Source organism: Scyliorhinus torazame, chromosome 12, assembly GCF_047496885.1.
Source record: "Scyliorhinus torazame isolate Kashiwa2021f chromosome 12, sScyTor2.1, whole genome shotgun sequence".
Lineage (NCBI taxonomy): Eukaryota > Metazoa > Chordata > Chondrichthyes > Carcharhiniformes > Scyliorhinidae > Scyliorhinus > Scyliorhinus torazame.
Genome location: NC_092718.1, coordinates 5,072,607 through 5,188,596, shown reverse-complemented (window position 1 = coordinate 5,188,596; position 115,990 = coordinate 5,072,607). Strand labels below are relative to the sequence as shown.

General features: G+C 55.3%; 2 protein-coding genes across 3 annotated transcripts; both read left to right on the top strand.

The window, feature by feature from the left end:
- Nucleotides 1-12,636: 12,636 nt before the first annotated feature.
- Nucleotides 12,637-67,130, top strand: LOC140387355 (BTB/POZ domain-containing protein 1). 2 transcript variants are annotated; one of them, XM_072470308.1, is made up of 8 exons: nt 12,637-13,062; nt 29,604-29,760; nt 31,306-31,411; nt 56,481-56,678; nt 57,758-57,950; nt 61,580-61,667; nt 62,763-62,909; nt 63,690-67,130. In XM_072470308.1, the coding sequence occupies exons 1-8, from the start codon at nt 12,665-12,667 to the stop codon at nt 63,849-63,851; spliced, it is 1,449 nt and encodes a 482-aa protein (XP_072326409.1). In that variant the 5' UTR covers nt 12,637-12,664; the 3' UTR covers nt 63,852-67,130. The 2 variants fall into 2 exon arrangements, with proteins under 2 accessions (XP_072326409.1, XP_072326410.1); XM_072470309.1 differs by lacking the exon at nt 12,637-13,062 and adding an exon at nt 25,509-25,620.
- Nucleotides 67,131-76,896: 9,766 nt separating this feature from the next.
- On the top strand, nt 76,897-97,971 carry LOC140387354 (UPF0235 protein C15orf40 homolog). Its single transcript, XM_072470307.1, has 4 exons — nt 76,897-77,125; nt 94,381-94,510; nt 94,934-95,061; nt 96,520-97,971. The coding sequence occupies exons 1-4, from the start codon at nt 76,955-76,957 to the stop codon at nt 96,613-96,615; spliced, it is 525 nt and encodes a 174-aa protein (XP_072326408.1). The 5' UTR covers nt 76,897-76,954; the 3' UTR covers nt 96,616-97,971.
- Nucleotides 97,972-115,990: the final 18,019 nt, after the last annotated feature.

Below are 115,990 nucleotides of genomic sequence, written 5' to 3'. Positions count from 1 at the left end.
TCCCCACCAGCGCCGTCTAGGGGTGCTGAAGCTGCCATGGAGATCGAAGCATCGCTCCCGGAGTCACAGACGCCCGTGCCTCCACTGGAGTCACCACCGAAGCTCTGTCGATCACAGAGGACGACCAGAGCCCCCGATCGACTGATTGCTTCATTTTAAATTGTAGACTGTAAACTATAATCTAATTGTTCCATTTTTAATTGTAAACTGTAAACTGTAAATGTAAACCATCAAATGTACATAGCTATCAGGATTGTAAATAGTTACTAAACACTGTACGGAGGTATTACGGTACCTCCATAACTAATTCTACCACGTTGCCATGTTTTGTGGTTTCAGGCCACCACCCCCGCCGGACTCTTTTTTTAACAGGGGGTGAATGTGGTATTATAGGTATTACGGTACCTGATAGGCTGAAGCATCATTGCTGGAAACTGTATGCTTTCTATTGGTTAGGATGTATGGTAGCTTTGCCCTGCTAGGCAGGGTATAAGAACCCGTGCTGCCCCAGCAGCCCTCATTCTGTACCTGAGCTGCTGGGGAAACATCTAGCTTTTTAAAGCCTTCAGTTGGACTACAACCTTGCTTTAGTGGTCATTGATCGTGCATCAGGGTATAAATCCTGTCCCTGAGAATTCTCTCCAACTCGGTACCTACTACTGGCGTAATCTCCAGATTACTCCAAGCACCACGTGCAGCTGAGTATAAAAATAGGAGGATAAAGCAGGTGAATATGTTACTGGAATGATGGTGCAGGAGGGAGGGCTTTAGATTCCTGGGACATTGGGGCTGGCCAAACAGATTTCATTTGAATAGTGCCAGGATGGAGTTCTTTGCAGGGCGATTTGCTAGTGCTGTTAGGGAGGGTTTAAACTAACTTGGCAGGGGTGTAAGAACAAGGAGGAAATGCCAGAGAAGAAATCCAAGGTGGGACAGATAGATAGTGTTACAGGAGGGACTAGTAAGTTATTAGTTTGGGTCAGAGTTGGGAGAAACTAATAAATCAGGTTTTTAAAAAATTCAGAGTACCCAATTATTTTTTTTTCCAATTAAGGGGCAATTTAGCGTGGCCAATCCACCTCCCTGCACATCATTTTGGCTTGTGGGTGTGAGAGGCCCACGGTGGCTCGAGCTAAGGAACAAAAAAGGTGCAATCAAATTGCTCGGTGTAGCCTACAGACCACCAACTAGTGGAAAGAATATACAGGAACAAATTTGCAAGGAAATTAGTGAGGTGCAAGAATTATAGAGTAGTTATAATGCAGAGCTTTAATTATCTGGATATAAACTGGGATAATAGTAGTGTTAAGGGCAGAGAGGAGCAAGATAGTGTGTTCAGTAAATGTTTCTGCAGCATTATACTTACAGTCCAATGCCAAAGGAGGCACTGCATGGGGCTGGTTCCTGGGCCAAGTGGATCACTAGTGGAAGAACATTTAGGGAACGGTGATCATTGTATTATAAGGTGTAGGTTGGCCATGAAAAAGGAACTTAAGAGTTAGAATAATTAATGGGGGGAAAGCCAACTTTTCCGTGTGGTAAAAATGGATCTGGGGCGAATAGATTGGAATTAAAAGTTGGCAGGAAAGGCAGTGGCTGAGCAATGGGCTACCTTCAGAGATAGTTTGGGCACAGTAAAAGTATATTCCCTCAAAGGAAAGGGATGGCAAACAAACCAGAGCTCTCTGGATGATGGAAGAGATAGACATTAAGATAAACTGTGCTTATAATAATAATCTTTATTGTCAAAGTAGGCTTACATAACACTGCAATGATGTTACTGTGAAATAATAATCTTTATTAGCGTCACAAGTAGGCTTACATTAACACTTCACTGAAGTTAATGTGAAAATCCCCTAGTCGCCACATTCCGGCGCCTGTTCAGGTACACTGAGGGAGAATTCAGAATGTCCAATACAGCTAACAGCACGTCTTTTGGGACTTGTGGGAGGAAACCGGAGCACCCGGAGGAAACCCACGCTAACACAGGGAGAACGTGAAGACTCTGCACAGACAGTGACCCAAGCCGGGAATCGAACCTGGGACCCTAGCGCTGTGAAATAACAGTGTTAACCACTGTGCTACCGTGCTGCCCCTAGTTGCCACATTGTGACTGACGTAAGCTGCATAATACCACTGACACCTAGGCTGTAGAGAAATTTTAGAGGGGAGGTGAAAAGGCAAATAAGAGAAGCAAATAGGAAGTATGAATGAGACTGGCAGATAACAAAACAAGAATCTCAAAGTCTCTTACAGGCATATAAATAGGAATATGATAGTAAAAGTTGGAATAGGGCTGATTAGGATATTTACGCACGGAGGCAGACAGAATGGCTGAGATCTTAAATTAATACCTTGCATCTGTCTTTACCAAAGAAGAAAATACAAACCAGGTCATGGTGGAAGAGAAGGTAATCAATTTACCAGAGGAGCTTAAAATTAATAAAGACTCCTGGAGGTATTAGATAGGCTGACTATACTTAAAGTTGATAAGGCACCAGGTGCGAGATGTATCCAAAGATACTGAGGGAAGCGAGAGTAGAAATTGTGGAGGCACTGGCCATAATTTTCTGATCTTCCTTACACTTGGGAATGGTGCCAGAGGACTGGAGAGTTGCAAAGGTCACACCATTGTTCAAAAAATGATAAGACCAACTACAGGCCTGTCAGCTTAACTTCACTGGCTGGGGAAAATTCTAGAAACAATAATTTGGGACAAAATTAATAGTCACATGGAGATTAATTATGGAAAGCCATGTTATGAGTGAGGCGTTTTCAGAACCCCAAAATGTATCATGGAGTTCAACCAACCTCCCCTTTAATGTATTTGTTGCTTTTCCTAGTACACGGCTTGTTCCCTAGGGGTGGGATTACAATTATGGACACATGGGTTTTTAAACACAAAACACTATTTATTCCATGAACTCAACTTAACATCTTAAATGAACATTGGATCTCTTAACACCCCTTACTTCAAACATAACTCCAAAAATATAAAATAATTCCTCAAAATGTTCCTTCAAACTTCCAAGAGACTTAACACCTTCAAACAGAATCACATCAGGTTAAAGGCTTCACTATTATGAGTTTAAATCACCCAAATGATCCAGAGATAGTCTTTCATGGCAGAGATCCAGCTCACTGCAAACACAGACGCTGCAAGCTCTTTTTCAAATTGAAACTAAAAACTGCAAAATGGTTGATCTAAAGCCCAGCTCCACCCACTCTCTGACATCACTGTTTTCTTAAAGATACATTGCTTAAACATCCATGTCTTAAAGGTACTCTCACATGACAGTCAGCACAGATTGGTTAAAGGAAAGTTGTGTTTTTTAATTTAAAGTACACAATTAGGGGCTGGTTTAGCACAGGGCTAAAGAGCTGGTTCTTAAAGCAGACCAAGGCAGGCCAGCAGCACGGTTCAATTTCCATACCAGCCTCCCCGAACAGGCGCCGGAATGTGGCGACTAGGGGCTTTTCACAGTAACTTCATTTGAAGCCTACTTGTGCCAATAAGCAATTTTCATTTTTCAATTCTTTTTTTTTTCCCAATTAAGGGGCAATTTAGTGGTGGACAATCCGCCTACCCTGAACATCTTTGGGGTGTGGGTGTGAGACCCTCGCTGACACAGAGAGAATGTGCAAACTCCACACGGACAGTGACCTGGGGCAAGATGTGTTTAACTAACTTGCAGGAGTTTTTTGATGAGGTAACAGAGAGGATTGATGAGGACAATGTTGCTGATGTGGTATCATAGAATTTACAGTGGACTTCCGGGTGCGGCGATGACCAGCTAAGTCGCACGTTTCGGCAGCTCCCGGTGGAACGGACTTTTGGGCTCTTAATAAGAGCCCCAACGGCAATTTTAACGGCTAGAAGCACTGTGCGGTAAACCAGAAGGGAATCCCCCCTGGAAACGGATGGAAAAAGGAGAGGGAAGTGGCCAGATTGCAGTGGATCCTTTGGAGCAGCGGCAAGGAAGGCAAGCAAGAACCAAGATGGCGACGGAAGGTGGCAGTTTAACATGGGGCCCTGAACAACAAGAGTTTTTGAAATGTTGCGTGGAAGAACTTAAAAAGGAAATGAAGAAGGAGCTGTTGGCCCCGATATTACAGGCGATTGAAGGGCTAAAAGATGAGCAAAAGACCCAGGAGCGGGAGCTTCGGGTCGTGAAGGCAAAGGCTGCCGAGAACGAGGACGATATACAGGGCCTGGTGGTGAAGACGGAGATGCACGAGGTACACCATAAACGATGTGTGGAAAGACTGGAGGTGCTGGAGAACAACGCGAGGAGGAACAACCTAAGGATTCTTGGCCTTCCTGAAGGTGCGGAGGGAGCGGACGTCGGGGCATATGTGAGCACGATGCTGCACTCGTTAATGGGAGCAGAGGCCCCGGCGGGTCCGCTGGAGGTGGAGGGAGCATACCGAGTGATGGCGCGAGGACCGAGAGCAGGAGAAATTCCCAGAGCCATAGTGGTGAGATTCCTCCGTTTTAAGGACAAAGAGATGGTCCTTAGATGGGCAAAGAAAACTCGGAGCAGTAGGTGGGAGAACGCGGTGATCCGCGTTTATCAAGACTGGAGTGCGGAGGTGGCGAGAAGGAGGGCGAGCTTTAATCGGGCCAAGGCGGTGCTTCACAAAAAGAAGATAAAATTTGGAATGCTGCAACCGGCAAGACTGTGGGTCACATATCAAGGGAGGCACCACTACTTTGAGACGGCGGATGAGGGGTGGACTTTTATTGTGGAAGAAAAACTGGAATAAGCGGGTTATTAAAAAAGAACGTTTGAAACAAAGTGGTGGGGCGAGTATGGGGGGCGAAGAGGGGGGTAAAGGGGGGGGAAAGATGAGTTTTATGTTATTAATCCTGCGATGCGGTAACTTTTCTCTCTTCCACAGGTGGTGGTGGAGGGAGGAAGGGAGGTGGAGGAGATGGGGCGTTGGCCATGGGGGGCGGGGCCAAAAGGGAAGCGCGGGCTTTGTTCCCGCGCTATGATAATCATGGCGGGAATAGGGAAGCAGGAAGGAGGGGGCGTCGCACGGTGCGAGCCGAGGTCACGGGGGAAGCCGAGGTCGGCCAGAGTTTGCTGACTTCTGGGAGCAACATGGGGGGTGTAACTACGCTAGTGGGGGATCTAGCGGGGGTGGGGGGGGGTGGGAGGGGGGAGTTACTGGGTTGCTGCTGCTGGGGAGAGGGGGGAGCCGGAATGGGGTGGGGTGGGCACCGCCTGGGGGGGACATAGCTGCGTGGGAACCGGGTGAGGAGCTGGAAAAAGGGGGTGGCTAATTGACAAGTGGGGGGGTTAAAAAGCCCCCCAACCCGGTTGATCACGTGGAATGTGAGAGGGCTGAACGGGCCGATAAAGAGGGCACGAGTACTCGCACACCTTAAGAAACTTAAGGCAGATGTGGTTATGTTACAAGAGACGCACTTGAAACTTATAGACCAGGTTAGACTACGCAAACGATGGGTGGGGCAGGTGTTTCATTCGGGGCTAGATGCGAAAAACAGGGGGGTGGCAATACTAGTGGGGAAGCGGGTTATGTTTGAGGCAAAGACCATAGTGGCGGATAGCGGGGGCAGATACGTGATGGTGAGTGGCAAATTACAGGGGGAGGCGGTGGTCTTGGTAAACGTATATGCCCCGAACTGGGATGATGCCAATTTTATGAGGCGCATGCTGGGACGCATCCCGGACCTAGAGGTGGGAAAGTTGGTAATGGGGGGAGATTTTAATACGGTGCTGGAGCCAGGGCTGAACAGGTCGAGGTCCAGGAATGGAAGGAGGCCGGCTGCAGCCAAAGTGCTTAAAGATTTTATGGAGCAGATGGGAGGTGTAGACCCGTGGAGATTTAGCAGACCTAGGAGTAAGGAGTTTTCGTTTTTCTCCTATGTCCACAAAGTTTATTCGCGAATAGACTTTTTTGTTTTGGGAAGGGCGTTGATCCCGAAGGTGAGGAGGACGGAGTATACGGCTATAGCCATTTCGGATCACGCTCCACATTGGGTAGACTTGGAGATAGGGGAGGAAACAGAAGGGCGTCCACCCTGGAGAATGGACATGGGACTAATGGCAGATGAAGGGGTGTGTCTAAGGGTGAGGGGGTCATTGAAAAATACTTGGAACTCAATGATAACGGGGAGGTCCAGGTGGGAGTGGTCTGGGAGGCGCTGAAGGCAGTGGTTAGAGGGGAGCTGATATCAATAAGGGCACATAAAGGAAAGCAGGAGAGTAGGGAACGGGAACGGTTGCTGCAAGAACTTCTGAGGGTGGACAGGCAATATGCGGAGGCACCGGAGAAGGGACTGTACAGGGAAAGGCAAAGGTTACACGTAGAATTTGACTTGCTGACAACGGGTACTGCAGAAGCACAGTGGAGGAAGGCACAGGGTGTACAGTATGAGTATGGGGAGAAGGCGAGCAGGTTGCTGGCCCATCAATTGAGGAAAAGGGGAGCAGCGAGGGAAATAGGGGGAGTGAGGGATGAGGAAGGAGAGATAGAGCGGGGAGCGGAGAGAGTGAATGGAGTGTTCAAGGCATTCTATAAAAGATTATACGAAGCTCGGCCCCCGGATGGGAAGGAGAGAATGATGTGCTTCCTGGACCGGCTGGAATTTCCTAAGGTGGAGGAGCAGGAGAGGGTGGGACTGGGAGCACAGATCGAGATAGAGGAAGTAGTGAAAGGAATTAGGAGTATGAAGGCGGGGAAGGCTCCGGGACCGGATGGATTTCCAGTCGAATTTTATAGGAAATATATGGACTTGCTGGCCCCGATACTGATGAGAACCTTTAATGAGGCGAAGGAAAGGGGACAGCTGCCCCGGCTATGTCGGAGGCAACGATATCGCTTCTCCTAAAGAAGGAAAAAGACCCGCTGCAATGCGGGTCCTATAGACCTATTTCCCTCCTAAATGTAGACGCTAAGATTCTGGCCAAGGTAATGGCAATGAGGATAGAGGATTGTGTCCCGGGGGTAGTCCATGAGGACCAAACTGGGTTTGTGAAGGGGAGACAGCTGAATACGAATATACGGAGGCTTCTAGGGGTAATGATGATGCCCCCACCAGAGGGGGAAGCGGAGATAGTGGTGGCGATGGATGCCGAGAAAGCATTTGATAGAGTGGAGTGGGATTATTTGTGGGAGGTGTTGAGGAGATTTGGCTTTGGAGAGGAGTATATTAGATGGGTACAGCTGCTGTATAGGGCCCCGATGGCGAGCGTGGTCACGAATGGACGGGGGTCTGCGTATTTTCGGCTCCATAGAGGGACGAGGCAGGGATGTCCTCTGTCCCCATTATTGTTTGCACTGGCGATTGAGCCCCTGGCAATAGCATTGAGGGGTTCCAGGAAGTGGAGGGGAGTACTCAGGGGAGGAGAGGAACACCGGGTATCTCTTTACGCGGACGATTTATTGGTGTATGTGGTGGACCCGGCGGAGGGGATGCCAGAGATAATGCGGATACTTGGGGAGTTTGGAGAATTTTCAGGATATAAGCTGAACATGGGGAAAAGTGGTGCATCCAGGGGAGCAGAGCAGAGAAATAGAGGACTTACCGCTGAGGAAGGTAACAAGGGACTTTCGCTACTTGGGGATCCAGATAGCCAAGAATTGGGGTACATTGCATAGGTTAAACTTAACGCGGTTGGTGGAACAGATGGAGGAGGACTTCAAGAGATGGGACATGGTATCCCTGTCACTGGCAGGGAGGGTACAAGCGGTTAAAATGGTGGTCCTCCCGAGATTCCTCTTTGTGTTTCAGTGCCTCCCGGTGGTGATCACGAAGGCTTTTTTCAAAAGGATTGAGAAGAGTATCATGAGTTTTGTGTGGGCCGGGAAGACCCCGAGAGTGAGGAAGGGATTTTTGCAGCGTAGTAGAGATAGGGGGGGCTGGCGCTACCGAGCCTGAGCGAGTACTACTGGGCCGCCAACATCTCAATGGTATGTAAGTGGATGGGAGAAGAGGAAGGAGCGGCGTGGAAGAGATTGGAGAAGGCGTCCTGTAGGGGGACTTGCCTACAGGCTATGGTGACAGCCCCATTGCCGTTCTCACTGAAGAAATACACCACAAGCCCGGTGGTGGTGGCTACTCTGAAAATTTGGGGGCAATGGAGACGGCATAGGGGAAAGACAGGAGCCTCGGTGTGGTCCCCGATAAGAAATAATCATAGGTTTGCTCCGGGGAGAATGGATGGGGGATTTGGAACATGGCAAAGAGCAGGAGTAACACAATTGAGACATCTGTTTGTAGATGGGACCTTTGCAAGTCTGGGAGCGCTGACCAAAAAATATGGGTTGCCCCAAGGGAATGCATTCCGGTATATGCAACTGAGGGCTTTTACGAGGCAACAGGTGAGGGAATTCCCGCAGCTCCCGACGCAGGAGGTGCAGGACAGAGTGATCTCAAAGACATGGGTGGGGGACGGTAAGGTGTCAGACATATATAGGGAGATGAGAGACGAGGGGGAGATTATGGTAGACGAGCTGAAAGGGAAATGGGAAGAAGAGCTGGGGGAGGAGATTGAGGAGGGGTTGTGGGCTGATGGCCTAAGTAGGGTAAACTCATCGTCCTCGTGTGCCAGGCTAAGCCTGATACAATTTAAGGTGTTACACAGGGCGCATATGACTGGAGCACGGCTCAGTAAATTTTTTGGGATAGAGGATAGGTGTGCGAGATGCTCGAGAAGCCCAGCGAATCACACCCACATGTTCTGGTCATGTCCGGCACTACAGGGGTTTTGGGTGGGGGTGACAAAGGTGCTTTCGAAGGTAGTGGGGGTCCAGGTCGAACCAAGCTGGGGGTTGGCTATATTTGGGGTTGCAGAAGAGCCGGGAGTGCAGGAGGCGAGAGAGGCTGATGTTTTGGCCTTTGCGTCCCTAGTAGCCCGGCGCAGGATATTGCTAATGTGGAAAGAAGCCAAGCCCCCGGGTGTGGAGACCTGGATAAATGACATGGCAGGGTTTATAAAGCTGGAACGGATTAAGTTCGTCCTAAGGGGATCGGCTCAAGGGTTCACCAGGCGGTGGCAACCGTTCGTCGAATACCTCACAGAAAGATAGAGGGAATGGAAAAGAAGAAGACAGCAGCAGCAGCCCGGGGGGGGGGGGGGGGGGGGGGGGGAACCAGAGGGATTCTCAGGGATGTTAATATATAAGTATAATATGTATAGGTTGTTGTTATAGATAATTGTATATTGGACTGTTAAAACATATTTTTGGAGAATATTTATCTGGGACAAGGCAGTTGCCATTTAGTTTTGTTTTTGTTTATATATTATTTATTTCTTGTTTATAAAACTGGCCATTGTTATTTATATTGTTATATTACTGTGTAAAGGATACACAATGTACTGTGATGGTTGGCCAAAAAGTTTCAATAAAATATTTTAAAAAAAAAATTTACAGTGCAGAAGGAGGCCATTCGGCCCATCGAGTCTGCACCGGCTCTTGGAAAGAGCACCCTACCCAAGGTCAACACCTCCACCCTATCTGCATAACCCATTAACCCCACCCAACACTAAGGGCAATTTTGGACATTAAGGGCAATCTATCATGGCCAATCCACCTAACCTGCACATCTTTGGACTGTGGGAGGAAACCAGAGCGCCCGGAGGAAACCCACGCACACACGGGGAGGATGTGCAGACTCCGCACAGACAGTAACCCAAGCCAGAATCGAACCTGGGACCCTGGAGCTGTGAAGCAATTGTGCTATCCACAATGCTACCGTGCTGCCCCAAATGGACTTCCAAAGTGTTTGATACCGAGCCACACAACAGACAAAGTTAGAAAATGACAGCAAAGTTAGTGTTCATGGAATAAAAGGAACAATAGCAACATGGGCACAAAATAATAATAATCTTTATTAGCGTCACAAGCAGGCTTACATTAACACTGCAATGAAGTTACTGTGAAAATCCCCCAGTCGCCACATTCCGGCGCCTGTTTGGATACACTGAGGGAGAATTCAGAATGTCCAAATTACCTTTTTTGTTTTGGGGGAGGGAGGTGACTATGCGTGGAGGTGTGTGGGTTTGGGGGCGCGATGATGGATTGGTGTTGAGTTTGGGGGGGTGAGTTTGGGGGAGGTGAGTTTGGGGGAGGTGAGTTTGGGGGGTTTGGGTGGGTTTGAGTGAGTTTGGGGGTCATGAGTTTGGGGGAGGTTGGGGTGACTTTGGGGGGTGAGTGAGTTCGGGGGTGAGTTTGGGGGTGAGGTTTGGGGTTGAGATTGGGCAGAGTTTGGGGGGGGGGGGTGAGTTTGGGGGGAGATTGGGGGGGGGGAGGTTGTGGGGGAGATTGGGGAGGGGGTCTGGGAGGGGGTTTGGGGGGAGTAAGTGGGGGATTTGGGGGGGAGGAGGTTTGGGGGAGGGGGGTGAGTGGGAGGGGGTTTGGGTGGGGTGGTGAGTGGGGGGTTTGGGGGGGATGGTGTTTGGGGGATGTGAGTGGGGGGTGAGGGGGTTTGGGTGGGGGAGGGGGTTTGGGGGGTGAGTGGGGTGTTTGGGTGGGGGGAGGTGGTTTGTGGGGGTGTTTGTGGGGGGTGAGTGGGAGGTGGTTTGGGGGGGTGAGTGGGAGGGGGTTTGGGGGGGTGAGAGGGAGGGGGTTTGGGTGGGGTGGTGAGTGGGGGGTTTGGGGGGGATGGGGTTTGGGGGATATGAGTGGGGGGTGAGGGTGTTTGGGTGGGGGAGGGGGTTTGGGGGGTAAGTGGGGGGCTTGGGGGGAGTGGGAGGGGGTTTGGGTGGGGTGGTGTGGGAGGGGGTTTGGGTGGGGTGGTGTGTGGGGGGTTTGGGGGGGATGGGGTTTGGGGGATGTGAGTGGGGGGAGGGAGTTTGTGTGGGGGGAGGGGGTTTGGGGGGGTGAGTGGGGGAGTTTGGGTGGGGGAGGAGGAGGGGGTTTGGGTGGGGGGACGAGTGGGGTGTGTGGGAGGTGGTTTGGGTGGGGTGGTGAGTGGGGGGGATGGGGTTTGGGGGATGTGAGTGGGGGAGGGGGTTTGGGGGGTGAGTGGGGTGTTTGGGTGGGAGGGGAGGGTGTTTGGGGGAGGGGAGGGGAGGGGGTTTGGGGGGAGGGGAGGGGGTTTAGGGGGAGGGGGAGGGAGTTTGGGAGAGGGGGTGTTTGGGGGGAGGGGGTTTGGGGGGGTGAGTGGGTTTGGGGGGAGGGGGTTTGGGGGATGTGAGTGGGGGAGAGGGTTTGGGGGATGTGAGTGGGGGAGGGGGTTTGGGAGTGGGGAGAGGGGGTTTGGGAGTGGGGAGAGGGGGTTTGGGAGTGGGGAGAGGGGGTTTGGGGGGGGAGAGGGGGTTTGGGGGGTAAGTGGGGGTTTGGGGGGTAAGTGGGGGTTTGGGGGGGGTAAGTGGGGGTTTGGGGGGGTAAGTGGGGGTTTGGGGGTGGGGGTTTGGGGGAGGGGGTTTGGGGGATGTGAGTGGGGGGGAGGGGGTTTGGGGGATGTGAGTGGGTTTTTTTGGGGGGATGTGAGTGAGGGGGAGGGGGGTTGGGGGATGTGAGTGGGGAAGGGGGGTTGGGGGATGTGAGTGGGGGGAGGGGGATGGGAGTGGGGGGAGGGGGGATGTGAGTGGGGGGGAGGGGGGATGTGAGTGGGGGGGAGGGGGGATGTGAGTGGGGGGGAGGGGGGATGTGAGTGGGGGGGAGGGGGGATGTGAGTGGGGGGGAGGGGGGATGGGGATGTGAGTGGGGGGAGGGGGTTTGGGTTGGGGGAGTGGGGGGAGGGGGTTTGGGTTGGGGGAGTGGGGGGAGGGGGTTTGGGTTGGGGGAGGGGGAGGTGGTTTGGGTTGGGGGAGGGGGAGTTTGGGTTGGGGGAGGGGGAGTTTGGGTTGGGGGAGGGTGGTTTGGGTGGGGGGGGAGGGTGGGTTTGGGTGGGGGGGGGGAGGGGGGTTTGGGTGGGGGGGGGAGGGGGGGTTTGGGTGGGGGGGGGAGGGGGGGTTTGGGTGGGGGGGGGGAGGGGGGGTTTGGGTGGGGGGGGGAGGGGGGGGTTTGGGTGGGGGGGGGAGGGGGGGTTTGGGTGGGGGGGGGAGGGGGGGTTTGGGTGGGGGGGGGGGGGGGGGGTTTGGGTGGGGGGGGGGAGGGGGGGGTTTGGGTGGGGGGGGGAGGGGGGGTTTGGGTGGGGGGGGGAGGGGGGGGGTTTGGGTGGGGGGGGGGGGGGGGGTTTGGGTGGGGGGGGGGGGGGGGTTTGGGTGGGGGGGGGGGGGGGGAGGGGGGGTTTGGGTGGGGGGGGGTGGGGGGGTTTGGGGAAGGGGGGTTTGGGGGGGGGAAGGGGGGTTTGGGGGGGGGAAGGGGGGTTTGGGGGGGGGGAAGGGGGGTTTGGGGGGGGGGGAAGGGGGGTTTGGGGGGGGGGGAGGGGGGTTTGGGGGGGGGGGAAGGGGGGTTTGGGGGGGGGAAGGGGGGTTTGGGGGGGGGGAAGGGGGGTTTGGGGGGGGGAAGGGGGGTTTGGGGGGGGGGAAGGGGGGTTGGGGAGGGGGGGGGGGGGAGGGGGGGTTTGGGGAGGGGGGGTTTGGGTGGGGGGGGAGGGGGGGGTTTGGGGGGGAGGGGGGGTTTGGGGAGGGGGAGGGGGTTTGGGGAGGGGGGTGGGAGAGGGTTTGGGAGGGAGGGGGTTGGGGGGCCGGGCTCCTCCCCGTCCGCGCCCCGGCTCCACCCCGGGCTGAGCTTCGCTAAAATGGCCGATGCTGCGGAGACGGCGGCCGGAGCGGCGGCTGGAGGCGGCCCGGGGCCGGGAGCGGGGCCGGGCAGGGGCGACCCCCGCACGGTGTCCGAGCCGCCCGCAGCCGCCGGGCCGGGGCCTCGGGCTGCCGCCCCGCCGCCGGTGTATAACTGGCAGGCGGCACAGCGCTCGGTGCGGGAGCGCTTCTCCTTCATGTTCAACAACGAGCTGCTGAGCGACGTCCACTTCGCGGTGGGGAAAGGCCGCGGCGCCCGGCGCCTCCCCGCGCACCGCTTCGTGCTGGCCGTGGGCAGCGCCGTCTTCGACGCCATGTTCAACGGCGGCATGGCCACCAGCTCGGCCGAGATCGAGCTGCCCGACGTGGAGCCCGCGGCCTTCCTGGCGCTGCTCAGGTGAGGGCCCGGCCCGGGGGCCTGGTTATTGATAAACAGATAATCCCTGCTAGTTATTGATAAGCAGATAACCACCAGGCTAGTTATTGATAAGCAGATAATCCCTGCTAGTTATTGATAAGCAGATAACCACCAGGCTAGTTATTGATAAGCAGATAATCCCTGCTAGTTATTGATAAGCAGATAACCACCAGGCTAGTTATTGATAAGCAGATAACCACCAGGCTAGTTATTGATAAGCAGATAATCCCTGCTAGTTATTGATAAGCAGATAACCACCAGGCTAGTTATTGATAAGCAGATAATCCCTGCTAGTTATTGATAAGCAGATAACCACCAGGCTAGTTATTGATAAGCAGATAATCCCTGCTAGTTATTGATAAGCAGATAACCACCAGGCTAGTTATTGATAAGCAGATAACCACCAGGCTAGTTATTGATAAGCAGATAATCCCTGCTAGTTATTGATAAGCAGATAACCACCAGGCTAGTTATTGATAAGCAGATAATCCCTGCTAGTTATTGATAAGCAGATAATCCCTGCTAGTTATTGATAAGCAGATAACCACCAGGCTAGTTATTGATAAGCAGATAATCCCTGCTAGTTATTGATAAGCAGATAACCACCAGGCTAGTTATTGATAAGCAGATAACCACCAGGCTAGTTATTGATAAACCGATAATCCCTGCTAGTTATTGATAAGCAGATAACCACCAGGCTAGTTATTGATAAGCAGATAAACCCCAGGCTAGTTATTGATAAACCGATAACCACCAGGCTAGTTATTGATAAGCAGATAAACCCCAGGCTAGTTATTGATAAACCGATAACCACCAGGCTAGTTATTGATAAGCAGATAAACCCCAGGCTAGTTATTGATAAGCAGATAAACCCCAGGCTAGTTATTGATAAACCGATAACCACCAGGCTAGTTATTGATAAGCAGATAATCCCTGCTAGTTATTGATAAGCAGATAACCACCAGGCTAGTTATTGATAAGCAGATAATCCCTGCTAGTTATTGATAAGCAGATAACCACCAGGCTAGTTATTGATAAGCAGATAAACCCCAGGCTAGTTATTGATAAACCGATAAACCCCAGGCTAGTTATTGATAAACCGATAACCACCAGGCTAGTTATTGATAAGCAGATAATCCCTGCTAGTTATTGATAAACCGATAACCACCAGGCTAGTTATTGATAAGCAGATAAACCCCAGGCTAGTTATTGATAAACCGATAACCACCAGGCTAGTTATTGATAAGCAGATAAACCCCAGGCTAGTTATTGATAAACAGATAACCACCAGGCTAGTTATTCATAAGCAGATGAATCCCTGCTAGTTATTTATAAGCAGAAATACCCCTGACTAGTTATTGATAAGCAGATAGACCCCAGGCTAGTTATTGATAAGCAGTTGGACCCCAGGCTAGTTATTGATAGGCAGATAATCCCTGCTAGTTATTGATAAGCAGATAAACCCCAGGCTAGTTATTGATAAACATAACCACCAGGCTAGTTATTGATAAGCAGATAACCCCTGCTAGTTATTGATAAGCAGATAACCCCCAGGCTAGTTATTGATAAGCAGATAACCCCCAGGCTAGTTAAAAATTGCTCCTGCTAATTATAAATAAATAGCTCCTGCTAATATTAGTATCTTTATTCATGATTATTATTAAATGGTGTGGGAGTGTCACTAATACAAACGGGTTGCGAGGGTGGCACGGTGGAGCAGTATTTAGCACTGCTGCTGCACGGCGCCGAGGTCCCAGGTTCAATCCTGGCCCCGGGTCACTGTCCGTGCGGCGTTTGCACATTCTCCCTGTGTTTGCGTGGGTCTCACCCCCCTCAACCGAAAGATGTACAAAAGCTAGGTGGATTGGCCACGCTAAATTGCCCCTTAATTGGTTTACAAAAAAAATAGTTGCTTCAATGCAAATAAAAGTTTCAATACTGGGGAATTCCTTTCTTTCAAAATCTTTCTATTCGCCACATTTTCATCCAATAAACAACGAAAGTAAAATAAATAGAAAAGAACAACCACAATAACAATCCCCCAGAAACAACACCCCTTCAATATACAATCCATACATCCATTCATGCATTCCAGGTAAAAGTTGACAAGCAAACAGTGAACAATACTACAATAATAAACTAACTCCCCCACCCCAAATGTTCAATGCCAATCAGTTCCTGAAAGTGCATAATAAATAGTCCCCATGAATGTAAAGCCCCTCCTTCATCCGCCTCAGCTCAAATTTGTGAAAATCAGGTATGCTTTTTTTCTCTCTCTGTATTGTCAAGTGGATAAATGGAAGGGATGGCAGAGAGGGCAGTGCAATGTTCCTCCTGCAGGATGTTCAAGGTGAGGGACACTGTCAGTAGCCCTACTGAGTTCACCTGCGGGAAGTGCACCCATCTCCAGCTCCTCAAAGACCGTGTTAGGGAACTGGAGCTGGATGAACTGAGGATCATTCGAGAGGCAGAGTCGTTTATAGATAGAAGCTATAGGGATGTAGTTACTCCTAAGAATGAAGGTAGCTGGGTGATGTTTAAAAGGAGGGGGAAGAAGCAGTCAGTGCAGGGATCCCCTGCTGTTGTTCCCCTCAAAACAGGTATACTGTTTTGGATACTGTTGAGGGGGCGGACCTACCAGAGGTAAGCCACGGTGACCAGGTCTCCGGCACTGTGTCTGTCTCTGTGGCTCAGAAGGGAAGGGGGGGGAGAGCATTAGTTATTGGAGACTCTATAGTTAGAGGTACAGATAGGCGGTTCTGTGGCAACGATCGAGGCTCACGGTTGGTGTGTTGCCTCCCGGGTGCCAAGGCCTGTGCGTCTCTGATCATGTTTTCAGGGTCCTTAAGGGGGAGGTGGAGCTGCCACAAGTCGTGGTACACATCGGTACCAACGACATAGGTAGGAAAAGGGACGGGGATGTAAAACAGGAATTCAGGGAGCTAGGGTGGAAGCTGAGAGCCGGGACAGACCGTGTTGTCATCTCTGGTTTGCTGCCAGTGCCACGTGCTAGCGAGGTGAGGAACAGGGAGAGAGTGCAGATAAACACGTGGCCACAGGGATGGTGTAGTAGGGAGGGTTTCAGTTACTTGGATAATTGGAGCACATTCTGGGGAAGGTGGGACCTGTACAAACAAGACGAGTTACACCTGAACCAGAGGGGCACCAATATCCTGGGAGGGAAATTTGCTACAGCTCTTCGGGGGGTTTAAACTAATTTGGCAGGGGGATGGGAAACTGATTTGTAGTACAGGAGATAGCGTTGTTGGAGTTCAGGAGGTTGAGGGTAATGCAGTACTGAGGCAGGTACCAAGGTCACGAGTGGACCTGCAGGCATGAATGTGGTTTGAAGTGTGTCTACTTCAATGCGAGGAGCATCAGGAATAAGGTTGGCGAGCTTGAAGTATGGATTGGTACCTGGGACTACGATGTGGCCATTACGGAGACGTGGGTAGAACAGGGGCAGGAATGGTTGTTGGAGGTACCGGGGTTTAGATGTTTCAGTAAGATTAGGGAAGGTGGTATAAGAGGTGGAGGAGTAGCATTGTTAATCAAGGATAGTATAATGGCTGCAGAAAGGCAGTTTGAGGAGGATCTGTCCACTGAGGTGGTGTGGACTGAAGTTCGAAATAGGAAAGGAGAGGTCACTTTGTTAGGAGTTTTCTATAGGCCCCCAAACAGTAACAGATGTGGAGGAAAAGATTGCAATGCAGATTTCGGATAGGTGCGGTAGTCACAGGCCAGTTCTCATGGGTGACTTTAACTTTCCAAATATTGATTGGAACCACTATAATTCGAATAGTTTGGATGGGTCTGTTTTTATCAAGTATGTGCAGGAGGGTTTCCTCACACAATATGTGGATAGACCAACAAGAGGCGGGGCCACATTATTTGGTACTGGGTAAGTAACCGGGCCAAGTGTTAGATTTGGTTGTGGGAGAGCACTTTGGAGATAGTGACCACAATTCGGTGACTTTCACTATAGCAATGGAGAGGGATAGGAACATACGGCAGGGCAAGGTTTATAACTGGGGGAAAGGTAATTACCATGTGATTAGGCAAGAATTGGGGAGCATAAGATGGAAACAGGAACTGTCAGGGATAGGCACAATTGAGATGTGGAGCTTGTATGTCCTTGATATGTATGTCCCTGTCAGGCAGGGAAGTAATGGTCGAGTGAGGGAACCATGGTTTACAAGAGAGTTTGAAAGTCTTGTCAAGAGGAAGAATGGGGCTTATGTAAAGATGAGAAAACAAGGTTCAGTTAGGGCACTTGAGTGATACAAAATAGCTAGGAAGGAGCTCAAGAAAGGGCTTAGGAGAGCTCGGAGGGTGCATGAGAAGTCCTTGGTGGGTACGATCAAGGAAAACCCCAAGGCTTTTTACACTTATGTGAGGAAAAGAAGAATGACCAAGGTGAAGTTAGGGCTGGTCAAGGACAGTAGTGGGAACGTCTGCATGGAGTCTGAAGATATAGGAGAGACCCTAAATGAATACTTTTCTTCAGTGTTCACAAAGGCGAGGGGCCATGTTGTTGAGGAGGATAGTGCAATACAGGCTAGTAGGCTGGAGGAGGTAGATATTCGGAAGGAAGATGTGTTAGAAATTTTGAGAAGCCTGAGGATAGATAAGTCCCCTGGGCCTGATGGGATACATCCTAGGATTCTTTGGGAGACGAGCGAGGAGATTGCACAGCCTTTGGCTTTGATCTTTTATGTCCTCACTGTCTATAGGAATAGTCATGATGTGGAGATGCCGGCGTTGGACTGGGGTGAGCACAGTACGAAGTCTTACAACACCAGGTTAAAGTCCAACAGGTTTGTTTCGATGTCACTAGCTTTCGGAGCGCTGCTCCTTCACCTGAGGAAGGAGCAGCGCTCCGAAAGCTAGTGACATCGAAACAAACCTGTTGGACTTTAACCTGGTGTTGTAAGACTTCGTACTATAGGAATAGTGCCAGAAGACTGGAGAGAGGCAAATATTGTCCCCTTGTTTAAGAAAGGGGGACTTCCGGTTGCGGCTATGCCTAGGTAGGTCGCACGTTCGGCAGCTCCCGCCCGGAACCGTCTTTTGGGCTCTCTAGAGGGGCCCCAACGGCAATTGTTCAATGGCTTCCAGTGTGGGAAGGTGACAGCAAGGTCCCCCTGACATTATATGGATTAGACCAGGAGTGGAGCGGTGAAAAAAGTGATCTTGGAGCAGCGAAAAGTGAGAGGGAGGAAAAACACGATGGCGGCGGGTGGAGACCAAGCAGCATGGGCGCAGTGGTCGCAGGAGCAGCAGGGGTTCCTTAGACGCTGCTTTGAGGAGCTGAAAACCGAAATGCTGGCGGCGATTGAGAAGCTAGTGGAGACCCAGAAGGCCCAAGGGGCGACGATCCGGGAGGTGCGGCAAAAAGTCTCTGAGAACGAGGACGAGATCTTGGGCCTGGCGGTGAAGGTGGAGGCGCAAGAGGTGCTGCACAAGAGGTGGGCGGAAAGATTTGAGGACCTGGAGAATAGGTCGAGGAGGAAGACTCTTCAGATTCTGGGTCTCCCCGAAGGAGTGGAGGGGCCCGATGCCGGGGCATATGTGAGCACGATGCTCAATTCGCTGATGGGCGTGGGAGCTTTCCCGAGGCCCCTGGAGCTAGATGGGGCTCACCGGGTCCTAGCAAGGAGACCCAAGGCCAACGAGCCGCCAAGAGATGTAATGGTGAGGTTTCACCGCTTTATGGACAGCGAGTGTGTCCTGAGATGGGCCAAGAAAGAGCGGAGCAGCAGGTGGGAGAACACGGAGATCCGAATCTACCAGGACTGGAATGCAGAGGTGGCTAAGAAGAGAGCGGGCTTTAATCGGGCTAAGGCGGTGCTCCATCGAAAGGGTGAAGTTCGGTATGCTGCAGCCAGCGCAATTGTGGGTCACGTTCCAGGATCGGCACCACTATTTCGAAACGCCTGATGAGGGATGGAGTTTTATACTGACTGAAAAGTTGGACTCGAATTGAGGGTTTGTCGTGGGGGGATGTTTACTGTGTATATAGTGTTTATTACGTTTAGGGAATGTTCCTCTGGTTTGGGTGCTGGATGGGGATGGGTGAAGGGATTGGACGGGGAGACTGTGGGAGAGTGTGGGCGTCGGTGTTGGAGGGGCAGACCCCCATGAAGGAATAGGGGGAGTGGAGGCCTGGGGATGGGGAATTGGGGTAAGGCCGCAAAAGGAGCTGCGCCAGAGGGGGCGGGGCCGGCTCAGGAAAGCGCGGGCTTTGTCCCGCGCTACGGAAGGACGGGGAGTGAGGGCCGGGGGGGCGATGCTGGAGAGGAGCGCACACTGACTGCCAGGGAGGGGGAGGAGGGATTCTCTCACTGGAGGGGGTCGATGGAATGGCGGGAGAGGCCGGGATCAGCAGGAGTCAGCTGACTTACGGGAGTGTTATGGGGGGAGCAAAAGGGCTAGATGTGGATCTAGCTGGGGGAGGGGGGGGTATAGGGTTGCTGTTGCATTGGCCAAAGGGGAGCTGGAAGTAGGAGAGGTGGTCGGGGCGGGGGTCCGCCGTCTGGGGGACTGGGGGGTGTGGGAGGCGCGGGCACGTGGCTGGCCTAGAAAAGGAGATGGCTAGTTGGAGGGGGGAGGGGGGGGCGGGGGTGACGGCGGCGGTGAGCAGCCCCCCAATCCGGCTGATAACTTGGAATGTGAGGGGTCTGAACGGGCCGGTCAAGAGGGCCTGGGTGTTCGCGCACTTAAAGGGACTGAAGGCAGACGTGCGGCCATGGTGCTTAGGGGGTTTATGGACCAGATGGGGGAAGTGGATCCATGGAGGTTTGTCAGGCCCCAGGCCAGGGAATTTTCATTCTTTTCCCACGTCCATAGAGCCTACTCCCGGATGGATTCCTTTATTTTGAGTAGGGAAAGTGGAGGGAACGGAGTATTCGGCCATAGCCATCTCAGACCACGCCCCGCACTGGGTGGAGCTGGAGTTAGGAGAGGAGAGGGACCAGCGCCTGCTGTGGCGTCTAGATGTGGGATTATTGGCGGATGAGGGCGGGTGCGGGGATGCATTGAAAGATACTTGGAGGCCAACGACAGCCGGGAGGTGCAGGTGGGGGTAGTCTGGGAGGCGCTGAAGGCGGTGGTCGGGGAGAGTTAATCTCCATTAAGGCCCACAGGGAGAAGAGAGAGAGACCAGGGAGAGGGAGAGGTTGGTGGGGGAGATCTTAAGGCTAGACAGGAGATATGTAGAGGCCTACTAGATATGGAGATATGTAGAGGAGGGACTACTCGGCGGAACCTCCCAGATGGAGTTCGACCTGTTGACCACAGGGAAAGCAGAGGCACAGTGGAGGAAAGCGCAGGGGGCGACGTATGAGTATGGGGAGAAGGCGAGTCGGATGCTGGCACACCAGCTTTGTAAGAGGGAGGCAGTGAGGGAGATGGGTGGAGTTAAGGATAGCGGGGGGAATACGGTGCGGAGTGCGGTGAGAATAAATGAGGTATTTAGGGACTTCTATGGGGACCTGTACAGATCTGAGCCCCCAGCGGGGGAAGAGGGGATGCAACGATTTTTGGATCAGCTGAGGTTCCCGAGGGTGGAGGAGCAGGCGGTGGCTGGTTTAGGGACGCCAATTGGGCTGGAGGAGCTGGTTAAAGGATTGGGGAGCACGCAGGCGGGGAAGGCCCCGGGGCCAGATGGGTTCCCGGTTGAGTTTTACAGGAAATACGTGGACCTGCTAGGCCCGTTGCTAGTGAGGACTTTCAATAAGGCAAGGGCGGGGGGGGCGCTGATCTCTCTGATCCTGAAGCGGGACAAGGGCCCACTGCAGTGTGGGTCGTATAGACCGATCTCGCTCCTCAATGTGGATGCTAAGGTGCTGGCTACGAGAATTGAGGACTGTGTCCCGGGGGTGATTCATGAGGACCAGACGGGATTTGTAAAGGGCAGGCAGCTAAACACTAAGGTGCGGAGGCTCCTCAATGTGATTATGATGCCCTCGGTGGAGGGAGAAGCGGAGGTAGTGGCGGCTATGGATGCGGAGAAGGCCTTCGACCGGGTGGAGTGGGAGTATCTTTGGGAGGTGTTGCGGAGGTTTGGGTTCGGGGAGGGGTTCATCAGCTGGGTCAGATTGCTATATAGAGCCCCGGTGGTGAGTGTGGCTACGAATTGGCAGAGGTCGGAGTACTTTCGGCTGTACCGAGGGACGAGGTAGGGGTCCCCCCTGTCCCCCCTGCTGTTTGCATTGGCAATTGAGCCTCTGGCCATGGCACTAAGGGAGTCCAGGAAATGGAGGGGACTGGTCCGAGGGGGAGAGGAACATTGGGTGTCGCTGTATGCGGACGACCTGTTGCTGTATGTGGCAGATCCAGTGGAGGGGATGGCGGAGGTCATGTGGATCTTAAGGGAGTTTGGGGACTTCTCGGGGTATAAGCTTAATGTAGGGAAAAGTGAGCTCTTTGTGGTGCATCCAGGGGACCAGGGAAGGGGGATAGACGACCTGCCGTTGAGGAGGGCGGAAAGGAGCTTTCGGTACTTAGGGATCCAGGTGGCTGGGAGTTGGGGGGGCCCTGCACAAACTCAATTTGACGCGGTTGGTGGAGCAGATGGAGGAGGATTTCAAAAGATGGGATGTGCTGCCACTCTCGCTAGCGGGCAGGGTACAGTCGGTTAAAATGATGGTCCTCCCGAGGTTTCTCTTTGTGTTCCAATGCCTTCCCATTATGATTCCCAAGGCCTTTTTCAAATGGGTAGGTAAGAGTATCATGGGTTTCGTGTGGGCAAATAAGACCACGAGGGTAAAGGGGGTGTTTCTGGAGCGTAGTAGGGACAGGGGAGGGCTGGCTCTGCCGAATTTGTGCAACTATTATTGGGCAGCCAATGTGGCGATGATCCGTAAGTGGGTTAAGGAGGGAGAGGAGGCGGCGTGGAAGAGGTTAGAGATGGCATCCTGTGTGGGCACGAGCCTGAGGGCGCTGGCGATGGCACCGCTGCCGCTCTCGCCAACAAGGTACACCACGAGCCCGGTGGTGGCGGCGACGTTGAAGATCTGGGGGCAGTGGAGACGACACGGGGCGAGGTGGGAGCCTCGGTTTGGTCCCCGATTCGGGAGAACCATCGGTTCGTCCCGGGAAGGATGGATGGGGGATTTCGGAGCTGGCATCGGACAGGGATTAGAAGAATGGGGGACCTGTTTATAGATGGGACGTTTGCGAGCCTGGGGGCGCTGGAGGAGAAGTTTGGGTTGTCCCCCAGGTATATGCAAGTGAGGGCGTTTGTGAGGCGGCAGGTGAGGGAATTCCCGCTGCTCCCGGCACAGGGGACTCAGGACAGGGTGATTTTGGGCGTATGGGTTGGAGAAGGCAAGGTTTCGGCGATCTACCAGGAGCTGAAAGGAGAGGAGGAGGCCTCGGTAGTGGAGTTGAAGGGCAAGTGGGAGGACGAGCTTGGGGAGGAGATAGATGAGGGTCTGTGGGCTGACGCCCTGAGTAGTGTTAATTCTTCCTCCTCTTGCGCCAGGCTCAGCCTAATACAATTCAAGGTTATTCACAGAGCGCATATGACCGGGGCGAGGTTGAGTAGGTTCTTTGGGGTGGAGGATAGATGTGGGAGGTGCTCGGGAAGCCCGGTGAATCATGTTCACATGTTCTGGTCGTGCCCGGCATTGGATGGGTCTTGGAGGGGTGTTGCGAGGACTATGTCCAAGGTGGTGAAAGTCCAGGTCCAGCCGAGTTGGGGGTTGGCACTATTTGGGATAACGGACGAGCCGGGAGTGCAGGAGGCGAAAGAGGCCGGCATCCTGGCCTTTGCGTCCCTGGTAACCCGGTGGAGGATCTTGCTATTATGGAAGGACGCGAAGCCCCCCAGTGTGGAAGCCTGGATAAATGACATGGCAGGGTTCATTAAGCTGGAGAGGATAAAGTTTGCCTTACGAGGGTCTGTGCAGGGGTTCTTCAGATGGTGGCAACCGCTCCTAGACTATCTCGCGGAGCTTTAGGAGGAGGTCAGCAGCAGCAGCAACCCAAAGGGGGGGGGGTTCCTTACGGGTATCTTTGAATGTCATATGGGGGGGTTACTGCATATGGGGAAACCCAATGTAAAAGTTTTGTATAAGTTTTGACTTGTGTTTGCGTTTCTCTTTTTTTATTCGGGGGTGGGGGGGGGGGGCGGTTTGTTACAAATTTTGTTGGAAAATTTGAATAAACACATTTAAAAAAAAAAAAAAAGAAGAAAGGGAATGGGTCTAACCCTGGGAATTATAGGCCGGTTAGTCTCACTTCGGTCATAGGTAAATTATTGGAAAGGGTCCTGAGGGGTAGGATTTATGATCATTTGGAAAGATGCAGCTTAATCCAGGATAGTCAGCATGCATTTGTGAGGGGTAAGTCTTGCCTCACAAGTTTGATTGTATTCTTTGAGGAGGTAACTAAGTACATAGATGAAGGTAGAGCAGTTGATGTTGTATACATGGATTTTAGTAAGACGCTTGATAAGGTGCCCCATGGTCGGCTCATGCTGTAAGTAAGGAGGCATGGCATAGAGGGAAATTTGGCCGATTGGATCAGTAACTGGCTATCACATAGAAGACAAGAGGGTGGTGGTAGATGGTAAATTTTCATCCTGGAGCCCAGTCACTATCGGTGTACCACAGGGGTCAGTGCTGGGTCCTCTGCTATTTGTGATTTTTATCAATGACTTGGATGAAATGAAATGAAAATCGCTTATTGTCACAAGTAGGCTTCAAATGAAGTTACTGTGAAAAGCCCCTAGTCGCCATATTCCGGCGCCTGTTCGGGGAATTGAACCGTACTGCTGGCCTGCTTTGGTCTGCTTTCAAAGCCAGCGAATTAGCCCTGTGCTAAACAGCCCCTGGATGATGGAGTTGTAGGTTGGGTTGGTAAATTTGCCGATGACACCAAGATTGGTGGAGTAGTGGATGAGGTGGAGGGCTGTTGTAGGCTGCAAAGAGACATTGATAGGATGCAGAGCTGGGCCGAAAATGGCAGATGGAATTTAACCCTGATAAGTGTGAGGTGATTCATTTTGGTAGGACAAATTTGAATGCGGATTACAGGGTTAACGGCAGGGTTCTGAAGAATGTGGAGGAGCAGAGAGATCTCAGAGTTCATTTCCATAGATCTCTGAAAGTTGCCACCCAAGTGGATAGAGTCGTGAAGAAAGCCTATAGTGTAGGAACTTTCAAGCGGTTATTGGAAAGACATATGGAGGGCACTAGAATGATTGGGAGTAGGTTGATTTGATCTTAGTTTCAAACTAGTTTGGCACAACATCGTGGGCCGAAGGGCCTGTACTGCGCTGTACAGTTCTATATTCTAAATTTCACCTTCTTGAGAGTTAGAAGTTCAAGTAGATCCCCCCCCCCCCCCCGCCAATCCGAGGCACAGGGTGGAGCAGCTGACCTCCGCCCCAGCAGGACCCCTCTCCGGGCAATCAGCAAGGCTAAGGCTAAAACATCTGCCCCCGCACCCGCCTTGTGACCTTGTGAACTGAGGAGAAAAATGAATACTCTCGCTCCCTTGGGTGCAAGAACCTACATGGCTCCACCCCTCCCATTTCCCCGAGCCCCCCCCCCCCCCTGCACCTCGCCCGATGTTTTTGACACTGTCGCTTTCAGTGGGACAGTCGCCTCCACCACCAGTACCTGGTTAGCACAGCTCCTGGGTCCCAGGTTCGATTCCCGGCTTGGGTCACTGTCTCTGCGGAGTCTGCACGTTCTCCCCGTATCGGCGTGGGTTTCCTCCGGGGGTTTTGGTTTCCTCCCACAGTCCAAAGATGTGCAGGTTAGGTGGATTGGCCAGGATAAATTGCCCTTAGTGTTAGGTGGGATTACTGGTTTATGGAGATAGGGTGGAGGCGTGGGCTTGAGTGGGGTGCTCTTTCCAAGAGCTGGTGCAGACTCGATGGGCCGAATGGCCTCCTTCTGCACTGTGATGATACCTTCATTGTCGCCATCATCTCCGTCCTCATCACCTCCATGTGCTTCACAAACTGCTTTTCAAATTCCACAACCATCACCTCCATCTTTTCTGCGGTGAGCAGTGCGCCTCCGCCCAGCGACCCAGCCTCCACCATCTTTCCAGTTGCCGAGCCGACCTTTCGCTCGACGGTGAACCTTCGCTCGACGGTGAACCTTCACTCGCCCCCTTTTTCCCGGCGGCTTTCCTTTGGTTCTTGGACAACCCCTCCTTCCTTATGTCTTCCTGCGCTTACTTGGTGAAAAGTTGCCCCTGAGACCTGGCACCAAATTCCTTAACAATCAAGCCTCGAGCAGGAGTGCGACTTCCTCCTATGTGCCGCCACGCAAGTCAACGATACTGGGAATTCCTTTACTATGGCAGCAACACTGGCGCTCGTGGTCATTAATTGTCAGATATATGATTAAATGGTAGAAATGTCGACCATGCATGGAGACTGAGTCAGCGCCGAGAGTAAAAAAAAACACAGCAGCTGCTTTTTCCAGTCATCCTGTCACTCCGCTTTCCTTCAGCTCCTCTTTCCAGCTAATGTCGGAACACCGATTCTAAGTCGGCCCCTGCCCAGTGCTGCTGGTTAGTGTTGCTTTTATCAACTTTATTATTGAATAAAGGAGGGTGTAGATCAAATTTTAAAAATCGTGGATGCTCCTGCAGCCCTGGTCCTGTTCCCTCTGTTAACCAAAGAAATGTTGATAAGACCGTCTGTGTTGGTACATATCAAATGCAACTGGAATAGCCCCTTCATAGCTGTGATGTTGGTCCAGCATTGGTGATTTATGTAAAGGTTTAAATGGAGTCTATTTATTATTGCAAGTGTAATGTATCTGGGAGTGTTGTTCCCAGGCTGAGTGTTACAGTAAAATGCAGCAGGTTTGCAGTGAGCTGTCATTCGCTGCTTTGCAGTGTTTAGATGCTGAATTATTATCGTGTGGCTTCTGGACAGACATGATTTTAGTTTTCTTTTTAAGTCTTGAGCTACAGAAACCATTTACAATTGAGCTGACCCACTAGTATCAGGAACTGTCATTCTACAATAATTTGTGTTTTTACATTGATAAAATTTCCCATGTAACTGAGTAATAAGGTATAGAAGGGGCACGGCTGAAGGTCAAAGAAACAGATTTAGACTGGGTTGCCAAACCTCCTGGGTTGCCCTATAGTCTAGGACTTGAGGATTAATCTGCGGGACACTGCTCCAACAAATCTAGGAGAAAAATCATTGGGGCTTTAACAAAAATGGGCTTTAACAAAAATGGGTTTTTAGTTTACTTGAAACAGTTCAATTTATTCATTATAGAAACATTGAAGATAGTAAAAAAGCTGAATTGGGTAAGTGTGAACAATAATAATAATCTTTATTGTCACAAAGTAGGTTTACATTTACACTGCAATGAAGTTACTGTGAACCGGCTTGGGTCACTGTCTGTGCGGAGTCTGCACATCCTCCCCGTGTTTGCGTGGGTTTCCTCCGGGTCCTCCGGTTTCCTCCCACAGTCCAAAGATGTGCAGGTCAGGAGGATTGGCCATGATAAATTGCCCTTGGTGTCCAAAATTGGTGTTGGGTGGGGTTACTGGGTTATGGGGATAGGGTGGAGGTGTTGAACTTGGGTAGGGTGCTCTTTCTAAGAGCCGGTGCAGACTCGATGGGCCGAATGGCCTCCTTCTGCACTGTAAATTCTATGAAAATAAGAACTAGGAGCAGGAGTCGGCCATCTGGCCCCTCGAGCCTGCTCCGCCATTCAGTGAGATCATGGCTGATCTTTTGTGGACTCAGCTCCACTTTCTGGCCCGAACACCATAACCCTTCATTCCTTTATTCTTGAAGCTGTTTTTGAATCTGTTTGTGCGTATTCTCAAGCTTTTGTATCTCCTGCCGAAGTTGGAAGAGTGAGTAAGCCTTGTGGGAGGGGTCTTTGATTATGCTGCCCACTTTCCCCGGGCAGCGGGAGGTGTAGATGGAGTCAATGGATGGGAGGTGGGTTTGTGTGATGGACTGGGTGGTGTTCACGACTCTTGCGGTCTTGGGCCAAACAGTTGCCATACCAGGTGTGATGCAGCCAGACATGATGCTTTCTTTTTTCTCCTTTTTTTCTTTTCTTTTAAAAAAAAAATAAATTTAGAGTACCCAATTAATTTTTCCAATTAAGGGGCAATTTAGCATGGCCAATCCACCTAACTTGCACATCTTTGGGTTGTGGGGGCGAAACCCACGCAAACACGGGGGGAATGTGCAAACTCCACACGGACAGTGACCCAGAGCCGGGATCGAACCTGGGACCTCGGCGCGGTGAGGCTGCAGTGCTAACCCACTGCGCCTCCGTGCTGCCCCCAGATAGAATGCTTTCTATGGTGTATCTGTAAAAGTTGGTAAAAGTTAATGTGAACATGCTGAATTTCCTTAGTTTCCTGAGGAAGTATAGGTGCTGTTGTGCTTTCATGGTCGTAGCGTCGACGTGGGTGGACCAGGACAGATTTTTGGTGATGTGGACCACTAGGAATTAGAAGATGCTAACCATCTCCACCTCGGGCCCGTTAATGCTGACAGGGGTGCGTACAGTAGTTGGAAGAGCAAATAAGCCGGGTGGCGGATGCCAGCTGGTGACTAGTGGTGTGCCTCGGGTCGGTGTTGGGACCACAACTTTTCACAATGTGCACTACTGATCTGAAAGAAGGAACTGAGGGCAGTGTTGCTAAGTTTTCAGATGATACAGAGATATGCAGAGGGACAGGTAGTATTGAGGAAGCAAGGAGGCTGCAGAAGGATTTGGACAGGCTAGGAGAGTGGGCAACGAAGTGGCAGGTGAAATACAATGTGTAAAGCCTTTTTTAAAAAAAAAAAAAATCTTTATTGTCACAAGTAGGCTTACATTAACACTGCAGTGAAGTTACTGTGAAAAGCCCCTAGTCACCACATTCCGGCGCCTGTTCGGGTACAGTGTGAGGTTATGCACTTTGGTAGGAAGACTGGAGGCATAGACTATTTTCTAAATGGGAAAAGGCTTAGGAAATCAGAAGCCCAAAGGGACTTGGAAGTCCTAGTTCAAGATTCTCTTAATCTTAACTTGCAGGTTCAGTCAGCAGTTAGGAAGGCAAATGCAATGTTAGCATTCATGACACGAGGGCTAGATTACAAGAGCAGGGATGTACTTCTGAGGCTATATAAGGCACCGGTCAGAGTATTGGAGTATTGGGAGAAGTTTTGGGCCCCATATCCAAGGAAGGATGTGCTGGCCTTGGAAAGGGATCAGAGAAGGTTCACAAGAATGATGCCTGGAATGAAGAGGACTCTTTTTGAATAATCATCTTTATTGTCACAGGTCGGCGTACATTAACTCTGCAATGAAGTTACTGTGAAAAGCCCCTAGTCACAGAATGTGGCGATTAGGGGCTTTTCACAGTAACTTCATTGTAGTGTTAATGTAAGCCTACTTGTGACAATAAAGATTATTATTAGTCGCCACACTCCGGCACCTGTTCGGGTACACAGAGGGAGAATTCCGAATGTCTAATTCATCTACAAGCACATTTTCGGAACTTGTGGGAGGAATCCGGAGCACCCACAGGAAACCCACACAGACACGGGGAGAACATGCACACTATGCACAGACAGTGACCCAAGCGCGGAATCAAACCTAGGACCCTGGTGCTGTGAAGCAACAGTTGTACTCATTGGTCTTTAGAAGGATGAGGGGGGGGAAACTAGAACCTGAGGCAACAGCCTGAGATTGAAAGGACGATCCTTTCAAACTGCCATGAGGAGGAATTTCTTCAGCCAGAGGGTGGTGAATCTGTGGAATTCTTTGCCGCAGAAGGCTGTGGAGGCCAAATCACTGAGTCTTGAAGACCGAGATAGATCGGTTCTTGATTAATAAGGGGATCAAGGGTTATGGGGAGAAAGCAGGAGAATGGGGATGAGAAACAGATCAGCCATGATTGAATGGCGGAGCAGACTCGATGGGCCGAGTGGCCTAATTCTGCTCCTATGTCTTGTGGTCTCGTGGATGAGCCAAATGGCCTCCTTCTGCACTCGATGGACCGAATGGCTCGATTTTGCCCTTATGCCTTATGGTCTCTTATGGATGAGCTGAATGGTCTGCCCTGAAGGAATTTTATGGTTCGACATGTACCTGTGTTTATGGCATGGGTTCTGTCGAATATGTGTTGCTCGGGGTGGCACGTGGCCAAGTGGTTAGCACTGGGACTACGGCGCTGAGGACCCGGGTTCGAATCCCGGCCCTGGGTCACTGTCCGTGTGGAGTTTGCACATTCTCCCCATGTTTCACCCCCACAACCCAAAGATGTGCAGGTTAGGTGGATTGGCCACGCTAAATTGCCCCTTAATTGGAAAAACAATAATTGGGTACTTTAAATTTATTTTTTAAAAAAAAGAATATGTGTTGCTCTATGGATCAAAGTGTTGAGAAATGGATTTTGTGTTTTGGGATAACTGAGAGTTCATCTTGGGATTATTCTCGTTCACTTTATATTTTACGAACATGGTCCAGTTAAATTTCAGGTCCCCTTCTTTCCAAATCTGTATTGTCCTTCTCTTGCAGGTTTCTGTACTCTGATGAGGTGCAAATTGGTCCTGAGACTGTGATGACGACTCTGTACACGGCCAAGAAATACGCGGTGCCAGCCCTGGAGGCCCATTGTGTGGAGTTTCTCACCAAACACCTGCGAGCTGACAATGCCTTCATGTTACTTACACAGGTGATTCTTTACAGCAATGGCTGTGAGCAACCCACACATGGACCTGTACACAAAAGACAGATCAAATCATCCTTTTGGACACCCAAGAACCGAACAAGGTTGAGGGAGAACAGCCAGGGTTCCTGCTCCCTATCCAGTGCTGGAGATCTGAACAAAGTGTGAGATTAATCCAGACGTGGCCATATATTGCCGCAGCAACAGTCTAGACCAGTGTTCCTCAAACTCGGGGGCGCGACCCACGGGTGGATCGCGGGCTGGTATCGGGAGGGTCCGTCCTTCACGGCGCATCCGATCGCGCAAATCCCCGCGCAGCAGCCAGCTTTTAATAACGCCGGCTGCAAGCGGCCTTTAAAATGGCTGCGAACATGTAAAAAAAATTCAGCCGCATTGCACATGCGCAGTGCGGCCGCTATTTTTAGGGGGGTTATTCATTTTATTCATTTATTTTATTTTTTTCATTTATTTTATTCATTTTTTTTTACCAGTTCAGGGTTTTTAAAAATAGATTTTATAGAAAATTTTATAGAAAAAAATTCAGAACTTTGGACAGATAGAGACTCCATACCTTTCGACACCGGAAGGCTTCACCTTCATCCAACAGGTTCCATTGGAGGAACGTGTACGAGGGCCAAAGGGACCCAAAACCATTTCCTCCATTTTTATCAGCAGCAATCGAGGTAAGAGAAAATGGTGGGTCGCTCCGGTCGGCCGGCGTGGGTCGCTCGGGTCGGCCGGCGTGGGCCGCTCCGGTCGGCCGGCGTGGGCCGCTCCGGTCGGCCGGCGTGGGTCGCTCGGGTCGGCCGGCGTGGGTCGCTCGGGTCGGCCGGCGTGGGTCGCTCGGGTCGGCCGGCGTGGGTCGCTCGGGTCGGCCGGCGTGGGTCGCTCGGGTCGGCCGGCGTGGGTCGCTCGGGTCGGCCGGCGTGGGTCGCTCGGGTCGGCCGGCGTGGGTCGCTCGGGTCGGCCGGCGTGGGTCGCTCGGGTCGGCCGGCGTGGGTCGCTCGGGTCGGCCGGCGTGGGTCGCTCGGGTCGGCCGGCGTGGGTCGCTCGGGTCGGCCGGCGTGGGTCGCTCGGGTCGGCCGGCGTGGGTCGCTCGGGTCGGCCGGCGTGGGTCGCTCGGGTCGGCCGGCGTGGGTCGCTCGGGTCGGCCGGCGTGGGTCGCTCGGGTCGGCCGGCGTGGGTCGCTCGGGTCGGCCGGCGTGGGTCGCTAAGATTGTCCAGTTGGCAAAAATGGTCCCTGGAAAAAAAGTTTGAAGAACACTGGTGTAGAGCAGCTCACGCTGTAGGCTGAATTGTTGCCTCCCAGTGAGGTACTGTACAGCCCCCCTCCCATCAGCCCCACTCCCCTGTGTCCACAGTTGCCTATTTTTCACTCTACCCCACTCACCCCAGTTCCCTGTTCACCCCGTTAGTGTTGAGTGAGCCAGAATCTCTCGCGGCCAGAGTTTCCATCCAGTATTTATTTTGTGATGTATGAATGCCGATGCTGTTAGTTTTGATAAATAATTTCCTTTCTTCATGTTTTACACATTATTGAAATGATTTCAGGCCCGGTTGTTCGATGAGCCTCAGCTTGCCAGTCTCTGCTTGGAGACCATCGACAAGAACACCATCGATGCGATTAGTGCTGAGGGCTTCACTGATGTTGATCTTGGTGAGAATCTAAGCTGCTGTTGTGATAGTTTGGGAGAGAGATTGTTTGGATCGCTTGTATATAATCTGTTCAGGTATCAAGTTGCAACCAAATTGATAAATTGGGCAAATAATCTTGTGCGTCCAAACAATTCTGACCGTGTAGAGTATGGGACTGACTGGGTATGAGCTGCAGGTGCAGCTGCGATAACCAACAGCAAGATCCTTCCATCCTTCCTTCATGGGTAAAGATGTGGAGAGAGACCGAGAAGGCTCAAGTGAATAGGACAGACTGTCAGCTGAAAATAGTTAAATCTAATTCAGCTTGACACGTTTACTCTTTTCTCCCTCCCCGTGCCGAGGGAGGCCCGCCCTGTCGGAGGGCGCGTGCCGAGGAAGGCCCGCCCTGTCGGAGGGCGCGTGCCGAGGGAGGCCCGCCCTGTCGGAGGGCGCGTGCCGAGGGACGGTCGCCCGGTCGGACGGCACGTGCCGAGGGAGGCCCGCCCTGTCGGAGGGCCCGTGCCCAGAGAGGGCCGCCCTGTCGGAGGGCCCGTGCCCAGAGAGGGCCGCCCTGTCGGAGGGCCCGTGCCCAGAGAGGGCCGCCCTGTCGGAGGGCCCGTGCCCAGAGAGGGCCGCCCTGTCGGAGGGCCCGTGCCCAGAGAGGGCCGCCCTGTCGGAGGGCCCGTGCCCAGAGAGGGCCGCCCTGTCGGAGGGCCCGTGCCCAGAGAGGGCCGCCCTGTCGGAGGGCCCGTGCCCAGAGAGGGCCGCCCTGTCGGAGGGCCCGTGCCCAGAGAGGGCCGCCCTGTCGGAGGGCCCGTGCCCAGAGAGGGCCGCCCTGTCGGAGGGCCCGTGCCCAGAGAGGGCCGCCCTGTCGGAGGGCCCGTGCCCAGAGAGGGCCGCCCTGTCGGAGGGCCCGTGCCCAGAGAGGGCCGCCCTGTCGGAGGGCGCGAGCCCAGAGTGGGCTTCCCTGTCGGAGGGCTCGTGCCGAGGGGGCGCCGCCCTGACTGAGGGCTCGTGCCGAGGGAGGGCCGCCCTGTCGGAGGGCCCGTGCCCAGAGCGGGCTGCCCTGTCGGAGGGCCCACGCTGAGGGAGGCCGCCCTGTCTGAGGGCGCGCGCCGAGGGAGGGCCGCCCTGTCTGAGGGCGCGTGTCGAGGGAGGGCCGCCCTGTCGAGGGAGGGCCGCCCTGTCGAGGGAGGGCCGCCCTGTCGAGGGAGGGCCGCCCTGTCGAGGGAGGGCCGCCCTGTCGAGGGAGGGCCGCCCTGTCGAGGGAGGGCCGCCCTGTCGAGGGAGGGCCGCCCTGTCGAGGGAGGGCCGCCCTGTCGAGGGAGGGCCGCCCTGTCGAGGGAGGGCCGCCCTGTCGAGGGAGGGCCGCCCTGTCGAGGGAGGGCCGCCCTGTCGAGGGAGGGCCGCCCTGTCGAGGGAGGGCCGCCCTGTCGAGGGAGGGCCGCCCTGTCGAGGGAGGGCCGCCCTGTCGAGGGAGGGCCGCCCTGTCGAGGGAGGGCCGCCCTGTCGAGGGAGGGCCGCCCTGTCGAGGGAGGGCCGCCCTGTCGAGGGAGGGCCGCCCTGTCGAGGGAGGGCCGCCCTGTCGAGGGAGGGCCGCCCTGTCGGCGGGCCCGTGCCCAGAGAGGGCCGCCCTGTCGGAGGGCCGGTGCCCAGAGAGGGCCCGTGCCCAGAGAGGGCCGCCCTGTCGGAGGGCCCGCGCCCAGGGGGGGCCGCCCTGTCGGAGGGCCCGCGCCCAGGGAGGGCCGCCCTGTCGGAGGGCCGGTGCCCAGAGAGGGCCGGTGCCCAGAGAGGGCCGGTGCCCAGAGAGGGCCGCCCTGTCGGAGGGCCCGTGCCGAGGGAGGGCCGTCCTGTCGGAGGGCGCGTGCCGAGGGAGGGCCGTCCTGTCGGAGGGCGCGTGATGACGGAGGGAGGGCCATCCTGTCGGAGGGCGCGTGCCGAGGGAGGGCCGTCCTGTCGGAGGGCGCGTGATGACGGAGGGAGGGCCATCCTGTCGGAGGGCGCGTGCCCAGAGCGGGCTGCCCTGTCGGAGGGCTCGTGCCCAGAGCGGGCTGCCCTGTCGGTGGGCTCGTGCCCAGAGCGGGCCGCCCTGTCGGAGGGCCCGTGCCCAGAACGGGCCGCCCTGTCGGAGGGCTCGTGCCGAGGAGGAGGTATCCTGTCGGAGGACGCGTGCCCAGAGAGGACTGCTCTGTCGGCGGGCCCGTGCCCAGAGAGGGCCGCCCTGTCGGAGGGCCGGTGCCCAGAGAGGGCCGGTGCCCAGAGAGGGCCGCCCTGTCGGAGGGCCCGTGCCCAGAGAGGGCCGCCCTGTCGGAGGGCCCGTGCCCAGAGAAGGCCGCCCTGTCGGAGGGCCCGTGCCCAGAGAGGGCCGCCCTGTCGGCGGGCCCGTGCCCAGAGAGGGCCGCCCTGTCGGAGGGCCCGCGCCGAGGGGGGGCCGCCCTGACGGAGGGCTCGCGCCGAGGAGGAGGTATCCTGTCGGAGGACGCGTGCCGAGAGAGGACCGCTCTGTCGGCGGGCCCGTGCCCAGAGAGGGCCGCTCTGTCGGAGGGCCCGTGCCGAGGGAGGGCCGCCCTGTCGGAGGGCGCGCGCCGAGGGAGGGCCGCCCTGTCGGAGGGCGCGCGCCGAGGGAGGGCCGCCCTGTCGGAGGGCCCGTGCCCAGGGAGGGCCGCCCTGTCGGAGGGCCCGTGCCGAGGGGGGGCCGCCCTGACGGAGGGCTCGTGCCGAGGAGGAGGTATCCTGTCGGAGGACGCGTGCCGAGAGAGGACTGCTCTGTCGGCGGGACCATGCCCAGAGAGGGCCGCTCTGTCGGAGGGCCCGTGCCCAGAGAGGGCCGCCCTGTCGGAGGGCCCGTGCCGAGGGAGGGCCGCCCTGTCTGAGGGCCCGTGCCCAGAGTGGGCCGCCCTGTCGGAGGGCCCGTGCCCAGAGAGGGCCGCCCTGTCGGAGGGCCCGTGCCCAGAGAGGGCCGCCCTGTCGGAGGGCCCGTGCCCAGAGAGGGCCGCCCTGTCGGAGGGCCCGTGCCGAGGGAGGGCCGCCCTATCGGCGGGCCCGTACCCAGAGAGGGCCGCCCTGTCGGAGGGCCGGTGCCCAGAGAGGGCCGGTGCCCAGAGAGGGCCGCCCTGTCGGAGGGCCCGTGCCCAGAGAGGGCCGCCCTGTCGGAGGGCCCGTGCCCAGGGAGGGCCGCCCTGTCGGAGGGCCCGTGCCCAGAGAAGGCCGCCCTGTCGGAGGGCCCGCGCCGAGGGGGGGCCGCCCTGTCGGAGGGCGCGCGCCGAGGGAGGGCCGCCCTGTCGGAGGGCGCGCGCCGAGGGAGGGCCGCCCTGTCGGAGGGCGCGCGCCGAGGGAGGGCCGTCCTGTCGGAGGGAGGGCCGTCCTGTCGGAGGGCCCGGGCCCAGAGCGGGCTGCCCTGTCGGAGGGCCCGGGCCCAGAGCGGGCTGCCCTGTCGGAGGGCCCGGGCCCAGCGCGGGCTGCCCTGTCGGAGGGCCCATGCCCAGAGCGGGCCGCCCTGTCGGAGGGCCCGTGCCGAGGGAGGGCCGCCCTATCGGCGGGCGCGTGCCCAGAGAGGGCCGCCCTGTCGGAGGGCCCGTGCCCAGAGGGGGCCGCCCTGTCGGAGGGCTCGTGCCGAGGGGGGGCCGCCCTGTCGGAGGGCCCACGCCGAGGGAGGGCCGCCCTGTCGGAGGGCGCGTGCCGAGGGAGAGCCGCCCTGTCGGACGGCGCGTGCCGAGGGAGAGCCGCCCTGTCGGAGGGCGCGTGCCGAGGGAGCGCAGCCCTGTCGGAGGGCGCGTGCCGAGGGAGGGCAGCCCTGTCGGAGGGCGCGTGCCGAGGGAGGGCCGCCCTGTCGGAGGGCCCGTGCCGAGGGAGGGCCGCCCTGTCTGAGGGCCCATGCCCAGAGAGGGCCGCCCTGTCGGAGGGCCCGTGCCCAGACCGGGCCGCCCTTTCGGATGGCCCGTGCCCAGGGAGGGCCGCACTGTCGGAGGGCCCGTGCCCAGAGAGGGCCGCCCAGTCGGAGGGCCCGTGCCCAGAGAGGGCCGCCCTGTCGGAGGGCCCGTGCCCAGGGAGGGCCGCCCTGTCGGAGGGCCCGTGCCCAGGGAGGGCCGCCCTGACGGAGGGCCCGTGCCCAGGGAGGGCCGCCCTGTCGGAGGGCCCGTGCCCAGGGAGGGCCGCCATGTCGGAGGGCCCGTGCCCAGGGAGGGCCGCCCTGTCGGAGGGCCCGTGCCCAGGGAGGGCCGCCCTGTCGGAGGGCCCGTGCCCAGGGAGGGCCGCCCTGTCGGAGGGCCCGTGCCCAGGGAGGGCCGCCCTGTCGGAGGGCCCGTGCCCAGGGAGGGCCGCCCTGTCGGAGGGCGCGTGCCGAGGGAGGGCCGCCCTGTCGGAGGGCGCGTGCCGAGGGAGGGGCGCCCGGTCGGACGGCGCGTGCCGAGGGAGGGCCGTCCTATCGGACGGCGCGTGCCGAGGGAGGGCCATCCTGTCGGAGGGCGCGTGCCGAGGGAGGGCCGTCCTGTCGGAGGGCGCGTGATGACGGAGGGAGGGCCGTCCTGTCGGAGGGGGGGAGCCCAGAGAGGGCTGCCCTGTCGGAGGGCTCGTGCCCAGAGCGGGCTGCCCTGTCGGAGGGCTCGTGCCCAGAGCGGGCTGCCCTGTCGGAGGGCTCGTGCCCAGAGCGGGCTGCCCTGTCGGAGGGCCCGTGCCCAGAACGGGCCGCCCTGTCGGAGGGCTCGTGCCGAGGAGGAGGTATCCTGTCGGAGGACGCGTGCCGAGAGAGGACTGCTCTGTCGGCGGGCCCGTGCCCAGAGAGGGCCGCCCTGTCGGAGGGCCGGTGCCCAGAGAGGGCCGGTGCCCAGAGAGGGCCGCCCTGTCGGAGGGCCCGTGCCCAGAGAGGGCCGCCCTGTCGGAGGGCCCGTGCCCAGAGAGGGCCGCCCTGTCGGAGGGCCCGTGCCCAGAGAAGGCCGCCCTGTCGGAGGGCCCGTGCCCAGAGAGGGCCGCCCTGTCGGCGGGCCCGTGCCCAGAGAGGGCCGCCCTGTCGGAGGGCCCGCGCCGAGGGGGGGCCGCCCTGACGGAGGGCTCGTGCCGAGGAGGAGGTATCCTGTCGGAGGACGCGTGCCGAGAGAGGACCGCTCTGTCGGCGGGCCCGTGCCCAGAGAGGGCCGCTCTGTCGGAGGGCCCGTGCCCAGAGAGGGCCGCCCTGTCGGAGGGCCCGTGCCGAGGGAGGGCCGCCCTGTCGGCGGGCCCGTGCCCAGAGAGGGCCGCCCTGTCGGAGGGCCGGTGCCCAGAGAGGGCCGCCCTGTCTGAGGGCCCGTGCCCAGAGTGGGCCGCCCTGTCGGAGGGCCCGTGCCCAGAGAGGGCCGCCCTGTCGGAGGGCCCGTGCCCAGAGAGGGCCGCCCTGTCGGAGGGCCCGTGCCGAGGGAGGGCCGCCCTGTCTGAGGGCCCGTGCCCAGAGTGGGCCGCCCTGTCGGAGGGCCCGTGCCCAGAGAGGGCCGCCCTGTCGGAGGGCCCGTGCCCAGAGAGGGCCGCCCTGTCGGAGGGCCCGTGCCGAGGGAGGGCCGCCCTGTCGGCGGGCCCGTGCCCAGAGAGGGCCGCCCTGTCGGAGGGCCCGCGCCGAGGGGGGGCCGCCCTGTCGGAGGGCGCGCGCCGAGGGAGGGCCGCCCTGTCGGAGGGCCCGTGCCGAGGGAGGGCCGCCCTGTCGGAGGGCCCGTGCCCAGGGAGGGCCGCCCTGTCGGAGGGCCCGTGCCCAGGGAGGGCCGCCCTGTCGGAGGGCCCGTGCCCAGGGAGGGCCGTCCTGTCGGAGGGCCCGTGCCGAGGGGGGGCCGCCCTGACGGAGGGCTCGTGCCGAGGAGGAGGTATCCTGTCGGAGGACGCGTGCCGAGAGAGGACTGCTCTGTCGGCGGGCCCGTGCCCAGAGAGGGCCGCTCTGTCGGAGGGCCCGTGCCCAGAGAGGGCCGCCCTGTCGGAGGGCCCGTGCCGAGGGAGGGCCGCCCTGTCGGCGGGCCCGTGCCCAGAGAGGGCCGCCCTGTCGGAGGGCCGGTGCCCAGAGAGGGCCGCCCTGTCGGAGGGCCGGTGCCCAGAGAGGGCCGCCCTGTCTGAGGGCCCGTGCCCAGAGTGGGCCGCCCTGTCGGAGGGCCCGTGCCCAGAGAGGGCCGCCCTGTCGGAGGGCCCGTGCCCAGAGAGGGCCGCCCTGTCGGAGGGCCCGTGCCGAGGGAGGGCCGCCCTATCGGCGGGCCCGTGCCCAGAGAGGGCCGCCCTGTCGGAGGGCCGGTGCCCAGAGAGGGCCGGTGCCCAGAGAGGGCCGGTGCCCAGAGAGGGCCGCCCTGTCGGAGGGCCCGTGCCCAGGGAGGGCCGCCCTGTCGGAGGGCGCGCGCCAAGGGAGGGCCGCCCTGTCGGAGGGCGCGCGCCGAGGGAGGGCCGCCCTATCGGAGGGCCGTCCTGTCGGAGGGAGGGCCGTCCTGTCGGAGGGAGGGCCGTCCTGTCGGAGGGAGGGCCGTCCTGTCGGAGGGAGGGCCGTCCTGTCGGAGGGAGGGCCGTCCTGTCGGAGGGAGCGCAGCCCTGTCGGAGGGCGCGTGCCGAGGGAGCGCAGCCCTGTCGGAGGGCGCGTGCCGAGGGAGGGCAGCCCTGTCGGAGGGCCCACGCCGAGGGAGGGCCGCCCTGTCGGAGGGCCCGTGCCCAGAGCGGGCCGCCCTTTCGGATGGCCCGTGCCGAGGGAGGGCCGCACTGTCGGAGGGCCCGTGCCCAGAGAGGGCCGCCCTGTCGGAGGGCCCGCGCCGAGGGGGGGCCGCCCTGTCGGAGGGCGCGCGCCGAGGGAGGGCCGCCCTGTCGGAGGGCGCGCGCCGAGGGAGGGCCGCCCTGTCGGAGGGCGCGCGCCGAGGGAGGGCCGTCCTGTCGGAGGGAGGGCCGTCCTGTCGGAGGGAGGGCCGTCCTGTCGGAGGGCCCGGGCCCAGAGCGGGCTGCCCTGTCGGAGGGCCCGGGCCCAGAGCGGGCTGCCCTGTCGGAGGGCCCGGGCCCAGAGCGGGCTGCCCTGTCGGAGGGCCCGGGCCCAGAGCGGGCTGCCCTGTCGGAGGGCCCATGCCCAGAGCGGGCCGCCCTGTCGGAGGGCCCGTGCCGAGGGAGGGCCGCCCTGTCGGCGGGCGCGTGCCCAGAGAGGGCCGCCCTGTCGGAGGGCCCGTGCCCAGAGGGGGCCGCCCTGTCGGAGGGCTCGTGCCGAGGGGGGGCCGCCCTGTCGGAGGGCCCACGCCGAGGGAGGGCCGCCCTGTCGGAGGGCGCGTGCCGAGGGAGAGCCGCCCTGTCGGACGGCGCGTGCCGAGGGAGAGCCGCCCTGTCGGAGGGCGCGTGCCGAGGGAGCGCAGCCCTGTCGGAGGGCGCGTGCCGAGGGAGGGCAGCCCTGTCGGAGGGCCCACGCCGAGGGAGGGCGCGTGCCGAGGGAGAGCCGCCCTGTCGGACGGCGCGTGCCGAGGCAGAGCCGCCCTGTCGGAGGGCGCGTGCCGAGGGAGCGCAGCCCTGTCGGAGGGCGCGTGCCGAGGGAGGGCAGCCCTGTCGGAGGGCGCGTGCCGAGGGAGGGCCGCCCTGTCGGAGGGCCCGTGCCGAGGGAGGGCCGCCCTGTCTGAGGGCCCGTGCCCAGAGAGGGCCGCCCTGTCGGAGGGCCCGTGCCCAGAGCGGGCCGCCCTTTCGGATGGCCCGTGCCGAGGGTGGGCCGCACTGTCGGAGGGCCCGTGCCCAGGGAGGGCCGCCCTGTCGGAGGGCCCGTGCCCAGAGAGGGCCGCCCTGTCGGAGGGCCCGTGCCCAGGGAGGGCCGCCCTGTCGGAGGGCCCGTGCCCAGGGAGGGCCGCCCTGTCGGAGGGCCCGTGCCCAGAGAGGGCCGCCCTGTCGGAGGGCCCGTGCCCCGGGAGGGCCGCCCTGTCGGAGGGCCCGTGCCCAGGGAGGGCCGCCCTGTCGGAGGGCCCGTGCCCAGGGAGGGCCGCCCTGTCGGAGGGCCCGTGCCCAGGGAGGGCCGCCCTGTCGGAGGGCCCGTGCCCAGGGAGGGCCGCCCTGTCGGAGGGCGCGTGCCGAGGGAGGGCCGCCCGGTCGGACGGCGCGTGCCGAGGGAGGGCCGTCCTGTCGGAGGGCGCGTGATGACGGAGGGAGGGCCGTCCTGTCGGAGGGGGGGAGCCCAGAGCGGGCTGCCCTGTCGGAGGGCTCGTGCCCAGAGGGGGCTGCCCTGTCGGAGGGCTCGAGCCCAGAGCGGGCTGCACTGTCGGAGGGCCCGTGCCCAGAACGGGCCGCCCTGTCGGAGGGCCCGTGCCGAGGGGGGGCCGCCCTGACGGAGGGCTCGTGCCGAGGAGGAGGTATCCTGTCGGAGGACGCGTGCCGAGAGAGGACTGCTCTGTCGGCGGGCCCGTGCCCAGAGAGGGCCGCTCTGTCGGAGGGCCCGTGCCCAGAGAGGGCCGCCCTGTCGGAGGGCCCGTGCCGAGGGAGGGCCGCCCTGTCGGAGGGCCGGTGCCCAGAGAGGGCCCGTGCCCAGAGAGGGCCGGTGCACAGAGAGGGCCGCCCTGTCGGAGAGCCCGTGCCCAGAGAGGGCCGCCCTGTCGGAGGGCCCGTGCCCAGGGAGGGCCGCCCTGTCGGAGGGCCCGTGCCCAGAGAAGGCCGCCCTGTCGGAGGGCCCGTGCCCAGAGAGGGCCGCCCTGTCGGAGGGCCCGCGCCGTGGGGGGGCCGCCCTGTCGGAGGGCGCGCGCCGAGGGAGGGCCGCCCTGTCGGAGGGCGCGCGCCGAGGGAGGGCCGCCCTGTCGGAGGGCGCGCGCCGAGGGAGGGCCGTCCTGTCGGAGGGAGGGAGCCCAGAGCGGGCTGCCCTGTCGGAGGGCCCGGGCCCAGAGCGGGCTGCCCTGTCGGAGGGCCCGGGCCCAGAGCGGGCTGCCCTGTCGGAGGGCCCGGGCCCAGAGCAGGCTGCCCTGTCGGAGGGCCCGGGCCCAGAGCGGGCTGCCCTGTCGGAGGGCCCGGGCCCAGAGCGGGCTGCCCTGTCGGAGGGCCCATGCCCAGAGCGGGCCGCCCTGTCGGAGGGCCCGTGCCGAGGGAGGGCCGCCCTGTCGGCGGGCGCGTGCCCAGAGAGGGCCGCCCTGTCGGAGGGCCCGTGCCCAGAGGGGGCCGCCCTGTCGGAGGGCTCGTGCCGAGGGGGGGCCGCCCTGTCGGAGGGCCCACGCCGAGGGAGGGCCGCCCTGTCGGAGGGCGCGTGCCGAGGGAGAGCCGCCCTGTCGGAGGGCGCGTGTCGAGGGAGAGCCGCCCTGTCGGAGGGCGCGTGCCGAGGGAGCGCAGCCCTGTCGGAGGGCGCGTGCCGAGGGAGGGCAGCCCTGTCGGAGGGCCCACGCCGAGGGAGGGCCGCCCTGTCGGAGGGCCCGTGCCCAGAGCGGGCCGCCCTTTCGGATGGCCCGTGCCGAGGGAGGGCCGCACTGTCGGAGGGCCCGTGCCCAGAGAGGGCCGCCCTGTCGGAGGGCCCGCGCCGAGGGGGGGCCGCCCTGTCGGAGGGCGCGCGCCGAGGGAGGGCCGCCCTGTCGGAGGGCGCGCGCCGAGGGAGGGCCGCCCTGTCGGAGGGCGCGCGCCGAGGGAGGGCCGTCCTGTCGGAGGGAGGGCCGTCCTGTCGGAGGGCCCGGGCCCAGAGCGGGCTGCCCTGTCGGAGGGCCCGGGCCCAGAGCGGGCTGCCCTGTCGGAGGGCCCGGGCCCAGAGCGGGCTGCCCTGTCGGAGGGCCCGGGCCCAGAGCGGGCTGCCCTGTCGGAGGGCCCATGCCCAGAGCGGGCCGCCCTGTCGGAGGGCCCGTGCCGAGGGAGGGCCGCCCTATCGGCGGGCGCGTGCCCAGAGAGGGCCGCCCTGTCGGAGGGCCCGTGCCCAGAGGGGGCCGCCCTGTCGGAGGGCTCGTGCCGAGGGGGGGCCGCCCTGTCGGAGGGCCCACGCCGAGGGAGGGCCGCCCTGTCGGAGGGCGCGTGCCGAGGGAGAGCCGCCCTGTCGGACGGCGCGTGCCGAGGGAGAGCCGCCCTGTCGGAGGGCGCGTGCCGAGGGAGCGCAGCCCTGTCGGAGGGCGCGTGCCGAGGGAGGGCAGCCCTGTCGGAGGGCCCACGCCGAGGGAGGGCGCGTGCCGAGGGAGAGCCGCCCTGTCGGACGGCGCGTGCCGAGGCAGAGCCGCCCTGTCGGAGGGCGCGTGCCGAGGGAGCGCAGCCCTGTCGGAGGGCGCGTGCCGAGGGAGGGCAGCCCTGTCGGAGGGCGCGTGCCGAGGGAGGGCCGCCCTGTCGGAGGGCCCGTGCCGAGGGAGGGCCGCCCTGTCTGAGGGCCCGTGCCCAGAGAGGGCCGCCCTGTCGGAGGGCCCGTGCCCAGAGCGGGCCGCCCTTTCGGATGGCCCGTGCCGAGGGAGGGCCGCACTGTCGGAGGGCCCGTGCCCAGGGAGGGCCGCCCTGTCGGAGGGCCCGTGCCCAGAGAGGGCCGCCCTGTCGGAGGGCCCGTGCCCAGGGAGGGCCGCCCTGTCGGAGGGCCCGTGCCCAGGGAGGGCCGCCCTGTCGGAGGGCCCGTGCCCAGAGAGGGCCGCCCTGTCGGAGGGCCCGTGCCCCGGGAGGGCCGCCCTGTCGGAGGGCCCGTGCCCAGGGAGGGCCGCCCTGTCGGAGGGCCCGTGCCCAGGGAGGGCCGCCCTGTCGGAGGGCGCGTGCCGAGGGAGGGCCGCCCGGTCGGACGGCGCGTGCCGAGGGAGGGCCGTCCTGTCGGAGGGCGCATGATGACGGAGGGAGGGCCGTCCTGTCGGAGGGGGGGAGCCCAGAGCGGGCTGCCCTGTCGGAGGGCTCGTGCCCAGAGGGGGCTGCCCTGTCGGAGGGCTCGAGCCCAGAGCGGGCTGCACTGTCGGAGGGCCCGTGCCCAGAACGGGCCGCCCTGTCGGAGGGCCCGTGCCGAGGGGGGGCCGCCCTGACGGAGGGCTCGTGCCGAGGAGGAGGTATCCTGTCGGAGGACGCGTGCCGAGAGAGGACTGCTCTGTCGGCGGGCCCGTGCCCAGAGAGGGCCGCTCTGTCGGAGGGCCCGTGCCCAGAGAGGGCCGCCCTGTCGGAGGGCCCGTGCCGAGGGAGGGCCGCCCTGTCGGAGGGCCGGTGCCCAGAGAGGGCCCGTGCCCAGAGAGGGCCGGTGCCCAGAGAGGGCCGCCCTGTCGGAGGGCCCGTGCCCAGAGAGGGCCGCCCTGTCGGAGGGCCCGTGCCCAGGGAGGGCCGCCCTGTCGGAGGGCCCGTGCCCAGAGAAGGCCGCCCTGTCGGAGGGCCCGTGCCCAGAGAGGGCCGCCCTGTCGGAGGGCCCGCGCCGTGGGGGGGCCGCCCTGTCGGAGGGCGCGCGCCGAGGGAGGGCCGCCCTGTCGGAGGGCGCGCGCCGAGGGAGGGCCGCCCTGTCGGAGGGCGCGCGCCGAGGGAGGGCCGTCCTGTCGGAGGGAGGGAGCCCAGAGCGGGCTGCCCTGTCGGAGGGCCCGGGCCCAGAGCGGGCTGCCCTGTCGGAGGGCCCGGGCCCAGAGCGGGCTGCCCTGTCGGAGGGCCCGGGCCCAGAGCAGGCTGCCCTGTCGGAGGGCCCGGGCCCAGAGCGGGCTGCCCTGTCGGAGGGCCCGGGCCCAGAGCGGGCTGCCCTGTCGGAGGGCCCATGCCCAGAGCGGGCCGCCCTGTCGGAGGGCCCGTGCCGAGGGAGGGCCGCCCTGTCGGCGGGCGCGTGCCCAGAGAGGGCCGCCCTGTCGGAGGGCCCGTGCCCAGAGGGGGCCGCCCTGTCGGAGGGCTCGTGCCGAGGGGGGGCCGCCCTGTCGGAGGGCCCACGCCGAGGGAGGGCCGCCCTGTCGGAGGGCGCGTGCCGAGGGAGAGCCGCCCTGTCGGAGGGCGCGTGTCGAGGGAGAGCCGCCCTGTCGGAGGGCGCGTGCCGAGGGAGCGCAGCCCTGTCGGAGGGCGCGTGCCGAGGGAGGGCCGCCCTGTCGGAGGGCGCGTGCCGAGGGAGGGCCGCCCTGTCGGAGGGCGCGTGCCGAGGGAGGGCCGCCCTGTCGGAGGGCCCGTGCCGAGGGAGGGCCGCCCTGTCGGAGGGCCCGTGCCCAGAGCGGGCCGCCCTGTCGGAGGGCCCGTGCCCAGAGCGGGCCGCCCTGTCGGAGGGCGCGTGCCCAGAGCGGGCCGCCCTGTCGGAGGGCCCGTGCCCAGAGAGGGCCGCCCTGTCGGAGGGCCCGTGCCCAGAGAGGGCCGCCCTGTCGGAGGGCCCGTGCCCAGAGAGGGCCGCCCGGTCGGAGGGCCCGCGACGACGGAGGGCCGCACGGTCGGAGGACGCGCGCCGACGGAGGGCCGCCCTGTCGGAGGGCCCGTGCCCAGGGAGGGCCGCCCTGTCGGAGGGCCCGTGCCCAGAGAAGGCCGCCCTGTCGGAGGGCCCGTGCCCAGAGAGGGCCGCCCTGTCGGCGGGCCCGTGCCCAGAGAGGGCCGCCCTGTCGGAGGGCCCGCGCCGAGGGGGGGCCGCCCTGTCGGAGGGCGCGCGCCGAGGGAGGGCCGCCCTGTCGGAGGGCGCGCGCCGAGGGAGGGCCGCCCTGTCGGAGGGCGCGCGCCGAGGGAGGGCCGTCCTGTCGGAGGGAGGGAGCCCAGAGCGGGCTGCCCTGTCGGAGGGCCCGGGCCCAGAGCGGGCTGCCCTGTCGGAGGGCCCGGGCCCAGAGCGGGCTGCCCTGTCGGAGGGCCCGGGCCCAGAGCGCGCTGCCCTGTCGGAGGGCCCGGGCCCAGAGCGGGCTGCCCTGTCGGAGGGCCCGGGCCCAGAGCGGGCTGCCCTGTCGGAGGGCCCGGGCCCAGAGCGGGCTGCCCTGTCGGAGGGCCCATGCCCAGAGCGGGCCGCCCTGTCGGAGGGCCCGTGCCGAGGGAGGGCCGCCCTATCGGCGGGCGCGTGCCCAGAGAGGGCCGCCCTGTCGGAGGGCCCGTGCCCAGAGGGGGCCGCCCTGTCGGAGGGCTCGTGCCGAGGGGGGGCCGCCCTGTCGGAGGGCCCACGCCGAGGGAGGGCCGCCCTGTCGGAGGGCGCGTGCTGAGGGAGAGCCGCCCTGTCGGACGGCGCGTGCCGAGGGAGAGCCGCCCTGTCGGAGGGCGCGTGCCGAGGGAGCGCAGCCCTGTCGGAGGGCGCGTGCCGAGGGAGGGCAGCCCTGTCGGAGGGCCCACGCCGAGGGAGGGCGCGTGCCGAGGGAGAGCCGCCCTGTCGGACGGCGCGTGCCGATGGAGAGCCGCCCTGTCGGAGGGCGCGTGCCGAGGGAGCGCAGCCCTGTCGGAGGGCGCGTGCCGAGGGAGGGCAGCCCTGTCGGAGGGCGCGTGCCGAGGGAGGGCCGCCCTGTCGGAGGGCCCGTGCCGAGGGAGGGCCGCCCTGTCTGAGGGCCCGTGCCCAGAGAGGGCCGCCCTGTCGGAGGGCCCGTGCCCAGAGCGGGCTGCCCTTTCGGATGGCCCGTGCCGAGGGAGGGCCGCACTGTCGGAGGGCCCGTGCCCAGGGAGGGCCGCCCTGTCGGAGGGCCCGTGCCCAGAGAGGGCCGCCCTGTCGGAGGGCCCGTGCCCAGGGAGGGCCGCCCTGTCGGAGGGCCCGTGCCCAGAGAGGGCCGCCCTGTCGGAGGGCCCGTGCCCCGGGAGGGCCGCCCTGTCGGAGGGCCCGTGCCCAGGGAGGGCCGCCCTGTCGGAGGGCCCGTGCCCAGGGAGGCCCGCCCTGTCGGAGGGCCCGTGCCCAGGGAGGGCCGCCCTGTCGGAGGGCCCGTGCCCAGGGAGGGCCGCCCTGTCGGACGGCGCGTGCCGAGGGAGGGCCGCCCGGTCGGACGGCGCGTGCCGAGGGAGGGGCGCCCGGTCGGACGGCGCGTGCCGAGGGAGGGCCGTCCTGTCGGAGGGCGCGTGCCGAGGGAGGGCCGTCCTGTCGGAGGGCGCGTGCCGAGGGAGGGCCGTCCTGTCGGAGGGCGCGTGATGACGGAGGGAGGGCCGTCCTGTCGGAGGGGGGGAGCCCAGAGCGGGCTGCCCTGTCGGAGGGCTCGTGCCCAGAGGGGGCTGCCCTGTCGGAGGGCTCGAGCCCAGAGCGGGCTGCCCTGTCGGAGGGCCCGTGCCCAGAACAGGCCGCCCTGTCGGAGGGCCCGTGCCGAGGGGGGGCCGCCCTGACGGAGGGCTCGTGCCGAGGAGGAGGTATCCTGTCGGAGGACGCGTGCCGAGAGAGGACTGCTCTGTCGGCGGGCCCGTGCCCAGAGAGGGCCGCTCTGTCGGAGGGCCCGTGCCCAGAGAGGGCCGCCCTGTCGGAGGGCCCGTGCCGAGGGAGGGCCGCCCTGTCGGAGGGCCGGTGCCCAGAGAGGGCCGGTGCCCAGAGAGGGCCGCCCTGTCGGAGGGCCCGTGCCCAGAGAGGGCCGCCCTGTCGGAGGGCCCGTGCCCAGGGAGGGCCGCCCTGTCGGAGGGCCCGTGCCGAGAGAAGGCCGCCCTGTCGGAGGGCCCGTGCCCAGAGAGGGCCGCCCTGTCGGCGGGCCCGTGCCCAGAGAGGGCCGCCCTGTCGGAGGGCCCGCGCCGTGGGGGGGCCGCCCTGTCGGAGGGCGCGCGCCGAGGGAGGGCCGCCCTGTCGGAGGGCGCGCGCCGAGGGAGGGCCGCCCTGTCGGAGGGCGCGCGCCGAGGGAGGGCCGTCCTGTCGGAGGGAGGGAGCCCAGAGCGGGCTGCCCTGTCGGAGGGCCCGGGCCCAGAGCGGGCTGCCCTGTCGGAGGGCCCGGGCCCAGAGCGGGCTGCCCTGTCGGAGGGCCCGGGCCCAGAGCAGGCTGCCCTGTCGGAGGGCCCGGGCCCAGAGCGGGCTGCCCTGTCGGAGGGCCCGGGCCCAGAGCGGGCCGCCCTGTCGGAGGGCCCATGCCCAGAGCGGGCCGCCCTGTCGGAGGGCCCGTGCCGAGGGAGGGCCGCCCTGTCGGCGGGCGCGTGCCCAGAGTGTGCCGCCCTGTCGGAGGGCTCGTGCCGAGGGGGGGCCGCCCTGTCGGAGGGCCCACGCCGAGGGAGGGCCGCCCTGTCGGAGGGCCCGTGCCCAGAGTGTGCCGCCCTGTCGGAGGGCTCGTGCCGAGGGGGGGCCGCCCTGTCGGAGGGCCCACGCCGAGGGAGGGCCGCCCTGTCGGAGGGCGCGTGCCGAGGGAGAGCCGCCCTGTCGGAGGGCGCGTGTCGAGGGAGAGCCGCCCTGTCGGAGGGCGCGTGCCGAGGGAGCGCAGCCCTGTCGGAGAGCGCGTGCCGAGGGAGGGCAGCCCTGTCGGAGGGCGCGTGCCGAGGGAGGGCCGCCCTGTCGGAGGGCGCGTGCCGAGGGAGGGCCGCCCTGTCGGAGGGCCCGTGCCGAGGGAGGGCCGCCCTGTCGGAGGGCCCGTGCCCAGAGCGGGCCGCCCTGTCGGAGGGCCCGTGCCCAGAGCGGGCCGCCCTGTCGGAGGGCGCGTGCCCAGAGCGGGCCGCCCTGTCGGAGGGCCCGTGCCCAGAGAGGGCCGCCCTGTCGGAGGGCCCGTGCCCAGAGTGGGCCGCCCTGTCGGAGGGCCCGTGCCCAGAGAGGGCCGCCCGGTCGGAGGGCCCGCGACGACGGAGGGCCGCACGGTCGGAGGACGCGCGCCGACGGAGGGCCGCCCTGTCGGAGGGCCCGTGCCCAGGGAGGGCCGCCCTGTCGGAGGGCCCGTGCCCAGAGAAGGCCGCCCTGTCGGAGGGCCCGTGCCCAGAGAGGGCCGCCCTGTCGGCGGGCCCGTGCCCAGAGAGGGCCGCCCTGTCGGAGGGCCCGCGCCGAGGGGGGGCCGCCCTGTCGGAGGGCGCGCGCCGAGGGAGGGCCGCCCTGTCGGAGGGCGCGCGCCGAGGGAGGGCCGCCCTGTCGGAGGGCGCGCGCCGAGGGAGGGCCGTCCTGTCGGAGGGAGGGAGCCCAGAGCGGGCTGCCCTGTCGGAGGGCCCGGGCCCAGAGCGGGCTGCCCTGTCGGAGGGCCTGGGCCCAGAGCGGGCTGCCCTGTCGGAGGGCCCGGGCCCAGAGCGGGCTGCCCTGTCGGAGGGCCCGGGCCCAGAGCGGGCTGCCCTGTCGGAGGGCCCGGGCCCAGAGCGGGCTGCCCTGTCGGAGGGCCCATGCCCAGAGCGGGCCGCCCTGTCGGAGGGCCCGTGCCGAGGGAGGGCCGCCCTGTCGGCGGGCGCGTGCCCAGAGAGGGCCGCCCTGTCGGAGGGCCCGTGCCCAGAGGGGGCCGCCCTGTCGGAGGGCTCGTGCCGAGGGGGGGCCGCCCTGTCGGAGGGCCCACGCCGAGGGAGGGCCGCCCTGTCGGAGGGCGCGTGCCGAGGGAGAGCCGCCCTGTCGGAGGGCGCGTGTCGAGGGAGAGCCGCCCTGTCGGAGGGCGCGTGCCGAGGGAGCGCAGCCCTGTCGGAGGGCGCGTGCCGAGGGAGGGCAGCCCTGTCGGAGGGCGCGTGCCGAGGGAGGGCCGCCCTGTCGGAGGGCCCGTGCCCAGAGCGGGCCGCCCTGTCGGAGGGCCCGTGCCCAGAGCGGGCCGCCCTGTCGGAGGGCGCGTGCCCAGAGCGGGCCGCCCTGTCGGAGGGCGCGTGCCCAGAGCGGGCCGCCCTGTCGGAGGGCCCGTGCCCAGAGTGGGCCGCCCTGTCGGAGGGCCCGTGCCCAGAGCGGGCCGCCCTGTCGGAGGGCCCGTGCCCAGAGCGGGCCGCCCTGTCGGAGGGCCCGTGCCCAGAGAGGGCCGCCCTGTCGGAGGGCCCGTGCCCAGAGAGGGCCGCCCTGTCGGAGGGCCCGTGCCCAGAGATGGCCGCCCTGTCGGAGGGCCCGCGACGACGGAGGGCCGCACTGTCGGAGGACGCGCGCCGACGGAGGGCCGCCCGGTCGGAGGGCGCGCGCCGAGGGAGGGCAGCCCGGTCGGAGGGCGCGCGCCGAGGGAGGGCAGCCCTGTCGGAGGGCCCGTGCCGAGGGAGGGCCGCCCTGTCGGAGGGCCCGTGCCGAGGGAGGGCCGCCCTGTCGGAGGGCGCGTGCCGAGGGAGGGCCGCCCTGTCGGAGGGCGCGCGCCGAGGCAGGGCCGTCCTGTCGGAGGGCGCGCGCCGAGGGAGGGCCGCCCTGTCGGAGGGCGCGAGCCCAGAGTGGGCCGTCCTGTCGGAGGGCTCGTGCCGAGGGGGGGCCGCCCTGACTGAGGGCTCGTGCCGAGGGTGGGCCGCCCTGTCGGAGGGCCCATTCCCAGAGCGGGCTGCCCTGTCGGAGGGCCCGTGCCGAGGGAGGGCCGCCCTGTCGGCGGGCGCGTGCCCAGAGAGGGCCGCCCTGTCGGAGGGCCCGTGCCCAGAGGGGGCCGCCCTGTCGGAGGGCCCGTGCCGAGGGGGGGCCGCCCTGTCGGAGGGCCCGCGCCGAGGGAGGGCCGCCCTGTCGGAGGGCGTGTGCCGAGGGAGGGCAGCCCTGTCGGAGGGCGCGTGCCGAGGGTGGGCAGCCCTGTCGTAGGGCGCGTGCCGAGGGAGGGCCGCCCTGTCCGAGGGCCCGTGCCCAGAGCGGGCCGCCCTTTCGGAGGGCGCGTGCCGAGGGAGGGCCACCCTGTCGGAGGGCCACCCTGTCGGAGGGCCCGTGCCGAGGGAGGGCCGCCCTGTCGGAGGGCCTGTGCCCAGAGCGGGCCGCCCTGTCGGAGGGCGCGTGCCCAGAGCGGGCCGCCCTGTCGGAGGGCGCGTGCCCAGAGCGGGCCGCCCTGTCGGAGGGCGCGTGCCCAGAGCGGGCCGCCCTGTCGGAGGGCGCGTGCCCAGAGCGGGATGCCCTGTCGGAGGGCGCGTGCCCAGAGCGGGATGCCCTGTCGGAGGGCGCGTGCCCAGAGCGGGATGCCCTGTCGGAGGGCGCGTGCCCAGAGCGGGATGCCCTGTCGGAGGGCAGATAACCAGAGCGGGATGCCCTGTCGGAGGGCCGATAACCAGAGCGGGCTGCCCTGTCGGAGGGCCCGTGCCCAGAGCGGGCCGCCCTTTCGGAGGGCGCGTGCCGAGGGAGGGCCGCCCTGTCGGAGGGCCCGTGCCCAGAGCGGGCCGCCCTTTCGGAGGGCGCGTGCTGAGGGAGGGCCGCCCTGTCGGAGGGCCTGTGCCCAGAGCGGGCCGCCCTGTCGGAGGGCGCGTGCCCAGAGCGGGCCGCCCTGTCGGAGGGCGCGTTCCCAGAGCGGGCCGCCCTGTCGGAGGGCGCGTGCCCAGAGCGGGATGCCCTGTCGGAGGGAGCGTGCCCAGAGCGGGATGCCCTGTCGGAGGGTGCGTGCCCAGAGCGGGCTGCCCTGTCGGAGGGCCGATAACCAGAGCGGGCTGCCCTGTCGGATGGCTCGTGCCGAGGGAGGGCCGCCCTGTCGGAGGCCGAGTGCCGAGGGAAGGCCGCCCTGTCGGCGGCGCGTGCCGAGAGAGGGCCGCCCTGTCGGCGGGCGCGTGCCGAGAGAGGACCGCCCTGTCGGAGGCCGAGTGCCGAGGGAAGGCCGCCCTGTCTGAGGGCGCGTGCCGAGGGAGGGCCGCCCTGTCGGAGAGTGCGTGCCGAGGGAGGGCCGCCCTGTCGGAGGTCGCGCGCCGAGGGAGGGCCGCCCTATCGGCGGGCCCGTGCCCAGAGAGGGCCGGTGCCCAGAGAGGGCCGCCCTGTCGGAGGGCCCGTGCCCAGGGAGGGCCGCCCTGTCGGAGGGCCCGTGCCCAGAGAAGGCCGCCCTGTCGGCGGGCCCGTGCCCAGAGAGGGCCGCCCTGTCGGCGGGCCCGTGCCCAGAGAGGGCCGCCCTGTCGGAGGGCGCGCGCCGAGGGAGGGCCGCCCTGTCGGAGGGCGCGCGCCGAGGGAGGGCCGCCCTGTCGGAGGGCGCGCGCCGAGCGAGGGCCGTCCTGTCGGAGGGAGGGCCGTCCTGTCGGAGGGAGGGCCGTCCTGTCGGAGGGAGGGAGCCCAGAGCGGGCTGCCCTGTCGGAGGGCCCGGGCCCAGAGCGGGCTGCCCTGTCGGAGGGCCCGGGCCCAGAGCGGGCTGCCCTGTCGGAGGGTCCGGGCCCAGAGCAGGCTGCCCTGTCGGAGGGCCCGGGACCAGAGCAGGCTGCCCTGTCGGAGGGCCCGGGCCCAGAGCGGGCTGCCCTGTCGGAGGGCCCATGCCCAGAGCGGGCCGCCCTGTCGGAGGGCCCGTGCCGAGGGAGGGCCGCCCTGTCGGCGGGCGCGTGCCCAGAGAGGGCCGCCCTGTCGGAGGGCCCGTGCCCAGAGGGGGCCGCCCTGTCGGAGGGCTCGTGCCGAGGGCGGGCCGCCCTGTCGGAGGGCCCACGCCGAGGGAGGGCCGCCCTGTCGGAGGGCGCGTGCCGAGGGAGAGCCGCCCTGTCGGAGGGCGCGTGTCGAGGGAGAGCCGCCCTGTCGGAGGGCGCGTGCCGAGGGAGCGCAGCCCTGTCGGAGGGCGCGTGCCGAGGGAGGGCCGCCCTGTCGGAGGGCGCGTGCCGAGGGAGGGCCGCCCTGTCGGAGGGCCCGTGCCGAGGGAGGGCCGCCCTGTCGGAGGGCCCGTGCCCAGAGCGGGCCGCCCTGTCGGAGGGCCCGTGCCCAGAGCGGGCCGCCCTGTCGGAGGGCGCGTGCCCAGAGCGGGCCGCCCTGTCGGAGGGCCCGTGCCCAGAGAGGGCCGCCCTGTCGGAGGGCCCGTGCCCAGAGGGCCGCCCTGTCGGAGGGCCCGTGCCCAGAGAGGGCCGCCCTGTCGGAGGGCCCGTGCCCAGAGAGGGCCGCCCTGTCGGAGGGCCCGCGACGACGGAGGGCCGCCCGGTCGGAGGACGCGCGCCGACGGAGGGCCGCCCTGTCGGAGGGCGCGAGCCCAGAGTGGGCCGTCCTGTCGGAGGGCCCGTGCCGAGGGAGGGCCGCCCTGTCGGAGGGCGCGTGCCGAGGGAGGGCCGCCCTGTCGGAGGGCGCGAGCCCAGAGTGGGCCGTCCTGTCGGACGGCTCGTGCCGAGGGGGGGCCGCCCTGACTGAGGGCCCGTGCCGAGGGAGGGCCGCCCTGTCGGCGGGCGCGTGCCCAGAGAGGGCCGCCCTGTCGGAGGGCCCGTGCCCAGAGGGGGCCGCCCTGTCGGAGGGCCCGTGCCGAGGGGGGGCCGCCCTGTCGGAGGGCCCGCGCCGAGGGAGGGCCGCCCTGTCGGAGGGCGTGTGCCGAGGGAGGGCAGCCCTGTCGGAGGGCGCGTGCCGAGGGTGGGCAGCCCTGTCGGAGGGCGCGTGCCGAGGGAGGGCCGCCCTGTCCGAGGGCCCGTGCCCAGAGCGGGCCGCCCTGTCGGAGGGCGCGTGCCCAGAGCGGGCCGCCCTGTCGGAGGGCCCGTGCCCAGAGCGGGCCGCCCTGTCGGAGGGCGCGTGCCCAGAGCGGGCCGCCCTGTCGGAGGGCGCGTGCCCAGAGCGGGCCGCCCTGTCGGAGGGCGCATGCCCAGAGCGGGATGCCCTGTCGGAGGGCGCGTGCCCAGAGCGGGATGCCCTGTCGGAGGGCCGATAACCAGAGCGGGATGCCCTGTCGGAGGGCCGATAACCAGAGCGGGCTGCCCTGTCGGAGGGCCCGTGCCGAGGGAGGGCCGCCCTGTCGGAGGGCCCGTGCCCAGAGCGGGCCGCCCTTTCGGAGGGCGCGTGCCGAGGGAGGGCCGCCCTGTCGGAGGGCCCGTGCCCAGAGCGGGCCGCCCTTTCGGAGGGCGCGTGCCGAGGGAGGGCCGCCCTGTCGGAGGGCCCGTGCCCAGAGAGGGCCGCCCTGTCGGAGGGCCCGCGACGACGGAGGGCCGCCCGGTCGGAGGACGCGCGCCGACGGAGGGCCGCCCTGTCGGAGGGCGCGAGCCCAGAGTGGGCCGTCCTGTCGGAGGGCCCGTGCCGAGGGAGGGCCGCCCTGTCGGAGGGCGCGAGCCCAGAGTGGGCCGTCCTGTCGGACGGCTCGTGCCGAGGGGGGGCCGCCCTGACTGAGGGCTCGTGCCGAGGGAGGGCCGCCCTGTCGGAGGGCCCATGCCCAGAGCGGGCTGCCCTGTCGGAGGGCCCGTGCCGAGGGAGGGCCGCCCTGTCGGCGGGCGCGTGCCCAGAGAGGGCCGCCCTGTCGGAGGGCCCGTGCCCAGAGGGGGCCGCCCTGTCGGAGGGCCCGTGCCGAGGGGGGGCCGCCCTGTCGGAGGGCCCGCGCCGAGGGAGGGCCGCCCTGTCGGAGGGCGTGTGCCGAGGGAGGGCAGCCCTGTCGGAGGGCGCGTGCCGAGGGTGGGCAGCCCTGTCGGAGGGCGCGTGCCGAGGGAGGGCCGCCCTGTCCGAGGGCCCGTGCCCAGAGCGGGCCGCCCTTTCGGAGGGCGCGTGCCGAGGGAGGGCCACCCTATCGGAGGGCCCGTGCCGAGGGAGGGCCGCCCTGTCGGAGGGCCTGTGCCCAGAGCGGGCCGCCCTGTCGGAGGGCGCGTGCCCAGAGCGGGCCGCCCTGTCGGAGGGCCCGTGCCCAGAGAGGGCCGCCCTGTCGGAGGGCGCGTGCCCAGAGCGGGCCGCCCTGTCGGAGGGCTCGTGCCCAGAGCGGGCCGCCCTGTCGGAGGGCGCATGCCCAGAGCGGGATGCCCTGTCGGAGGGCGCGTGCCCAGAGCGGGATGCCCTGTCGGAGGGCCGATAACCAGAGCGGGATGCCCTGTCGGAGGGCCGATAACCAGAGCGGGCTGCCCTGTCGGAGGGCCCGTGCCGAGGGAGGGCCGCCCTGTCGGAGGGCCCGTGCCCAGAGCGGGTCGCCCTTTCGGAGGGCGCGTGCCGAGGGAGGGCCGCCCTGTCGGAGGGCCCGTGCCCAGAGCGGGCCGCCCTTTCGGAGGGCGCGTGCCGAGGGAGGGCCGCCCTGTCGGAGGGCCTGTGCCCAGAGCGGGCCGCCCTGTCGGAGGGCGCGTGCCGAGGGGGGGCCGCCCTGTCGGAGGGCCCGCGCTCAGAGAGGGCTGCCCTGTTGGAGGGCGCGTGCCCAGAGAGGGCCGCCCTGTCGGAGGGCCCACGCCGAGGGAGGGCCGCCCTGTCGGAGGGCGCGTGCCGAGGGAGAGCCGCCCTGTCGGAGGGCGCGTGTCGAGGGAGAGCCGCCCTGTCGGAGGGCGCGTGCCGAGGGAGCGCAGCCCTGTCGGAGGGCGCGTGCCGAGGGAGGGCCGCCCTGTCGGAGGGCGCGTGCCGAGGGAGGGCCGCCCTGTCGGAGGGCCCGTGCCGAGGGAGGGCCGCCCTGTCGGAGGGCCCGTGCCCAGAGCGGGCCGCCCTGTCGGAGGGCCCGTGCCCAGAGCGGGCCGCCCTGTCGGAGGGCGCGTGCCCAGAGCGGGCCGCCCTGTCGGAGGGCCCGTGCCCAGAGAGGGCCGCCCTGTCGGAGGGCCCGTGCCCAGAGGGCCGCCCTGTCGGAGGGCCCGTGCCCAGAGAGGGCCGCCCTGTCGGAGGGCCCGTGCCCAGAGAGGGCCGCCCTGTCGGAGGGCCCGCGACGACGGAGGGCCGCCCGGTCGGAGGACGCGCGCCGACGGAGGGCCGCCCTGTCGGAGGGCGCGAGCCCAGAGTGGGCCGTCCTGTCGGAGGGCCCGTGCCGAGGGAGGGCCGCCCTGTCGGAGGGCGCGTGCCGAGGGAGGGCCGCCCTGTCGGAGGGCGCGAGCCCAGAGTGGGCCGTCCTGTCGGACGGCTCGTGCCGAGGGGGGGCCGCCCTGACTGAGGGCCCGTGCCGAGGGAGGGCCGCCCTGTCGGCGGGCGCGTGCCCAGAGAGGGCCGCCCTGTCGGAGGGCCCGTGCCCAGAGGGGGCCGCCCTGTCGGAGGGCCCGTGCCGAGGGGGGGCCGCCCTGTCGGAGGGCCCGCGCCGAGGGAGGGCCGCCCTGTCGGAGGGCGTGTGCCGAGGGAGGGCAGCCCTGTCGGAGGGCGCGTGCCGAGGGTGGGCAGCCCTGTCGAAGGGCGCGTGCCGAGGGAGGGCCGCCCTGTCCGAGGGCCCGTGCCCAGAGCGGGCCGCCCTGTCGGAGGGCGCGTGCCCAGAGCGGGCCGCCCTGTCGGAGGGCCCGTGCCCAGAGCGGGCCGCCCTGTCGGAGGGCGCGTGCCCAGAGCGGGCCGCCCTGTCGGAGGGCGCGTGCCCAGAGCGGGCCGCCCTGTCGGAGGGCGCATGCCCAGAGCGGGATGCCCTGTCGGAGGGCGCGTGCCCAGAGCGGGATGCCCTGTCGGAGGGCCGATAACCAGAGCGGGATGCCCTGTCGGAGGGCCGATAACCAGAGCGGGCTGCCCTGTCGGAGGGCCCGTGCCGAGGGAGGGCCGCCCTGTCGGAGGGCCCGTGCCCAGAGCGGGCCGCCCTTTCGGAGGGCGCGTGCCGAGGGAGGGCCGCCCTGTCGGAGGGCCCGTGCCCAGAGCGGGCCGCCCTTTCGGAGGGCGCGTGCCGAGGGAGGGCCGCCCTGTCGGAGGGCCCGTGCCCAGAGAGGGCCGCCCTGTCGGAGGGCCCGCGACGACGGAGGGCCGCCCGGTCGGAGGACGCGCGCCGACGGAGGGCCGCCCTGTCGGAGGGCGCGAGCCCAGAGTGGGCCGTCCTGTCGGAGGGCCCGTGCCGAGGGAGGGCCGCCCTGTCGGAGGGCGCGAGCCCAGAGTGGGCCGTCCTGTCGGACGGCTCGTGCCGAGGGGGGGCCGCCCTGACTGAGGGCTCGTGCCGAGGGAGGGCCGCCCTGTCGGAGGGCCCATGCCCAGAGCGGGCTGCCCTGTCGGAGGGCCCGTGCCGAGGGAGGGCCGCCCTGTCGGCGGGCGCGTGCCCAGAGAGGGCCGCCCTGTCGGAGGGCCCGTGCCCAGAGAGGGCCGCCCTGTCGGAGGGCCCGTGCCGAGGGGGGGCCGCCCTGTCGGAGGGCCCGCGCCGAGGGAGGGCCGCCCTGTCGGAGGGCGTGTGCCGAGGGAGGGCAGCCCTGTCGGAGGGCGCGTGCCGAGGGTGGGCAGCCCTGTCGGAGGGCGCGTGCCGAGGGAGGGCCGCCCTGTCCGAGGGCCCGTGCCCAGAGCGGGCCGCCCTTTCGGAGGGCGCGTGCCGAGGGAGGGCCACCCTATCGGAGGGCCCGTGCCGAGGGAGGGCCGCCCTGTCGGAGGGCCTGTGCCCAGAGCGGGCCGCCCTGTCGGAGGGCGCGTGCCCAGAGCGGGCCGCCCTGTCGGAGGGCCCGTGCCCAGAGAGGGCCGCCCTGTCGGAGGGCGCGTGCCCAGAGCGGGCCGCCCTGTCGGAGGGCGCGTGCCCAGAGCGGGCCGCCCTGTCGGAGGGCTCGTGCCCAGAGCGGGCCGCCCTGTCGGAGGGCGCATGCCCAGAGCGGGATGCCCTGTCGGAGGGCGCGTGCCCAGAGCGGGATGCCCTGTCGGAGGGCCGATAACCAGAGCGGGATGCCCTGTCGGAGGGCCGATAACCAGAGCGGGCTGCCCTGTCGGAGGGCCCGTGCCGAGGGAGGGCCGCCCTGTCGGAGGGCCCGTGCCCAGAGCGGGTCGCCCTTTCGGAGGGCGCGTGCCGAGGGAGGGCCGCCCTGTCGGAGGGCCCGTGCCCAGAGCGGGCCGCCCTTTCGGAGGGCGCGTGCCGAGGGAGGGCCGCCCTGTCGGAGGGCCTGTGCCCAGAGCGGGCCGCCCTGTCGGAGGGCGCGTGCCGAGGGGGGGCCGCCCTGTCGGAGGGCCCGCGCTCAGAGAGGGCTGCCCTGTTGGAGGGCGCGTGCCCAGAGAGGGCCGCCCTGTCGGAGGGCCCGTGCCGAGGGGGGGCCGCCCTGTTGGAGGGCGCGTGCCCAGAGAGGGCCGCCCTGTCGGAGGGCTCGTGCCGAGGGGGGGCCGCCCTGTCGGAGGGCCCGCGCTCAGAGAGGGCCGCCCTGTCGGAGGGCGCATGCCGAGGGAGGGCCGTCCTGCGGATGGCATCTTTCAAATGAGATGATGGTGACCCTATAATCTCTCTCTGATGAATATAACAAATTCCGTGGCACCATTCAAGGAGCAGAGGAGTTCACCTCCGTGCCCTGGTTATTCTTCCTTGTCAATGTTGCTAACGGTAGACGATTGCCTGACCGGCACCCTGTATTTCAACAGTGACCACATTTCTGAAAATCTTTCTTAATTGCCTTTAAATTGCGTTTCCCCATCCTGTGATCATGAAAAGTGTTGTATAAATGCAAGACTTTCTTTGTTGCATCACTTACCAAATAATGGGAAATGCCTGCAGGCGATTAACTCCGTTTTGCTGTGTGTACAGATACACTGTGTTGTTTCCCTCTGTGTACAGATACACTGTGTTGTTTCCCTCTGTGTACAGATACACTGTGTGCAGTGCTGGAACGGGATACCCTGAGTATCCGGGAGATTCGGCTCTTTACTGGAATGGTGCGCTGGGCGGAGGCGGAATGCCAGAGGCAGCAGCTGCCACTTACTTCCGGGAGCAAACAGAAAGTATTGGGAAAAGCCAAAACCCTGATCCGCTTCCCACTTATGAGCATCGAGGAGTTTGCTGCAGGTCAGTCAGTTCAACCATACTTGTGTCCATTCAGGGAAAGTTTAACCCAACTCGTTTGATAACCGTTAAACAACGAAGAAATGTGGAGAATGGTGGTGTTGGCACCGATGACATGATCTAATCTGGGTTGATATACTGGGCAGCCGAGACTGATGTGGACTGTCGACATTCTCTTAGAAAGATTTGATTATTGGCTAACTACCTAAACTGGAATTTTTTGTTTTTGTTTTATTTTAATAAATTTAGAGTACCCAATTCATTTTTTCCAATTAAGGGGCAATTTAGTGTGGCCAATCCATCCACCCTGCACATCTTTGGGTTGTGGGGGTGAGACCCACGCAAACACGAGGAGAATGTGCAAACTCCACACGGACAGTGACCCGGGGCTGGGATCAAACCCGGGACCTCGGCGCCATGAGACAGCAGTGCTAACCACTGTGTCACAATGCCGCCCTCAGGCAGCAGTGCTAACCACTGTATCACCGTGCTGCCCTGGTCCTCCGCGTCGTGAGGCAGCAGTGCCTACTCTAGACTGGAATATTGAGGTTGAGCTGAACGTCTCCTGTTCATCGAAAAACAAAACCACACCGAGTGGTCGAGATTAACAGCATCAATGTATTTACAGGAAAGCTCGATAAACATGAGGGAGTAAGGAATAGAGAGTATGGTGAGAGGGTGAGATGAAGAGTGAATGGAAGGAGGCTCAGGTGGAGCATAAATACCAGTATTGACCCGTGGGGCCGAATGGCCTGTTTCTGTACTGTAAAACGTTGTTACATTAAAATCAGGAAATGAAAGTACATTTTGTTTAAATGAGCAGCTTGGATGATGTCTAAAAACAGCTGATGTGAATTGTTGTAATATCTGATGGTTGATTAGTGTGGATGAGAAAACCAGAGGACAGAAGCAAGGCAGCCAGCTCAAGAGTTGACAAATGCAGGATGGGCCGAATGGCCCCCTGTGCTGCAGGAATCTCTAAATGTATTTTTCTTCTTTTTCATACCCTAGTGACTTATTGTCCGAAGATAAAATTCTTAAAGCACCAAAATATTTGTTGTGTTTTTGCTTCTCCTGCTCAGGGCCTGCTCAATCTGGGATCCTCTCTGATCGGGAGGTTGTTAATCTGTTTTTACACTTCACTCTGAATCCCAAGCCACGAGTGGACTATGTTGACCGACCACGCTGCTGTTTGAGGGGAAAGGAGTGCAGTATCAGCCGCTTTCAGCAAGTGGAGAGTCGCTGGGGGTACAGTGGGACCAGTGACAGGATCAGGTTCGTACACAACTCTCCACTCACACCTTCTGTACATGCTCACTGTTCTCCAGCTAACCATGGGGAGTGAATTATCACCACCCAAGGTCCTGACCCAGTCCTCCCCATTTTCCCACACTGGTTCCCAGCCATGTTGTTGGGCTTTGATCTGGAGCAGAACATGATTTTATTGAGACTGATCATAGCCTCTTCTTCAACGCCCTGGATCTGACCAGCTCCCCCGAGCAGGATGGGTATTGAACCAGGGACACTCCCGGTGTGAGCAGCTCCGTGTGAAGAATCCCCTCCCTTACCTCGGGTTATTTATCCTGTGTCCTTCATGGCAAGGCCATTGGCTGCTTCGTTGTAGTAACAGAAAGGTTACCATGACTAGGGTAAGAGTAGGGCCAGTCAAGGACAGTAGTGGGAAGTTGTGCTTGGAGTCCGAGGAGATTGGAGAGGTGCTAAATGAATATTTTTTGTCAGTATTCACACAGGAAAAAGACTATGTTGTCGAGGAGAATACTGAGATTCAGGCTACTAGACTAGAAGGGCTTGAGGTTCATAAGGAGGAGGTGTTAGCAATTCTGGAAAGTGTGAAAATAGATAAGTCCCCTGGGCCGGATGGGATTTATCCTAGGATTCTCTGGGAAGCTAGGGAGGAGATTGCTGAGCCTTTGGCTTTGATCTTTAAGTCATCTTTGTCTACAGGAATAGTGCCAGAAGACTGGAGGATAGCAAATGTCCCCTTGTTCAAGAAGGGGAGTAGAGACAACCCAGGTAACTATAGACCAGTGAGCCTTACTTCTGTTGTGGGCAAAATCTTGGAAAGGTTTATAAGAGATAGGATGTATAATCATCTGGAAAGGAATAATTTGATTAGAGATAGTCAACACTGTTTTATGAAGGGTAGGTCGTGCCTCACAAACCTTATTGAATTCTTTGAGAAGGTGACCAAACAGGAGGATGAGGGTAAAGCAGTTGATGTGGTGTATATGGATTTCAGTAAAGCGTTTGATAAGGTTCCCTACGGTAGGCTACTGCAGAAAATACAGAGGCATGGGATTCAGGGTGATTTAGCAGCTTGGATCAGAAATTGGCTAGCTGGAAGAAGACAAAGGGTGGTGGTTGATGGGAAATGTTCAGACTTGAGTCCAGTTACTAGTGGTGTACCACAAGGATCTGTTTTGGGGCCACTGCTGTTTGTCATTTTTATAAATGACCTCGAGGATGGCGTAGAAGGATGGGTGAGTAAATTTGCAGATGACACTAAAGTCGGTGGAGTTGTGGACAGTGCGGAAGGATGTTACAAGTTACAGAGAGACATAGATAAGCTGCAGCGCTGGGCTGAGAGGTGGCAAATGGAGTTTAATGCAGGAAAGTGTGAGGTGATTCATTTTGGAAGGAATAACAGGAAGACGAGTACTGGGCTAATGGTAAGATTCTTGGCAGTGTGGATGAGCAGAGAGACCTCGGTGTCCATGTACATAGATCCCTGAAAGTTGCCACCCAGGTTGAGAGGGTTGTTAAGAAGGCGTATGGTGTGTTAGCTTTTATTGGTAGAGGGATTGCGTTTCGGAGCCATGAGGTCATGTTGCAGCTGTACAAAACTCTGGTGCGGCCGCATTTGGAGTATTGTGTGCAATTCTGGTCGCCGCATTATAGGAAGGATGTGGAAGCATTGGAAAGGGTGCAGAGGAGATTTACCAGAATGTTGCCTGGTATGGAGGGAAGATCTTATGAGGAAAGGCTGAGTGACTTGAGGCTGTTTTCGTTAGAGAAGAAGGTTAAGAGGTGACTTAATTGAGGCATACAAGATGATCAGAGGATTGGATAGGGTGGACAGTGAGAGCCTTTTTCCTCGGATGGTGATGTCTAGCATGAGGGGACATAGCTTTAAATTGAGGGGAGATAGATATAGGACAGATGTCGGAGGTAGGTTCTTTACTCAGAGAGTAGTAAGGGCGTGGAATGCCCTGCCTGCAACAGTAGTGGACTCGACAACACTAAGGGTATTCAAATGGTCATTGGATAGACATATGGACGATAAGGGAATAGTGTAGATGAGCTTTAGAGTGGTTTCACAGATCGGCGCAACATCGAGGGCCGAAGGGCCTGTACTGCGCTGTAATGTTCTATGGTCTATGGTCTATGGTCCTGCATCTTCATGTAAACCTTTGGCAGTGTGACTGTGTTTCATTGTCTCATAGAATTTACAGTGCAGAAGGAGGCCATTCGGCCCATCGAATCTGCACCAGCCCTTACAAAGAGCATCCTACTCAAGCCCACCTATCTACCCTATCCCCGTAACCCAATAACCCCCACATCTCCTGGAGCTCATTCTTTTTTCTTCCCTCTTGACATTTGAGGCCCATCAGCAGGAGGGGTGGGTTGAAATAAACATTACATCCTTGCTGACCTTTTGTGAGTCAGGGTGGTCGTCTTGTTCAGAAAGGCAATCGTTACTTGCTCTTGCTCTCAACTAACTTTACCCGACTCTTAAGACAATGTGCCCTTCCCTGCCCCAATCTGCTCTCAATGTTCCCCTCCATCCACTGTTCGATTGCTCTGCCCTGATACTGAGCTGGAGTCGGTGGGAGACATTTCACCAGATATCCATCAATTCTGCTAAATTGATCCCAACTGTGAGGTGAAGGGATGTAGATACTGTGGTCCATTAGTGCCCAAGGATTTGTGTTTGGGAATCTTGTGCCACTTGATGGGTGCTTCCTGCAGCATTCCTGGTTGCTGATGGACCGTGTGCTAGACTGGGTTTAATATACGAATCATAGAATTTACAGTGCAGAAGGAGGCCAGTTGGCTCATCGAGCTTGCACTGGCCCTTGGAAAGAGCACCCTACTTAAGCTTAAAACCCACGCTTCCACCCTACCCAGTAAGCCCACCTAACCTTTTTGGATACTAAGGGGCAATCTAGCATAGCCAATCCACCTAATCACATCTTTGGACTGGTAGATTTGGCTGGAGGGGCCTGAACACACCATCATCAGTGAACTCGAGGAGCAATTGTGCGTGTGACAGAGAGTAATTAGATTGTCTTAACCTCGACTGCACAGAATTCATAATAAACACATTTAAGTAGTAGACGTCAGGGTATTCCTACAAGGGCTGGTTGTCATTCTAACAGACTCCGCCACTGAATATATACATGTGTTTGTGTGTATTTATTTTTATATATATAATATATATATATATATATATACTGGGCATAATAATAAACAAAGAACATTCAATTAGTGTGGCAACCCTTTGTTAATATTCCCAATATCGGCTATTAATATTCTCAATATCCGGTTTTATAAGCCAGTAAAAAGTCTGAATAATTTGAGTTTGTTTGAGGCTCTTTTCCATATCCCATACTTTAATGTCTCACTGTTTCTGAAAACGAGTGTGGGTCGCACTATTCCCAGCCAAGTTTAAAAACCGGTCTCGTTTATTTGACCAGCACGGACTATTCTGGGCCCTGAGGCTGGTTCTCAAATATTATAAGCTGAGGAACATCTGTTTTGAGGTAAAATGTTTTGTAATGTGAATTATACGTTTAATTGCTTTTAAATAGGGAAATATTAAATTCTGACAATGCATTTGGAAGGCGTGTGGAGGCTAACTGTTCCTTTCCCTGTGTCCAAAGGTTTTCAGTGACTCGGAGATTGTCCGTTGTGGGTTTTGGACTCTATGGATCTATACATGGCCCAACAGATTACCAGGTTAATATCCAGGTGGGTGAAACTTCTTCCGTGGTTTTGAATTTTGCATCCAGTTTGAAGGGAGAAGAGTGGGTCTAAGACTAGTATTTTAAACTTAAGAAAGACAACCTGAGTTAGGTGAAGTGAATTGGGGTACGAGACGAAGGGATAAATCAATTGTGCAGTGGCAGACATTTCAGAAAACTGTGATAAGTATATTCCTGCTGTAAAGAAGTCGAAAGTGAGGGGCCACCATCCCTGGTTAACTAAAGAAGTTAAGGAAAGCATCAAAAACATAACTGCACAAAGGTGAGTGACAGGTCAGATGATTGATCAGAATATAAAGAACAGCAGAGAATGACTAAAAGGTTAATCAGGAGAACCTGTTTGGGGAGGCTGGTACGGGAATTGAATTGTGCTGCTGGCCTGCCTTGGTCTGCTTTCAAAGCCAGCGATTTAGCTCTGTGCTAAACCAGAATGACAGGGAGTGGGATAGCTTGATCTTGGTTTCGGACAAGGCTCGGCACAACATCAAGGGCCGAAGGGCCTGTTCTGTGCTGTACTGTTCTAAACTGGGCTGGGGGGGGAGGGGGGGGGGGGGGGGCTGGTGCGTGTGGTCCGTAACTGGGCTGGGGGGGGGTGGTCAGTAACTGGGCTGGGAGGGGTGTGCGTGTGGTCAGTAACTGGGCTGCGGGGGGAGGCTGGTGCATGTGGTCAGTAACGGGGTTGCGGGGGGGGGAGGCTGGTGCGTGTGGTCAGCAACTGGGCTGAGGGGGGGTGGTCAGTAACTGGGCTGAGGGAGGGTGTGTGTGTGGTCATTAACTGGGCTGATTGTGGTCTGGTGCGTGTGGTCAGTAATGGCTGGGGGGGTGGTGTGTGTGTGGTCTAACTGGGCTGGGGGGGTGGTCAGTAACTGGGCTGCGGGGGGAGGCTGGTGTGTGTGGTCAGTAACTGGGCTGAGGGGGGGGGAGGCTGGTGCGTGTGGTCAGTAACTGGGCTGGGGGGGGGTGTGGTGTGTGTGGTCAGTAACTGGGCTGGGGGGGATGTTTGTGGTCAGTAACTGGGCTTGGGGGGTGGGGCTGGTGTTTGTGACCATTTGAAATAATTGAGTTAACCTTTTCTTTCCAGATCATTGAAAATGAGAAGAATGTAACACTCGGACAGAACGACACAGGGTTTTGCTGTGACGGGACAGCCAATACGTTCAGGGTCATGTTCAAGGAGCCCATTGAGATATTACCAAAAGTTAGCTACACCGCCTGTGCGACTCTCAAGGTATCCGTTCATCCTCAGGAACCTTTGACTCCGAAATGGCCCCTCTCTCAGCCAATTGCATTGGAAGCTTTTCTTCTGCCAAGTGAATTCTGCGAGCAGGGAGTTTCTCTTTCCTTCCTTTCTCGTTACTGTCCGACTCTCTCCTCACTGTGTTTGTGTATCCATTCCCCATGTCTGAGCTCAGCCTGGCAGTGGCTGCACTGTGCTCCATCTGAGTTGGGCATAGTTACTATCATTACCCTGACCTTGCCTGGTGCTTCCAATGAGCTCTTTCAGCAGGCAGTAACAGTCAGACTGACCAGGAGGTCAGCAACCTGCACATACATAGTAAAACCTGGGACCTGACCCGCGGCTATAGATGTAGTGTACAAAATCGTTCAGGGTCCAAATGGTGAGAGTGAGGGGTAATTAGACCAGTTGTATAGAATTAATTAAGTCCTTGTTTTAAAGTCGCCAATTATGAACATATTTTGTATTTCTGTTATAAATGCCCATGTTTGACATTTATAAAGGCAGCTGTGTATGTCAACCCCACACTAATTAAATCCTCAACAGAGTGGCAGTGCTGTACAAGGTTTACACAGGCTGATCCCATTCTGAATGTGAGCTAGGATTGTTTTATTGGGGAAAGGTTTACAGGAAATATATTTAATATGGAGGTTATTCCCAGTATTCCATGTGCACTGGAGGTTTCCGTCTCGGCAGTTCACACTCTGGGACCTCCCTCATTGTTCCCGCTCTGCTGCTTCTAATATGCTTCCCTTTTCTGCCTCCTGTCAGGGGCCTGATTCTCATTACGGCACCAAGGGACTGCGGAAGGTCATCCACGAATCCCCCACCACCGGGATCAACACTTACTTTGTCTTCTTCAACGTGCCGGGAAACAACAACGGGACGTCTGTGGAAGATGGGCAGATTCCAGAGATCATCTTTTACACGTAGCCTGACTCGGAGGCCTGGAGCTCGCCTCGACTGACTGAGAAACAGCTGTTTAATGCCACGCTTGGTGGCTTCTGTTTCACTGCTATTTTATTTCCTTTAGAGATGATGCCTGCTGTAGGTGAAGAGCAGTGGGATTTAAAGCCAGCGATAATTGATGAGTTGAGTCTCCTGAGATTTTCCACATATGGGGAGATGAGAACACGCATCCGTCAGGTTTAGCCAAGGTTTAGTGAGAAGGGCTACAGTGGACTGGTAAGCAGCACCAGTTCCAAACTACACCGAATAACTGACATAACAATTACAAGTAACGTTACAATTAGGAGAATGTTTGAATGGATGCCAATTGCAGGAGTTGTGTTTGGAGTTGGGTTACAGAACTTGTGTTTTTCATAGTTGAATCAGCACTGTTGGGTTCACAGAATATTTAGTGCAGTGATTAAAACATTTTTGATCCCCATCACCTTCACCGGATCTGCCATCAGATGCTGATCACTTAGCATTTTTAAACCACCCCTTGAGGAGGTGTTGGGAATGTTCACTCACCAAGGACTGTACTTTGCTCAATACTGAGCTCCAGACTGGGAGATATTGCCGTGAGAATCTGCTTTCCACCACTGTCAACCAGCAACCGAGGTCCCTCCCAGGGTGATGTCAGTGTGCACTGACCTGCCCCACTTTATTGCCCCTGCTATGGAAGTGCCTTAAACACCTTTGTGAACTCTCAACAAGGACTTGATGTGCATCCAGAGTTATTGACCAGCTAAGTCCTGTTGCTCATTAGGACTGGACTGTCAGTGTAGGGCAGAGCAGATGGCTTGCAGCTTACTTTTAATAGTTAATGGAGAGCTGGGAAAGTGAAGGGTCACCTGAAGAGATCAGCACATTTCACTTGTGCCAACCTTCGAAGGCAGCTTCTGTGTGTGGGACGAATCTGCTCAATCACTGAATATATTTAAGAAGGAAATAGATAGATTTCTCTTAACGGTGTCAAGAGGCAAGGGGAGAGCGTGAGAGTGTGGTGTTAAGTTTGAGCCTCAGCCATGATGATATTGAATGGTGGAGCAGGTGCAAAGGGGCAGATGGCTACTCTTGCTCCTAGTTTCTATGTTTCAGTTCATTTCCTCCTATTATAATAATAATCGCTTATTGTCACAAGTAGGCTTCAATGAAGTTACTGTGAAAAGCCCCTAGTCGCCACATTACGGCACCTGTTCGGGGAGGCTGGTACAGGAATTGAACCCGCCCTGCTGGCCTGGTTCTGCATTACAAGCCAGCTGTTTAGCCCACTGTGCTAAACCAGCCCCGCCACCCCATTTATTCAAACAACATTCTTGGAAAAATATAACTTATTAGTAGGATTTTGGACACTGTTCAAAAGTTTTAGTTGACACGGAAGACAGAGAAACTATTCGCTTTGTGGGAGAGTTCAGAACAAGGGAGCAGATTCTGAGAAGTAGAATCAGGCCTTTAATGGCTGATGTCAGGAAACATTCTTCACACCAAACGCAGTGGAAATCTGGAATGCTCTCCAGAAAGCGGGTGAGGCTGTGGGTCATTTGGAGCTCTAACTGAGATTGATCGGTTTTTTATTGGGTAAGGGGATTGAGGGATTTGGAATAAAGGGTGGTAAATGTTGGGATAGTGATCAGACACGATCTGATTGGATGGTGCAACAGGATAGAGGGGCTGAATGGCCGTCTCCTATTTCAGATTCAACTCTGAAATTACGAACTATTTTAACCAACTCTACCATCCAAATTCACTCTTGGCCAGTTTATACAGGAGGTCCTAATGTTACAGCTCCCAGAACTCGGCGCCAGTCACAATCCTGGACATGGATTGTCCAGGGAGGTGGGCTTTTTGTTGTCTGCTTTTGCATTTAAAAATAATTAAATTTAGAGTACCCAATTCTTTTTTCAATTAAGGGGCAATTTAGCGTGGCCAATCCACCTACCCTGCACATCTTTGGGTTGTGGGGGCGAAACCCACGCAGGACACAGGGAGAATGTGCAAACTCCACACGGACAGTGACCCGGGGCCGGGATCGAACCTGGGACCTCGGCGCCGTGAGGCAGCAGTGCTAACCACTGTGCCGCCCCTGCTTTTGCATTTTTAACCCAATTATCTCCAAATGTTCCCTTGCTGCAGACACGTGGAGTGGATCTTCCAGTGTTTATATCCACAACCGACAGCAGCAGATGGGCTCAGTACTGAGTGTGAAAAGCCTGTGGAGTAACTGATGGTGCAGCAAGCAGTCACTCCCATTTCTTGTGATTCTTTCCCACTAGCACTGACCTGTCTGTAATTTATTGTTCACTCTTCGTTATGAAAATATTAGTTGGACGATTTATTTAATTGTTTATTTGTCTGCCTGAGTTTTATTGGAAGAAATCCCAATTGTAAAATCGTAGAATTTACAGTGGCTATTTGGTCCATCGCGTCTGCACCAGCCCTTTTTGAAAGAGCGCCCCACTTAAGCCCACGTCTCCACCCCATCTCCATAACCCAATAGACCCACCTAACCCTTTGGACACTAAGGGCAATTTATCACGGCCAATCCACCTAAACTGCACATCTTTGGACTGTGGGAGGAAACCGGAGCACCCGGAGGAAACCCACGCACACACGGGGAGGATGTCTGCACAATGACCCAAGTGGGAATCGAACCTGGGACGCTGTGAAGCAACAGTGCTAACCACTGTGCTACCGTGCCACCCCGGTGGAAACAGTTCTCCTTGTGCTATTTCTGGAATGCAGACCTTTGTGAATCGTATGCTTTGTTCATGAGAGATCAGTTTTATGCATATCAAAGCAGGGATATAGAGGAGACGTAAATAACGGTGTGAGCATTTTTACCAGTGATGCATTATGGCTTTTTGTCACAGTGCTTGTGGTTTAAAAACTGGCCTCGGGCACAGGAACTGTCTTACATTGTTTTAAAGCACAGTCGCCCAGTGCAAACTCTTGGTGGAAAGAGTCAAACCATTCAATTCAACGAGAAGCATCCTGTGCGGGTTTGAATCAGAGTACCTTTCCAAATTATCTTTGACCCAGTAAAATTGTGGAAGTATATCTCCGCCTGACATGATAATGCACATAGTTAGGGACATTGAGATAGCTGTAGTTCACATTGAGCAAGCACAATGGTTTGTCATTCTTTATTACAGGGGTATATTTAACCTTGTAATTATTGTATATTTATAATTTGTCATTATTCCTCCTTATTTATCCATTTCTTGTTTAATAAATGTGTTTGGAAAGTTGTAGTTCAAACTCTAATCTAGGGGGAGTGTTTATTCCATTGTCTTCAGAAGTTCAAGTTGATTGTGTGATAACCAGATCCCTGGGCTGTGATAACCAGCTCCCTGGGCTGTGATAACCAGATCCCTGGGCTGTGATAACCAGCTCCCTGGGCTGTGATAACCAGCTCCCTGGGCTGTGATAACCAGATCCCTGGGCTGTGATAACCAGCTCCCTGGGCTGTGATAACCAGATCCCTGGGCTGTGATAACCAGCTCCCTGGGCTGTGATAACCAGCTCCCTGGGCTGTGATAACCAGATCCCTGGGCTGTGATAACCAGCTCCCTGGGCTGTGATAACCAGATCCCTGGGCTGTGATAACCAGATCCCTGGGCTGTGATAACCAGCTCCCTGGGCTGTGATAACCAGATCCCTGGGCTGTGATAACCAGCTCCCTGGGCTGCCTACAGATGACCCAGATATTGGGCAGCGGGAGTGAGGACTCGGCTATGGGGTGAACTGTTTGTGATTTTGCTTCTACAAAACGTGTGATCCTGATTATTCAGGATAAGGCAAAGCCCGTCAGTTCCAGGGATCAGTTATTCCATCATCTCCTTGTTACTTGCGTTTTGTTTCCTACCAACCCACAGACACTGTAGATCAGGACTCGCACCCCATCCCTAAGTCGTGCTAAATTCTGTTTGCGTGTTTTATGAAAAACCCTCCTGCCCGGCCATGTATGTGCAGCTTGGTAGCACAGTGGTTAGCACTGCTGACTCAGTGCCAGGGACCCAGGTTCAATTCCCGCCTTGGGTGACTGTGTGGTGTCTGCACATTCTCCCCGTGTCTGCGTGGGTTTACCCCGGGTGCTCCGGTTTCTTCCCACAGTTCAAAGCTGTGCAGGTTAGGTGGATTGGCCACTCTTGTGAGGTCAACCAGGAAACAAACTGGGGGGCAAAGCAAGGGCCGCGCCTGTTAGGGGCACTGTCCGAAAGCAACAAAGATCAACGGAAACCTGAAAACATCTAATGAAAGTGCAATTAAAGGGGTCAGTAAAGCACTCCAACCCCTGCAATGCCCACTGGGCACAGAAGGCCTCGATGGTGCTTGTGGGCATCGCATGCCCCCTTTCTAGAGACGCCTGGCCACGAACATAGCCACGGATGAGGGCCAGACAGTCTGGTTGGACGACCCCTCTCGGTCGCCCACTGCCTGGGCCTATAAATGGCGTCTTCCCCAGGAACAAGTTCACAAGGGGGTCCTCCACCCTCCCTGCCCCTCTCCACACCGGGTGCCTGTAGATCAGGAGCGTGGGGCTGAAGTGAAAACAAAACCTCCAACAAAAGATTTCTCTGAAAACTAAAAAGGAAAACTAAAAAGCCTGTACCATGTAACATAACATGGTCCACGAACGCTACGAGGCCACTAAAATGGCAGGCTTCCTGGGAGTTCGTGATCGGTGGTTGTACGGCACTGCTGCATTCAACACCCTCCACCCCAGGTCCCCAAGATTGAGGGGGAGGACTCCTCCAAGAGGGACATCCAGTGGGGATCTCTGTAGCCAGATGGCAAAAAGGCAGCCCATAGCGAGTCCTGGTGAGGGCAAGGTGGTGACAGGTGTCAGCAGCCCGGACAGGAAACTCCTCCAAGCAGTGCGAAAAGGTATTTTGTAGCATTTCCACGAGGAGGCTAGGATTGTGGGGCACCAGCCCCCGAGGGAGGTTTCAGGGCCTGGGGCCAATGTGGAATTCTGTCCGGGCAGGGCTTCGCCCAGACGGGAGACGACCGCACACCTGCGTGTCCTCTTGACCGCGAGTGCCATCAAGTCCGAGCACAACTGTTTCCAGATGTCGGATGGCATCGGTTGCAAGCTGGACATCCACTGCCGCACGTTGTGCTAACTCGTGGGGTGTCATTCAGCCCGCTCCTCCACTGATCCATGATCCTGGTCACCCCGGCAGCCACAGCTCGCTCCTCCGCTAGCCACTTGAAATGGTATTGGCGGTGGTGTGGATTCCTGAGCAGCGGCTCCCTGATGACAGCCACCACCCCTGATTGGGGGGGAGCTGCGGTGCGAGGAGACCATGCTCCAGACTTTGAGCAAGCCCTGGTAAAAGACGGGCAGCACCTGCTGGGGGTAACGAAGACCCTGCAGATCTATAAACAGGAGCCGCACGTCATAATTCGGGCCGTGCACCTGGTGGAAGAAATGCGTCGCCAGGGCTCACCAACGTAAAGGTATCGCTACAGGGTCTGAAGACCGAAGGTTGCCACCCAGGTGCAATGGCACACCAGCGCCTGGCCGCCCTCCCTAAGCGGGATACTCGGAACCTCAGCAGCGACCCAGTGCAGTCTTCAAAAGAACTCTACAAGCGTTCTCTGGAGCTTTGTGACAAAGTCAGGTGGAGGGGTCAAAGTGACCAGCCGGTACCGCAACATGGAGGGGTCAAAGTGACCAGCCGGTACCGCAACATGGAGGGGTCAAAGTGACCAGCCGGTACCGCAACATGGAGGCTATCAGCTGGTTTGTGACGAGAACGCGACCCCTGTAAGACAGCACTCTGAGCAGTCCTGTCCAGCGTCTCAAGCAAGCGATAACCTTGGTCTCCAGCTCCTGCCAGTTCGCCGGCCAGGAACTTCAGCCGGGCAAAGGTGGACACCCAAGTCCAGGAGGCTGGTCCTGCTCCAGGTGAAAAGCCTGGGCTCCTCTGGGAGGGGGTCCACCTGCCACAGACCGACCAGGAGTCCAGAACACTTGGCCCAGTTATCCTGGCAGAGGGCGCGTCGGAGTACACAGCCTGGTACTCTCGCATCCTCCGCAGGTCAACAGGGTCGGTGAACATGAGGAGCACCTCATCACGTAATTACAGAGGGCCACCCCGATGCCCGGCCCGTGCAGAACCAGTCCCGACGACCTGTTGAAAGGTTCCACGCAAATAGAATAGAGTTGGCCAGACAGGGGGCAGCCCTGATGCACTCCTCTCCCAAAGCGAAGGGGCGCCGTCAGGGACCCGTTAACCTTAACGAGACACTCTGCGGCAGTGTACAGAAGTCAGATCCGGGCGCCGAAATGTATCTCGAACCCGAATGCTTGCACAGTCCTAAATAAATATTTGTGATCCACCCTTTCAAACCCCTTCTCCTGATCAAGGGACAGGAAGGCACTCAACACACCAGCCCACTGGGAACGATGCACCAGGTCCCGGACCAGATGGACGTTGTGTGGACCGTGTGGGACTGGTCAGGGTGGATCATGTGGGCCAGCACGGTGCCATGGCGCAAACACATCGTCTTGGCGAATACCTTGTAATCCGTGCTGAGGAGGGAGACTGGTCACCAGTTTTTAAGGTGGCGAAGATCCCCCCTCTTTGGCAGCAGGGTAATGGTGGCTCTGCGCCATGAAAGGGGCATCTCCAGAGTCGCGATACCTTCTACCAGGACCCCCGCATATTGCTCCCCAAGACATCCCAGATCACCCTGCAGAACTCCAAGGTCAGCCTGTCCAGCCCTGGGGTTTTGCCCCTGGACAGGCTGTCGAGGGCGCTGGTCAGCTCCCCCAGACTTATAAGAGTATCAAGCCGACCTGCGGCAGTCAAAGAACAAAGAACAAAGAAATGTACAGCACAGGAACAGGCCCTTCGGCCCTCCAAGCCCGTGCCGACCATACTGCCCGACTAAACTACAATCTTCTACACTTCCTGGGTCCGTATCCTTCTATTCCCATCCTATTCATATATTTGTCAAGATGCCCCTTAAATGTCCCTATCGTCCCTGCCTCCACTACCTCCTCCGGTAGTGAGTTCCAGGCACCCACTACCCTCTGCGTAAAAAACTTGCCTCGTACATCTACTCTAAACTTTGCCCCTCTCACCTTAAACCTATGCCCCCTAGTAATTGACCCCTCTACCCTGGGGAAAAGCCTCTGACTATCCACTCTGTCTATGCCCCTCATAATTTTGTATACCTCTATCAGGTCGCCCCTCAACCTCCTTCGTTCCAGTGAGAACAAACCGAGTTTATTCAATCGCTCCTCATAGCTTATGCCCTCCATACCAGGCAACATTCTGGTAAATCTCTTCTGCACCCTCTCTAAAGCCTCCACATCCTTCTGGTAGTGTGGCGACCAGAATTGAACACTATACTCCAAGTGTGGCCTAACTAAGGTTCTATACAGCTGCAACGTGACTTGCCAATTCTTATACTCAATGCCCCGGCCAATGAAGGCAAGCATGCCGTATGCCTTCTTGACTACCTTCTCCACCTGTGTTGCCCCTTTCAATGACCTGTGGACCTGTACTCCTAGATCTCTTTGACTTTCAATACTCTTGAGGGTTCTACCATTCATCCTCCCACAAAACTCTGCAAGTATCCTCGCTGGACCGATCCGGAGAGAAGAAGGCGCTTTGGATTTGGGCTCTGACCTCGGATCCAAGACGAGGGACCCGTCGTTGGCCAGCAGCGTAAGGAGCTGCTGATAAACCCTGTGCTTTTTTTTATAATGATAATAATGATAATGTCACAAGTAGGCTTACATTAACACTGCAATGAAGTTACTGTGAAAGGCCCCTAGTCGCCACATTCCGGTACCTGTTCGGGTACACTGAGGGAGAATTCAGAATGTCCAATTCACCTAATGATTCACATCTTTCAGGACTTGTGGGAGGAAACCGGAGCATTCGGAGGAAACCCTCGCAGACACGGGGAGAACCTCCAGACTTGCATAGACAGTGAGTGACTCAAGCCGGGAGTCAAACCCGGGACCCTGGTGCTGTGAAGCAACAGTGCTAACCACTGTGCTATAGTGATGCCCCTCTATCAAGTAGAAGAAGGGGATCGGCGATCCATGTTCATGAGGATCTGGATTCGGACCTCACGTATGTGTCGCGGGACCTGACAAGTTGCAGGTCCCGCATGCGCCCTTCTGTACACCAGCCGCAGGGCCGGGTCCTCATCGGGCTGACCGAGACGTGATTCCAGGTCGAGCACCTTTTCCAGCACCTCAACCCTAGATTTCTGCCTCTTTGTCGACCCCCTCACATACTCCTGACAGAAGGTACGCACACGAGTCTTGCCCTCGGGGGGGGGGGGGGGGGGGGCGCTGCGATCACCCTCGGGGGGGGGTGGGGTGGGGGGCTGCGATCCCGCTCGGGGGGGGCCGCGATCCCGCTCGGGGGGGCCGCGATCCCGCTCGGGGGGGCCGCAACCCCGCTCGGGGGGCCACGATCCCGCTCGGGGGGCCCGTCCGTTTTGCTGACTGAGCAGCACCAATTGTACCTGTAATAAAGCCAGATGCCACAGTTCGCTTGTGTGGCGACTATAAACTTACAGTGAATACGGCTTCCCGACTCGACCGATATCCAATGCCTCGCACAGAGGATCTCTACGCGAAGCTTGCAGGTGGACTCTCGTTCACAAAATTAGATATGAGTCACGCCTACCTGCAGTTGGAGCTGGACGCTGCCTCCCGACCATATGTAACGATTAATACACACCGGAGCTTGTTGCCCTTTGGAGTATCCTCTGCCTGCGCTATTTTTCAACCTGTTTGAGGGCATTTTGAGAGGTTTACCACGTGTTGCTGTCTACCTAGATGACGTTTTGATTACAGGGACGTCGAAGCAGGAACATTTGGAAAATCTGGAGGCTGTCCTTAGACGCTTTTCGGAGGCTGGAGTCCGTTTACGTCGCACAAAGTGCGTATTTCAGGCAAAGGAAGTAGTCTACCTGGGTTAGCGGGTGGACCGCAAAAGTTTGCACCCCGTCGCAGAGAAGGCGCGTGCGATTCAACAGGCCCCCGCCCCGACTGACATTTCACATCTTCGTTCTTTTCTCGGTCTCGTAAACTATTACGGGAAGTTCCTCCCCAATCTAGCAACTACGCTGGCCCCTTTGCACCTTCTGCTAAAGAAAAATCACACCTGGGTTTGGGGTCAGCCGCAAGAAACAGCTTTCCGGCAGGTAAAGCAACAATTGTCGTCTGGGTTACTAACCCACTATGATCCTGGAAAGCCTTTGCTCGTCACATGTGATGCATCCCCGTATGGTATTGGGGCCGTCCTGTCCCACAAGATGGAGAATGGGGCCGAGCGACCGATAGCTTTCGCCTCCCGCACATTGACTGCAGCGGAGAAAAAGTACGCGCAGATTGAGAAGGAGGGCCTGGCAGTGGTTTTTGCGGTGAAACGCTTCCACCAGTACATGTATGGCCGCCATTTCACTATCGTGACTGATCATAAGCCTCTACTGGGACTTTTCAGAGAGGAGAAGCCAATACCGCCCATTGCTTCTGCACGGATCCAGCGCTGGGCTTTGTTGCTTGCTGCATACGAGTATTCTCTGGAGCACAAACCAGGAACGCAGATAGCAAATGCCGACGCACTGAGCCGATTGCCTTTATCGACCGGCCCCATGTCGACCCCCACGACTGGTGAGGTGGTTGCTACCCTAAATTTTATGGACACCTTGTCTGTCATGGCATCACAGATCCGTGAGTGGACCCAGACGGAGCCAGTCCTGTCAAAGGTTCGGCACATAGTCCTGTATGGTGGGCAGCATAGACAGCTCCCAGGCGAGTTGCGGGCATTTTCCTCCAAGCTGTCAGAATTCAGTGTGGAAGACGGCATCCTCTTGTGGGGGACGCGTGTGATTGTCCCGGAAAAAGGCTAGGAGCTGATACTAAGAGACTTGCACAATGGGCATCCAGGTGTGTCCAAAATGAAAATGTTGGCCTGGAGTTATGTCTGGTGGCCAGGCATCGACACCGGCATTGAGAAGGTGGCCCAAAACTGTTCCATTTGCCAGGAGCATCAGTAGCTTCCGCCGGCCGCGCCCCTACATCACTGGGAATGGCCAGGGCGGCCTTGGGCACGCTTGCATGCAGATTTCGCAGGTCCTTTTCAAGGATCCATGTTCCTTCTATTAATTGACGCCCAGTCTAAATGGCTAGAGGTGCATAAGATGCAGGGGACAACGTCCTGCGCAACAATTGAAAAGATGCGTTTATCTTTTAGTACGCATGGCCTCCCCGAGCTGCTGGTCACGGATAACGGCATTCCATTCACGAGTGAGGAGTTTGCGAGGTTCATGAAGATGAACGGCGTACGCCATATCCGCACTGCCCCTTACCACCCGGCTTCAAATGGGTTGTATGGACGCGAGACTGGCTTGCATTTTGTTTACGTATATGACCACCCCCCATGTGGTGACTGGGGTAGCTCCCGCAGAACTCCTAATGGGCCGGAGACTTCGCACCCGCCTTAGTATGTTTTTCCCGGACATTGGCGCAAAAGTACGCCGCACACAAGAACGGCAGGGACAGGGATTTTCTCGGCATCGGCCGATTCGGCAGTGTTCGTTTGGAATTTTGCTGGTGGTGCCCAGTGGGTTCCTGGCGTAATCTTTTGCCAAACGGGCCCTATATCTTACCAGGTGCAAGCCCAGGGTCGTCTCCAGCGCAAACATATAGACCACGTTCGGTCCAGAAGACTATCCCCGCCAAAGATTCCCCGCCCCCGGAGCTCATTTCTACAGCCACAGAGCCCAGAGACAAAGGAAGGTAGCCCTCACAATCTTCCACTGGTGCCTCACTCAAAACCTGCGCAGGTCGTTACAGAACCGAATGGAGATAGAGACGCTGACATGACGGAGGCAGCAGACTCTGACGCCGAGATGGAGACACAAGATGCATCAGAGGGGGAATCCTCGGGTCCACGGGCCGTGGATGTACGTTCATCACGGAAGCGCCGGTCTCCGTCTCGTTACACGCCGCCTGATCCAGCGCCGCGTGCAAATGGTGTCCGGCCTGCGTCAAAACGAGTCCGACTAATGACAATCCCACAATCCTGTGGGAGTATGAGCTTCCCCAATGAGGGGGGGCGGAGAAACCATTAGTAAACTCCAAGTATAAATAAAGCTGGCCAGTTTGGAACCAGCAGGAAGGAATGTGCAGCAAGGGGAAGTTGCTGCTGTTATATATATTATATATATATATATATATATATATGTGTTATTGTAAATAAATGTTATTACTTTGTATCCTTAGAACCCGTGCTCGATTCTTCATGGCCCTCACAAAAGTCACTGTCTGTGCGGAGTCTGCACATCCTCCCCCTGTGTGCGTGGGTTTCCTCCGGGTGCTCCAGTTTCCTCCCACAGTCCAAAGACGTGCAGGTTAGGTGGATTGGCCGTGCTAAATTGCCCTTAGTGTCCAAAAGGGCTGGGTGGGGTTACTGGTCTACGGGTAAGGGGCGAAGGTGTGGGCTTATGTGGGGTGCTCTTTTCAAGGGTCGGTGCGGACTCGGTGGGCTGAATAGCCTCCTGGACTGTAAATTCTATGTCTATGAATGGTTTCCCCTAATCGGCATCTCTTGACCCCGCCCACAACTTAAAATGCTGCCTCAACTGCCTCCAAATGACATTACGTTTTAATATGAAAACAAAATGCTGACAATATTCTGCAGGGGTGGCCAGCATCAGAGGTTGGAGAGGTAAATGTTGGAGCATTAACAGAAGCAGGAACAATGGGAGCAGAAGGGGAATAAAGAACTTTATCCTGGTGGGTTAATTAACCGGTTACGATGAGTGGGAACATTCAACACATTAAATGGATGAAGTGTAATGTTTGTTTCCACACTCTGATGTGGAGATGTCGGTGTTGGACTGGGGTAAGAAGTCTTACAACACCAGGTTAAAGTCAAACAGGTTTGTTTGGAATCACTAGTGATTACAAACTGGGGAAAGCTAGTGATTGCAAACTAGTGAAAGCCAATGATTGGAAAGCTAGTGATTGCAAAGTAGTGAAAGCTGGTGATTGCAAACTAGTGAAAGCAAGTGATTGCAAACTAGTGAAAGCTAGGGATTGCAAACTAGGGAAAGTTAGTGATTGGAAACTAGTGAAAGCCAGTGATTGCAAAGTAATGAAAGCAAGTGATTGCAAACTAGTGAAAGTTAGTGATTGCAAACTAGTGAAAGCCAGTGATTGCAAACTAGTGAAAGTTAGTGATTGCAAACTAGTGAAAGTTAGTGATTTCAAACTACTGAATGTCAGTGATTGCAAACTTGTGAAAGCCAGTGATTGGAAAGCCAGTGATTGCAAAGTAGTGAAAGCTGGTGATTGCAAACTAGTGAAAGTTAGTGATTGCAAACTAGTGAATGCCAGTGATTGCAAACTAGTGAAAGCTAGGGATTGCAAACTAGTGAACGCCAGTGATTGCAAACTAGTGAAAGTTAGTGATTGCAAACTAATGAAAGCTAGTGATTGCAAACTAGTGAAAGTTAGTGATTGCAAACTAGTGAATGCCAGTGATTGCAAACTAGTGAAAGTTAGTGATTGCAAACTAGTGAATGCCAGTGATTGCAAACTAGTGAACGCCAGTGATTGCAAACTAGTGAAAGTTAGTGATTGCAAACTAATGAAAGTTAGTGATTGCAAACTAGTGAAAGCCAGTGATTGTGAAAGCCAGTGATTGCAAACTAGTGAAAGCCAGTGATTGTGAAAGCCAGTGATTGCAAACTAGTGAAAGTTAGTGATTGCAAACTAGTGAAAGTTAGTGATTGCAAACTAGTGAACGCCAGTGATTGCAAACTAGTGAAAGTTAGTGATTGCAAACTAGTGAAAGCTATTGATTGCAAACTAGTGAAAGCCAGTGATTGCAAACTAGTGAAAGCCAGTGATTGCAAACAAACCTGTTGTACTTGAACCTTTTGTCAGACCTCTGATTGTTTCCAAACTCCAGCAGTGATTGACAGCTGGGGAGGGCACATGCGCGGCGGCGCGGTGCCGGCTGGGAGGCGCGGCCTCGTCCTGTTGCCAAGCGACCGCGCCGCCTGGGTGAGGCTCCCTGCCCGCCCGGAAGGACTGCTTTATGAGAAGGACTCGGCTGCTGGGCTTCACGCTCTCACTATCGGCTCCCGCCGTCAGCGCAGGCCCAGGCTTTCAGCGGCTCTTTCCTGCCGCCTGGCCGCTGCTAAGGGCGATTCGCGCGGGAGCGCAGGCAGAGGGCCCCGGGGAGAGGAACTCCACACAGATGGCCATGGTAAGTGGCGGGGGATCCGGGCGGGTCCTTTCCACATTTAGATGGACAGAGGTTTGTAAAGCTTTAGACTATTAACCATCTGATGTTTCAGGTCACCCATTGCCCGCATTTCTAATGGGAATCCTTATGTAAACATATCACACTGTCATTACACCCTTTCACCAGAGGTGTTGCTGTGGTGTGACTGTTTACATATAGAGTTATCATGGACAAATACGCTTATTGTCACAAGTAGGCTTCAATGAAGTTACTGTGAAAAGCTCCTAGTAGCTACATTCTGGCGCCTGTTCGGGGAGGCTGGTACGGGAATTGAACCATGCTGCTGGCCTTGTTTTGCATTACAAGCCAGCTGTTTAGCCCACTGTACTAAAATAGCATTAGTGACACAATGCTTCGCGATCCAAATCTAAATTAAAGTGTTTTGCCAAATCCCCACCCTTCACCCCCGTGTTCACTGACCTGCATTGGCTCCCACACCAACAATGTCTCAAATTTAAAATTCTCATCCTGGTGTTCAGATCCCTTCAGCTCCCCCCTTTCCATCTTTGGAACCTCCAATTCTGCCTGGGGAAATGAACAGAAAGGCATGATGGGTAGTTAGGGCAAGCCAGGAGTAAAATCTTACTACAGTAGAATAAGGAGTTAGGTTACCGGACTTTTAAAGATCGCTAGCTTAGGCTGGAGAAAATGGGGGTCAGTCTGTAATTGCCTGTAACTGTGCAAAGCATGAAGAGGGGGATGGGCAGCCATTAGAACTGGTTCTTTGTGCAGAGGATGCTGGGTAAGAGGGGCCCCCAGGGTCAGTTTATATGACCAGGTCAAGGATTGTGTGAGAAAGACCTATGAGAATCTTGTATTTGCCACCGTTACCTTATTTGGCCATGGGTATGTGAAACTCAATGCTGAATCCACATGTGTGTGAAACCAGATGCTGTGCTTCTTTTGTCTCACTCGCTCTGGAAGTTTCAAGAGACATGTTGTCTCCTGCCTTTTATCAGAGTGAGTGGAGCTTGCAAGCTATTTGAAATAAAATAAATCAATACCTACAATCCGACTTAGCCTTTGACTTAGACCAGACTGGGGCCAGGAAGAACTCAATATCGTTATTTGGTGGCAGTGGTGGGATTTCGAGGGCGACTTCCCGACTATCCGCGACATCAAAATTAAACCAGCCTTGGATGGAGAGAAGGAAAATGGGCCCACGGTGTGAGTAGATTAGAAAGGACCACGTCGGTTTTCCCCTGCCTCGTAGTCCGAAGCGGGTTTGGTCACTCGCCTATGGTCGGGTAAGATCGTTCGACGAAATCAAAGGTCAGTCTGGCGGATTAGAAAACTTAATTTCAGTTGATGTAGGTATGGCTGAGGTACGTTAAACGCGAATTGAGGGAATATCGGGCGATAATTCAGTTAGCAATTCAGGCAGTATCGCTGTGATAGTTCAGTTCCGTGCATGTGGGTTGAAAATTCAAATTGGTTGTATTGAATTACACTTTAATTCGGTTAAGGTCTTTAACGGGTTGAGGGAATGTCACAGAGACAATTCAGTTAAGACCGCTGATGGAATGTTCTGGAGACAATTCAAATCCGTACAATTAGAATTGACTAAAGTTGGATTTTGTTTATGGGAGATATGTCTTATGAGTGAAACAGTTGGGAGATGGTTTAGCACACTGGGCTAAATCGCTGGTTTTTAAAGCAGACCAAGGCAGGCCAGCAACACGGTTCAATTCCCGTACCAGCCTCCCCGAACAGGCGCCTGAATGTGGCGACTAGGGGCTTTTCACAGTAACTTCATTTGAAGCCGACTTGTGACAATAAGCAATTTTTCATTTCATTTCATTTTCATGAATGGCCACTGGGGGGAACCAGAGACTTGGAAAATTCAGAACCGTATTGGACTAGAGAAAAAAAAACAGGTTGTGTTTTGTGTAAATTCAAAGTTTTATTGTCCAGTTGGTTGAAATGAATGTAAGTATAATGCTTTGAATTCCTTTTGTTTGAGTGGAGATCTCGGTGGATGAATAAGTGTGTGTGTTTAATAAGAATTTGTGAACTTCCTCTGGTATTCCTAGTTTTTTAAAATATGTTTTGCAAAACGAAGTTGCACACCAATTAGGAGGTATACAGGGGCAGTTAAAGTGAGATTTAAAATGGGGTAAGTATTTGAAAGTTCTTTAGAAAATCAGTAATAATGATTAACATTGTGGAAGTTATTTAGTACACAATTCTCGGGAAATAAACAAAAAGCAAAATCAAAATGTTTAAATTGGGATTTGTAAATGATTAGTTGAACTCGGCATAGTCTTGATGCTTAAAAAAAAGGGGGAGAGAACAAAGGAATTTAAAATTGAAATGCGAAGACCAGGCATTCGGTGTGGGTTGGGTTCATGGGCTCCTTTGTTAGAGGCAGCCATGATGTACCTACATCTAAAACATTTTTGTTCTGTGCTCCAAAATTTGTAGAGATTTCAGTATTTTCTCTGTAAACTCACTACACATCAAATTTAAGATTCGGGGATTTTCATATAGCAAAGACTATGGATTTTTAACTTTATTTTAAGATTACACGGGGGGAAAGGAAGATCCCAGTAGAAAGGAAGAAGGCCATTTTAGAGATGCTCAAACCCCAAACCGTAAGCGGGGTTAGGCAAGTACTGGGGACTATGCGACTACTGTAGGGCCTTGGCGTATAAGCACTTAGAACTTGAGGGGATGTTGCAAGCACTGACACCAGGGGGGTAAGCAGTCCCGAGAGCAGGTAGAATGGGGACTGTAGCAGGATACCGCTTTCAAGGAAAAATTAATTAAAACATGCCCTCGTGTTATATTGGGATAGTGGAGAGGGGCATTGTGGCAGTAAGGGGCTAGAAACACGGGGACCAATGAGACCAGTATTAGGAGGTAGTCGGTGGAAGTGATATGGCACAGCTCCACCGGGTCCTAGTGCCTGCTGAGTTGCAAGAAAGTCACTAGCAGAATAAATGAAGTTTAGAATGTGAACTACATTGCAGACGAAGTTTTAGGGAATAAAGATATGGGACCGGAGCTTAGATTAGGAGTATTAATTGCAGTATCAGGAAATGAGAATCTGACTAGAAGGGCTTGAGGTTCATAACGAGGCGGTGTTAGCAATTCTGGAAAGTGTGAAAATAGATAAGTCACCTGGGCCGGATGGGATTTATCCTAGGATTCTCTGGGAAGCTAGGGAGGAGATTGCTGAGCCTTTGGCCGTGATCTTTAAGTCATCTTTGTCTATAGGAATAGTGCCAGAAGACTGGAGGATAGCAAATGTTGTCCCCTTGATCAAGAAGGGGAGTAGAGATAACCCCGGTAACTATAGACCAGTGAGCCTTACTTCTGTTGTGGGCAAAATCTTGGAAAGGTTTATAAGAGATAGGATGTATAATCATCTGGAAAGGAATAATTTGATTAGAGATAGTCAACACGGTTTTGTGAAGGGTAGATCGTGCCTCACAAACCTTATTGAGTTCTTTGAGAAGGTGACCAAACAGGTGGATGAGGGTAAAACAGTTGATGTGGTGTATATGGATTTCAGTAAAGCGTTTGATAAGGTTCGTCATGGTAGGATACTGCAGAAAATACAGAGGCATGGGATTCAGGGTGATTTAGCAGTTTGGATCAGAAATTGGCTAGCTGGAAGAAGACAAAGGGTGGTGGTTGATGGGAAATGTTCAGACTGGAGTCCAGTTACTAGTGGTGTACCACAAGGATCTGTTTTGGGGCCACTGCTGTTTGTCATTTTTATAAATGATCTGGAGGAGGGCGTAGAAGGATGGGTGAGTAAATTTGCAGATGACACGAAAGTCGGTGGAGTTGTGGACAGTGCGGAAGGATGTTACAAGTTACAGAGGGACATAGATAAGCTGCAGCGCTGGGCTGAGAGGCGGCAAATGGAGTTTAATGCAGAAAAGTGTGAGGTGATTCATTTTGGAAGGAATAACAGGAAGACAGAGTACTGGGCTGATGGTAAGATTCTTGGCAGTGTGGATGAGCAGAGAGATCTCGATGTCCATGTACATAGATCCCTGAAAGTTGCCACCCAGGTTGAGAGGGTTGTTAAGAAGGCGTATGGTGTGTTAGCTTTTATTGGTAGAGGGATTGAGTTTATGAGCCATGAGGTCATGTTGCAGCTATACAAAACTCTGGTGCGGCCGCATTTGGAGTATTGCGTGCAATTCTGGTCGCCGCATTATAGGAAGGTTGTGGAAGCATTGGAAAGGTTGCAGAGGAGATTTACCAGAATGTTGCCTGGTATGGAGGGAAGATCTTAGGAGGAAAGGCTGAGGGACTTGAGGCTGTTTTCGTTAGAGAGAAGAAGGTTAAGAGGTGACTTAATTGAGGCATACAAGATGATCAGAGGATTGGATAGGGTGGACAGTGAGAGCCTTTTTCCTCGGATGGTGATGTCTAGCACAAGGGGACATACCTTTAAATTGAGGGGAGATAGATATAAGACAGATGTCAGAGGTAGGTTCTTTACTCAGAGAGTAGTAAGGGCATGGAATGCCCTGCCTGCAATAGTAGTGGACTCGCCAACACTAAGGACATTCAAATGGTCATTGGATAGACATATGGACAATAGGGGAATAGTGTAGATGGGCTTTAGAGTGGTTTCACAGGTCGGCGCAACATCGAGGGCTGAAGGGCCTGTACTGCGCTGTAATGTTGTATGATTTCAGGGATAGATGAATAAAAATAGATGCAGAAATACCAAAAATTAAGATATTAAAACCAATTGATAATGTAGAGGAAATAAGGAAAGCAAACCTAGCAATAGAAAGAATGATACAGGGTTAATCAGCACACAATTCCAGCACACAATCCAGGGAGACGATACAGGCTGTAAAAGAAATAGCCCTTGACCTGAGGTGCCAAATGCGAGCTGGAGATAGTGATCAAAGAGTTAGAATAGCATGGAATCATTCAAAAAGTCACATATGCCTCGACGAATAGCCCACTTCAGGTAGTTAGAAGCCTGCTGGTACATTTAGAATGGTAACGAATTACAAAGCATTAAATAAGGTCACAAAAAAGAAAGAGAAGGATAAACGTTATTTAATAAATCCACAAACTACATTGGAGAAGGTGGCAGGCAAAACTTATTTAACTAGTACAGATTTAGCCAGCGGATTCGGGAGTGTTCCGTTAGACCCAGACAGCAGGGAAAAGACAGCATTTACCTTTGGCACTAAACATTACGTATACTGTAAATTGCCACAAGGATATGTTAATTCCCCAGACCACTTTCAGGCAATAATAAGGGAGCTGACTAAAGATGATTTGGCTTTAGTATATATTGATGATGTGTTAATTGGAGATGATGATCAGGGGGGGACATGTTGAAAGGGTGACCAAAATTATTAAAACACTTAATGAAGCAGGATTTAAGATAGGGTTAAAGACATGCCAGATTGGCAGGAGCGAGGTCGATTATCTAGGGTAGTCAGTGTCAAGGCAGGGGGGAAGCCAGTGTTGGGATGAGAGAGAAATCTGCTAGAATCACAGCGCCCGTTTCACGAAACGGGGTTTAGCAAATCATGGGAATTTGGGGGTATTTGAGACCAATAGTGGAAGACTTTAGTCTTTATGCTAGATCCATTTATGAAACTTTGAAAGGGGATTTTAGGTGGAGCAGTGAAGCACAGAGGAGTTTGGACCAGTTAAAAACAGCTGTAGCAACATCTGGGTCATGAGACATGAAGAGGACGATTTGGGCATTAAATTTGATTTGTACGCAAATGGATATGGTACGGTGCTTGTTAATCATAGTATTCAGACACCTATCAAACATTGACAGGTAATTGGTCAAGGGCTGAACAAACGTTTCGGACATTGCAAAATGTTTGGCAGCAATAACAAAAAGGATAGCAGAGGTTGAAAATTTATCAGCCGGAAAGAAAGTTCATGTCACAAATGAATTTTTAGAATTGACAAGAGTTGACCAAGAGACAGGGTTGCCAGCAAGGCGCGAATACAGCTCGATGGAAAAGATGGGAAAGCATTCTTTTAAACCCTGCCTTAATGTTTATACATCACATTAAAGAGGGACAGAAACTTGATTAATCAGTTAGCAGAACAGAGTTGGTAAATGCTTGGGTGGTATATACGGATGGTAGTAAAGTTAAGGAGGACGAGGAACCCCCGCATTTTAAATGCCAATAGTTTAGGAATCTTGGCAGCTTGATGCCACGGCGGGAAATTTGTAACCACTGCAGCAAACAATATTGCATTGGAGAGTGTAATAGTTATTACAGACAAATGTCCTGTAAGTTGTTAGGGACTGTTATGTATGGATTCAATTAGGTTGTAACCCCAAAAGTTGACTGTATTAAATGTGCAAGTAGTGTTATTGCAAAGTTTTTAAAAAACCACAACAAATAATGGCAAGTATACACTCCATGCTGGAAGGAAAATGATAACGGACAAAAGGGATTTGAAGAAAACTGAGTATTGTCTCATGTAAACCAGGGCTGGCAGACTACATGGTTCAGTACAATGTTAGACGTTAGTGTGAGGAAGTCAGGAATAGAAACAGGATCGATTGAAGCTTCTGCAATTCATAAAGCAAGATAATCAGTGGATAGTACATGATATCATAATTTACCATTCCAATGAGAAACGGAAAGCACTTCCAAAAAGAAAACCAGTGAGGGATAAAAACCTTTTTGGTCGCTGATGGACTGAGTTGTGTGCTGTTTCTAAGGGACATGAGGAAGCTTTTACGGTGCTGCTACCCCAAGGTAGTCAGATGCCTTGGATGTAGTGGAACACACGGATATAGCTATTGTGTTACCTTCCTGAGTAGCGACAGCTATGGTTCACGGTGATTGGACTTGAGGCAAGAACAATACAAAGAGTCTATCGACACTGGTCTGCGGGATAAATGAATTTACAATTGATTTCCGTGCACAGTTTACAAATCACGACATATACACACACATGACAAGGATCAGGGATATCTGCTAGTCAGTACAACTAGAAGGGGGATATAAATCCTAAAGCAGGATTCAGCTCAGAGTTAGCTCTCATAGCTCGGTCATGGGGTTTTACCTGATGCATGGATTGATAATACTTATTATTATAATTGTATATTGTGTCATCATTGGATGCCTTAATATGTGTTGTAAGATGACTATGGCTCGGATGATGCCGATAGACTCGGCCCATCACCGCTCACCAAGATGACATCCCGTTACTGGCGACCATCAAACCAGAAGGAACCCGGACGGAGTGCCAGTGGCTGTAAAAATGTGATGAGGTGTTTATGTACGGAATGTAATGAATTGCGGGACGGTCTTTCTGACCAGACATTGATACAGGTTATTAACCCAGGGATGTTTATAATGGACATTGGGAGTTGTATGCCTAACCAAAATCCAAATTTGGACTGAGATTGGTCTGGCGAATTGTTAGCACACTTTTTGAACATCGGGGAATACCTACCCAAACATTTCTCTACCAATAGAGACCCTCGTGGCAGAGGTGGAAGAAAATATAACGTGCTTGTTCTCCACCTGCTTTGCACGGAGGTATAGCGTAACCCAGACCCAGGAGGGAATGAGGAAATGAACAGAAAGGCATGATGGGTAGTTAGGCCAAGTTAGGAGTAAAATCTTACTACAGTAGAATAAGGAGTTTGGTTAGCGGACTTTTAAACATCTCTAGCTTAGGCTGGAAAAAATGGGGGGCAGTCTGTAATTGCCTGTAACTGGGATTTCGCAAAGCATGAAGATGGCGATGGGCAGCCATTAGTTCTTTGTGCAGAGGATGCTGAGTGAAAGGGGCCCCAGGGTCAGCTTATATGGCCAGGTCAAGGAATGTGTGAGAAAGACCTATGACAATCTTGTATTTGTCACCGTTACCTTATTTGGTCGTGGGTATGTGAAACTCGATGCTGAATCCACGTGTGTGTGAAACCAGATGCTGTGCTTCCTTTGTCTCACTCGCTCTGGAAGTTTCAAGAGACATGTTGTCTCCTGCCTTTTATGAGAGTGAGTGGAGCTTGCAAGCTGCTTGAAATAAAATAAATCAATACCTACAATCTGACTTAGCCTTTGACTGAGACCAGACTGGGTCCAGGAAGAACTGAATATTGTCATGCCAGCCCCAGTTTCCTTTCGCTGCACCATTGGCGGCAGCCATGCCATTAGCACTGGAATTCCCTCCCTAAAGCTCTGCCTTTCTACCTCCGCCTTTAAGATACTCCTTAAAATCTACCTCTTTATGGTCTCTAATCCTAATATCTTATGTGGCTTAATGTCAACTTTGTTGATAGTTGCTCCTGTGAAATGTCAACTATTTTATCCTGTTAAAGGAGCAATGCAAACAAGTTGCCATTTCGTGTAAGCATCCTTAACTCTAACTCTCCTTTACCTTCACTTAGTTTTGATTTTCAGTTGTTTGCTGCAGGAGATTGATTTTTGATAGTAAAACAATTTGGCTTACTCCAGAAGGCTATCAGCTTAATTATAAATAAAATTCTGGAATATGACTTCTGAAACAGCAGTGAGTATCCCATATAAAGAAAATGAATTGACCTTTAGTTACTTTCTGGGGTACTTTATATCAGCATCCTCGTGTTGCATGTTAATAATATTGTATCTTTAAGTTTGTGTTGAAAAGTGATGATGCTCATGACAAAATATAAATTTCTTTAACCGTCAGTCTGGCCTCAATAAAACTCGAGATGGATTTGCAGACATAGCATTAGTTATTTTATTTGACTTGCAAGTCTGACTCGTTTCACACAGACACAGGACACAGAACCAGTCTCCTGGACCCCTGGGAAACGAATGAAGAAGGAGACAAAGGGATTTCTGCAAATACATTCAAATGGCATCAAGTTTCACATACACGATTCCTATAGGTCATCCTATACCCCTCCTGACCTGGCCATACATCCTGATTGGCTCACTTCTCATCCCTTCCTCTGGCCTCCTATTACCCAGCATCCTTTTCTCCTCCTTAGCTGGACACCCCTCCCCCTTGCTTTGCCATGCGTTCTGAAATCCTTTGTCTGTGAACTAACAGAATCAGACCGGCCTATATCTACATTACAGTAACTAATATCTTTAAAGTAACTATTTTATATCACATTCGTCATTCCCTCCTTTTATCATTTCATGATAACCGAACTATTCAATCCATAGCTACGGTCCCTCATCTAAAAAGATTCGGCGCTGCATTTCTAATTCCTGTTGTAGCCCCCTTCATCCGCTGCACGCTTGTGGATTTTAACAGCCAAGATTCTAGGGGCGTTGATCTGTTCCAGTGCATCCCGCATTCTACCCATCACGCATTTAAGGATGGCCAGGCCCTCAAAGATGCAGCCAACAGCCACCGCTAAATACATGGCCATATTTATCAACCAGTCCTTCCAACCTCCAAATCCCCAGTTACCCCAAGAGCCAGGATCCTGCATTCCGTCCAGGTGATCCCATATGCGATCCATAAATTTAGTGATGTTAGCGGTTAGGTCTTGAACTCCCATGATACACTTGCCCTGCACTATGGCGCATACCCCACCCTCACGGGCCAGAAGATAGTCAAGAGCATACCGGTTCTGCATTGCAAACAACTGCAGCTGAGACAATTCCTTGGTTATTGCCCCAAGGGCTCCCAAGGTTTCATTTCCCAAGATGGTAAGGCCACAAATAAAATAATTCCTATCGCCAAGGAACCCCCCACACCTCCCAGTGTCAAGACGCTCAGAATTCCCCACCCGGCTGAGTGGCCCCGGTTGGGTGCGAGAACCTGAGGTTTTTTCCAGTTCTCGCAGAATTCAGCTGAGACTTCCCTGCGTGCTAACTGATTATGCAGCATCCACGCCGAGGGGCAGGGGACTGTGGTAGGGACTAGAGTCCCAATAGCAATTTGGCGGGGAAATGGGGGTGACATTGGTCGCTGTGCTATTAAATAAAAAGTAGTATCCTTGCTCCGTGTACAGGCTAGCATCACAATCAGTATATCAGTTGCGTAGGGATCCCCCAGTAGCCCAGTTTATCCAGCTTCGGAACGCCCATTCGGGCCGCCTAGCAATGCGGAAAGCCCTAGTCCCAACAGTGATATGAGAGACATTCGCCCAGCCACAAAGGAGCTGGAGGCCGGCGTTCAATGGAACGCAAGTGGTGTTGTAACAAACGCATTTGCCAGACGCCTGGGTGATATGACACCTCCTGTCCGTACAGGTGGGGAACAGACATGTTATATTTGTTTCCACCTCTACCAGCAAACAGCCGTACCCGTCACTGCTGAAACAATTCTCGTACGACCGGGAGTCCCTATTGGGAGTGAAGTGGCTAGGAATGTACGCCCTCCACCGTTGCAGCCTATCATACTGTGAGTGGGAATTATCCCGAGGAAGGGGAAGGCAAATAGCCGGTGGTGCTGAACCCAGATCGTAAGGAAGAGTGACTTGCTCGGGCGGTGGCTCGGAATGCTGACAATGAACCACCGTTTGGGGAGTGCCCCAAAGCGGTGAAACAGAAAATAACCTAGACACCGCTGCGGGGTTCGGGTAGCAGACAACCTGTCCCCTGCCATACAAGCGGTGGTAAATCTGGTAGAAGAGATTCATACTACCCGGGTTTTCCTCAGTCTGGGTCCTAAATGACTTAAGTGTATCTCCTGATAACCTACGTTCTAGTACTCCCCTCCTTACACGCCCCATCCTCTCTCTAGTCCCCCTCTCTCTCTCACAACCTCTTCCTACCCTCTCCTGACGGTCTGATTTTACCTTTATGGCACCAATCTTAACACATCCCAAAATCAAATTTACATGTGCTCCAAAAACAAGGCAATGTCCATGTAATGTTCCCGTCCCATCGCCGGGACCGGTGCAATTGCTTCATGAGTCCTGCATTGTCCGTTATCCTGGTGACCTTCCCTGAGTCGATACCATGCCCTCGTATATGGGGGCAGCGAAGAACATCACCTCTGCATAAACAAAATGTCCTTGTAGTTTGGTTGGGGTTACAAATGTAGATAATATGTCCCTTTTCCATGTCCGTCCCCGATGTCACTCCAAGCGAGGTGAGGCCGAAGATTACACAGGCGGTGCGTAGCCACCCCATCATGCTCCACACCTGTAAAATAGCGCTGGGGAAGGGAGGCAGGTTAATCTGTCCAAAAAAATGAGGCCCGTTATCAGAACTCAACTGAGCTGGTATACCGTACCGGGGAATGATTTCCCTCATCAGAACTTTAACCACAGTAGCAGCTTTATTATCGATAGTCGGATACGCCTCAACCCATCTGCTGAACACCTCCACAATGACCAAAACATATGTATAACATTGACACCTGTCTAACTCAATGTAATCCATTTGGAGCATCTCAAAGGGACCATTGGGCAACGGGGTTTGCCCCATACCACAAGGGATACCTTTGCCGGTGTTATATTGCTGACAAATCAAACACCGATTGCTGATACTCTTGGCCAACCCCTGCATTTTAGGGTGCCACCAAGTGTCCAGCAACAAATCACTAGTCCCCCGAGCCCCACAATGAGTTGCAAAGTGTACACATTCAACGACCCATAAAGCAAGTACATCAGACATACAAGTCTGATGTGCTGGCGTGGTCCATAAAGGGGAAACAGAATCATATGTACAACCTAACCGTTTCCACATTTATTTATCACTCTCAGGAGCGTCCTCCTGTCACCTTATGACGTCTTGGATGGTTGGCGTTGGCTTGTCAGAGGCAGACCTATTTATTGCAGAACGTTTAGACTGACCTAACATTTTAGGCACCATCACTTGCTGAATTTGCGCGGCTGTCCGCGCTGCACAATCTGCTTGTTCATTACCAACGTCAACTGAGGTCTTACCGTTTGTATGGGCAGTGCATTTAATGATGGAAATCTGTGCGGGCATAAGGAGGGCCTGCAGTAGGTCATTAACTAAACCCCGGTGGGCTATTTGACCACACATAATCATGTCAGGTTGTTCTAACGGAATATCACTCAGATCGTCCCTTATTGTGGTAGTTTCCTGAATCAAGGCTAAACAGTCGTGACCAGGTGCGTCCTCATGGACAGGGGGACCGCTAAGAAAACAGGCTGGATTGATAGTGGTACAGTATTTAAATATCAGACGTTGATTGTTCAGAAGGTATATTTCATACCTATTCTGACGAGCTGCGGTAAGATGCTGAGTCTGCAGTTGTCCCAATAGTGCGATGACCGAGTGGGAGCTATACACCGTAATATACTGTTGGAGAGTGATATTGGCAGCAGCCTGCAAACTATTGTAAATTGCTGCCAAGATCTGGGTGCAAACAAGGTGGCCCATCGCCACTGGGTCGAGTTTGGAAGAGTAATATGCTACGGGCCGGTGCTTGTCCCCATGTTGCTGGGTGAGTACCGCTGTTGAACATCCTTCCAGAACAGTACAGTATATCTGGAACGGTCGGTCGTACAAGGGCCTCCCAAGGGCCGGTGCTTGTAACGAGGCCTACTTCAGGCAACGGAAGGCTTCGAGTGCCTCGGTGGTGAGAGTAAAATTCCCCCCTTCCCTAGTGTAAGGCGTCAGCAGCTTTGTATAGACAGCGATGTTTGGTAGCCACTGCCTACCCTTCCCATAGGCCCCAGATCCTTGGCATGGTACTGGTCGTGGACCTGACGTGTAATATGAGGGCCTACGGAAGCTGACTGTGGCCATAAATGTGGTGGTATTGTTACAAAATCGGCTGTACCTTCTTTTCCCGTGACTGTGGCTGTAACCTTGACTGGCCATTCGGTCCCAATTAACGGCCGGTATTTGTCCTCCAACTCCCTGTTTTGTCCGGTTCTGTCATAGGCCAGGGTAACGTGATGCAGTGAATGTTCAATGTCTAACGTCCACCACAGGGGAGTGATAGAAATATAGCACTGTTGTCTCATCCTCCATGATTGAACCGTTACCCCTTCGTCTCTGCACTCTAGCTGTAGCTGGAAGATACACAGTAAATCTCGGGCCAACAAGTTACAGTCCAATCCAGTAGTCACTACAAACTGATGATCTGCAGACTTATTCTCGTAAGTGACTGTCACAGGTTCAGAAATAGGATACTCACACACCTGTCCTTGGAACCCCGACAAATGCTGCGTGTGGTCAGATAGTGGTAGTCGAAGTTCTGATTGCACTGAAGACATGGCTGCTCCAGTGTCGATTACAAATGGGTGATGTTGATCTCCTATCTGCAGAGAGATAATAGGTTCCCTGTCCGATTGGAGAGTCCTTATGACTAAATTAGCTAGACAATCCTGTGTTGGGAAAGGGTTTGCCTGGGAGAAGTCAGTGTACCTCGTCTGTCCTCCCCTTGGTGGGTACCCCCTCCTTTGGGTCGGGTAGTCTCCTTCTGCTGCCCGTCTTTTAAAGGGGCATTCCTGTTGCCAGTGATCTGCACGGCCGCAATTAAAACATGCATTGCTCCCTCTATATCTGCCCCGTCCTCTTCTCCCAGTAGACCAATGGCCCCTCAGAGGGGGCGGCGGTTGTAAAGCTGTTGGTACATACGGTGGGCCATAAAGAGGAGCTGAGGGTCCATTTGGGTGGGTTTGATATCCTCCCCCGTGTTGATCCACCCACCCAAAGTCACAATATTGGGGTTCCAGCTGGTAAGCCACCGTTTCTGCCGCTGGTTGGGGTCTCAGATCATCCTTTTTCATTACATACTCAGTCTTAACCTTTGTAACTGAGCCTCCTTCCTGGCCTACACCCTCCTTCCAATAAAATCTGACTGCCCTGGCCATCTGGGAAGGGTCGTTCTCTGTCCAATTCATGTTATTACATTTCACGGCAGTAGCCACGGAACGAGGTAGGCAATGCATTAACATAACACAATATTGAGGGGAATTCTGACCATTTTGATATGGCAAGTCGCCTGACTGCCCACGGTAGATTTCATTAAAATGTTCCAGAAATTCTTCTGGCTCTTCAGCCTTTTTAGGTTTGAGGTCTAAGATAGCAGAGATGTTTATGGGCTTTTGAAATGTGTTATTCAACGCATTCAGGATTTGTGTCCGTCTATCATCGTCCAACGCATGGGCTTGGTGAAGTGCGGCATGGCTAGCATAATTCAAGTGGTTGAGGTAACTGCGGTGCGCTGCTGGGGTTAAAAGCTGCTGGATTAGGACCCAGAGGTCCCTATAATCAGTTTGATAAGCTGAGATGGTAGTTCTCAGATGATCCACGAAAGCAGCAGGAGATTTTTTCTGTCTGGGATTGCAGCCATAATAGCCATCATCTCACTGGGTCTCCATGGGAAATAAACGTCTATTGTGGGCTGGGCCGCCGCCGTCACAGCGTCAGGGTTTGGTATTTTCCTAATCGGCAACTGTCTCAGAGTCTCGCCAGGGGGCACTCTAGCTGCTTCCTCTGGCTCTTCCAAGACTTCGACGTGCCTCCCTGTCACTAGAGGGAGCGCCAGCTCCTCAGAGTCATCCCTATCCTTTCCCTGTTCTCGGACTTTTCTGTCCCTCCTTATCGGTCTGAAGGGATTTAGGTGGTATGCGTGATTGTTTCTGGATAGGATCAGGCCCTTCTCTCGCTGTCCGAGATCGGGTCCTAGAGCTAATTGGGCTTGTGGAACAGAGCCCCCCTTCTCGCTCAGACAGTGAAGATGGTACCGAAGGGGCTGGAGAGGCTGGCATGATTTGAATCTGGGGAGCAGTGACTGGATATAAATTATGATACTCTGGTGGTTCTGGAATTAGTGCAGACAATGCTACTGGTGCAGTCGGAACCCTAGCCGACCTTGTCAAATTTTCAAAATCTTCATCCTCTGTCTCTGTCAATGCAAGGCCAGCCATTGAATTACGTAGACCATTGTTTTTGTTTTTATTTTTATTTTTTTTCCCCTTCCCTAATTGGAATCCCCATTTTAAGGGCATTTTCTTGCCAACTTAATAGCATGATCTTATCCCTCTCATGTTGACAATATTGTCTCCATAATCTAATTAACTCTTTAGCTTTCATACTTTGGCTCTCTTTCTTTTTTATTATTATTATTTATTTTTTTATTTGCCTATTTATAACCAATGGCAATTTTTGCTACTTGGCAAAATTATTGAAAAGGTTCTAACAGTGTTCTTTTAAAACTTAAAATGTTTGAAAATTCAAATTGAATTACTGCAACCTGCAAGCTTAGCTCTGATCTCAACTCAGAACTAAATTTACGATTTGCTTAACACAAACTTGTATAACTTTTACAACTTAATTAATTCTTTATCTTAACAATATTTCTTTTAACAAGTTTTTCTTACATTCACAAAAATGTTGGCTGCTATCAATGAGGGAGCTGTGGTGATTTATACCGGAGCAAAGTCAACTGTCATCTCCAGATTTACACTTTTTAAAATGGTGTCAGTGAGTTTCTTTAAGTTTCTATTAATTCACAAATAAAATGAGATAAACATTATTTCAAGTAAGTAAAACTTAAGATTCTGGCAATTTCAATCAATTGCTTTCGAAAATAATAAACTTTTATCAAAGAGGTGGAGAAACCCACTAGTTTCCTTTAATTAATTCAAAACGTAACTTTGCTGGAGTTCACTGACTCGAAGAAAAGGTATCCAATTACACCACAAGCTGCCTGTTATCTCAAGCTGCTGTTAACCCTTTGAGAGACTTCTGCTTTAACTAACATGCAGCATCCAGTTTGTTTTAAAATTTATCGTTTCTCGCCACTACAGTCCAAGGGTACAATTTTAGCTGAATCAACTATAGATTTAAAACACTCACACATGGAATTAAACCATCTTTTTTTTAGATGTTGCATCAATCCCAAAACCTAACCCAAAACCGAATCAGAACTCACACATGGAATTGAACCATCATTTTTAGATGTTGCATCAATCCCAAAACTTAACCAAAAACCGAATCGGAACTCATACATGGAATTGAACCATCTTTTTTAGATGTTGCATCAATCCCAGCACCTAACCCAAAACTGAATCAGAACTCACACATGGAATTAAACCATCTTTTTTAGATGTTGCATCAATCCGAAAATCTAACCCAAAACCGAATCAACAAATATGAAATCCCATCAATTAAATTTCTAATCCCCAGACTGACCTTTGATTTCGTCGAGACGATCTTTCCGTACCAACCGCGAGTGACCAGACTAATCAAACGATAAGAAGAGGGGAAAAATCAATGCGCGGTCATTTTCAAGCTATACATTGTGGGCCCCTTTTCCACTCTCCTTTGTCCAATATCAGTCTAATTCTGAGTTCGCAGCTGGCCGATGACCGTCTGGAGAAATCCCGGGTTTCCTGCACCAAATGACAAAATATAAATTTCTTTACCCATCAGTATGGCCTCAATAAAACTCGAGATGGATTTGCAGACATAGCATTAGTTATTTTATTTGACTTGCAAGTCTGACTCGTTTCACACAGACACAGGACACAGAACCAGTCTCCTGGACCCCTGGGAAACGAATGAAGAAGGAGACAAAGAGATTTCTGCAAATACATTCAAATGGCATCAAGTTTCACATACACGATTCCCATAGGTCATCCTATACCCCTCCTGACCTGGCCATACATCCTGATTGGCTCACTTCTCATCCCTTCCTCTGGCCTCCTATTACCCAGCATCCTTTTCTCCTCCTTAGCTGGACACCCCTCCCCCTTGCTTTGCCATGCGTTCTGAAATCCTTTGTCTGTGAACTAACAGAATCAGACCGGCCTATATCTACATTACAGTAACTAATATCTTTAAAGTAACTATTTTATATCACATTCGTCACTCACACTCTGGGAATGTTGCTTCAGAAAACATGTAATCATGCTACTCACATCACCTGTCACATGTAGCTTTCACTGGGAGCAACTCGAGTTACTTGTGCAGTATGTAAACCAGAAATTGACAATGGACTGGTGTCAGGAAATCTCGAACACATTGAGAGAGAGAATTGAAAGGCAAGCACATCTACACCAACTAGATATTGAAGGCACAATAGTTAAAATAATTTGTACAGTGCAATTTTAGACCTGTTTTTCCTTGTGCCATACACCAAGACTTTGGCATCTGGTGGCAAACCCGCCTATATTTTATTGTAGGATTGTTTGTCCACTTACAGCTGTCATTGTTTCAAAATATAAGATATCTGATTTCAGTTTGAACCTGTAATTCAGAGCAGGCTCTTAACCCACTCGTCCCACATTAAAAGGACAGTGTCATAACGGACTCCACCACCAGGTGGAATCACACTTTGTGACAGTTGTCTCAATTCTGTTTCAGAGTAAGAAGAAGGTGAAGAACTCTGCAAAACTGCCACAGGCAGCTCAGGGACCTGTGAAATTTGATAAGGATGGTTCTGTTTTGGTTGTCATTCACGCCAAACCTGGAGCTAAACAGAATGCTGTAACGGGTAAGCTGAATCGATGTTCCCATTATACATCTGCATCACAGGTACAGTAAAAAGCCAGTAACACTGGCCTTTACTGTCATGGGCAGGGTGTGTCAGAGGAATTCCCCGCAATGCTTTATATTGTCAAACAGCTGGGTAACAGAACTGATTTTACCGCACACTAATCACTTCTAATGCAAAGCTAACCCTCTCACTTTGGATCACATGAAACAAGAATCTGCTGGAGTAGCTGATAACCTGTGCACTTTATATTTTATATAGTGTAACACAGTGTTGGGCTTATTTGATCTTTGGAGCTTGTCTGAGTTTGGTTGTTGTGCATTGTGACTTTTTCAGAACCTTGCAGTGTTTCTCTGACCCTAGCCTCCAGTAAATCACTGGGTGAATACCAGTGATGGTGATTCTTACCCTTGTGTCCTGTAGATGTGTCGGAAGGAGCAGTTGGCGTGGCTATTGCGGCTCCTCCAACCGATGGGGAGGCGAATGCAGAACTGGTTCGTTATCTGGCCAAGGTACTGGGATTAAAGAAAAGTGAAGTTATCCTGGACAAGGTATGTTGTCAGCCCAGAGACACTTCGTATCCAGGCTCTGCTGAGGGGGGTTGACTAAGGTTTTCCTGTGATGATTTAACCAGCTTCTAGCCCCTCCACCTGTCATTTCTTTCTTAGAGTGTGAGATTGTGGGGCTCCAATGTATGATGAATGATGTACAGAATATCATGTTGTCACACTGTGTGGTCCATTGTACAATCTCTCACACACTAATGTAATTATTTACACTGTAATATATTTATTGTACAGTTCTTACTTTCAAAAAAATATCCGTTTGAGTTTCTCCACCATATGCACAATTATTTTCTCATCTTGACTTCTCATTTCACAAGCCTGCGCTGGACAGGAAACTGGGCAGGTGGTTTTGTTCCAGATCGTCCATGGTCAGTAAAAACAAAACTGTCAAAAATTCAGACCGGTTCTTCAACATTTGAAAAGAGAGAAGACTGAATGATGTCAGCCAGACAGAGGAACGTTCCTTTTGAATCAAGATTCACCTTCAATTGACCACCACATTCCTGTAACACAACAAGCCAACTTTGGGCACTTAGAATTATAGAATGATAAAGCAGAGAAGGAGGCTATTGCTCCCATCATGCCCATACCTGCTTTTTGAAGGAGGTGCCTAATTGACTTCCAAATTTCTCCCCTCAAATATTTGTCCAGTCCCCCTCATAGAATCATAGAACTTACAGTGCAGAAGGAGGCCATTCGGCCCATCGAGTCTGCACTGGCTCTTGGAACGAGCACCCTACTTAAACCACATCTCCACCCTATCCCCATAACCCAGTAACCCCAGCTCACCTTTTTGGACACTGAGTAATTTAGCACAGTCAATCCACCTAACCTCACATCTTTGGACTGTGGGAGGAAACCGGAGCACCCGGAGGAAACCCACGCAGTCACGGGGAGGACGTGCAGACTCCGCACAGACAGTGACCCAAGCCGCGAATCGAACCTGGGACCCTGGCGCTGTGAAGCAACAGTGCTAACCACTGTGCTACCCATTGAAAGTTGTGATTGAATTTGCTTCCACCGCCCTTTCAGACAGCACCTTCCAGATCCTCCACTTGTGAAAGACACAGTGGGTATGAGCTGATATTATACTGTGGCCCGTTACAGATTTAACACACAATCCCTCACACCGTGATCTTGCACTCCAATGACAGCTGACTGGCCAGAATGTTCACCTGTGTTTCCAGAACACCAGTAAGCAGGTTCTATACCCAGCGACCACCCATTTTCACCAGCTACGCGGAGATGGGGGAGATTGACCAAATTTAACCTTCTGTTTGATGGGTTTCATTTTTCTTTGGCTATTGAGGTTGACACATTGCAATTCTTGTATTTTCAGTGTACTATCTGGTTAAGTAGCTGGCCGTTTAATGTTCCATATTGTCTATGATTCTTGCCTTTCCTCCTGCACAATGCTATTCTCAAACTCCTATTCTTTTGAAGGGTTGCAGATCCCGTGAGAAGGTGGTGAAGATTCTGGCTTCATTTACCCTGGAAGAGGTGCAAGAAAGACTCCAATCCGCAGCTGCTACAAGCTAATGCAAGAAGCAGAGCCTTGGGGGCAGGAAGAGCAACCTTGGGAACAATAAATCAAAACCTAGTGGTTACTGGAGGTGTACAGAAGATTACTGTCAGCAATGTGTCTCATCAGTCATTGCATTCAAATAATCTTGGAAGAGACCTCACACTAACTGTCAAATCCGGGTTTAAAACTGTCCAGGTACAGCTGATTTTGTCAGTTTATATTTGGAACCACGTGGATTGGGAACTGCTCCTGACTATTCAAATTCTTACATTACTAATGGTTATTCTGTGTGAAAATTCATTCACACATAGCTCAATTCTGTCCTCGTTGTCTCATTATAAAAGATGATTTATTGTAAGGTGAACATTGGGTTTGGATGTTCTGTCCCTGGGTTCCATTTGCCTGATTTGATCGCTCAGCTACATGCAAAAGACCCCATGACAGTATAAAAAGAGCAAAGAGTTATCTGCTTGCCAATAGTCCACCCTCAACTAATTCTCCCAACAAAAGATTAGCAGTGTGATGATCACATTGACGTTGTGGGAGATTATTACTGCAGAATGACACTGGATGTACATCCATAACAAGGAGTTTCTACACTTAAATCATCTGTTGTGGCTTTTAAATGTGACAATGTGTTTCTATTCAAGTCTTTTGTGTTGGGGAATTGAGAGTGGGCCTGTGTGACGTTTAAGGGGCATCTTGACAAATACATGAATAGGATGGGAATAGAGGGATACGGACCCCGGAACTGTAGAAGATCTTAGTTTAGACGGGCAGCATGGTCTGCACAGGCTTGGAGGGCCGAAGGGCCTGTTCCTGTGTGTACTTTTTATTGTTCTTAAAACTATAGGATTAACTGAGAGAGCGTTCTGCCTCAGGCAACCTCGCGAGGGCAACCAATCACAAGATTTGTCTCAATTAGAAAAGAGTTGAAATTGCAGGATTGTCTTGGGGCTGTTGAAATTCACTTAATCATGTTATAATCCGATGGATATGAATACAGTAGTGTCCCTACAATTGTGACTCCCGCATCAGACAAAAGTCTTTGTGCACCAAATTCCCATTATGGGCGCAAATGTTTCTTAGCCGCGTTATTAAAAATACAAAATACAAACCAACTTTTGAAAATGCCAGAGAAAAGAAACCCCAATAAATGAAGTTAAAAATGAAAGGTGCCCAGGATGGATTTGCTGCAGTATAAAGTGCTCACTGCACATGCAGTGTCTGTAACTGTTTGTACATGGGCGTACCTTGTTGCTGCTGTTTAATTCCTGATCACAATCCATATCCACACTCTAATAAAACACTGAGTGTGACAAATTTTACACTGTTTAACAAAATAAAACAAGAATAATGTCTTCAGTAAATCTCTCTTTAAATTTATTGATAGCATAGTTTTTATTGCCGTTGTTCCTTCATACATGCTGCGTTTTGGGATTGCTGAATCCTATCTAATTGACCCCCATTGTAAAGTTTCTTTGCCATTTGTGATTTTGCAGTTTGCGAGGTTTTGTGGCAACATCCCTCCTGTGAAGGGTTAACCTTTTTACTCTAACAATAAGTATCGGCAGGTTCAATTGAATATTTTGAAGCAGCTTTAGCCTGTTCGGTCAGTCTCGGTCATTACAGTATTGTTAAATTATTCAACGTGGGAAAGTCAGTGTCTGGGCAATTCTGTCTGATTGCAGTCTGAACAATCCCCAAGTTTGAGGGTTGCTCGCTCATCATTGGTGCAAAGTTCAATTTCATCAGTGCAAAGTTTAAAACTATCTGGCTGTTTTTATAACTTCACAGAGAATATTGAGAGACAGCGGAAGAATCCGGCGGCTGATTAACTGTATGATGTAAACACTCCCTCCATTGCCACGACCATCTTCGCACCACTGATGGCATTTTATGGGTTGTCCATCAGTATAATCATCATCAACAACAAAAAGTAGAACCCTGTTTCAGCTGTTGAAAGTTGTGATGGCGCGGCTGGGTTGGCGCGGCTGGGTTGGCGCGGCTGGGTTGGCGCGGCTGGGTTGGCGCGGCTGGGTTGGCGCGGCTGGGTTGGCGCGGCTGGGTTGGCGCGGCTGGGTTGGCGCGGTTGTGAGCATAGAACATACAGTTCAGAAGGAGGCCATTCGGCCCATCGAGTCTACACTGACCCATTTAAGCTCTCACTTCCACCCTATCCCAAAAGCCCCATCTAACCTTTTTGGTCACAAGGGCAATTGATCACGGCCAATCCACCTAACCCGCACGCCTTTGGACTGTGGGTGGAAATCGGAGCACCCGGAGGAAACCCATGCAGACACGGGAGAACGCGCAGACTCCACACAGACAGTGACCCAGCGGGGAATCGAACCTGGGACCTTGGCGCTTTGAAGCCACAGTGCTAACCACTGCTACCGTGCTGCCCCTGTGGTCTGGTTGGCGCGGTCTGGTTGGTGTCAGCAGCTGCAGATGGAACCAGAGAGGGATTGAAGAGCAATGACTGTACGGAACAACACAGAGACTCATAATGTCCCAGAACAGCTGCAGGCAAAGGTTGCCCTCGGGTTCATGACAGAGACACAAACGAGCCAGTTAATCCCACTGTATGTGTGACAAAAAGGAAATAAATGACTTTTGTTTGAACTGTATTCTGTCATGTAAGGAGTGTGTCCTGTGTTTAGACTGCAGGATCCTTGCAATCTCTGCAGAGTGAGCCTTTTCTGGGTCCCTCTATTTCCTTTTACCTTTTCAAGCCAGACAATCAAGCCGGGATTTTAATAGATTCATTTTAAGGGGAAGCTAAATAAGTTCCTGAGGGGAAAAGAATAGAAGGATAAATGGATAGGTTGAGATATTGAGCAGGCTTGCGTGGAGCATCGACACCAGGCTCGAGTGGAGCATCGACACCAGGCTCGTGTGGAGCATCGACACCAGGCTCGTGTGGAGCATCGACACCAGGCTCGTGTGGAGCATCGACACCAGGCTCGCGTGGAGCATCGACACCAGGCTGGTGTGGAGCATCAACACCAGGCTGGTGTGGAGCATCGACACCAGGCTCGTGTGGAGCATCGACACCAGGCTCGCGTGGAGCATCGACACCAGGCTCGCGTGGAGCATCGACACCAGGCTCGCGTGGAGCATCGACACCAGGCTCGCGTGGAGCATCGACACCAGGCTCGCGTGGAGCATCGACACCAGGCTCGCGTGGAGCATCGACACCAGGCTCGCGTGGAGCATCGACACCAGGCTCGCGTGGAGCATCGACACCAGGCTCGCGTGGAGCATCGACACCAGGCTCGCGTGGAGCATCGACACCAGGCTCGCGTGGAGCATCGACACCAGGCTCGCATGGAGCATCGACACCAGGCTGGTGTGGAGCATCGACACCAGGCTCGCGTGGAGCATCGACACCAGGCTCGCGTGGAGCATCGACACCAGGCTCGCGTGGAGCATCGACACCAGGCTCGCGTGGAGCATCGACACCAGGCTCGCGTGGAGCATCGACACCAGGCTCGCGTGGAGCATCGACACCAGGCTCGTGTGGAGCATCGACACCAGGCTCGCGTGGAGCATCGACACCAGGCTCGGGTGGAGCATCGACACCAGGCTCGTGGGGAGCCTGGACCAACATTCATCCCTCAGTCAACACCACCCAACATACAGACTAACTGATCTCATTGCAGTGTGGAAATTGGCTCCATTGTCTGCAATTAATTACCTGGAAAGCAGCACGGGACATCCTGGGGGTTGTGAATGGTGCTGACTAAATCCAAATTCTTAGCAATTGGTAGCCTTAACCTGATGATGGATTTGCAGACTCTAATTTCTCGATGTGTAATGCTGTGCGTTCCCAATAGAGCTGTGCCTCTCCATTCTCGCTGACTCCTTTTACTTCCATGAGATAGGATTTTCAAAAGTCCTCTGATAAGATTCCCCATAATAGACTAATGAAAAGGCAAGAGAATGTGGAGTCAGGGCTGAATGGATTGTTAGCTGGCATTGAGAGTGGGAGTAATGGGTAGCTATTTAGAAGGTAGGAATGATCCATAAGGGACCACCACTGTTCCTAATTTACATGAACAATTTGTACTTTAGAATTGAGAACAACATTTCTAAATTTGTAATTGACACCAAGTTAGAGGGATGATTAATACTGAGGAGGACATTAGTAAACACGCAGACTGGGTAAATAGTTGACAAAGTTCAGTGCAGATAAACGGCAGGTAGTATCTTTTGATAGAATGGTGGGGTCACTTATGGCTGGAAACTGCGGTTTGGTTAGGTAGAGGAACAAAAGTACAAATACAGCAACCACGAAATGTTCTGTCACAGGTTAGCAAAGGCCAGAAAAAGCAAACCAAGCACAAGACTTTATTTCTAGAGGGATAGAATTGAAAAACAGAAAGGTTTTGCTCACAACGTATTGAACCTTGGTTAAACCAAACTAATGTGTGCAGCTTTGGTCATCAGAAAAAGCATTGGAGAGGGTGAAGAGAAGATTTACAAGGATGATACCAGAAATGTGTGAGTAAACATATCAGGACAAGATGACCAAAGGGGCAGCAGGGTGGCACAGCGGTTAGCACTGCTGCCTCACTGCTGTTTGAGGACCCGGGTTCGATCCAGGCTCCGGATCACTGTCCGTGTGGAGTTTGCACGTTCTCCACGTGTGTGCGTGGGTCTCACTCCCACAACCCAAAGATGTGCAGGGTAGGTGGATTGGCCACGCTAAATTTCCCCTTAATTGGATAAAAGGATCTCTTTATGTCTTGAAAGAAGAAAGCTGAGGTGTGACCTAACAGAGGGATCTTTAAAATTCTGAAAGGTTTTGATGAAATGTTTCCTCTTGTTGGCCATCAATATAAGATAGTTACCAAAAAATCCAACAGGAAATTCAGAAGAAATTTTACCCAAATAGTGGTGAGAATTTGGAACTTGTTACGACGGGGAGTGGTGAAGTGAATAGCTTAGATAGTTTCAAAGAAAGTTGGTATAGAGTTGGGAATAGAGGGCTGCAGTGGTACATTTATTCAAGGAAAAATGGGAGGAAGTTTAGGTGGAGTTTAAACATGGACATGGGCTGGGAAGCACGGTAGCATTGTGGATAGCACAATTGCTTCACAGCTCCAGGGTCCCAGGTTCGATTCCGGCTTGGGCCACTGTCTGTGCGGAGTCTGCACATCCTCCCCGTGTGTGCGTGGGTTTCCTCCGGGTGCTCCGGTTTCCTCCCACAGTCCAAAGATTGAAGTACTGATTAACTTACTTACCTTGCAGGTCAGCTGTTTAGTTCGGGAGTGAGAGCTGGGACCTTAGAAACAGCGCGGGAGCTGCGAGGCAGAGGGGACCGTTTAAAAGGTCGCTGCCTGGGGTGAGGTAAGTACTGATTAACTTACTTACCTTGCAGGTCAGCTGTGTAGTTCAGGAGTGAGAGCTGGGACCTTAGAAACAGTGCGGGAATTTGAAAAAGCGCGGGAGCTGCGAGGCAGAGGGGACCATTTAAAAGGTCGCTGCCTGGGGTGAGGTAAGTACTGATTAACTTACTTACCTTGCAGGTCAGCTGTTTAGTTCGGGAGTGAGAGCTGGGACCTTAGAAACAGCGCGGGAATTTGAAAAAGCGCGGGAGCTGCGAGGCAGAGGGGACCGTTTAAAAGGTCGCTGCCTGGGGTGAGGTAAGTACTGATTAACAACTTACTTACCTTGCAGGCCAAGTCGATTTCAGCAGGAGCGGAGCAGGCTAGTCCATTTCAGCGGGGGCAGTGCGGAAGTGATTTCTGGGAGGTAAGTCTCTCCTTTAAATTTTTTTTTTTTTAAATTTTAGTGTTTAAGGTGTGAACAGGAAGTCGACCCGCAGACCTCTGGGAAGCCCCTCACCAATAAATTCTGGTGGAGAGGAAACCCGAGACACTACACGTGTAGTGTCTCCCACCCGCCCTCCTCCTCTAACCTAATAATAAAACCCATTGGTCTGAGGTAAGTACCATATTTTATTATTGTTATTAATATTTTTTTTATATATAAAAAAAAATTAATTTAGTTGTTAGCCAGATCTTGGTAGAAAGTTAGAGGGATGGCAGGGAAGGGAGTGCAATGTTCCTCCTGCAGGATGTTTGAGGTGAGGGATGCCGTTAGTGTCCCTGCTGATTTTACCTGCAGGAAGTGCTGCCATCTCCAGCTCCTCCAAGACCGAGTTAGGGAACTGGAGCTGGAGTTGGAAGAACTTCGGATCATTCGGGAGGCAGAAGGGGTCATAGATAGCAGCTTCAGGGAATTAGTTACACCAAAGATTGGAGATAGATGGGTAACTGTAAGAGGGACTGGGAAAAAACAGTCAGTGCAGGGATCCCCTGCGGTCGTTCCCCTGAGAAACAAGTATACCGCTTTGGATACTTGTGGGGACGACGACTTACCAGGGGTAAGCCATGGGGTACGGGCCTCTGGCACGGAGTCTGTCCCTGTTGCTCAGAAGGGAAGGGGGGAGAGGAACATAGAACATAGAAAATACAGCACAGAACAGGCCCTTCGGCCCACGATGTTGTGCCGAACCTTTGTCCTAGATTAATCATAGATTATCATTGAAATTACAGTGCAGAAGGAGGCCATTTGGCCCTTTGAGTCTGCACCAGCTCTTGGAAAGAGCACCCTACCCAAACTCAACACCTCCACCCAACACCAAGGGCAATTTGGACATTAAGGGCAATTTATCATTGGCCAATTCACCTAACCCGCACATCTTTGGACTGTGGGAGGAAACCGGAGCACCCGGAGGAAACCCACGCAGACACGGGGAGGACGTGCAGACTCCGCACAGACAATGACCCAAGCCAGAATCGAACCTGGGACCATGGATCTGTGAAGCAATTGTGCTATCCACAATGCTACCGTGCTGCCCTTAAGAACAAATAAATCTACACTATATCATTTTCCCGTAATCCATGTACCTATCCAACAGCTGCTTGAAGGTCCCTAATGTTTCCGACTCAACTACTTCCACAGGCAGTGCATTCCATGCCCCCACTACTCTCTGGGTAAAGAACCTACCTCTGATATCCCTCCTATATCTTCCACCTTTCACCTTAAATTTATGTCCCCTTGTAATGGTGTGTTCCACCTGGGGGAAAAGTCTCTGACTGTTACTCTATCTATTCCCCTGATCATCTTATAAACCTCTATCAAGTCGCCCCTCATCCTTCTCCGCTCTAATGAGAAAAGGCCAAGCACCCTCAACCTTTCCTCGTAAGACCTACTCTCCATTCCAGGCAACATCCTGGTAAATCTTCTTTGCACCTTTTCCAGAGCTTCCACATCCTTCCTAAAATGAGGCGACCAGAACTGTACACAGTACTCCAAATGTGGCCTTACCAAAGTTTTGTACAGCTGCATCATCACCTCACGGCTCGTAAATTCAATCCCTCTGTTAATGAACGCGAGCACACCATAGGCCTTCTTCACAGCTCTATCCACTTGAGTGGCAACTTTCAAAGATGTATGAACATAGACCCCAAGGTCTCTCTGCTCCTCCACAATGCCAAGAACTCTACCGTTAACCCTGTATTCCGCATTCATATTTGTCCTTCCAAAATGGACAACCTCACACTTTTCAGGGTTAAACTCCATCTGCCACTTCTCAGACCAGCTCTGCATCCTATCTATGTCTCTTTGCAGCCGACAACAGCCCTCCTTACTATCCACAACTCCACCAATCTTCGTATCGTCTGCAAATTTACTGACCCACCCTTCAACTCCCTCATCCAAGTCATTAATGAAAATCACAAACAGCAGAGGACCCAGAACTGATCCCTGCGGTACACCACTGGTAACTGGGATCCAGGCTGAATATTTGCCATCCACCACCACTCTCTGACTTCTATCAGTTAGCCAGTTCGTTATCGAACTGGCCAAATTTCCCACTATCCCATGCCTCCTTACTTTGTGCAGAAGCCTACCATGGGGAACTTTATCAAATGCCTTACTAAAATCCATGTACACTACATCCACTGCTTTACCTTCATCCACATGCTTGGTCACCTCCTCAAAGAATTCAATAAGATTTGTAAGGCAAGACCTACCCCTCACAAATCCGTGCTGACTATCCCTAATCAAGCAGTGTCTTTCCAGATGCTCAGAAATCCTATCCTTCAGTACCCTTTCCATTACTTTGCCTACCACCGAAGTAAGACTAACTGGCCTGTAATTCCCAGGGTTATCCCTAGTTCCTTTTTTGAACAGGGGCACGACATTCGCCACTCTCCAATCCCCTGGTACCACCCCTGTTGACAGTGAGGACGAAAAGATAATTGCCAACGGCTCTGCAATTTCATCTCTTGCTTCCCATAGAATCCTTGGATATATCCCGTCAGGCCCGGGGGACTTGTCTATCCTCAAGTTTTTCAAAATGCCCAACACATCTTCCTTCCTAACAAGTATTTCCTCGAGCTTACCAATCTGTTTCACACTGTCCTCTCCAACAATATCGCCCCTCTCATTTGTAAATACAGAAGAAAAGTACTCATTCAAGACCTCTCCTATCTCTTCAGACTCAATACACAATCTCCCGCTACTGTCCTTGATCGGACCTACCCTCGCTCTAGTCATTCTCATATTTCTCACATATGTGTAAAAGGCCTTGGGGTTTTCCTTGATCCTACCCGCCAAAGATTGTTCATGCCCTCTCTTAGCTCTCCTAATCCCTTTCTTCAGTTCCCTCCTGGCTATCTTGTATCCCTCCAATGCCCTGTCTGAACCTTGTTTCCTCAGCCTTACATAAGTCACCTTTTTTCTCTTAACAAGACATTCAACCTCTCTTGTCAACCATGGTTCCCTCACTCAACCATCTCTTCCCTGCCTGACAGGGACATACATATCAAGGACACGTAGCACCTGTTCCTTGAACAAGTTCCACATTTCACTTGTGTCCTTCCCTGCCAGCCTATGTTCCCAACTTATGCACTTCAATTCTTGTCTGACAACATCGTATTTACCCTTCCCCTAATTGTAAACCTTGCCCTGTTGCACGTACCTATCCCTCTCCATTACTAAAGTGAACGTCACAGAATTGTGGTCACTATCTCCAAAATGCTCCCCCACTAACAAATCTATCACTTGCCCTGGTTCATTACCCAGTACTAAATCCAATATTGCCCCTCCTCTGGTCGGACAACCTACATACTGTGTTAGAAAAGCTTCCTGGACACACTGCACAAACACCACCCCATCCAAACTATTTGATCTAAAGAGTTTCCACTCAATATTTGGGAAGTTAAAGTCGCCCATGACTACTACCCTATGACTTCTGCACCTTTCCAAAATCTGTTTCCCAATCTGTTCCTCCACATCTCTGCTACTATTGGGGGGCCTAGCGAAAACTCCTAACAAGGTGACTGCTCCTTTCCTATTTCTGACTTCAACCCATACTACCTCAATAGGGTGATACTCCTCGAACTGCCTTTCTGCAGCTGTTATACTATCTCTAATTAATAATGCCACCCCCCCACCTCTTTTACCACCCTCCCTAATCTTATTGAAACATCTATAACCAGGGACCTCCAACAACCATTTCTGCCCCTCTTCTATCCAAGTTTCCGTGATGGCCACCACATCGTAGTCCCAAGTACCGATCCATGCCTTAAGTTCACCCACCTTATTCCTGATGCTTCTTGTGTTGAAGTATACACACTTCAACCCATCTCCGTGCCTGCAAATACTCTCCTTTGTCAGTGTTCCCTTCCCCACTGCCTCATTACATGCTTTGGCGTCCTGAATATCGGCTACCTTAGTTGCTGGACTACAAATCCGGTTCCCATTCCCCTGCCAAATTAGTTTAAACCCTCCCGAAGAGTACTAGCAAACCTCCCTCCCAGGATATTGGTGCCCCTCTGGTTCAGATGCAACCCGTCCTGCTTGTACAGGTCCCACCTTCCCCAGAATGCGCTCCAATTATCCAAATACCTGAAGCCCTCCCTCCTACACCATTCCTGCAGCCACGTGTTCAACTGCACTCTCTCCCTATTCCTAGCCTCGCTATCACGTGGCACCAGCAACAAACCAGAGATGACAACTCTGTCTGTCCTGGCTTTCAACTTCCAGCCTAACTCCCTAAACTTGTTTATTACCTCCACACCCCTTTTCCTACCGATGTCGTTGGTACCAATGTGCACCACGACTTCTGGCTGCTCCCCCTCCCCCTTAAGGATCCTGAAGACACGATCCGAGACATCCCTGGCCCTGGCACCCGGGAGGCAACATACCTTCCGGGAGTCTCGCTCGCGACCACAGAATCTCCTTTCTATTCCCCTAACCATTGAATCTCCAAAACTATTGCTTTTCTATTCTCCCCCTTCCCTTCTGAGCCCCAGAGCCAGACTCAGTGCCAGAGACCTGGCCGCTAGGGCCTTCCCCCGGTAGGTCATCCCCCCCAACAGCATCCAAAACGGTATACTTGTTTTGAAGGGGAACGGCCACGAGGGATCCCTGCACTGTCTGCCTGTTTGTTTTTTTCTCCCTGACTGTAACCCAGCTATTCTTGTCCTGTACCTTGGGTGTGGTTACCTCCCTGTAACTCTTCTCAATCACCCCCTCTGCCTCCCGGATGATCCGAAGTTCATCCAGCTTCAGCTCCAGTTCCCTAACACGGTCTTTGAGGAGCTGAAGTTGGGTGCACTTCCCGCAGGTATAGTCAGTGGGGACACTGGTGGTATCCCTCACCACCCACATCCTACAGGAGGAGCATGTAACTGGCCTAGCCTCCATCCCCTCTTACCTTACAGAATATAGCTGCTGTGTGGACTAACTAGATCTCCGCCCTCCGACTCTGCTCCCAGTCAGCTACACTTCCTGTAAACTCCTGGCTCTCTTTGCACTCTTTGCGGAAATGTCGGAAACAAAATGAAAGGAGCACCTTACTCCCTCCTCACCTAACTCCCTCGGTCACCAAACTCTCACTATCGCACTCAAAAAGCACCAAATTCAGCACTCCCTCGGTCACCAAACTCTCACTATCGCACTCAAAAAGCACCAAATTCAGCACTCAGTGCAAACCAGGAGCAGAGCATTAGTAATTGGGGACTCGATAGTCAGGGGCACAGATAGGAGATTTTGTGGGAGCGTGAGAGACTCACGTTTGGTATGTTGCCTCCCAGGTGCAAGGGTACGTGATGTCTCGGATCGTGTTTTTCGGGTCCTTAAGGGGAGGGGGAGCAGCCCCAAGTCGTGGTCCACATTGGCACTAACGACATAGGTAGGAAAGGGGATAAGGATGTCAGGCAGGCTTTCAGGGAGCTAGGATGGAAGCTCAGAACTAGAACAAACAGAGTTGTTATCTCTGGGTTGTTGCCCGTGCCACGTGATAGTGAGATGAGGAATAGGGAGAGAGAGCAATTAAACACGTGGCTACAGGGATGGTGCAGGCGGGAGGGATTCAGATTTCTGGATAACTGGGGCTCTTTCTGGGGAAGGTGGGACCTCTACAGACAGGATGGTCTACATCTGAACCTGCGGGGCACAAATATCCTGGGGGGGAGATTTGTTAGTGCTCTTTGGGGGGGTTTAAACTAATGCAGCAGGGGCATGGGAACCTGGATTGTAGTTTTAGGGTAAGGGAGAATGAGAGTATAGAGGTCAGGAGCTCAGATTTGACGTCGCAGGAGGGGGCCAGTGTTCAGGTAGGTAGTTTGAAGTGTGTCTACTTCAATGCCAGGAGTATACGAAATAAGGTCGGGGAACTGGCAGCATGGGTTGGTACCTGGGACTTCGATGTTGTGGCCATTTCGGAGACATGGATAGAGCAGGGACAGGAATGGATGTTGCAGGTTCCGGGGTTTAGGTGTTTTAGTAAGCTCAGAGAAGGAGGCAAAAGAGGGGGAGGTGTGGCGCTGCTAGTCAAGAGGAGTATTACGGTGGCGGAGAGGATGCTAGATGGGGACTCATCTTCCGAGGTAGTATGGGCTGAGGTTAGAAACATGAAAGGAGAGGTCACACTGTTGGGAGTCTTCTATAGGCCTCCAAATAGTTCTAGGGATGTAGAGGAAAGGATGGCGAGGATGATCCTGGATAAGAGCGAAAGTAACAGGGTAGTTATTATGGGAGACTTTAACTTTCCAAATATTGACTGGAAAAGATATAGTTCGAGTACATTAGATGGGTCGTTTTTTGTACAGTGTGTGCAGGAGGGTTTCCTGACACAGTTTGTTGACAGGCCAACAAGAGGCGAGGCCACATTGGATTTGGTTTTGCGTAATGAACCAGGCCAGGTGTTGGATTTGGAGGTAGGTGAGCACTTTGGGGACAGTGACTACAATTCGGTGACGTTTACGTTAAGGATGGAAAGGGATAAGTATACACCGCAGGGCAAGAGTTATAGCTGGGGGAAGGGAAATTATGATGCCATTAGACGTGACTTGGGGGGGATAAGGTGGAGAAGTAGGCTGCAAGTGTTGGACACACTGGATAAGTGGAGCTTGTTCAAGGATCAGCTACTGCGTGTTCTTGATAAGTATGTACCGGTCAGGCAGGGAGGAAGGTGCCGAGCGAGGGAACCGTGGTTTACCAAAGAAGTGGAATCTCTTGTTAAGAGGAAGAAGGAGGCCTATGTGAAGATGAGGTGTGAAGTTTCAGTTGGGGCGATGGATAGTTACAAGGTAGCGAGGAAGGATCTAAGGAGAGATCTAAGACGAGCAAGGAGGGGACATGAGAAGTATTTGGCAGGAAGGATCAAGGAAAACCCAAAAGCTTTCTATAGGTATGTCAGGAATAAGTGAATGACTAGGGAAAGAGTAGGACCAGTCAAGGACAGGGATGGGAAGTTGTGTGTAGAGTCTGAAGAGATAGGCGAGATACTAAATGAATATTTTTCGTCAGTATTCACTCAGGAAAAAGATAATGTTGTGGAGGAGAATGCTGAGCTCCAGGTAAATAGATTAGATGGCATTGAGGTACGTAGGGAAGAGGTGTTGGCAATTCTGGACAGGCTGAAAATAGATAAGTCCCCGGGACCTGATGGGATTTATCCTAGGATTCTCTGGGAGGCCAGGGAAGAGATTGCTGGACCATTGGCTTTGATTTTTATGTCATCATTGGCTACAGGAATAGTGCCAGAGGACTGGAGGATAGCAAATGTGGTCCCTTTGTTCAAAAAGGGGAGCAGAGACAACCCCGGCAACTATAGACCGGTGAGCCTCACGTCTGTAGTGGGTAAAGTCTTGGAGGGGATTATAAGAGACAAGATTTATAATCATCTAGATAGGAATAATATGATCAGGGATAGTCAGCATGGCTTTGTGAAGGGTAGGTCATGCCTCACAAACCTTATCGAGTTCTTTGAGAAGGTGACTGAACAGGTAGACGAGGGTAGAGCAGTTGATGTGGTGTATATGGATTTCAGCAAAGCGTTTGATAAGGTTCCCCACGGTAGGCTATTGCAGAAAATACGGAGGCTGGGGATTGAGGGTGATTTAGAGATGTGGATCAGAAATTGGCTAGCTGAAAGAAGACAGAGGGTGGTGGTTGATGGGAAATGTTCAGAATGGAGTTCAGTCACAAGTGGAGTACCACAAGGATCTGTTCTGGGGCCGTTGCTGTTTGTCATTTTTTTCAATGACCTAGAGGAAGGCGCAGAAGGGTGGGTGAGTAAATTTGCAGACGATATTAAAGTCGGTGGTGTTGTCGATAGTGTGGAAGGAAGTAGCAGGTTACAGAGGGATATAGATAAGCTACAGAGCTGGGCTGAGAGGTGGCAAATGGAGTTTAATGTAGAGAAGTGTGAGGTGATTCACTTTGGAAGGAATAACAGGAATGTGGAATATTTGGCTAATGGAAAAGTTCTTGGAAGTGTGGATGAGCAGAGGGATCTAGGTGTCCATGTACATAGATCCCTGAAAGTTGCCACCCAGGTTGATAGGGTGGTGAAGAAGGCCTATGGAGTGTTGGCCTTTATTGGTAGAGGGATTGAGTTCCAGAGTCAGGAGGTCATGTTGCAGCTGTACAGAACTCTGGTACGGCCGCATTTGGAGTATTGCGTACAGTTCTGGTCACCGCATTATAGGCAGGACGTGGAGGCTTTGGAGCGGGTGCAGAGGAGATTTACCAGGATGTTGCCTGGTATGGAGGGAAAATGTTATGAGGAAAGGCTGATGGACTTGAGGTTGTTTTCGTTGGAGAGAAGAAGGTTAAGAGGAGACTTAATAGAGGCATACAAAATGATTAGGGGGTTGGATAGGGTGGACAGTGAGAGCCTTCTCCCGCAGATGGAAATGGCTGGCACGAGGGGACATAACTTTAAACTGAGGGGTAATAGATATAGGACAGAGGTCAGAGGTAGGTTCTTTACGCAAAGAGTAGTGAGGCCGTGGAATGCCCTACCTGCTACAGTAGTGAACTCGCAAACATTGAGGGCATTTAAAAGTTTATTGGATAAACATATGGATGATAATGGTATAGTGTAGGTTAGATGGCTTTTGTTTCGGTGCAACATCGTGGGCCGAAGGGCCTGTACTGCGCTGTATTGTTCTATGTTCTATGTGCAGGTTAGGTGGATTGGCCATGATAAATTGCCCTTAGTGTCCAAAATTGCCCTTAGTGTTGGGTGGGGTTACTGGGTTATGGGGATAGGGTGGAGGTGTTGACCTTGGGTGGGGTGCTTTCGAAGAGCCGGTGCAGACTCGATGGACCGAATGGCCTCCTTCTGCACTGTAAATTCTATGATAAAATGATTCCTCTTGATGGCCATCAATATAAGATAGTTACCAAAAAATCCAACAGGAAATTCAGAAGAAATTTTACCCAAATAGTGGTGAGAATTTGGAACTTGTTACTACGGGGAGTGGTGAAGTGAATAGCTTAGATAGTTTCAAGGAGAGTTGCAAAGAGTTGGGAATAGAGGGCTGCAGTGGTACAATTATTCAAGAAAAAATGGGAGGAAGTTTAGGTGGAGTTTAAACATGGACTGGTTGGGTCAATAGTCTGTTTCGTTGTTGTACATCCTATGTAATGGTATAGAGGACATACCCCATATTTACCCTATGGAAAAATAATTCTGTCAACACGCCTTTAACTAAGTCACAATCAAAGAGTTAATCCATTCCTTTCTGACTTTTATTGATCTTTTTGTGAATTCCCATATTTTAAATCAATTTCTGAAGATGAAGTTTAGTCCGGAGTGAATGGTTGTGGGCAGCACGCTGGCGCAGTGGTTAGCCCTGCTGCCTCACGGCACCGAGGTCCCAGGTTCAATCCCGGCTCTGGGTCACTGTCTGTGTGCAGTTTGCACATTCTCCCCGTGTTTGCGTGAGTTTTGCCCCCACAATGTGCAGGGTAGGTGGATTGGGAAAGCTAAATTGCCCCTTAATTGGAAAAAATTAATTGGGTACTCTAAATCTTTTCAAAAGGAGTGAAAAGTTAGTAAAACGTGAGCACCAATCACCAGCAGGTGTCTCCGTTGTATAAGATTGGCTGAGTCTTGTGTACAATATAATCGTAAACTGACCTGAATGAATGATGTCTAGTGAGCAGCGAGATGGAGTTCAGGACAAATTGGGGCTTTCTGACTTTCTGCTCCGACACAGGCGGGGTGCTGCTTCCGGATCTCAGCCCCGGCAATTAATCCAGAGCAAAGCAATTGCCCTCTCACATTGCCCTCTTGACCCGGAGTCAAGCATGGAAAATGGTTAACTGTTACAATTCTGTACCTTGAAACCCTTGGAGATGTTTCAAACCCTCACAATCATTAACCTGACCGACACTGACCCGGAGTCACTCACTGGCCAACACTGACCTGGAGTCACTCACTGGTCAACACTGACCCGGAGTCACTCACTGGTCAACACTGACCAGAATCACTCACTGGTCAACACTGACCCGGAGTCACTCACTGGCCAACACTGACCTGGAGTCACTCACTGGTCAACACTGACCCGGAGTCACTCACTGGTCAACACTGACCCGGAGTCACTCACTGGTCAACACTGACCCGGAGTCACTCACTGGTCAACACTGGCCCAGAATCACTCACTGGTCAACACTGACCCGATATCACTCACTGGTCAACACTGACCCAGAGTCACTCACTGGTCAACACTGACCCGGAGTCACTCACTGGTCAACACTGACCCGGAGTCGCTCACTGGTCAACACTGGCCCAGAATCACTCACTGGTCAACACTGACCCGGAGTCACTCACTGGTCAACACTGACCGGAGTCACTCACTGGTCAACACTGGCCCAGAATCATTCACTGGTCAACACTGACCCGGAGTCACTCACTGGTCAACACTGGCCCAGAATCACTCATTGGTCAACACTGACAAGGAGTCACTCACTGGTCAACACTGACCCAGAATCATTCACTGGTCAACACTGGCCCGGAGTCACTCACTGGTCAACACTGGCCCAGAGTCACTCACTGGTCAACACTGACCCGGAGTCACTCACTGGTCAACACTGGCCCAGAATCACTCACTGGTCAACACTGACCCGGAGTCACTCACTGGTCAACACTGGCGAGAATCACTCACTGGTCAACACTGACCCGGAGTCACTCACTGGTCAACACTGACCCGGAGTCACTCACTGGTCAACACTGGCCCAGAATCACTCACTGGTCAACACTGACCCGGAGTCACTCACTGGTCAACACTGACCCGGAGTCACTCACTGGTCAACACTGGCCCAGAATCACTCACTGGTCAACATTGACCCGGAGTCACTCACTGGTCAACACTGACCCGGAGTCACTCACTGGTCAACACTGACCCAGAATCAATCACTTGTCAACTCTGACCCAGAGTCACTCACTGGTCAACACTGGCCCAGAATCACTCAGTGGTCAACATTGACCCGGAGTCACTCACTGGTCAACACTGACCCGGAGTCACTCACTGGTCAACACTGGCCCAGAATCACTCACTGGTCAACACTGGCCCAGAGTCACTCACTGGTCAACACTGGGCCAGAATCAATCACTTGTCAACACTGGCAGAGTCACTCACTGGTCAACACTGACCCGGAGTCACTCACTGGTCAACACTGGCCCAGAATCACTCACTGGTCAACACTGACCCGGAGTCACTCACTGGTCAACACTGACCCGGAGTCACTCATCGGTCAACACTGGCCCAGAATCACTCACTGGTCAACACTGACCCAGAATCACTCACTGGTCAACACTGGCCCGGAGTCACTCACTGGTCAACACTGACCCGGAGTCAGTCACTGGTCAACACTGGCCAGAATCACTCACTGGTCAACACTGGCCCAGAATCATTCACTGGTCAAGACTGGCCCGGAGTCACTCACTGGTCAACATCGACCCGGAGTCACTCACTGGTCAACACTGACCTGGAGTCACTCACTGGTCAACACTGACCCGGAGTCACTCACTGGTCAACACTGACCCGGAGTCACTCACTGGTCAACACTGACCCAGAGACACGCACTGGTCAACACTGACCCGGAGTCACTCACTGGTCAACACTGACCCGGAGCCACTCACTGGTCAACACTGACCCGGAGCCACTCACTGGTCAACACTGGCCCAGAATCATTCACTGGTCAACACTGGCCCGGAGTCACTCACTGGTCAACACTGACCCGGAGTCACTCACTGGTCAACACTGGCCCTGAATCACTCACTGGTCAACACTGACCCGGAGTCACTCACTGGTCAACACTGGCCCAGAATCACTCACTGGTCAACATTGACCCGGAGTCACTCACTGGTCAACACTGGCCCAGAATCATTCACTGGTCAACACTGACCAGGAGTCACTCACTGGTCAACACTGACCCGGAGTCACTCACTGGTCAACACTGACCCGGCATCACTCACTGGTCAACACTGACGGAGTCACTCACTGGTCAACACTGACCCGGAGTCACTCACTGGTCAACACTGACCAGGAGTCACGCACTGGTCAACACTGACCCAGAATCACTCACTGGTCAACACTGACCCAGAATCACTCACTGGTCAACACTGACCCAGAGTCACTCACTTGTCAACACTGACCCAGAGTCACTCACTGGTCAACACTGACCTAGAGTCACTCACTGGTCAACACTGACCTGGAGTCACTCACTGGTCAACACTGACCCGGAGTCACGCAACTGGTCAACAATGGCCCTGAATCACTCACTGGTCAACACTGACCCAGAATCACTCACTGGTCAACACTGACCCGGAGTCACTCACTGGTCAACACTGACCCGGAGTCACTCACTGGTCAACACTGGCCCAGAGTCACTCACTGGTCAACACTGACCCGGAGTCACTCACTGGTCAACACTGGCCCAGAATCACTCACTGGTCAACACTGACCCGGAGTCACTCACTGGTCAACACTGACCCGGAGTCACTCACTGGTCAACACTGACCCGGAGTCACTCACTGGTCAACACTGACCCGGAGTCACTCACTGGTCAACACTGACCCGGAGTCACTCACTGGTCAACACTGGTCCAGAATCACTCACTGGTCAACACTGATCCGGAGTCACTCACTGGTCAACACTGGCCCAGAATCACTCACTGGTCAACACTGGCCCAGAGTCACTCACTGGTCAACACTGACCCGAAGTCACTCACTGGTCAACACTGGGCCAGAATCAATCACTTGTCAACACTGGCAGAGTCGCTCACTGGTCAACACTGACCCGGAGTCACTCACTGGTCAACTCTGGCCTGGAATCACTCACTGGTCAACACTCGCCCAGAATCACTCACTGGTCAACACTGACCCAGAATCACTCACTGGTCAACTCTGACCAGGGGTCACTCACTGGTCAACACTGACCCAGAATCACTCACTGGTCAACACTGGCCCAGAATCACTCACTGATCAACACTGACCCGGAGTCACTCACTGGTCAACACTGACCCGGAGTCACTCACTGGTCAACACTGACCCGGAGTCACTCACTGGTCAACTCTGACCCGGAGTCACTCACTGGTCAACATTGACCCGGAGTCACTCACTGGTCAACACTGGCCCAGAATCACTCACTGGTCAACACTGGCCCAGAATCACTCACTGGTCAACACTGACCCAGAATCACTCACTGGTCAACACTGGCCCAGAATCACTCACTGGTCAACTCTGACCCGGAGTCACTCACTGGTCAACACTGACCCGGAGTCACTCCCTGGTCAACACTGGCCCAGAATCACTCACTGGTCCACTGTGGCCCGGAATCACTCACTGGTCAACACTGACCCAGAGTCACTCGCTGGTCAACCCTGGCCCAGAATCACTCGCTGGTCAACACTGACCCAGAATCACTCACTGGTCAACACTGGCCCAGAATCATTCACTGGTCAACTCTGGCCCAGAATTACTCACTGGTCAACACTCGCCCAGAATCACTCACTGGTCCACTGTGGCCCGGAATCACTCACTGGTCAACACTGACCCAGAATCACTCA

Coding starts and splice junctions, on each gene's coding strand:
- LOC140387355 (XM_072470308.1), top strand. CDS start 12,665: ATGGCCGATGCTGCGGAGACGGCGGCCGGAGCGGCGGCTGGAGGCGGC. Junction 57,951..61,579: donor GGGACCAGTGACAGGATCAG/GTTCGTACACAA, acceptor CTGTGTCCAAAG/GTTTTCAGTGACTCGGAGAT. Junction 61,668..62,762: donor ATTACCAGGTTAATATCCAG/GTGGGTGAAACT, acceptor TTTTCTTTCCAG/ATCATTGAAAATGAGAAGAA.
- LOC140387354 (XM_072470307.1), top strand. CDS start 76,955: ATGAGAAGGACTCGGCTGCTGGGCTTCACGCTCTCACTATCGGCTCCC. Junction 94,511..94,933: donor TAAACAGAATGCTGTAACGG/GTAAGCTGAATC, acceptor TGTGTCCTGTAG/ATGTGTCGGAAGGAGCAGTT. Junction 95,062..96,519: donor GTGAAGTTATCCTGGACAAG/GTATGTTGTCAG, acceptor ATTCTTTTGAAG/GGTTGCAGATCCCGTGAGAA.